The 144,179-nt window shown below is 29.4% G+C and overlaps 3 protein-coding genes across 6 annotated transcripts; all 3 read left to right on the forward strand.

Moving 5' to 3' along the window:
* Positions 1–7,634: 7,634 nt before the first annotated feature.
* LOC129616314 (sodium/potassium/calcium exchanger Nckx30C) lies at positions 7,635–82,222 on the forward strand. Of its 4 annotated transcripts, none has more exons than XM_055531920.1 (9): positions 7,635–8,040; positions 8,245–8,295; positions 35,364–36,106; positions 38,147–38,757; positions 54,679–54,889; positions 71,337–71,521; positions 74,571–74,828; positions 74,881–75,017; positions 79,111–82,222. In XM_055531920.1, the coding sequence occupies exons 3-9, from the start codon at positions 35,524–35,526 to the stop codon at positions 79,349–79,351; spliced, it is 2,226 nt and encodes a 741-aa protein (XP_055387895.1). In that variant the 5' UTR covers positions 7,635–8,040; positions 8,245–8,295; positions 35,364–35,523; the 3' UTR covers positions 79,352–82,222. The 4 variants fall into 4 exon arrangements, with proteins under 4 accessions (XP_055387895.1, XP_055387899.1, XP_055387898.1 ...); XM_055531923.1 differs by lacking the exon at positions 7,635–8,040 and adding an exon at positions 9,140–9,316 and having other exon boundaries at positions 8,101–8,295; XM_055531924.1 differs by lacking the exon at positions 8,245–8,295.
* Positions 82,223–110,405: 28,183 nt separating this feature from the next.
* LOC129616317 (homeobox protein 3-like) lies at positions 110,406–112,668 on the forward strand. Its single transcript, XM_055531925.1, has 5 exons — positions 110,406–110,555; positions 111,341–111,598; positions 111,758–111,981; positions 112,177–112,581; positions 112,644–112,668. Exons 1-5 carry the CDS (start codon positions 110,406–110,408, stop codon positions 112,666–112,668), a joined length of 1,062 nt encoding a protein of 353 aa, XP_055387900.1.
* Positions 112,669–123,655: 10,987 nt separating this feature from the next.
* Positions 123,656–124,229, forward strand: LOC129616318 (uncharacterized). Its single transcript, XM_055531927.1, has 2 exons — positions 123,656–123,666; positions 123,728–124,229. The coding sequence occupies exons 1-2, from the start codon at positions 123,656–123,658 to the stop codon at positions 124,227–124,229; spliced, it is 513 nt and encodes a 170-aa protein (XP_055387902.1).
* The last annotated feature ends 19,950 nt before the right edge of the window (positions 124,230–144,179 follow it).

Raw genomic sequence — 144,179 nt, forward strand, 5'->3', positions numbered from 1 at the left:
ATTGACATACCGTGACTTCAATAATGCGCTTACGACGTAAATTTTACAAAGTATCAAATTCCAAAAAGTTCAGTAAAAGCTCTTCACATTGTACCCTAAATGCGCTTTATACGTAGTGGAAACGTAAAATAAAAGTAAATCGGGTATCGAAAAAATCGAGCACGCTTTTCTTATACCTTGTCATATAAATGTTGCCATAAATAACCAATTAAATAAATTAGCATTTATTTTGTTAGCTATTAAGTTTTTTTCCTAAAATGCAGCATAAAAATACAATGTTTTTAAATGACTTGGTAATGTTTGTTAAAAATTAACATTTGCACAGAATTTTATATTGAATTTTTCAAACAAACGTCAAAGTGTGAAATAATATTGTAAAAATTCTATTCCAAAATGTACGAAAAGCTTTAGTAGTTTTTTTTTACAAAGGTAAACAAAAGCTCTGAAACGGTACTACACTTACGTACTTGAATCTTTTGTAAAGCATTATTGAAGTCACGTTACCTTGTAGGAATTAATAAAAGAAAGTTGATGATTTAAAAAATTATTTTGTAAATTCAACTAAATGGTTTAGCTAAAAACAAAAATATGAAATCATTGATTTTACTAAAGATTTTTTTTAAATGGTAAGCAAATTAAATGGTAAGCACCATGTCTTTCTCTGAACAGATTGCTTTTTTTAATGCTCAAATTGAAATAAAATAACAAAACTGAAATAAAATTAATATTTACTTAACTTTTTTCTTTTTTATAGTTTTTTAAACAATTATTTTAATACTTTTTGAAGCAAAGGAAACTTATAATACAATACTATAATACAAAAAATTAGAGCTAGATAAATTAATTTTATATGAGTTATTACTAAGATCATTTACTAGACAAATTAAAGTAATGCCTTCTTTTCCAGAAGCAGAGGTTCCTTCAATGAAATGCCAAACCTGCAGTGTTGTCGTATTAGATATTTCAAATTTGATGTATTTGAAAGCAACCAAATAATTGTTCAAAAAGTTTGCGTACTCATAAAAAATTTCATTGTATAACATGAAAAATATTTCCAAATTTTCTATACCATCTCCAACAGCAATAATTAGTGGTTGAATAGTCCACTTTCTTGATGTAAATTTCTTTACGTGTTTTTATTCCTTTATATTCTAAATAAAAAAAAATAATTTTTGTATGTAAAATAAAAAATTTTATTAAAAACTGGCATTAAAGAATAAAGCAAAACTATCTTGCGCGTCAATTATGGTTCGTTTCTATATAGCCCTTCTGTCTTTGATTATATATGTCAACAGTACTGAATTTAATATATTGAATAACTAAAAGTTATAGCCATCTTCCGAATCTTTATATTTGTCAAGTTTTTTTTAAAGGTTCTCTATTTTTTTTATCTTTAATATATTTATCGTATTTTGCTACGGCTTTCCGTGACTTCAATAATGCTGTAAAAAAGATTTAAGTACGGTATTAATACGGTGGTATTACCGTCCGAGAGCTTTCAATACCTTTACATTGTAAAAAAAACTATTAAAGCTTTTCGTACATTTTGGAATACAATTTTTACAATATTATTACATACTTTGTTTGAAAAGTTCAATTTAAAGTTCTGTGCAAATGTTAATTTTTAACAAACATTACCAAGTCATTAAAAGCATTGCATTTTTATGCTGCATTTTAGGAAAAAAACTTAATAACTAGCACTTTATTGCTGTAAATAAATGCTAATTTATTTAATTTGTTAATTATGGCAACATTTATATGACAAGGTCTTTATATCTAACAAATCCCAATGCTCAGAGAGAAACTTGAAAGCACGAACTTATTTTATATGGGGTTTTTTAAATCGAAGTGGCTATTTTTTGAGAAGAAATATAAAAATAAATTCGCACTTATTATAAAGCAGGTAAAATTTAGAAAATATATTTGAAAAATCAAAAAAATGTATTAATATTTTCATTCATAATTATTTTAAATTTCTTGAAACAGCGGAAAAACAAGCACAACCTTCGCCTTCAACGTTTTATATGTTACTGAAAGCATTTCATTATTTTTAAGTGAATAGCTTTTTTTTTTCATAGGGTAAGTTAACTCAAGATATGGGAAGTAACTTTGGTGTCAAGTTGAAAATATTATTAATGAAATATAATTTTTGAATATTGATATAAATACATAGTAAAGAAAAAATTTGAAGAAGGAATTAGGAAATAATATTTAAAAAACAATCAAATATTATTTTTTAAATACAAATTTTATATTCACTTCTAAATTTTGCCGCTATTTGTGAGAAAAATTTTTAAAACCTAATATATTACAAGAGTAAAAAAATATTTAAAAGGTTTTGGAAAAGACAATAATATATTTTATGACCGGATTCGAATATTTTTTTTATTTTTAAAATAAATAGTATCTTACAAGTAGCAAATGACTCAAAAACTCCGATTGTAAAATGACAGGTAGTAGGTACTGATGTAAATTTTTGTCCGTGTGCGTTTACTATTAAGACTCATACACAGGAAGGGCCATTTTATAAAAAGATTGCTCTTGTTTACTTAATTTTTGAAGCACTCAATATAATATGTTTGAAATAGTTTTAAAATAATTATTTAAAAAAAAAATAATGTGAAGTAGGTACATACATATTTATTTTTAATAACTTAAAAACTAACTGAAATTATTTGAAACAATTTTATAAGTAACGTATAAATAACCGAAATGAGATAGTTCAAATTGTTGAAATGTGTCAACCTATATAACTTTTATTAACATTTTTGTTAGCCGACACTACTCAACTTACCTTATTGGGAAATACAAAATGTGCATGAAAAATCATACATCCTTCTTCATTAACATTTGAAATCATACTGAAATATGAATTTGAAATTGTTTTTCATTTTATCTTTCCTCCTACCTTTCTTTCTTTTTCGTGCAACAGAATTTTAATGGGAACCTTTTTAAAAAATGTGTATAATATTCTGAGATTTTTTAAAATATTAAACTCTTTTTTACGTAAAAAGAAAAAAATAATCAGAAATATGACACGATCAGTAGCGTTTAAAGAAAAAAAAGGTGAACGAAGCCAAAATTTCGTAATATTTCGTAAAAAAAATTGAATATTGGGACTTGTTAGATATAAAGACATTAGACAAGGTATAAGAAAAGCGTGCTCGATTTTTTCGATACCCGATTTAATTTAATTTTACGTCTCCACTACGTATAAAACGCATTTAGGGAAAGTGTACAATGTCAAGAGCTTTTACTAAACTTTTTGGAATTTGATACTTTGTAAAATTTACTTCGTAAGCGTATTATTGAAATCACGATTTTTCTTTAAATTTTTCAAAATTAGGAAGTAATATTGCATTTACACCAGAAAATTTTTTATGGAAGTCAAGTTTGATCTATGCCAAAAAATTTTATAATTAAAATTGTGTTAGGAAAAAGCATCAACAGTTATTTAAATTCAGTACACTCTATATAGTAATAATATTTATATCTACCTGTTAAATTTTTAGAAATTCTTCATCAAATTCCCATTCTCGAATTTAATTCTGAAGAGAGTTGTGTTCTGGTATATTGTGTACGTACTCGTATAAATAATGATGATAAATGATATATAATAAAATAAAATGCAATTCAAACACTCTTCTGGTAACTTATATCAATCAACTTAATTCACTTCTGATTTCAACACAAAATTTTTTATGACAATTTTTTATATTTACACTTGAACTCTATTACAGACCACAATAAACTGACGCAATAACGATTGTATACTTAAAAAGTATTAGAAACAACTAACGGGACTAATACCAGTTAACTAATTTAATTTGTCAAATCAAATGTTTAGTTAAAATTTATTATGTTTTGTTTTGTTTGAGAAGAAACAATAATAAAAAACAAAAAAATACTTATGATTCAACTAATTTTATTAGCAAAACCAAAGAATGTTTAAGAAAATCAACTAATTGTATAATTTATTGGAATCAAAAAATGTATTTGTATATTTCAACTAAAGTTTTCGATAATTCTAATAATTAATTAGTAGAAACATCTAATTTGTTTGAATAAATCAACAAATTTAAATCAATGAAATAGTTTAGATAAATTATCAAATCAAATTTTTTGTTTTATCAAAACAATAGTCAATTCAACAAATGTATTTTGTTGAATCATACAATTTACGGGCAACTAATTTAGTTTAGTAAATTTTACTAAAGTTGTTTTTTTTGTGTGTGATATAGAGACTTAAAGTAAGTCACCGCAGGTGAGCACGGACCCTACGAAGTCTTTTAGAATTGTTTTTAAAAATTTGTTTTCAAAAATATTTAAAATTACGAAACATACGAGTAATATTCAAACTATTCAAAAAATTTTTTCAAATAAAGAAAAAGTTTAGGCATAAACAAGAGTTTAAGCATAATATTTTTATTCAAATATATGTACATATGAATGTATTAGAATTGAACATTTTAAAATTTTTCGTTCGAACAGTAAGAAATAAAATTTCAAGTACAATATAATTATGAAAGTGTACCTATTTTTTTAAAGCTGCTAACGAAATATAATATTCAAAATTGTGGGTGAACATATAGAATTAAATTTCTCAAATAAAGAAAAGGTTTAGGCAAAAACAAAATAATAATTTTATTCAAATATATGTATGTATCTATATGTATGCATTAGAATTTAGCATTTTAGAGTTTTTCGCTCGAAAAATACAAATGAAGTTTTAAACCTTACTGACGAAATAATAAAATATTCAAAATAATAACAAATGTAGCATTAATATTCAGATGCCACAAGACATCTGATGGCTTTGATAAAAGCTGGCATTTATTTAACCTTATTTTGATTTTTCGAACAAAAAATATGTGAGGTCATTATATTTTCGAATATTATTTATTTCTTGGTTTGTGTAATATATAAAGTATTATTTATTTCTTGGTTTATGTTTCTAATAATATAAGGTATAAAAGAAAAACGTGCGTGTTATACAAAAATTTTTTTTAGAAAGTCTGAAAATAGGACTATTTCGGGGCTAAAAAGTTCCAATGTCAGATATTTCTGGGACCCTACAGGCAAAACCCTATCTAATGCCTTCTGTCCCATGTGTCTAGCCCTTCTAGAAGTTGTTCTTCCTTCCCTACCTTCTTCTATTTGATTAAATTGCTTAATTCCTATAAAACCAGCCAAAACAAACCATTTTTTTATTCAGTTCTAAATAAAAAAATGTTTTTCTTTTCATGAATGCAGTTTCTTCAAATTTGCATAATTAAATTAAAATTTAAAATATTAAATTAAAAATTGTAACTTTTAAACACAAACTTTTCGGCAATATATGAGCCTGTTAGCTGACTTTATTGGAATAGTAAGAACTACTATCGTGCTACCGTATACAGTAAATAAAATAATTTATGTGAAAGATGTGAAAGTTGTGTAACTTTTAAAACTTCAATACAATTATGAGGTCATTATAGTAGGAAAAATTTAGTGTCGATTTTGACAAATAAAAATATTTAATACTTCTTTATACATATTTAATATGGTACTTTCGAAAAGAGAAACGAAATGATATTGGGATATCAAAAGTTCTTGAGAGCGAAAGTGCTCTTAATAAGATTTGATTTGAAAAGAAATTATATTTTTAAAAACCATTCCAGAATGAAAGGATCACGACTTTTTATGTAAGTTAAATGTATTGCATCATGCATGTGTATCTATATTTGAAATTGAAATCTGGCAGGAATTAAAAAATCCCTTAAATTCGCAATTGAAAATGCATTTGTATACCTTCGCATAACTCTTGAGAAACACTTCATATGATCTTTTGGAAATGGACTAACAGATGCACTTTCTTACAAGTTTTGAATTTATTTTACACCATCACAAACAACGATTTATAGATATTTGAGAATATTAATAGAAATGGTCATACTTTGGGAGATTTAGTATACCTATTTGGTAGTTCTTTATAAAAACGATGATCTTTTTAATGTCGCTCACAAATTTTTCAATTATATTTTGAGCTGAATTCGGATTGTCACAAAACAAGGTTTTGGTCAATAACAACTTAATTATTGAAGAAATGCAGAAAATATGGTTAGATGCAGAAAATATTTCAATTTAAGTAAATCGAACAGAAACTTCTAACGAAAACTAAAGCGAAAAGAAGTGAATTAGGAAATTTTAGGCAGCCTTGGTGATATTTTTGCAGTTTCTTTTCTTACTCAAAATTGATGTCGTTCCTCATTCTTTGTGTGCTTCTTTTGGAAAATTCAATATCTCTTCATTTGTAGTATGTTTATTAGACCTTTTTTTAACTTGAAATATTCACTTCTGCAATCTAACAAGCTTGAAGATTCATTGGTCAATGTTGAAGGACCAGTCACTGGTCCCAAAAACGACGCAAGCTTGTCTTTAATAAGTTTCTACCCTCCCCCAATCCAATGATGTTGTACAACCAACGCTTAGTGGACTAGTTGGTAACCGGAGAATAAATTAACTAATACTACGACACATTTGCAATGAGCGCCGGAAAACAGGGCCGCCATTGAAAACTCAAAAAAAAATTATACGGTGCACTGTCATGCTAGCTGTACAATGCTAAAAAAAAACTTTTTTATGTTGCAAATTTTGTTGAAAAAAAGTACGGTTGGAAAAGTTGGGAAGATATTGCGCTCCATTCATATTTTGGCAATACTTTTTGTGTGAAATCAAAAACATATGTACCTATTCAAAATAATGCCAAAAATGTTGTTAAATATTTTTGGAAAATACATGGGAATTTTTCGAAATCAAGGCGCCGTTCTATGACAATTATTGTATTGAACGACGCGGAGTTTTATATATTTTTAAGATATAATTTTTGTTAGATTTTTGATAGTTATTTTGGTTTCATTTTATATATGAATGTTCTCAATGAATAGCGAATGTCTTCCGATTCTTTCGTTGTCTAACTTGTTGATTAGACAATGGAAAATCGTCTAAACTGTTGTGCAGCTTCTTTTTCAACCGCATTCATTTGCGTACAACGCATAAATTAGCAAAACTGTATGTTTTGAAGTACCTTTTTCAAAGCAGTAGCTTATAATAGATATAAAACTTAATTTTCATAAATACCAAATCATGAGTCTTCCTCATTTGATTGAAATTCTAATTAACATAATCACACTGTACGTGTCATATTCACAGCATGTTGGTGTATAAAGTATATATTAAAGTAATCATTTTATGATTGCATACATATTATATGTGTGACATACGTATTTAAATATGTGCACGCATTGCCATACATATAAAGAATACATTTTAAATTGCTTTGAAATACTCGTTCGAACTTTTGAAAACGTGATAATATGTTTAATTTGCATGCGTCAAAATAAATGTTTTCGTTTTCGAAAACCGAAAGCCAAAGTGGAACAAATAAAACGCCCAATATGAATATGGGTACATATGGTAAACATACACTCTTAAATAAAAATCAGCTTTTTTGTTTACTTTTCTTTTATTTTCTTAAGTTGTGTTAGTATTTTTGTGTTTCTTTTAAAGCAAGAAAACATTCAATATATGTAAATATCTGCTACACAGAATATATTTTATTTCAAAACTGAAATTTTTTACAGATTTATTTTGTTTAAATATTGCAAAGCTTTTCAACATAATTAAAGGTGAATAAGCTTTTGTCCTGGAATAAGGTTACTCTAAAAAAAAAAATTAGTTCGTGCGCGGCAACATATCCTTAACCAAAGTACGAAACGAAAAGAATTTTTAGAAACCAGGATTATAAAGCAGTTATTTAATAATTGCCTTCATAATTATATTTTAGAATTTAGTTAAACTGAAATAAAGTCTGTGATTTTAAAATAAACTTTAAAGTTTACAATAACCTTGTCCAATTGAAAAAAAAATACAATTGATTCTGGAAATTATAAGTTTTGGTTTATAATTTAATAAAGAAAATAAAAAATTAATAGAAAAAAAATATTCAATATTTTTGTGTGAAGAGAAAAATCAATTTGCTGTTTCTTTTCTCTTGTTAAGGTGAATGTGATATAATTGTCTATATAAATTTACATGTATGCCTAAAATTTATATGTAAAATAAAAAATAAGGATATAAGAACAGAATCAAAAATTTATATATTTTCTTTCCCTAGTATTTATGTATTTTAATTTACAGTTTAAAAAACTTAGTGAAAAGAAAAATCAATTTAAAGAAATATTTGTAAAAAATATTTTTTTTTAGTTTTTCTCATCAGTTATTACAAATTCATAACTGTGAGAAAGGAACATCAAGGTAAAGTTGAACTATTGTCTTAATATTTTTCCTTAAAATATTTTTTTCAATTTTATGTTTTAATTGAAATTGTGGATGTATATATGTACGTATGTATGCACAATTTTTGTGGGATTTGTCGCCATATAAAATTTTGTGTAGCACACATTTATTTGTAAGATTCATGTGGTATATGTAAAATGATTTTATACATATGTATATATATTTATGTATTATGCAAAATATATATATATATATTATTATGCAAAATATATAAATATATATATATATATATACGTATATATATTTATATATACGTATATATGTGTGTACACATATAAGTATGTATAATTTGCCTTTTCTTCATGTTGTCTTATACGTGTATACTACATACATATAGATTTGTATGAATATAATACATATCCATATGAAAACGTACATTCTTGTGTACATATTTACTTAGTTATGAGTACATACATAGTTAAGTATGCAATAAATGTACATCTCTTTCCTCGGTTATCAAAACTTTACATTTGTTATGTAATCACGAAAGAATTAAAATCTTGTATATGTTACAAATCTAACAAATAAATGACTAAATTGAAACAGTTTTAATAATTTTGTTAAATTGTTTCCTTTAGTTGTTAACAAAAAAGAAATATGTAGATTACCGAATTTCAATCCTAAAAAACTGAATTTTATTCTGTTAGCATGTACATACATAAATACATATGTACATATGTATGTATCTATTATATAGGAATTTTTTTGAAAACTAATTTGGTCATGTAATTACATAATATGTATGTATTAAGACATCGATTTACACTGTTTAACGTGCTTTAACTTTTACATTTCATTCCAGAGCTATTTTCACATTTACCCAAATACAAAACATGAGTACATGAGTGTGTACATAAAAATTTGTAAAAATATTTAGTTAAAGTCATTATTTTTAACATTTTGAAATACAGACTTAAAGGTTTTTTTAGAAGACTTGCTTTCACACATAAAAATATATCTACAGATAGGATATTATTATGTAAGTACAAATAAAAACGACTTAAAAAATTTTTTTTCCAACAAATACTTTGATCCAAAGACACAAAAGTAATTTGTGTACCAAGATAAGTTTTTACCATTTTAGTTATGCAACGTTCTCTTTTATTTTTACGTTTTTATTTTCTTTTATTGTTCAGCTTCGCCTAATTTTTTCCTTGTCGTCCAAATAACACAAAACAGATATACATATGTATGTATGTATATTGTATGCAAATATGTAAGTATTTAAGTATGTAAACACAAAATTTCTTTTGCCAAAATGATTAGTTTGTAAAAATCACTATTGTACCTACCTATGGCTTTGCATATTATAATTTATCAAATTGCAATAATATAAAAGTTAAAATTTAAGAGATTTTATATTAGACCCATTAAACATATATGTATGTGTATGGATGTGTTTTTTATGTTGAAAATTTTCTTTCAATAATATAAATATATATTATATTCTTAAAATAATATTAAATATGTATAACCCAAACATAATTACATATTATTTCGTATATAAATAAATACATATGTACATATAATTATATGTATTACAGAAGAAAAGTGATTATATTTTTAATCAGTTTCTTTTTTTATAAACATATGTACATATGTATACCAAGTATTTTTCAGTATTAAAAATTTATTGTAGTTTTTTAAGACATTCTTAAATTATTATACATATATTGTACATACATACATAGGTATAATACAGAAAAAATATTTTTCCAATTTTTTTAATGCACTTAAAGTTAAAAATAAAATTTAAACCTTTTATAAGAACTAATTGTAAAATCCTCCTTGTTTATGGAAATATTGTTTTGTAATTTTGTAATTATATGTATTTATGTATGTACTTGTATTTTTTTTATTACGCAATCCTCTAAGAAAGAAATACATGTACAATATGTACATATGTGTACCCATAAAACGTACATATTATGCACATATGTATGTATAAGCTTTTTTCCAAACAATAATAATATAACATGCGATTATTTTGATTGCTTTGACGAAAAAAGAAATCATAGTTTTTTTTTTTTAAATACAATACGACTAAAAAAATTGTAGAGTTTTATGATTCCAGGGTTGACAGGAATACTGACGGAACCTAAGAGAGAGTGACAGTTCACAACTGATGAATTCAAACGTATTCTTATGGGATCTATAGAGAAACCCTTTTAGCATTATAATTAGAAATTTAATTAGAAAAAGTCAAAATTGAATCTTTTGTACTTTAATAGTGCTTATATTCTTAAAGATCTGTGCTATTAAAACATTAAAAAAAAACCTTCCAGGCTCTTTTCATTTATTTAAGATTTCAATAAATGTTACATTACAAGAAAAAAAAATAGTGTAATTTTTTTTTTCTAAGTATAAAGTTGATTTTTGTGCATTTTTTCAAAATGCACACCTGATATTAACAAGCTTGCTAATTATGTATGAAATGTCTCCCACATGCATACTTCTTATATAATCACATATATACATATATATATGTATGTATACATTATATACTCGTATTTTTCATATTATGTATACTATATTAATTTAATTATTATGCTTCATAATTCATAAAAAACATTGCATACATGTTTATTTTTTTATATAAAAAGTCCATATAATGCTTTTTAGAAATGTATGCGATTTAGTTAGTTTTCCAAAAAAAAATTTGAAAAAAGTGTTTATTAGTTTCACTCTGTCATCCGTCCTTCTGTCCGTGTGTCTGTTTATAAAACTTCTACACCCTTGAAGATAAAAACCTGAAATTTTATATGTACATAGATCTTTACTAGAAACTAGTTTTCGTAGAACATAATTTTTACCTATCTCCCCCCTCCAAAAGTAATACCCCCTTAAAACCCCAAAAATGCCATTTTTTAACTATTTACTGTAGTAGAACTAAGTATATGCATTTTGCAAATTTTGCAAACGCAGAAAAACTGTGGGTTGCTTCTTCTATCACGGGATATTATACTTCAACTTTAGAATGGCCGTTAAAATTTACCGTTATATAAAATCCGTTTTTTTCAAATTTTTGATGTTGTTTTTCTTCTAAACCCCTTTGGGCGCCTGTATTTTTAGTAGCTTTTAGGCAATGATAAATAGTTCATTTGGCTAGGAGAAAATTTTTTCCATCTTAACCGCCTCTCAAGTTATCGCTTCTTGAAATTTGTAAAATTTGAATTTTTGACGCCTTATATTTCTGGAACATTAGGTTCATAAAAGCAGAAAGAATTAGATGGCTGGGACATCTATTAAGAACGGATGATGCAAGAGCAGTTGGGAAAGTTTTTAAAGGAGTGTCTGAAGGATACAGGAGACGTGGCCGGCCAATGACCGTCGTTAATTGGAACAATCTTGCAAAGCAGAAAGATCAATGGCGGGCGGTGATAGCAGAAGCTATGGTTCACCCCGGACTGTAAAGCTAAGATGATGATGATATTTCTGGAACCACAAGTTTTTCTAAATTTCTATAAACGCAAAAAGCTAACGGTAAATTCCATAACATTAAAAAATATAATTATTTTTCTTAACTCACGCAATTAACCCTTAAGATCGAGCCTTATGTTAACCCTTCTTTAAAATTATTTTTGCTTTATTTCAACGACTGCATAAATCGTTCATTCTCAATGTATGCAATCCTAGAAATTGTTTCTTATATGAATGAAAATAATTTTAATAGTGTAGTTGGTATACATAGGCTGCATTCAAAAGCAATATTTTCACTTGTCAAAGGGAAAAGTGCTACAATACAAACCGTTGATTTGACCCAACTTTATTTACTCTTAATTCTCTCAGATACGTTGCCTAACATGGCGATACAAAAAGATATTAAAAAAACTCGAAAATATGTTTAGTCAAAATTATAGTAAAATTTTGAGTTGAAATTTGAGTTTTTAATGTAATGTTCAGAAAACTCCAAATTTTATTTTAATATAGATATTTTTAGGTTTTAATCAAGTTTTCCTGGAGAAAACTGGAAATTAAAATTGGCAAAAATCATAATTTTTCCAAAAAAAAATGATTCTCCAGAAATAACATTTCTTCAAACACATATGCAATTTTGGCAAATTCATTCACAAAAAAGGCAGGGTCCAGGCCTTGTTTTTTTGTAATGTCAAGGTCCAGGCTAAAAAAAATACAGAAAAATAACTAGACACCTATTTTTACAGACCGTATTGTGTATATTGGGTATAGGTAGGTTATGTGATGGCATATCGATTTGTCAAATTTTGCATATCGATTTTTCGGTGGGAATGCACTTCTCCATAGTAGGGAAGTCTAAATAAACTATTTTGAGCAACCTGTCACCTGTCACAGACCGTGTGCACGCGTGTATCACAAGTTCTACTGAACCGATTTTGATGAAATTTTATATGTAAGTTTATTTCCACCATGACACGGATTGATTTACTTTTGGGATATATCAGGCATCGGGAATTTTGAACATTTCGAAGAAAATATTCAACCGAGTTTCTTGAAATTTCATATATAAGTTTTGATGGACCGTCCGCGAAAATTGCTATGTTTTGGAAGAAATAAGGCATCAGCAACTGCATGTTTACTACAGGCCAAATATACATTTTTGTGTATATAAAGAGAAATAATCAAGCGATTTCATTGAAAGTTAATATATGAATTCCTCGTATTAAAACAACGAACATATAGATTTTTTTGAAAGATCAGGGCTCGAAAACTGATTTGCGGGCCCATTTTACATTTTTCACCATTTTGTAGAAAATATTCAACCGTTTTACTTGAAATTTCATATATAACCTTTGCTCGACCGTCCGCAAAAATTCCTAGCTTTTGGAAGAAATCAGGCATCAGCAACTGGACGTTTACTACGGGCCAGATATATATTTTTGTGTATATAAAGAGAAATAATCAACCGATTTCATTGAAATTTAATATTTAAATTCTTCGTATTGAAACAATGAACATATAAATTTTTTGAAAAGATCAGGGCTCGAAAACTAATCTGCGGGCCGATTTTACATTTTTCACCATATCTACGGAACGAATTGATGGAATATCTTGAAATTTGATATTTCAGTTCTGGTTGTTAGTGAAACTAACTGGCAAGAATTTCAGGGAATCCGGGTAGCACAAAGTGAAACTCTATTAAGAGCCAAATTTACATTTTTCTAGGTATGTTAACTCTAAGCTTACTAATGTCCTAAAAATTGGAAAGAAGTATTTAACAGACATTTTTATAATATTCTGTAACAATTTCACTTAACTAGACAATACACATTGCGGTCGGTTATGTGCTGACCATATCAGATTTTTTAATTTACTTCTTAGGAAAAGTTAAATTCATCTATACCTGTGATTTAAATGAGGACAAATCCATATGTAACATTGTATTTCTGAGGCAAGGTATTATGTAAAGAGGTTTTAGAATTTATTGTTCCGAACTTTAAATATTGATTACGAGTTATATATGTACAATTTTGACCAGTTTTGACCAGAAGAAAGAAGTCAAATTCATTATCAATATTAAAAAAAAATTTATTTAATTAATATTATTAACATTAAGAAAAGTTATACTTCAAACAAACACATGCGCGTTCACATGTGTTTTGATTGTGAAATTTACATATATATATGTATACTGTATATGTCTGTATTATTTAAAACATAAAAAAATTATCACAAATGCTAAAATTTTGATTAAAATATTTCCTTCTTTTTATTTATTTCTTTATTTTTGTGTTAGCTCATTATCGATAAGTATACCTACACAATATATATTTGTTATGTACAATAATGTACAGGAAAAATATGAAAAAGAAGCTTATATTTAAATATAGTTAGTTATATTTATTGTAGTACTTTATTCTTATTTTTATACATTATATGTTTAATTCTTATTTTAAACAGGATTTCAGATAACTTAATATAAACCCAGTATTTATTACTAAAATAAATTTATTTGTATGGAATAAGAAAGAAGGAATCTTATATTTAACAAAAAACACTGTTAAATGCTTATTTCATTTAAAATTACATGAAAAAGAAATTTTGAAATCATTTAAATACTTTATAAGCTATGCAAATTATTAAGTCAAAATAATTAACAATTCTTTAATTGGAACATGCAAAAAAAGCCACAATTTGACTTATTCAATAAAAACGTTGTAATTACTAATTGTTCTTATTGTCATAGCGGGCCTAATGAGTAACTAGTGGCACGAAATTCAGGAGTAGTTACATAAAATCTTTAATTCGTGCGTAGTATAATTCTCTTTCTCTATATAATTCTAACTCTCTATATAAAATCTGTAATTCGTGAATATCTTCCTGCTATTCAAATACTTTCCCCGTATAAAAAATAATCTTAACATCTTATAGTAATGAAGATGCCTAATCGGAAGATTTTTTAAATTTCTAAACAGATTCATTGTATGATACAGCCCATTCCTATATTACATATTTTCCTAATAACGCATTTTGGTATTACCAATAACTTAACCATTGGTGCAGTGGTTATAGCACCGGTCCTTTAACAGAAGGGTCTTGGGTTCAAGTCCCAGTCAGGTCACTATAAAATTATATTCAATATAAAGCTGTAATAATAATTTAATATACAAACTTATAAAAAATTAAAAAAATTGGTATACAATTTAGATATGGCCATAATACTCGATATTCAAACTAAGAAAAGGAATCTTATGTGGCCAGCACATAATTGTTTAGTCAAAATGTTGCAGATGATTATAAAAATGCATTTTGAACATTTCCTTTCCATTTTAAGCAAGTTAGTAAGCTTTTAGTTAACATACCTAGAAAAATATAAATTTGGCTCTTAGTAAAATTACGTTTTGTGCCTTCCGAATTTCCTGAAAAGCTGACTATTAAATTTCGGTAACAACCAGAACTCAAATATCAAAAAAATTGAAAATCGGCCTCCAGATCATTTTCCTACCCCTGATTTTTTCAAAAAAATTATAGATTCACTGTTTTAACATCCCGAATTTAAATATTAAATTTCAAGGAAATTGGTTAATTATTTCTCTTTATATATCCAAAAATGTAAAATCGGCCAAAGTTCCTGAGGTTTGATATATCCCGAAAGTTGATCAATCCGTGCCATAGCCAAAGTAAATTCATACAAAATTCCATCAAAATCGGTGCATATACAGCCGATTGCACATACAGACCAGCAGACCAACAGATTGATAGATCGACATCTCTCTAAAAGTAGTTTATTTGCACTTTCTTACTATGGAAAAGTGCATTCCTGCCGAAAACTCGACATCTAAAATTTGGTGCCATTGCACAACCTACCTAATTGTAGACAATGCGGTCGGTAATAAACAATAAATATCAATAACCTTAAATATTTAATATAAAAGAAAAAACTACAGCAAACTAGTCACCTACCTAGTTAAAATATCTGTGCGATGAAACTGGGGTATAACTATCTATGATAGCATTTACTAGCCCTATGCTCCTGAACAAAGTGAACAAAGAAAACAAAATCAAAAAACACAAGTGAAAACATTTCAGTTGAACGAATTATTCCTTGCATCTTAAAAATCTGAATCTTTTTTTCGGATATTTTAAATTTGCTTTTGAAGCTGTTTGCTGTCGATTTCATTATTCGTTTTGGATTTCGGATGGACGGACATATCTTAGTCAACGCAAAATTTTACGTTGAGCAAAAATATACATAAATATGTCCATACCGTAGACTACTTCAAGTGGTTACAAACTCTATACCAAAGTGAATATGCCCTTTCACGAAAGTGTAGACTATAAGAAATAATGGGTTAATTTTATTTTGATAAGCACTTCCCCAACAGCATAAGCCATATTGTAATTTAGAATGAAATATACCCTAAGACACTTTTAGGGTATCTTTCGAGCACACTCTTCTTAAGCGATAAAACTTGCGTACGGTAGCACAATAATAAGTTTTCACAGCAAAAGGTTGAGTTCATGTTGATAGGTCTTACTGGGATCTGAAAATGTAGTGCGTTTTTGTTACAGCACTGCAAAAAGCGGATCGTTTTTGTGTAAAAATCTTTGAACGATCTACTCTTTATGGTCAGCATAAAAATGTATGCTGCCAATAATCGGAAACTGACATAACATAAAAATTTAATATTATATCAATACTAAATAAAAAAGCCTGTAAAATCAATATTAAAGCAAAAAATCTTCGGTCGGAGCTCCCTTCTTAAGCCCAAATTGAACTAAAGTATGTAATTTATAGCATTCAGATAACTTATAATTTTACATTTAGTTGTCTTCTCGAAGATCTTAGAAATAGACAGTAACAAGGATTTCTCTTCTTTGAATTTGAATTATTTGTAAAAAACTTTCAATAGAATATACACAAATAATATTTTTGACAATAAAAATTAAATATTTTGTTTAGTGCGTTTTGTTAAGATAAAATGTTTAGAAGATTCATCTGTGTACTGTGTTTTACCGACCGTATTGTGTATACAATAGGTAGGTTATGTGATGGCAACAAATTTTGCATATTGAGATTTCAGTGGGAATGCACTTCTCCATAGTAGGAAGGTGTAAGTAAACTATTTTTAGCAACCTGTCTGTTTTACATTTTTGATCATTTTGAAGAAAATACTCAATCGATTTACTTGAAATTTCATATATAAGATCAGTTCGACCGTCCGCAAAACTTCCTAAGTCTTGGAAGAAATCAGGTGTCAGCAACTGGACATTTACTACCGGCCAAATATACATTTTTGTGTATATAAAGAGAAATAATGAATCGATTTAATTGAAATTTAATATTTGAATTCTTCGTATTAAAACAAATTTTTTGGAAAGATCAAGGCTCGAAAACTGATCTGCGGGCCGATTTTACATTTTTCACCATATATCTAAGGAACAAATTGATGGAATTTCTTTAAATATACAAACTTATAAAAAATTAAAAAAATTAGTATACAATTTTGATATGGCCATAATACTCGATATTCAAATTCAGAAAAGGAATCTTATGTGGCCAGCACATAACCGTTTAGTTAAAATGTTACAGAGGATTAACAAGGATATTGGTCTATGAGTATTAACATCAAATAAATCAGTATGGTCTATAATTAATAATAACTATTCTCCTAAATAGATCAATAAAAATTTTCAAACTAGTTTTTAAACCGGCACAAACTACATACTCGTACGTTATGTATGTTGTCACTTAAATTGCCATAGCAGGATAATAGGGATATTTGGGTGCAAATGTTCAATGGAATGGTACTCAGCTACAAAATTTGTATAGTAGTTTTTGTATAAAGTCATGAAATTAAGTATAAAATACTAGACGATTTTTTTAATTGATCACATTTTCATTCTAATAGTACAAGATTTTCTGAGACTTAATTTTCACTTAAGGTAAATTTCACCTTAATATGTGAACTAATGTCTTTATATCTAACAAGTCCCAATGCTCAGAGAGAAACTTGAAAGCACGACCTTATTTTTTATGGTTTTTTTTTAAATCGAAGTGGCTATTTTTTGAGAAGAAATATTAAAATAAATTTACACTTATTATAAAGCAGGTAAAATTCTAAAAATATATTTGAAAAATTTAGAAAATATATTAATATTTTCATTCAGAATTAATTTAAAATTCTTAAAATAGCAGAAAAACAACAAGCACATCCTTCGCCTTCAATGTTAATGTTTTATATGTTACTGAAAGCATTTCATTATTTTTAAGTGAACAGCTTTTTTTCTCATAGGGTAAGTGAACTCAAGATATGGGAAGTAACTTTGGTGTCAATTTGAAAATACAATTAATGAAAGATAATTATTGAATATTGATATAAATACATAGTAAAGAAAAAATTTTAAGAGGGAATTAGAAAATAATATCTAAAATACAATCAAATATTTTTTAAATACAAATTTTATATACACTTCTAAATTTTACCTCTATTTGTGAAAAAAATTTTTAAAACTTAATATATTACCTAAGTAAAAAAACATTTAAAAGGTTTTGGAAAAGACAATAAGTAATATATTTTTATGACCGGATTCGAATATCTTTTTTATTTTTGAAATAAATATTATCTTAGCAAATGACTAAAAAACTCCGATTGTAAAATAACAGGTAGTTGGTACTGATGTAATTTTTTGTCCGTTTGCGTTTAATATTAAGACTCATACACAGGCAGGGCCATTTCATAAATAGATTACTCTTGTTTACCTGCTAATAAAATATGAAAAAAGGACGCAACAAAATTTTTGAAGCACTCAAAGAACATGTTTGAAATAGTTTTAAAATAATTATTTAAAAAAAAATGATTGGAAGTAGGTACATACATATTTATTTTTAATAACTTAAAAACTAACTGAAATTATTTGAAACAATTTTATAAGTAACGTATAAATAACCAAAATGTGAAAATTCAAATTGTTGTCAACCTATATTACTCTTACTAACATTTTTGTTAGCCGACACTACTTAACTTACCTTATTGGGAAATACAAAATGTGCATGAAAAATCATACATCCTTCCTCATTAACATTTGAAACCATACTGAAATATGAATTTGAAATTTTTTATCATTTTTTCTTTCCTCCTACCTTTCTTTCTTTTTCGTGCAATAGAATTTAAATGGGAAGCTTTTTAAAAAATGTGTATAATATCCTGAGATTTTTTAAAATATTAATCTATTACGTAAAAAAAAGAAAAAAATAATAAGAAATATGACACGATCAGTAGCATTTAAAGAAAAAAAAAGGAACGAAGCCAAAAATTCGTAATATTTCGAAAAAAAAATTGAGTATTGGGACTTGTTAGATGTAAAGACATTATGTGAACTAAAACTATTTCAAACATGTTATATTGAGTGCTTCAAAAATTTTGCTGTGCTCTTTTTTCATATTTTATTAGCAGGTAAACAAGAGCAATCTATTTAATGTCCCTGCATGTGTATGTATAACCTATCTTAATTTTAAACGGAAAGAATTTTACATAAAGAACAAACATTTTAAAATACCTGTTATTTTACAGTCGGAATTTTTGAGTCATTTGGTAAAAAACCATTTATTTCAAAATTAAAAAAATATTCAAATCCGGCCATAAAAATATGTGATTGTTTTTTCCAAACATTTTAAATATTTTTTTAAATGATAGTAAGTTTTTAATATTTTTTTAAATAAAAATAGAGGTAAAATTTTGAAGTTTATATAAAATTTGCATTTGACAAATAATATTTGATTGTATTTTAGATATTATTTTCTAATTCCCTCTTCAAATTTTTTCTTTACTATGTATTAATATCAATATTTAAGAATTATATTTCATTAATTATATTTTCAACTTGACACCACAGTTACTCCCCATATCTTGAGTTAATTTACCCTATGAGAAAAAAAAGCTGTTCACTTAAAAATAATGAAATGCTTTCAGTAACATATAAAACGTTGACGGCGAAGGATGTGCTTGTTGTTTTTCCGCTTTTTTTTAAATTTTAAAATAATTATCAATGAAAATATTAATATTTTTTTGATTTTTCAAATATATTTTTAGAATTTTACCTGCTTTATAATAAGTGTGAATTTATTTTAATATTTCTTCTCAAAAAATAGCCACTTCGATTTAAAAAAAACCCATATAAAATAAGGTCGTGCTTTCAAGTTTCTCTCTGAGCATTGGGACTTGTTAGATATAAAGACATTATGTGAACATTCAATTATCTTCCAGTGGAAAAGAAAAAACTTGTTTCTCTCGTTATGCTTCTTAAATGAGTTATGCTTCATTTTGGTTTTTTCATCGAGTTGAAATCATTTGCTTATGGAAATTTCTCTTCTTTGAATTTGAATTATATATAAAAAACTTTCAATATAATATACACAAATAATATTTTTGACAATAAAAATGAAACATTTAGTTTAGTGGGTTTGGTTAAGATAAAATGTTTAGAAGATTCATCTATATACTGTTTTTTACCGACCGTATTGTGTATTACATTAGGTAGGTTATGTGGTGGCAACAAATTTTGCATATCGAGATTTCGGTGGCAATGCACTTCTCCATAGTAGAGAAGTGTAAGTAAACTATTTTTAGCTACCTGTCGGTGTGTCGGTCTGTCCGTCTGTGTGTGCACGCGTGTATCTCAAGTTCGGCTGAACCGATTTTGATGAAATTTTATATGTAAGTTTATTTCCACCATGGGACGGATTGATCAACTTTTGGAATATATCAGGCCTCGGGAACGGCACTTTTTAGCGGGCCTGTTTTACATTTTTGATCATTTTGAAGAAACTATTCAATCAATTTACTTGAAATTTCATATACAAGCTCAGCTCGACCGTCCGCAAAACTTCCTAACTTTTGGAAGAAATCAGGTGTCAAGCAACTGGACGTTTACTACGGGCCAAAAACGGATTTAATTGAAATTTAATATTTGAACTCTTCGTATTAAAAAAATAAACATATAAATTTTTTGGAAAGATTAGCGCTCGAAAATTGATCTGCGGGCCGATTTTACAATTTTCACCATATCTACGGAACGAATTGATGGAATTTCTTTAAATTTGATATTTGAGCTCTGGTTGTTGCCGAAACTAACTGGCGAGCATTTCAGTGAAATTATCTCTTATCTGAAACATTTGCGCTGTAATTTATCTGAAACATTTGCGCTAATAAACACAATAATTGCTTTTCTGTTTCGTATCTTATTAGGAACACCATCGCTATTTACCTTGCGCAGAAACCCTTGACAAAAATTTTGCTGGGTTTCTTAATGCTTAATGTTCATTATTAAATTAGCTCTTAATGTTTAATGATAATATTGTTAAAATTCCAAAATCCAATTCTTTGCTGATAGCAAAAATAAAAAGCTAAACAGATGTTATGAAAAAGTGTCATATGAAATTTCAATGTCAAGCAAACTATTTGCAGACGAAAAGTTTTTTTAATTTGAAGCAAAAAAAAATTTAAAGGAGCTCTGCTCGAATCCAAGGGCTAATTTGTGAGTTAAGAAAAATAATTATATTTGTTAAAGGAACTGTATTTACCCTTTCTTGCATTTATAGAACTTTAGAAAAGCTTACAATTTCAGAAATGTAAGCTTCCAAAAATACAAATTTACAAATTCCGAGAGGCGATAACTTGAGAGGGAGTGGAGATGGAAAAAAATTTTCTTCTGACAAAATAAACTATTTATTATTGTCTAAAAGCTGGTAGACCGCTACAATTTGCGGTTTAAAAGAAAAACGGTATCAAACATTTAGAAGAAATAAATTTTAGATAATGGTTAATTGTAACTACCATTTTGTTTTTTTTTAAATTCAGTATTTTTTTGAAAATTATGGTATGCCGTGGTTGAAACAACCAGCCACTACTTTTCTGCGTTTGCGGAATCTAAAAAGTGTTTATGGTTTCATTGCAATAAATAGATAAATAATGTCATATTTAGTGTCTTGGTGGCTATAACTTTTAGAGGGAAGGGTAAACTTTATTCCACGGAAATAAGTTTCTAGTAAAGATCTATCTACATAATATGAAACTTCAGCTTTCTATTCTCAATGGTGTAGAAGTTTTGGAAACATGTGATAAAAATGACAACATAATGTTGAGTTGAGTACTTTTGCGTGTTTTGTGTATTTTACAACTGTGAATTAGAATTAGAATTAATAGGTAATAATATGGAAAAAATTGGTAATTTTAATGATAATAAATTAAAATTTTAAATTATGGAAAACAACATTGCCTGTCATAAAAATCAGATTCTTGATTTTTTTAAAGTGGCTTTAGTTATTTGAGTTACTTAAAATCCATAATTTAAGAATCAAAAATCTTGTAAGTTAGATAATCTTCTCGTTAGTAAAGAGGGTCGAAGTTAAAAATCATCAAACATGGAACTTAAAAAATGATGAAATTTTAACCACTCACAAATTATTGTATTGTAGCCAGGGTTGACACTATCAAAAATAGTTTGAAATCATCCCCGAGGTTAAAATCTTACCAAATCAAGAAATGTATAAAAGGAAGACATTAAATGAGAAAAAAGTAACTAATTTTAGGCGAAATCACCAAAAGTGGCAATCCTGATTGTAGCCAGATTATTATGGTAAAAAAATAATAAACACATAGAATGAGAAATGAAAATAAGTGACACACAAAAAACCGAAGAAAAATTTATTCTCAATTCTCATAGTATTTTAGGTACGTAATATATGTATATTGTATAAATTGTATACAGATTTGATGTAGAACATTAATTTTATGTGTGAAGAAGCTTTGCGTTAATTATACATGAATTTACACTAGGTTAGAATTTACATACCCATAAATATTATTTCTCCAATACATACAATAATTAAGAAACATAACGCTAACAGAGTACGACATTACAACATGTTAGTAAGATTTATATAACATTATCATACAACAAATAGATGACGTAATCGAAGGAACAAGTTACAGGCAGAAAAATTAAACAATTTTTCTCCTCGAATTCTACTTGAATCAGTGACCTTCCGCTTTCTAGGCGGATGCTTTATCGACTGATCTACTAATGTATAGGGAAATCGCCAATGCATTCTTCTTCATATTTCTTTCTACGGTAATCCACATGATTAGCAAGTATTGTTTATTATTATTGTTAACACCAATCAATTTTTTCATACTAAACTCAAAATAAGTATGTATTGTGCTAATCCACATGATTGCAAAGTATGGTTTACATTGAGAATCTACATGCAATCTTCTATTTTAAATACAGAATTACTAATACAATGTGTAACTGTTTAATTAATAAGTAGTATAACTATTACACTAATAATATTAACTCAATGGAAATTTCTTCATGCAACTGCAGAACAGATGGATGATGTAATCAAAGAAACGAGTTAAAGGCAGAAAAATTAAAAAATTTTTCTCCTCGAATTGAACTCGAACCAATGATCTAAAAAAACCTAACATTTATTTCGAATGTTTTAGCGCTGAATATACAAAAAAAATGGGTTCGAATCGGTTCAGCCGAACCTGAGATACATGTGTGCACACATAGACAGGTAGCGCAACAGACCGACAAACCGACAGATTGTCCGTATACACAATGCGGTCGGAAAATATAATATTTTATATACTTGTGCAACAACTGAAATTATTCTTTTCGCTCAAAGGTGAGCACGGACTCAGCGAAGCCTTTTAGATTGCCTCACCGGTTATACAATGAACCTCAACGTAATTGCTTTTATGTTCATGAAGTTCAACATCGATTTTGTCTTAATGTTTTCGAACAAGTTGAATTTAATGCAACTCGCATTAAGGGTTTTTTGTCCATAAAGAAAATGCATTTAAAATGCCAATATATAAGTAAGTTACCAAATTAGGTACAATATTTTTACTTTTTAATTTTTAAAATTAGATTTATTTTCGTCTCTTAATCCTAGTATACAATTTCAATTTCAATCTTAATATATTTTTATCACGTTTATACCCGTATGAATGTACGTCCGTCTTTCCGTCCAAGTGATAACTTAAAACTTTACAAGATAATTCAACAAATTTTCATAAATATGCTATTAAAGTAAATGCCTGAATACTATTTTAATTGAATGTGACCGAGGAAAATATATTATTAGGGCTGTTATGTTTAATAAAAGTCGATGAAATTGTTTGAATCCTTGTGATAGCTGTCATACAACTTCAAAGGTTTTTTCGCCATTCACAGAAACAATTGAAGCTACAGTACTGAAATTTTGCGAAAAGAGATGATTAAAATAATAAAGCTATTATTTTCAATAAAAATTGTTAAGATATCATGAGCGCTTTTGATATCTGCCTTAAAATTTAAAATTTATTGGACTATTTCTAAGAAATGATTGAAGAAATAGTATTGAAAACCATTACAAACAACTATATAAATAGGATTCTTATATATGATAAAGGTCGCTGAAATTGAATACACTGAGTTTGATTGAATACATTGAATATTCTGAGAAAAATTTTATCTAAATTAGATATTTTTTATAAACAGAACAGACACAAACTATATCCAAAACCACGGCAACCAAATTTTATAGCTAATTTTAACATAAATGTATTTCCTACTCCTTTATTTTTATTTTGAATATAATTTAAAATTTTTTTAGATATGTTATGTTTTCAAATTAGTTATAAGTACCTTTGAGCTGCTTATGAAAGTAAATTATTAGAATAAACTAGTTAGAATAAAAGAAAAATCTGAATAGGCTACAATAGTAATAATTTGTGTTATATTATACAAGCCAAATCCGATGGCGTATTCATCGTGTATGTTCGCTTATATACTTCATCTCCGCTAGAATAACAGAAAAAGAAAAAGATTAGCAAAAATTTTAAGTATTTATATTATATTATTTATGTATATTATACTATAAGTTGTACACAGATTTGTTGCAGAACTTTTTTTTTATTTTTCGTGTTACGTTTATTTTTTCACAAGTTTAATAAGGCTGTTACGCAGCGGAAGTGATAAAATACGTTAATGTATAATTTATTCTTAATATTATTGTTTTGTTATACATTTTCCACAAAACGAATAAAATCAGTAAAGAATTATAATAAGTGCGTGAATCATAATAACGCATATGAAATAAAGTAATACTGAAAAAAGGTTTTGTTTTATGTTTAGTTTTTCTCATAAACTTAAATCACGAAAAAAGTTTTGCGTTAATTACATGCATTTATATTATGTTATAATAGCAAAATAATATTTATGTAAATATTTACATATGTATATAATAATTAAGGATTAAATCGTTTACAGCCGATGAGATCGACACATCCGACATAATGTGAATATAAAGTAAATGAAACAAAACGGTAAAAAATAACATTTTCATTTTGTTAACAGATAAAGGACACGGAAAGATTATAATGCTCTAGAGCTAAAAGGTTTCTTAACCTTTTTGGTGCAATGGACCTCTTTAAAAATTTTAAATATGTCACGGACCCCTGTGCGAAAAAAAATTCTTTAAGCGTCAATTATTATAAAATATATTCTATTTTATTATTTAAATATTTTTATTTCAATAATATAACTGTTGACAGATATCTTTATGTTCTTGGATATAAAATAATAATTGTAATTGAAGAAAATAAAATTTTCAATGTGAAGGCTGTTGCTGCTTTTCCTTGATTAGGAGATTGAATTGAGGGATGGTTTTCGACAAGGCAACGCGCATATCATGTTCGACATTCAGTCGATTTCAATGTTTTGTTTTTATTGCTACGAGTGTGGAAAATCCTGATTCGCAAAGATATGTCGTAGCAAATGGCTGTCATAGCTCGTTTTACTAGCAATGGGTAGGCTTCTCTTAAAAAAGACCAAAACTCTCCAAGAGTTTTTGAATCGAAATCCATTTTTAACAAGGACTTTGTTTTCAAATCAATTAACTCGTCTTTGGCAAGGTTCATGTCGTCGATACAGTCAATATCACAAAGAAAAGGATTACGAATTCACAACTCATCTTTTTTAGTTATCCCATCCAAATTGAAATATTTTTCAAATGAAACTTGAAGTACTTCCAGGTGCTCACAGATTGTATTATTCAAGTTATTCAATAACAAACTATCTTGCCGAGATCCATTTTCAAAAATGAATTCGTCCAACATTTGAAAGTTTGCAAATATCCCATTTTGAATTCAGATTTTCCAAACGGACATTTTCGATAAAAATGCTTGTAGTTTTTCAGTGGCATCCATAACTGTTGTCTCAAGCCCCTGAATTGAAGTATTTATATCGTTCATGTGGTTAAAAATGTTTGCCAGGTAAGCCAATTTACATATAAAATCTTTGTTTTTGAAATATTCGAAGAGCGAGTTATCTTTTTCTTCCAAAAATAGTGATACTTCCTTTTTTGATGCTTTCAATTCATTGATGAACTGTTTTGAAAATATTACAAGAAATTTCAACTATTCTTGACTGTATCACATCATTGGATAATGGAATAACCTCAAGTTTTTTTCTCTGTTCCAGTTCAAAAACTAATTCAACCAATTACTTTTGGCAATACGATTTGCAACTCTGAAAGATGCTTCAACCAAAGGTTTTTGTAGAATACCAAATCCAAGTTTGGTTAATGTTCCAGATTTCGAAAACTGGGCTTTTCTTCTTTCTTCTCTTTGACCCCCCAAGGGTCCATGAACCACAGGTTAAGAAACCCTGCTCTAGAGTTTCACGTACAGAGCCCTTAGATACCATAGAACATACGTAGTGCCTAGATACACTGATGGGCAATAATATATTCATTCTATACAATAGGTATATGGCCTTAATGTGTAGATCTGTATCTCAATTTCGGCTGAGCCGATTTTCATGAAAATTTATATCTGATTTTACTTCTGTTACATCACAGTTTATCAACTTTTAGGGCATTGGACCTTCACTATAAAAATATGGAAAAAAGTACAGGTGCTAAAGCAAACCAATAATGCATAGAGAGGTGAACTTTGTATTTTTTGCTTTAAAATTTAAGTTCATGTTCATTCAAAATAATTACTCATTGATTGACTATAATGAGCACTGCGGGTATAAGGATCAAATTTTTTATATTTTCTGAGTCAACGGCAAGCCTTATCTAAGTTTTAATTTTCCTTCCTTTATTAAATTAATTACTAATGTACATGCATTCATATTTTAACACGATGAGTCTCAATGTATTCCGAGTGAGCAAATCTAAAATGCCAAAAATTTTGAACATAAGGAAACCTATATGCGTTTAATAATTGCTGAACATACGAATAACTAAATCAGAAATCTCCTTAGAAATCTGATTTCTAAGGAGAAAAAAAAACGTAAAATTTTATATTATGTAGCTCTTTTACTTGTACATATACTTAGTTTCTCGAAATTCCAGTATTACACATGTAATACAGGAACTTAAAGTTATTTGTCATGGTTACTCGATTAGATTGAATGTAAGTATTTTTTATAGAATAGATGTTGATTTTGGTTTAACGTTTTCAAAAATATTTCAAAATTTGTATATATTTTGTAGCCAAATTCAAAATATTTTTCGAGCCATTGAAAAATATTTATAGCCATATATTAGAAATAAATCTTATTTGGTAATATTATAACTTGAGTACTGATAAATTTGTGTGCATTAAAACAATTTTATTCGGCTACTTTTTATTTTGAAAAACAAAAAAGGGCTTTTGCCAAATTAGCTTTTATATCAAAATTAAAATTTGATTATCTACGAAATTGCTTGCATTATATCCCCTTAAGTTTTATTTTATCCATATCATTGAAAAAAATTTAGCGCATTTTACAGTAAGAAATATTGAAATATGTTTATGTTAAAATAAAATAATCATGCAATATTTTATTTACAAAGCAGAAATATGATCTTCGGAATAGTTTATAAACATTTTAGATATGCTATAGAAACAATTATGATAAACTGTAGAAACAATTGAAACAAAAGCGCTGAAACTTTGCATAAACAAATATGATTATTATTTTCTGTAAAAGGTTTTGACATGGTATGTGTTCATATGGTAACGGCCAAACGTGTAAACAAGCACTATATAAAAAACTAATTTTTATAATTCAGTGTGATAATTCTTACGAGTGTTCGTACAAGTATAATAGGATTGACACGGTCAACTCTACCATTTTTCTTTTTAAATAAAGTTTGTAGGGCCAATGTGTCTCTACAAACATATTTGTTTATGTGAAATTTCAATACCATAGCTTTTACAGTTTCTGAGACATAGTCAAATAAATTTTGAAATGCAGCTACCTAAACCAATACCTCGATAATATCCAATTTTAGTAGGGTTCTGGCACTTAACATAATAAATTATTTGTGGAAATTTGGTGAACTTAGCTCAATTAATTTTTGAGTTATCGTTGAGACGGACGGAGCTTGAATGGCAGCTACCTGAACCAGTACCTCGATCATATCCAATTTAAATAGGGTTCTGGCATTTGCTATAACAACTCATTTGTTTTGCATTGAAGATTTGGTGAGCTTGGTTCGATTAGTTTTTTGGTTATCGTTGAGGCGGACAGAATTCGACACTGATCAAAAACATTTGCTCACATTTTTTCATGTACTATTTTTAATTGTCAATGAAGAAAGTTGAGTGTAGTCGGCTAACAAGAGAGGTAATGACAGTAATAGAATGTAGTACATTTCAACAATTTGAGTTATTATCTCATTTCGGTTATTAAAGAGATACTTTTGAAGCCATTTTTGTTCAATGGACATACCTTTTAGTATTTATACAATGGCAGGCATCAACACATGGCCCGCAGCCCTTGATCGTGCATCCCGTTACGATTTTTGAAATTTGTGAAATTTTTTTTTTTATTGGTGTGAAAAGAAAACTTCCTTTTATTCGGAATAAAATACTTTTATTTTTCGCTAATATATTTCGTGCGCTACATACGCACTTTATCAAAGCTGATTTTCTTCTAATTAAGACAACAAACAATAAAAATTGAAATCTATTAAAATTAGGAATATTATACCTGACTTAATATAATCTACCTGACTTAATCTAGAATTTGATTATTTTTTTTTTTTTTTTTTTTTTTTTTTTTTTTTTTTTTTTTTTGTTATTATTTACAAACTAAATTTATACCTGTTTTAAACCTTAAAACTGGTCAAATAATTAATTTAAAGAGCCAAGTAGCCGCGTTACCTTCGTCCGCGTTTAGTAGGCAGTTCTTGTTTGATTTGTATATCTGCATGCTTTCATGAACTTCTCTCCTGTGTTTTCCTTTTACCTCTTTTATTACCTTTAAGTTATCTTTCGTGATTGTGTGGTCCGTTTCATAAATGTGTTTTGCAACCATAGAATCGAAAATCCGGTTAAATCCTACTCTCCTTGCACGTTTTATTTCACTTAAATGTTCCTTAAGTCTTGTTGTAACGGGTCTCTTCGTTTGTCCTATGTAAAATTTATCGCAATTATTACAATTGATTTTGTACACACCGCATCTTTCATGTATCTTCAATTTATCCTTAGCCGAATTTAACAAACTCCCAAGTTGATATTTACTAATGGTTTCCGATGTCCGAATATTGTGTTTCCTTAGTTGTTTATTTATCAAGTTTGTACAGTGATGATCATAACTTAAAGATGCCCATGTTGTTCTTTGTTCTTCCAATATCCTGTTCTGTTTAAACAATGTGCTCATATTCTCCTGCTCAATTTTTCGTTTTTTCTTCCCAATGAGTTTGTTAATACGTTCAGTAGAATAACCGTTCTTCACAGCCGTGTCCAAAATGAAGTTTACTTCTGATCTATAGTCGTGTCTGTCCATCGGTGTGGTTAGCATTCTATGGATCATAGAGTTGAACGCCGCCATTTTATGTTTCGTTGAATGGTACGAGTCCCGTGGAATGCATCTTTGTGTTGTTGTTTTCTTCCTATATATCTTGAATCCAATTTTTTCAGATTTTCTTTTCACCAATATGTCCAAAAAAGGTAACACTCCATTTTCTTCAATTTCGAATGTAAATTCGATGTTTCTATGTAATTTTTGATCACGAAAGATAACTTAAAGGTAATAAAAGAGGTAAAAGGAAAACACAGGAGAGAAGTTCATGAAAGCATGCAGATATACAAATCAAACAAGGACTGCCTACTAAACGCGGACGAAGGTAACGCGGCTACTTGGCTCTTTAAATTAATTATTTGACCAGTTTTAAGGTTTAAAACAGGTATAAATTTAGTTTGTAAATAATAACAAAAAAAAAAAAAAAAAAAAAAAAAAAAAAAAAAATAATCAAATTCTAGATTAAGTCAGGTAGATTATATTAAGTCAGGTATAATATTCCTAATTTTAATAGATTTCAATTTTTATTGTTTGTGGTCTTAATTAGAAGAAAATCAGCTTTGATAAAGTGCGTATGTAGCGCACGAAATATATTAGCGAAAAATAAAAGTATTTTATTCCGAATAAAAGGAAGTTTTCTTTTCACACCAATAAAAAAAAATTATATTTCGGAAAAATTATCAACCATTGAAAAAAAAAATTTTTTGGATTTGTGAAATTCTTATAATTTTGTTACAAATATTGATTTAGATCAGTGGGACAGTGTTGAAACCAGCATGAAGGTTCTGCGAGGGTTTGTCGCACATCCAAAAACCAAACTTAAAGTGGAAAGCAACTGTTATTTAAATCAAATACTTATATATTAACTACTTTAATTTTTCCTATATTTGTAAACAGTAGACCAGTGAAGTAAATTCGAAATTTTCCGAATAATATGATTTTTAGATTTCAATAGATGTCAAAATGAATTTAACCTATTTACTTCTCAATTTTCTGTTGATATTGTAAGACTTTATGCAAATTTACCATTGAAATCGAAATGTTGTGCAATACAGAATATTATAACAAAAATTTAGAGAAGTGGAAATTACTAAATTTTATAGTAATTTACCTATAAATCAATTAAGCCCGTTTTAGCCATGTTCGAAAGCACATACATATTTGTGCGAACAATTGTTTGCGATATTAAAAAATAATAATAAAACGGGTATCAAAATTAACAGACAAACATGTCCAATAAATATTAAAAATATTAAAAATTAGAACTGCCAATTAAATTCAATCAAATTTCGAAGAAAATTAACAGAAAACCGTTGCTAAATTTCTTTAAAAAAACATGATTTTATATTTTTTGCATGACTGTGTTATTTTATTTATATTTATTATTGTTTGTATGTTTTATATTTTTTTATGTTGATAATAAAAATCAAAATTTGAGTACAATTAAATTAGTTATGATCGTGGTACTGTACCTACCATACATAACTTTCTAATTTATTCAGTTATATCTCAGAAACTATAAAAACTGTGTTATTGAAATTTCACACAAGCGAATCTCTTAGTAGGTGTTGTGTAACAAAAATTATTCCGAATTCTAAATTTCTTTTTATTACTTTCCCATTTATTTAAATTACCAAAATAGCTAAAATTCTAATTTGTCAAAACTTAGTATTAACGCACATGTATTTGCGAACATTATAATTAGTTAATGTAAATATTTTCCTATACATAACTTTCTTACAATATTTTAGTAGGAGTCAAATCCATATATTTTGTTTGTTAATTCTACTTTAAGTAAATTTGAAACCTATATGATACGCAAATTAACATGGCAAAATTATGAACTTTATAAATGCATAAAATTGCTTACTAGTCTATTTCTGTGGAAATAATTAATTTTAAGTAAGTAGTATATTTCTTGTATAAATAGGTCAGATTTTTAATAAATAAATTTATTAACTTCAAACCAAGCAACAAGAAGTTTTTCAATTAAACTATCTAACAGTTAGTTAATGTGTTTAATAAAAGCCGTTGAAAATGCTTGACTCCTACTGGTAGCTGATAAGCAACTTGAAAAGTTATTTGACTATAACTTAAAAACTGTTCAACTCACAGTACTGAAATTTTGCAAAATAAAATATGCTAAATTGGCAGCTATATTTATTAAAAGTTGTTGAGATCTATTGGCTCGTATATCACTTTAAACCTTTTTAAAATGTTTTTTAATTTTGCTATTTCGCCCCTAGTGAAAATATATTTTAATGATTTTTTGAAGTTGTTAATTTCATTACCAATTTTTTTGCCCTTTTTTTTCCACCCACTGCTTCTTGACTTTTTTTAAATATTCGCATTTTTCCTTTTTTCTGTACATGTTTTCTTTTTTATAAATTTTTTGTAATATAGTCTTTTTTAACACTTTTTTTCATTCACAAACTACCTTTATTTTAAAAAGAGAATCACAAAATTTCCTTCCTTACGTTTCCAAGTAAAAAAATGTCAATTTCAATTGGAAATGTTTGGATTAAAGAAAGACACTTATCTGCACTTTTTGACTTCACAGTGTTCTTTTTTTCATGTACGATTTTTAGGTGTGGTGCAAGTGGGATAGAAACAAAGATTCCTTTAATATTTATAATTCGGTGGTGAACATAAAGCAGCGTTACAATATTGATTTCACAAAAAATCAACTTAAAAAAAATTGATGAAAAAATCAACCTTAGTATTTATTTAATTTCACACATTTTTATCATCATATATGAACATAGCTTATGTTTATGAAAACTATTCTTATTAAAGTATTGAATTTTCAAAAAAAAAAAACTTAAATGAAATTATTTTTAAAAATATATTATGTTTGCAAAAAATTATTCAGCAAAAAATTGTTTTTATACATTTTTGAATTGAATTTATTTACCTATAATACATATTTTCATTAATATTTCACTTGAATTTAATTGATTTTAATTTTTGTTTCAGTTGATGCTCTAAATAAAAAATAATTATTTTGATCGTTTATTATTTTTAAGAGAAGGCGTACTTGATTTTCGTAACCAGTTATCCATTTCACTGTCAGCTATCAGCACAAAATTCGATTTAAAATGAGGCGTCGCTTTTATGTGTATAATAAAATCAACCTTACTTCAACAACAAACAATATCAAAAAGAATATTCGGTTAGTTAAGAAAACATTTGCCATCTAGCTGAATTCACAATAATATAATTATTAACCAGCTTCTGCGTATATCTAGGTGTAATTTTATATACCTAAATCTTAAAAGTCATTACAAAGAGGTGATAACGTGTCGTAAAATTTCAAAACATTTATCAAACATAAACAAAAATTTTTTGGTTATTTACATTAAAACGAAAATTTCGATATTGGATTATAGTATAAAAGTGTAAAACTTTGAAAAAACCATTTTCTTCATTTAATTTTATTTATAATTAAAAACATTTGAAAAAAAAGTTATTGTTGATGTACAATAACCTTGCGACATAACCACGAAAAATATATGTTTTCACAGCTTTAAGATTTTAAATATTTTTATAAACACTAAATTTTGCTTTGCAAAAGTTGAAAAAACTTTAAACACTGAGAAAATGAAAACGTCATCATTTTTGTTAAAAAAGTATTGTGTCAGACCCTTTGCATACAAAAAACTTTTTAGTTTTTTCAAATTTTATAAAGTTTTTAAAAACTAGAAACCAGACAGACCTACTGAATTAGAAACCAGACAGACCTACCGTTTAAGTATTAATAATTCATTAAGCAAGGAATTTGTCATACTATAAGTGATTGGGTAAGAAATCTGGTCATCTGTAGACCTTCGAAAAATCTGAAAAATCAAATAAGTCTGGCAATATTGGAACGCTGCATAAACCCATGAAAATAATGAAATAAAGAGAAGATAAAATAGTAGAATATAGTACAGATACAGATATTGGTGTTTTACCTTTACAGTCATCCCTAGAAAAAATATTTTGCATCAAAATACACAGAATCACACGATAAATTCAAATATAACAGTAACAACAATAAATATTACACTTTATCACAAAACAAGGTCATCCAACTTACTCCAAACAAATAGAATGCCTGCAGTATTAAAATCTGACGCTATTTAATATTAGTATTAAAATCTGACCCTATAATTATAATAGTTTTTGTACCATCTTCGTAATTAAATTGCATTTTTGAATTATATTTTTACCGACCGTATTGTGTATACAATAGGTAGGTAATGTGGTGGCAACAAATTTTGCATATCGAGTTTTCGGTGGGAATGCACTTCTCCATAGTAGGGAAGTGTAAGTAAACTTTTTTTAGTAACCTGTCGGTCTGTGTGTGCACGCGTGTATCTCAAGTTTGGCTGAACCGATTTTGATGAAATTTTATATGTAAGTTTATTTCCACCATGCCACGGATTGATCAACTTTTGGAATATATCAGGCCTTGGGAACTGCACTTTTTACCGGGCCTGTTTTACATTTTTGAACATTTTGAAGAAAGTATTCAACCGATTTACTTGAAATTTTATATATAAGATTTTCTCGACCATCCGCAATAATTCCTAACTTTTGGAAGAAATCAAGCACCAGCAACTAGACGTTTACTACGGGCCAAATATACATTTTTGCGTATATAAAGGGAAATAATTGACCGATTTCATTGAAATTTAATACTTCAATTCCTTGTATTAAAACAATGAACATATAAATTTTTGGGAGAGATCAGGGCTCGAAAACTGATTTGCGATGGGCCGATTTTACATTTTTCACCATTTTGAAGAAAATATTCAACCGATTTACTTGAAATTTCATATATAAGCTTCGCTCGACCGTCCGCGAAAATTGGTAACTTTTGGAAGAAATCAGGCATCACCAACTAGACGTTTACTACGGTCCAAATATACATTTTTGCGTGTATAAAGAGAAATAATTGATCGATTTCATTGAAATTTAATATTTGAATTCCTCGTATTAAAACAATGAATATATAAATTTTTTGGAAAGATCAGGGCTCGAAAACTGATTTGCGGGACGATTTTACATTTTTCACCATATCTACGGAACGAATTGATGGAATTTCTTGAAATTCAATATTTAAGTTCTGGTTAACTGGCGAGAATTTCAGGGAATTCGGGTAGCACAAAGCAAAACTCTACTAAGAGCCAAATTTACATTTTGCTAGGTATGATAACTATAAGCTTACTAATGTCCTAAAAATTGGAAAGAAGTATTTAAAAACACTTATAATATTCTGTAACCCTTTCACTTAACTAGACAATATACAATGCGGTCGGTTATGTGCTGACCACATCAGATTTTTTAACTATGTAACTGCAGTTGAATGCAATACCTAAATTTTTTTGAATACTTAAAAAGTTGTGAAAGTTAAAAAGATGTGTCTGTTTGAATGATTTGTTTAATATGTATGTAGAAACGCATATCAAATATTACTTCAAACTAGCGGTAACTTACAATAATCTCAGCGTTTACTTTGACGAATCAGAGAATTTAATTAAATTTAAAGTAATCTGAGTATAAATTTTAAGTAATTATCCTTTTATGATTAATTTAATTTTAGTTTTATGTTAAATGTCAGGTATAATGTAATGATAAATGTTTCTTTAAATGTACTATAATCTATAATTCTATAATATAGATACATACTTCATTCGAAATGAATATTTGTTGTTATACATATGTATGTACGTAACTAAAAACATGTATATATTTTTATTTTATATTTCTAGATTCAGTGTAGAAGCTGACATTTTTAAATCTTAGAGACGCGAAGTTAACAAATTTTAATACAAAAATGCAAAAAAAAAAAAATTGGGCATTTATTCAAACTTAACTAAAAAACTTCTTTCATTTCTTACAACGCATCTACAATTGTGTATGCATTAACAAATGACGTCAACATTTTTGAATACAAATATTCCAAGACAACCGCCACGAAAATCGAAGTTTAATTCATTCTCCGTGGAAACACTTGGGTTTTATCCAAAGTTATTCAATTGCATATCCTCACCATCATCATCATCATCATCACCATCATCGTCGCTTTCATCACTTCCTTGGTTAACTTCAAATAAAGTTACAAGTCGATTATTTTGGAGTAATGAATTTTCATTCCAAGAAATTAGAGATACTGGAAATTTTGGCAGCATACATAAAAGTCCCACTAAACTACATTGCAATGACGTTAATAGAAAAATGTTATACAAAAACAGACAAATCGATAGATCTCTCAAGTATTTTTCCATTAAATTTATAGCACTATTAATGTTCTCGTTTTTCATATCGTTATTAAAATTTTATCGTTATAAACAATTTAAAGATTCGAAATGTTTAGCTAAATATGTTGTATGGATTATTGGTATTATTCTCATAATTACAACCCTTCCAGCGAAAATGGTGCATGCATCGAACGCATCAATGGACGACAACGAAAATGGAAGTTATACATTTGTAATAGAAACCAGCACAAAAGGTAAATTCATAATAACTATCCCAAAAATGATTCTAATACATTATTAAAAATTCATAAAAATTTGTAAAAATTTGTAATAATTTTCACTAAATTTGTAATACATATTTTCTATTTCTGTTTACAATATATTATTTTCTGTTTACAATATGCACGTATATTGCGTTCGACAAATTTCCAAAAACAAAAAAATCAAAAAAATATATGCACGGTTTCCGGGACTTATGAAGCTCCCAAAGGAGAGTGATAGAATGCCTACAGGTAAACAAAAAATGCCTCCAGGCGAAATGTAACGTTTTTCTTCTTCTCAAGTTACGAAATCTTAAACTTGGAATTTTAGAAAACCACCAAGTTTTTACATTTTCATTGATATTTCGGAATATATGAATTTTCATTTTGAAGCACATCGAATACCCTATGTAACGGTGTATCGATTTTGTGGAAGACTTTTTTAGTTTCAGATATATTTAAATGCAAATGCAAAATTTTAAAAGATAAATTTTAATCAAAAACTAACCTATCGTTTTCTTACAGAAAGTAGAACCTTGTATTCTGATCGTCATTATACCCGTACAAACGTATGTTCGAGGGTATACTAAATTTGCCTCACCGTTTGTAACGCTAACAGATAATGGTCTGAGATATAGACTCAAGTGTATGTTTTTGATCAACATCGAATTTTGAGTCGATTTAGCTTTGTCTGCCCGTCCGTCCCAACGATAACACAAAAACTAATTGAGCTAAGTTCACCAAATTTTCACAAATTGTTTATTATAGTAAATACCAAAACGCTATTTAAATCGGATATGATCGGGATACTGGTTCATGTAGCTGCCATAAAACTTCAAAATTTATATGACTATATTTTAGAAACTATGAAAGCTTTGGTATTGAAATTTCACACAAGTGAATATATTAGTAGGGCCAATATGTTTGATAAAAGTCGCTGAAATTGCTTGGCTCCTGGTAGCTGCCATACGACTTAAAAAGTTATTTGGGTATATCTCAGAAACTGTGAAAGCTGTGATATTGAAATTCCACACAAGTGAACATATTAATAGGGCCAACTAGTGTTAAATAAAATTCGTGGAAATTGCTTGAATTTTTCTCGTAGCTGCCATACAACTTTAATAGTAGTTTGACGATATCTTAGAAAATATTGAAAACACTGTACTGAAATTTTGCATAAATTAATATGGTAATATGGCTACTTAAAGTCATAATCCGTCCCATAGTCAACTTTGGCATATTTATTCGCACATACGAGTAAAATAACAAATTCGTACGAGTATCACAGAGTTGACACGGTCAACTCTCGTTTTGATCTAATATACTAGTCCAAATATTTCAGGTATGTGCTAATTTTTGATAAAAAACTAAAGCAAAATATTTTCAAGTGAAAACTAATTTTTTTTAGCCTGTTTTACTGAGAATTGTGCATTTTTAATATGCAACTTTTGTCTTCTAAACTTAAAGATTTTTGCCTTACCTTCATTTTATTATCAAATATTTTCAAAAATTTCAGAAATTTCATACGTACGAGTAAAAATTTAATGACAAATTTCAAAAAAATTTATCCACTTGCTTTGGGACCACTGTCGAGTGTCGGCCACATAATATATGTATGAGCACTATTATGGATTTCGTAATTGAATATATGCATTAGTAAATAGAGAAAATAATTTTGTGAATTTTGGGGTTTTTTGCGTTTAATTTATTATTACATTTCTTTAATTTTTTGGTACTAAATAAAAGAACTTGAGTGACCGGTTTCAGATACGCAAAAAGCAATTCAATTTCAAACGGATATTATTTTACATTTAAATTAATGATGAACCAAAAACTCACTCCAAGATGCCCATGATGTCCAAGTGAAATACCTTCATCGATTTACCTAAATATTTTTTATATGCATATTTAACGTATTAAAGCTAACAATAATACATTGAAAAATTTGAAACTGACACTTTTAATTTACTTTGTTAAAACTATTTAATTTTCTTGAACTAACTGTATGACTTTTTTATTTCAATTTCAATTTAGATAACATAACAAATCATACAGAGAAGACACCACTTTTTCCAACAGATCTTTTTACAAAAGAACAACTTGAAAATGGTGCTGTGGTTTTTCACGTACTTGGAGTAATATATATGTTTGTCGCCCTTGCAATTGTATGCGACGAGTTTTTCGTGCCTTCCTTGGACGTGATTATCGAAAAACTAGATATAACAGATGATGTAGCAGGAGCTACATTTATGGCTGCTGGTGGCAGTGCTCCGGAATTATTTACTAGTGTTATTGGTGTATTCGTTTCGTTTGACGATGTTGGTATCGGAACGATCGTTGGTTCTGCTGTTTTTAATATCTTATTTGTTATTGGTATGTGTGCGCTATTTTCGAAAACCGTATTAGCTTTGACGTGGTGGCCATTATTTCGCGATTGTTCATTTTATAGCATAAGTTTATTAATATTAATATACTTCTTTCGAGACAATTTAATATACTGGTGGGAAGCACTAGTATTATTTTGCGTGTATGCTGGTTATGTAACATTTATGAAATGGAATGTTCAAATGGAAAGATGTATAAAAAAAATTATTTATAAAAATAAGGTGACAAGAGTAAGGAGCACGGATCAGCTAATGCCAGCGGTAAGTACCTTTCTTATTACTTTATTCTTACTGTTAATAAATGAAATATCAGTTATATAAAATATATATATGTCCCTCCCCACTTTCCCCTCTAATAAATACTTTTCTGATGAGTTGTTGTAATCTTCTCAAAATGCGAATTAGTCTTCTTGTGTTTTAGTCTTTCGTACCGGGCATACACGCCGGGCTTAGCGATTCTAAGCAAATGATATTTTCGCGGAAAATGCTTCATTATTAAGCTGAAAGAAATTGCAAAAAAAAAATTGATTTTACAAAAGTTTATTCATTTTCCTACTTATTAGCAATTATTAAACACACTGGGTTACTTTGAGGCGATTCTGAGCCAATGATATTTTCATGGAAAATGCTTCATTATTATTAAAACAAAAAGTTCAAAAAAATTTTTTGCTGTTTTCAAAATTTAATGCTTTTTCCGACTTATTAGTACTTATTAACCAGTTTTGCAATTTTAGTGCGATTCTGAGTATATGATATTTTCGCGGAAAAAGCTTCATTATTAAGCTTAAAAAACAAATGAAAAAATTATACTGTTTTAAAAACTTTATGCATTCTTCGACTAACTAGCACCTACTATGCACAAAGGGTAATTTTAGTGCGATTCTCAGCCAATGATTTTTCGCTGAAAATGTTTCATTATTAATCTGAAAAAAATCGCAAGAAAGTTTTATTGTTTTAAAAAAATTATGCATTTTTTGACTTATTATCACTTTTTAAACACACAGGGTAATTTTGTTGCCATTTTCAGTCAATGATATTTTCGCGGAAACTGCTTTATTATTAATCTGAAAAAAATTTCAAGATAATTTTACTTTTTTTTTTAAAATTTATCCATTTTCTGACTTCTTAGAACTTGTCAAACACACAAGGTAATATGGTGATTTTCAGGTTATGATTCAGCGAAGGCTGAAAACGCTCCATTACTAAGCAAAAAAATTGCAAGAAAAATGTTGCGGTTTTAAAAAGTTTATGAATTTTCTTATTCAGAACTTATTAAACACACTGCGTAATTTTGTTGCGGTTATGAGTCAATGATATTTTCGCTAAAAATTCTTCATTATTAGTCTGAAAAAAACATTGCAAAAAAAATTTTGCTGTTTTAAAAAGTTTATGCATTTTCCAACATATTTGCTAATTAACACACTGAGTCATTTTGGCGCGATTGTTAGTCAATGATATTTTAGCGGAAAATCCGTAATTTTTAAACTGAAAAAAAAATTGCAAAAAAAAAATCTGTTTTTTCAATAATTTATGCATCTTCTGTCTTATTAGCATTTATTTAACACACGGGGTAATTTTAGTTCGACACTGAGCCATTGATATTTTGTGGAAAAATGCTTCATTATTAAATTGAAAAAAAATTGCAAAAAATTTTTTTTTTTTTTTTTTTTTAAATTTATGTATTTTCCGACTTATTAACACTTATTAAACACACTGCGTCATTTTGGGGCGATTGTAAGCCAATGATAATTCAGCGGAAAATGTTTCATTATTAATCCAAAACAAATGCAAGAAAATTTTACTGTTTTAAAAAATTATCCATTTTCTGACTCATTAGCACTTTTAAACAAATTGGGTAGTTTTATTGCGATTCTTAGTCAATGATATTTTCAAGGAAAATGCTTCACCTCAAAAGAAATTGCAAAAAAATTTTTGTTTTTCAAAAGAGAGAGAGAGATCTTAGTTGAATCACACGTGTTATAAAAGGCAAAATTTGTTTTAATAAATTATATAGTGAATAATAGTTTAAATTGTTTGATTTAAATTTTTATTAACCAATTATATTATAAACTTTTATTTTATATTGGAGTTTTGTTGCAGTTTAAATAGTCATTTTAGTAAAAAGGAAAATAATTTTCCTATGTTGGAATGAAATTTACATACTGCAAAATCAGAACAAAATAAAAATGAGTGTAATTTGCATTGAGAAAAACTGTAAAAAACATATTAAAACTTCTGAGAATTTTATTTTATGTGCGTTTGGATGTGGTGGTGCAATTCATATTAAATGTGCTAAACTTACAACAGCTGATCAGCACTGTTTAAATACTAATAAAAATATAAAATATTCATGTGATGAGTGCAGCGAAAATGGCCTAGAAAGTATAAATAAAAAATTGAGTGAATTCCAAAATGAAATAAAATTATGCATGAAGAATATTAAAAATGATATTGCTTTATCTAATGTAAATAAAGAAAAAAAACCCTTTCTTATGCAGATCAATTAAAGTTGCCAATTATTGTAAAACCCAAAGGTAAACAAAAGAGTGCTGATACAATAAAAGAAATAAAGAATAAAATAAATCCGTCAGCGTTGTCTGCAAAAGTAAATAGTGTTCATGAATTAAAAAATAATGGTGCTGTATCAATAAGTTGCGAAAATAAACAATCTGTCGAAAAAATACAAACCGAAATAAAAAACAAATTTGGAGAAAAGTATGAAGTACAAATTCCTTCTTTAAAAAATCCTAAAATTTTGGTAGTAGGTATGAGTGAAGAGCTTAATCCAAATGAAATTGAATGTGCAATTAAAGCACAAAACAATATTGAGATAAAAACAATTAAATGTTTAAAAGTGTATAAATCTGGAAAAGTATATAATTCGATAATTGAAATGGATGGTTGCGCGTTCAAAAAATTTGTAGAAGACGGTAAAGTGAACAAAAAAAAGGAATCGTTGCAAAGTATATGAAAAAATTGATGTCATGAGATGTTATAATTGTTTAGGATATAATCATTCAGCTTCTAAGTGTAATATAGGTTCCTGTTGCTATAATTGTGGTGAAACAAATCATATAGCAAAGAATTGTACCAAAGACGCGATTGGATGTCTAAATTGTTGTAGAGCAAGAAAAGAGCTTAACTTATTAAATATTAATGTAGAACATAGCACTAAAAGTCTGGATTGCCCAATATATAAAAGAAAACTTAACATAGAAAAAAATAGAATAAGTTATTAGCAATTAAATACAATTCAGTGTGCTTATCTTAATATACAGGGTGTTTTTAATAATTTTAATGAATTGGAATCTACCATATTAAATAAAGACTTCGAATTTATTTGTCTTAGTGAAACTCATTTATCTGATAACGATTCAGACGATTTGATAAAAGTAAATAGTTATAATATCGCTAGAGTAAATACATCTTCCCGTCACACTGGTGGAGTGCTAATTTATTTCAAAAAAGAGTGGTCTTTTGACGTTGTTAAATCGGTTTCAATCGGCTTAAAAATATGGTGGCTTGTATTGAAACTTTACAAAGGCAACACAATACTATATTTAGCTGTGATATACAGATCACCAGGTTATATGAGTGCAAATGATGAATTTTACCAGCATTTTACTTCGTATATCGAGGAACTTTCCGAAATGAATTATAAAGTAATCATAACTGGTGATTTTAATATTAATTGAAAATCGAATGATAATATGAAAAGTAAAATTAAAGAAATTACTACCGATAATGGATTTAAACAAATTGTAAGTGAGTTCACGAGAATATCAAAAGTTTCCAAAACACTAATAGACTACGTGTTAGTAAATGACCAATATAGTATAAATGCAAAAATAAATGAAAATACCAAGATTAGTGATCATGAAACTATACTAATTGATATTAAAGATAATATAAAATCTAATGTAAAAAAAACGCAGATTAAATATTTAAAATATAATAGAACCAGATTTATACAAAAAATAGTTACTAGTGAAATAATGACAACCTATTACTTGGATTGCAACATTAAGGCTCAAATTTTTAATAGTAATTTAAAAAATATTGTTAGCGAATTCATTATTACCAAAAATAAAGTAGATAAGGTTTGTGAGTGGTATTCAAATGAATTAGGGATTTTGAAAAATAAAAAGATAATGCAATACAAAATAGCAACAATAGTTGGTGGGCTTAATGAGTGGTACAAATATAAACTTTTAAGAAATAAATATAAAAATGAACTTGATAAAGCCAAATCAAATCACTTCAATAGAATGATCGATAAAGCAGTTGACCAGAAATCGATGTGGAAATCAATAAAGAACCTCGTTTTGAAAAAATCTCAAAGTGAAATAAAAGAGGTAATTTTTGGAAATGCAATATGTACAAATAATCGTGAAATTGCAAACAAATTTAATGAATTCTTTGTTGAAAGTGTAAGCCAGATAAACAGATCGATACCCATTAAGCAATATCAAAATTTTATTAGTAATTGTAGCACTCAATTTCAATTTAAACAGTTAGCACTACATGACTTAATATTAATGCTAAAAACATTAAACAATAAAAAAGATATGGATTTATGTGATGTGAAAATGATAAGGGATTCTTTTGATTTTATTGGGGAAAATTTGCTATCAATTATAAATGAATCTCTAAGTTCGGGAATTTTTCCCGACTGTTTAAAAGAATCTATGGTGGTGCCTATTGAGAAGGTAAAGAATACCAAACATTGCAATGAATTCCGTCCAATCAACATGATTTCAATATTATCTAAAATTTTTGAAAAGGCTGTATTTAACCAATTGGAGGAGTACTTCGAAAAACATGATTTCATTTCTCAGCATCAGTCTGGATTTAGGAAACGCCACAGTTGTGAATCTTTGATTAATCTTGTAGTAACAAACTGGAAGATTGCGATTGACGACAACAAGGTTGTAGTAGCAGTTTTTTTAGACTTACGACGTGCGTTTGAAACAGTTGACCGTGATATTTAAATTTACAAGCTGAAAAAATATGGCATTGATGGTATAGAATTAAAGTGGTTCCAATCTTATTTAAAAGACAGAAAGCAAAGGACAAAAGTTGGTGGAGAAATATCTGACCCCATAGAAGTTTCTTTAGGAGTTCCACAAGGCACTATTCTGGGCGTTTTATTGTTTTTAATTTATGTAAACGATATGGAGAAGGTAATAAGAACGGGAAATTTGGCGTTATTTGCAGATGATGCATTAATTTATGTGGTGGGTAAGAATATTGATGAATGTATATATAAAATTAATGATGATTTGGAACAATTAAACAATTGGTTTGTAATTAATAAGCTTAAGTTAAATTTTGAAAAAACTAAATGTATGGTAATTAACGTTGTATTAAATAATGAGATAAAAATTAATTCAACAGCTATTGAAGTTGTTAATGAGATTAAATATTTAGGGGTAGTTATAGATAGTAAGTTATGCTTTAAACCACATTTAAATTTTATTTGTAAAAAAATTAGTAAAAAGTTAGGATTTTTTTCAAAAATAAGAAAAAATTTAACGTTGATGAGCGCAATTAGAGTTTTTAATGTAATGTTGAAACCTCATTTTGAATTCTGTTCATCAATAATTTTTACGTTCAATGCTGAAATGATGGGGAGGTTGCAAAAGCTTCAAAATCGAGGTATGAGAATAATATTAAAATTAAATAGATTTACTTCCAAGACATTTATGTTGGAAACTTTGAAATGGATGAGTGTGTCGCAGCGGGTTAAAATGAATGTATTGATGACGGTATTCAAAATAAAAAATAAAATGATGCCAAGTTATTTAACTAATAGGTTAATTTATGTTGAAAATGCTCAAAATTATTACTTAAGAAGTTTCTTGGATTTTAGATTAAATTTTTATACAAAAACCAAAACGCAAAATATGTTGATGTATAAGGGCTTAAAATTGTTTAATGAATTACCTACAAATTTAAAGTATGAGAATAATTTTAAAATATTTAAAAGAAACTTAATTCGACACATATTAGAAAACTTTGCTCTTTAATGAATAATGAATATGTATACTTTCCATAAAATAGTAAAAACAATTTTTGTAAATATGAAAATTTAATGTGATAATGTAAATACCTTAGTATTAATTGTAAATAGTTATTGTTATACTAAATAAAGAAATAATAATAATAAATAAAAATTTATGTGTTTTTCGACTTATTAGAACCTATCAAACACACTGAGTCATTGTGGGGCGATTGTGAGCCAATGATATTTTCGCGGAAAATGCTTAATTATTAAAATGAAAAAAAAAATCCAAAAAAAAAATTTTTTTTTTTCAAAAATTTATGCATTTTCTGTCTTATTAGCATTTATTTAACACTTAAACACAGAGAGTAATTTTACTGCGATTCTCATCCAATGATATTTTCGCGGAAAGTCCTTCATTATTAAGCTAAAAAAATTGCAAAAAAATTTTTGCTGTTTTAAAAAATTTATGCATTTTCTGACTTATTAGCACTTTTAAACATACAGGGTAATTTTAGTGGAATTCTGGCCATTGATAATTCTGCAGAAAATGTTTCATTATTAATTTGAAAAAAAAATTGCAAGAAAATTTTACTGGTTTAAAAAATTTATCCATTTTCCGATTTAATAACTCTTATTAAACACACTGGGACATTTTGGGGCGATTCTGAGCAACTGATGATTCAGCGGAAAATCTTTCATTATTAATCCGAAAAAAAATGCAAGAAAATGTTACTATTTTAAAAAATTAACCATTTTCTGACTCATTAGCACTTTTAAACATATTGGGTAATTTTAGTGCGATTCTGAGTCAATGATATTTTCAGGGAAAATCCTTCATTATTAAGCTAAAAAAAAACTGAAAAATAATTCTGCTGTTTTAAAAACTTTGTGTATTTTCTAGCTCCTTGGAACTTGTCAAATGCAAAAAGTAATTTTACTCCGATTCTCAGGCAATGATATTTTTGCAGAAAGTGCTTCATTTATTAAGTTAAAAAAAATTGCAAAAAAAAACTTTTGCAGTTATTAAAGGCACTGAGTCATTTTAGGGCGATTGTGAGCCAATTATATTTTTGTGGAAAATGCTTCATTATTAAACTAAAAAAAAAAGGCAAAAAAATTTTTGTTTTTTCAAAAATTTATGGATTTTCCGACTTATTAGTACTTATCAAATACACAGTGTAAATGAAGTGCGGTTCTGGGACGATGATAATTTCACTGAAAATGTTTCGTTATTAATCTGAAAAATTGCAAGAAAATTTTACTGTTTTAAAAACTTTATCCATTTTCCGACCTATTAGAACTTATCAAATACACAAGGTAATATTAATGCGAATTTCAGGCAATGATATCTTGGCTGAAAATGCTGCATTATGAAGCAAAAGAAATCTGATGTGGTCAGCACATAACTGACCGCAATGTGTATTGTCTAGTTAAATGCAAATGTTACAGAATATTATAAAAATGTCTCTTAAATACTTTTTTCCAATTTTTAGGACATTAGCAGGCTTATAGTTAACATACCTAGAAAAATGTAAATTTGGCTCTTAGTAGAATTTCGCTTTGTGCTACCCAAATTCCCTGAAATTCTCGCCAGTTGGTTTCGGTAACAATCAGAACTCAAATATCAAATTTCAAGAAATTCCATCAATTCGCTCCGTAGATATGGTGAAAAATGTAAAATCGGCCCGCAGATCAGTTGTCGGACATTGATCTTTCCAAAAAATTTATATATTCATTTTTTTAGTACAAAGCATTTAAATATTAAATTTCAATGAAATCGCTTGATTATTTCTCTTTATATACGGAAAAATGAATATTTGGCCGGTAGTAAACGTCTAAATGCTGATGCCTGATTTCTTCCAAAAGTCAGGAGGTTTCGCGGACGGTCGAGCGAAGCTTATATATGAAATTTCAAGTAAATCGGTTAATATTTTCTTTAAAATGGCTAAAAATGTAAAACAGGCCCGCTAAAAAGTGCGAGGCCTGATATATTGCAAAAGTTGATTAATCTGCGCCATGGTCAAAATAAACTTACATATAAAATTTCATCAAAATCGGTTCCGACAGACCAACAGGTTGCTAAAAATAGTTTATTTACTCTTTCCTACTATGACGAAGTGCATTTTCACCGTAAACTCGATATGCCAAATTTGTTGCCATTACATAATCTACCTATTGTATACCCAATTCGGTCAGAAAAAATTGAAAAAATATGTTGCTGTTTTAAAAAATTTATCCATTTTCTGACTTATTAGCAGTTTTAAACGCACTGAGTAATTTTATTGCAATCCTGAGTCAATGATATCTTCCCGGAAAATGCTTCATTGTTCAGCTGAAAAGAAATTGAAAAAAAAATTTTTGTTGTTATAAAAACTTTGTGCATTTTCTGACTTATTAGCACTTTTAAACACACAGGGTAATTTTAGTGAAATTCTGAGCCAATAATATTTTCGCAGAAAATGCTTCATTATCAATCTAGAAAATTGCAAGAAAATTTTGCTATTTTAAAAAGTTTAACCATTTGCTGACTAATTAGAACTTATTAAACACACTGGATCATTTTGGGGCGATTGTGAGCCGATCATATTTTCGCGGAAATATTTAATCATTAAAATGAAAAAAAATTAAAAAAAAATTTAGGTTTTTTCAAAAATTTATGCATTTTCTCACTTATTAGCAACTTTAAACAGCCATTCTTGACTTTAGGGAGTTTGACGACAGTTCCCGAACACTTAGAGACCCATGTCCAAGACAATTTCGGGGCTGAACAGCATTGTCCCAGTCACTCCCAGGCAGACCAGCCTCTGTTATTTTTCCACTTGTTCTTCTTGGCCCGTACACCCGCTTGCTGAGCCTTACGGCAACATACAATCGACGCGTAGGTGACGATGGGCCTAGCAAGTGCCGTATATAGCCACAGTGCTATCCTGGGACTGATCCCCCAGGTCCTACCGATGAAGCTCCTACACGTCCACAAGGCCGCCGTAGCCCTCTCGATAACTCTATCTATATGGGTATTCCTGGAGAGACGATCATTCAGGGTCACCCCCAGATACTTCACCTCCCTAGAGTAACTAATACGTTCACCAAACAGAATTGGGCTAATCTATCCCTGCTTCTGCGTCTGGTAAAGGCGACCAAAGTGCTCTGGCTTGGATTTATATTTAACCCAACGCCTTTGCACCACCTTTCCACAACACGTAAATTTTGCTGTAGAAAATCAGAAATAGTGCTCTCAAATTTGCCCCTTATGACGAAGGCCACATCGTCGGCGTAGTGCCAGACACGTGCCCCGGAGCCCCCACGTACAGCTATTAGATCATCCACTACAATGGACAACAGGAGGGGCGAAAGAACCCTGCACTGCGGACACCCTTTTGTAGCGGAGATGAAGAATCTATCGTCAACTATCGTGGCCTTAATAATCCTATCCTGTAGCATCCGATTAACCCATGTGTTCGTTGTCGCATCAACCCCTCGTTTGTGCAACGACTCACAGATGACATGATAATGAGCGTTGTCAAAAGCTTCCTCTATATCAAGAAAGCAGCCAACTGCCACCTCCTGCACCTCCAGTGGGTTTTCAAGGACCCTCACCAGACTCTGCAGAGCGAGTACAGTAGACCTTCCCGACTGATAGGCGTACTCAGACTCATGCAAGAGATTGCTGCCCAGTGCGTCATCCCGTATAAATCTATCAATCACTTTTTTCATTGTTTTCAATAGAAAAAAAGTAAGGCTCATGGGACGGAAAGACCTTGGGTGGTTGCTTGGTCGCTTACCCGCCTTCGGAATCACTTTAACCATTCTCCATGCCTGAGGGATGTAACCCCACGCATAGCTGGCACGAAAATTTTTCAACAGCATTCAAGCGATATGTTGGAAACCCCTCTGCAAAAACGCAGGATATATCCCGTCATCACCTGGAGATTTGAAGGGCCTGAAAGAGAAAACAGCCCATCTAATCCTGCCCATCGTGAGACCAAACGGGATCATTGCCAGTCATCCCTTCTGGGCCGGGATGCTCTCGGTTCAATGACCGCATTTGAGTGATTCCGAAGAATCTCTGAGTCAGGAAAGTGCGTTGACGCCATAAGCTCCAATGTCTGCTTTCCGTTCTCAATCAAGGAGCCATCAGGCCGTTCCATTAGGCCAAAACCCGCTAACATACTTTTTGGACAGCACCCTGTGAAGGCGCGCATTCCTGGAGAGTTTATCAATGCCCTTGCAGAACGTTCTCCACGAAATTCTCTTCGCTTTCCTAATTTCTTTATTGTATTTTGTGAGTGAGTTTTTATACTCTTCTCATGAACCCGAAGCCTTGGCCTTATTGAATAGCTTTCTGGTCTTTAGTCTAAGCGTTAAGAGCTCTTCATTCCATCACGGGCACTTTCGCTTCGGCTTAGCGCGGCAACTCCCATAGTAGGCACTAGTAATAGCCGACGTCAGGGACTCGATGGCCAGTTCGATATCTATCACCGTTCTGACAGAAGCAGGAATGCATCCAGTCCCAGCGTTTCGAATTGACTCCAATCTGTAGATTAGGCCACCCGATACATTTCTTCTGCCAGGCCAGACCATGATATCAAACCTAATCCGCCTATGATCGGACATGGACGTCTCATTTGAGACATGCTATCCACCAGTCCTACTGCCGGTAAATTTAGTGCAAAGGGTGATGTCAAGGACCTCTTCCCTAATTGCATTTATGAATGTCGGCTTATTGCCCTCAGTCAGATTCATTAACTTATTGTTATATATAAATTCAAGTAGGCACTCACCTTTTTTGTTTATATTACTGCTTCCCCAGATGGTGTGGTGGGCATTTGCATCACTTCCTATTACTAGTTGGAAGTTCCTCCTTCCACAAAAGTCCACTAAATCTTTCAGTTGTTCGTCTGGGTGGGCACAGTTCCCCGGGAGGTAGGATGAGCACACAATAAATTCTGTCCAATCCCCGGAAGACTTCACCTTCACCAACGCAGCTACCTGATCCTTAGAACAGTAATCTGGAATGGGAAGATACGTTAGCCTTTTACTAAACAAAATGCAAGCCCTGTTAGGCCTCTAACCTGATCCTTCACTATGTAAGGCTCTTGCATAAGGGCGATGTCAAGGTGATCCTTCATAAATCTATGAGCTAGAACATCAGTATATGCCCTAGCATGCTGTAGATTTATTTGGATGCGCCTCACAGCCATATCATTTCCTCCGGCTCTTTAGATAAAGACTTTACATGTACCTTACTTCTTATTGCCGCCCTTTCACGCATCTTGGTGGGCGCCTGGCCTTTCCTCATCCATCCTCAGCACCCTCCAGGAACTCATCTTCAGGCTGGGATTTTGCTTCCCTATCCTGCTTAGAAATTTGTCCCTGGAAAGACAGACGGTCCATTGGTACGTAGGTGACGCAGACAAGCATGTTTGGGCATGTCGTCGCCATCCAGTACCACGACGTTGCAGCCATCCCAAGGCTTTATCCTCCTGCAGACACTGGTCATCCACTCCCTGGTGTTTTGATAACTGCATGTTACGGATTTCCATCCGTAACATGCAGTTATCAAAGTTACCCATTTCATCCATGATAGCTACTTTTATTTTCCCCATCTTGACTTCGGATAGCCTTTGCTCTGGATGCAGTGTATGGGTGATGGCCACTTTGACCTGTGCTACTGCATCCCGATAAGAAGTCATTTTCGGGCTTTGTTGAGGAATGTTGTCAGCGACCATTTCCTCAACATTGCCCTTCATCGATCTCTTTTTTGAGGGCCCTGCATCAGGGATGCTGCTTTCTGACCCCTCCCTCTTCTGGGGATGGTTGGCCACAACATCCGATCCGCAGGCCCTCAGCTTTTCTAGCCTTTCCTTCTCATATCTGCGAGCTTCATCTGGGGACATGCAATCCCTGATGTATGCTGCGATACGCCGCTTGGACGCACCAGAGAAATATTTTTTTTTCCCTGATGTCCAATCTTTTCAGGTACTCTTCAGTTTGTTGGACAATAAGTCCAAGAGGATCTTGATTATCCGTCTCCATTGAAGGCACCGACTTTTCCTCTACTAGTGTGAGAAGGAGTTCCTCCTCTGCGTCAGTCGAAAGAAGCTCTAGTTCCGCAAACCCTTGAGCACAAGTTGTTGTTATTGTTGTTGTTCTTGTTGTTGCTGTTGTTGTTGTTATTGTTTTCGTTTTCCATCTTGTTCACACGAGTAGCGCGGGAAAGTATAGTCACCCATGGCAGAGCCCGGCATACAATGGGGAGGCTTGTTTAAACTGGAGGGCGCCTGGTATCCAGAGTGCGCATATTAACGAATAAGCTCCCCTTTAGCGAAGCAGTCACCGGCATATGCTGTTCCACCTTGACTTGGGACGCGTATCGTCAGCTGACGTATAGATATAGAGCTGAAACTCATAAAGCAAGAGGTTCGCCGCGAAACATGACCACGACACGAACGTAACTTTGATCGTTTCAATCACCCCTTTATCCTCCGCCATTACTGGGGCTCACCACTAGGAGGTGACAGTGCGGTTTTAGGCCCCAAACAGGGTAACTTTTAGTGAAATTCTGAGCCAATGATATTTTTTTGGAAAATCCTCTTTATCAATTTGGAAATTGCAAGAAAATTTTACTGTTTTAGAAAATTTATCCATTTTCCGACTTATTAGTACTTATTAAACACGCCGGGTCCTTTTTGGGGAATTTGAGCCATTGATAATTCCTCGAAAAATGTATCATTATTAATCTGAAAAAAAAATTGCAAGAAAATTTTGCTGTTTTAAAAGATTTATCCATTTTCTGACTTATTAGCACTTTTAAACACACTGGGTAATTTTACTGCGATCCTGAGCCAACGATATTTTCACGGAAAATGCTTCATTATAAAGCTGAAAAAGAAACAGAAAAAAAAATTTTTGCTGTTATAAAAACTTTGTGCATTTTCTGACTTATTAGCATTTTTAAACGCACTATGTAATTTCAGTGAAATTCTGAGCAGATGATATTTTCGCGGAAAATGCTTAATTATTAAACTGAAAAAAAATTGCAAAAAAAAATTTGTTTTTCCAAAAATTTAATAAATTTTCCGGCTTCTTGCACTTACTAAACACATTAAGTTATTCTGGGGCGATTGTGATCCAATGATACTTTCGCGGAAAATGTTTGTAATTATTAAAACGAAAAAAAATGCAGAAAAACTATGGTTTTTTCATAAATTTGTGCATCATCTGTCTTATTAGCATTTATTTAACACTTAAACACACAGGGTAATTTTAGTGCTATTTTGAGCCAATAATATTTTTGCTGGAACTGCTTCATTATTCAGCTGAAACAAAACTGCAAGAAAATTTTACTGTTTTAAAAAATCATTTTCCGACTAATTCGCACTTACTAAACACACTGCGGAATTTTGGTGCGATTCTCAATTAATGATATTTTCGCAGAAAATGTTTCATTATTAATCTGAAAAAAATTGCAAGAAAATTTTATTGTTTTAAATAATTTATGCATTTTCTGACTTATTAGCACTTTTAAGCACACTGGGTAATTTTAGTGCGATTCTGAGCAAATCATAATTTCGCGGAAAACGCTTCATTATCCATGTGGAAAATTTCAAGAAATATTTACTGTTTTAAAATATTTATCCATTTTCCGACATATCAGCACTTATTAAACACACTGAGTCATTTTGAGGCAATTGTGAGCCCACGATATTTTCGCGAAAAATGCTTAATTATTAAGCCGAAAAAATAAAATAGCAAAAAAAAATTGTTTTTTTTTTTTTTGTTTCAAAAATTTATGCATTTTCTGACTTATTAGCACTTTTAAACACGCTGGGTAATTTTAGTGCGATTCTGAGCAAATCATAATTTCGCGGAAAATGCTTCATTATCCATGTGGAAAATTTCAAGAAATATTTACTGTTTTAAAATATTTATCCATTTTCCGACATATTAGCACTTATTAAACACACTAGGTCATTTTGGGGCCATTGTGAGCCGATGATATTTGCGCGAAAAATGCTTAACTATTAAAATGAGAAAAAAAATTGCAAAACAATTTTTTTCACAAATTTATGCATTTTCTATCTTATTGGTATTTATTTAATGATATTTTCCCGGAAAGTCCTTCATTGTTAAATTAAAAAAAATTGCAATTTTGGTTTTTCAAAAATTTATGTATTTTCCGACTTATTAGCTCCTATTAAACACATTGAGTCATTTTGGGGCGTAAAAAAAATATCGGTGCTTTCAAAAATTCAATGATTTTCCGAGTTGTTAGCATTTATTAAACACACAGTGTAATTTTAGTGCTATTCTGAGTCAATGATATTTTCGCTGAAAATGCTTCACCATTAAGCTAAAGAAAATTGCAAAAAAACTTGCTGTTTTAAAAAATTGATGCATTTTCCAATTTATTAGCACCTATTAAACACACTGCGTAAAATTGGTGCGATTCTGAATCAATGATATTTTCGCGGAAAATGCTTTATTTCTAACTTAAAAAAAATTGCAAAAAAAATTTATTCATTTTCCGACTTGTTAGTACTAAATGTTTTTTCAGAGGTTAGTTCACTCTAACCTAGTTGTAATGAAGCTAATTTGTTGCTTTTGAATAATTTGCCAACAATATTTTGCAAACAATTTTTATACCTAAGATATTGAATTTTATCACGTTGTCAGTTAATAATATACTAGCAAATATGGTATTTCTGTCTGCCTTGTGATAGTGCTCTTCTATATTGAGTTTTTTGAATAATATTCTACAATACATATAAAGGACTTTGAAAGACGGCCATAGCATTTTGGTTGATTCTTATTATTGCTTCCTTAAAAAGTTCTAAGGTCATAAGTCTCTGTAGTTAGCTTAGTTGACGGCCAGATTATACAAAAAATTTGGCACACTATTATGACTACGCGTTTAATATACCCACACGTTTAATATGGCACTAGTTTAATATATCCGTTTTAGAATTCGCAATAGATCATAAGCGGATATAAAAATTTGTATAAAAATTGAAATCAACAAAATAGTATATACATAAATTGAAATAATTTAAAAATTAAGTTGATTTTATTATTTAAAAAAAAATCAATATACAGTAATGCTTGGTTAACTGCGTTATATTTAATTGCGTTGCGCACTTAACTAAGCAAAAAATTTTGCAATTGTTCCGTTCCTATACACGAATACACAGATTTCAGGATCAATTGATTTTGCGTTTAATTGATTTTCCGAATTAATTGATTTTCTCGCTTAATTGCTTTAGTTTTCTTTAATCCACGTATAAAAATATGTTAAATTTTTCCGTTTTATTGCATCATGTACTTTATTATATGTATGTATTTCCTTTTGTTTTTTGAAGTATAAGTTTTTAGTACAATTTACTCATTTTCTCTTTTACCATCAGTGTAAATTATTTGTCAAATAAAATATTTTGGTAATTTATTTCTAATTATGAATTTCAAAGATTTTATTTGAATTTTATTTTAAGTTAAGAATACAATTTTTCTTTAAATATTTAACATTCTTTGATTAATTGTTAATTACACTGAGGTAAGATTGAATATAAAACTAGTTATATTTTTGTGTGCATATTTATAACGTTCTTAGACAATATTTATCCGTAACAGACCAATTTTCAACTCATTTAGAAGAAGTTGAAGAACTAGTTTATAATAAAAATGAAAATCAAACAAAAATTACAAAATACTTTTTAAAAAATTATACGTATTTATTATGCATAAAATTATACTTATTAATTTAAAAAAAATATCTTTTTATATACTGAATTAAATCATTATGTATTTTCTTTTGTTTTTATGTTATGTATTGTTTTTATCTAAACTGAAATAATGCAATATTTTATTTTGTTTTTGTTTTTTTTATTTAACTATTAATTAATAAATATGTACATTATGATATTATACGTAATTATAATTACTTTAGTTTAGTTTTATTGACTTTGAAGCATATTTGGAAATTTCCCGCTCTATTGATTTGCTAATGCAATTAAGCTGGATTCAAATAACTGATTTTCCCGATTAATTGCGCAGAAAATCGTTTTACTCGACACACTTGTCCGGGGATTACTATATATAAATTTTGTTTTAAGTAAAATATGCGCGTATTTATGTACATATATATATACAACTAATATATAAATTATGTTTTATATAAGGGTAACGCTGCTAATTCATCAGAAACTTCAATGGTGACCCAAACTGGTGGTTCAGTAACTTCGAGAGCAGCTTCTGAAACCAGATCTGTTCCGCCTGGTTCAAGTGGAACTGGCAGCAATAGTAATGGTGGTCATCATCATCATACAAAAGCAAAATTTCGTCATGGATTGTTACAGTTAATGATACATACAATTGATCCCCTACATGATGGTAAGTTACGTAATAAAGCACTTATAATGTTAATGTTTATTTGTATAGGCACATATGTATATAAGGTATGACGTTATATCATCAAAGATAAGCCAAATTTGTTATGAGATTAGTACATAATTCCATTTGAGCTTTACCAAGGTATGTAATCGATGAATATCGTTAGCTCAGTTATTATGCATCACACATACGTCATAAAAGAGTTGCTCAAAAAAAAAAAGTTTGCTCAAAACAAAAAAACAATTATAATCAAATAAACTTTTTTCTCCGGTCAATATACAGGTTTACTTCGATACATATACACATATTATGTATATAATTTAGACTCATAGTCTAAATTATGTAATCTCTTTTTGTAGTAATTATACTATCAACCTCTTCTTTGATTATTTTATTTAACTTGAATATTCTTGTGTTTCAGCTATTTATTCTTAGGGACTGTATTTTCTATTTTTTTATTGAATTGACATTTAATTTTGTTTACTCAATTAAACCCATATTTTAATTTTACTCTCAAAGGGCAAAACTAGTATTTTATAAAACAGAATTTTGTAAGAAAAAAGAACCCAAAATCAGTGAAATCGAATTTAAAATACCGATTTTCTTAATTTTGTCTTTAACTTATTGGACTCATAAAAAATACTATATGGAGCAGGAGCGAATATGTACGTAATAATATGTGTGCAGCATTTCAAATTACGTGTAAAATTTTTTTGAATCTGCTATTAGAGATATTTTGGGACTAATGTGTTCCAAAAACTTGAAACGCAATTTTAATCAAGAACTGAAAATCGAAAAACTGAATTAAGGTTTTCTTGGTAGACTCGATTAATAAGTTGTTGTTTCTAAATCAAAACAAAATTTATTGTAGACTGAATGAATAGAGTAACAACCAGTTGTAAATGTCAACCGCCATACTTAGAGCAGTCTCTTAATAATCCTAACTTTTCGGCACCAAGAGGTTGAAACGGAATTTCCACCGGTTAGTATTCTTTGAGGTATTGTTTTGAAATCTTTGCTACACATTTACAAGAAAGTTATATTAGCTTTTTTTCTTTTTCTTTGCATATGCTTCTTCGCTATTGAATCTGACTTAGGGTTACAAATAGAATTGCTAAAAAATCCAGAATTAGTCCCATTACATACTTAGATAGTTTCTCATAGCCTCAGTAGTCTTTGCAGTCGTTAGCTAATTAACTAACATGGTATGTTATCAAGAGTTCCGTATATCGAGCTGAAATCTGTTTGTTAAAATGATAGCGGAACGTTATGTGCTGTCGAAGAACTCCTATATATGTGTACGAATGCATAAACCACTATTTTTTTGAACTCCTGTTTTTCATTTATAGAGTTGGACACAAAAGAGCTTCTTTCGACTTTCCCACATTTAATTTTGTGTTTTTCTATTGAAAATATAAATTTATATATTATTACTCTAATAATAAAATCTTTATATTTCTATAATTATTTACTTTTAATTTTTATTATGAAGTTAAAAAATATGTACTTGTACGTATCTCGATATACATATACATATAAGTAATTTAGGAATATTTCGGTCCCGGAAATTTAATACAAGTTTTTCAAGGCAAAATTTATTTTAATTTTTTGTATATTTAGTATTCATGTTGGAGCTACGTGTGTACATTTTGAAGAAGGGAATGAGAAAATCGAGCAACAACAGCTCAGAACAGTTTAAAGTTTTAAGAACTGATAGTTTTGTCTCTGCGCTTGTTGGTGTAGGCCACCGCATTAGAGCTGCCATAAATTGAATTTCAAAAATTGGCAGAGAAACTAAAATCATGGTACCAGAGACCAAAAAGTTATTCATTTTTTTTTATTAATTTTAAGTACTTTACAGGAATTAGGTAATTTTCCATATTTAAATATGTATGTATGTATATATAAACATAATAACTTATTCAACATTTTTGGTATGTTTCTGTATTGAATCGAAAATACGTAAAAAAAATTTTTAAAAATAGATGTTACAGCGAAATCAGCGAAGCACATAAAAATGTTTTAAAACTGCAAGTAGAAGATCAATATCAAAGCATAAAAATATCTGATGTGGTGACCGACCGCAATGGGCATTGTCTAGATAAGTGAAAGTGTTCCAGAATATTATAAAAATGTCTGTTAAATACTTCTTTCCATTTTTTAGTACATTAGTAAGTTAATAGTTAACATACCTAGAAAAATGTAAATTTGGCTCTTAGTAGAATTCCGCTTTGTGCTACCCGAATTCCCTGAAATGGTCACTAGTTAGTTTCGGTAGCAACTAGAACTCCAATATCAAATTTAAACAAATTTCATCACTTCGCTCCATAGATATGGTGAAAAATGTAAAATCGGCCTGCAGATCAGTTTTCGAGCCCTGATCTTTCCAAAAAATTTATATGTTAATTGTACGAAGAATTTATATATTAAATTTCAATGAAATCAGTTGATCGGTTTCTCTTTATAACGCAAAAATTTATATTTGGCCCGTAGTAAACATCTATTTGCTGACACCTGATTTCTTCCAAAAGTCAGGAGGTTTCGCGGACGGTCGAGCGAAGCTTATATATAAAATTTCAAGCAAATCGGTTGAATATTTTCTTTAAAATGGTCAAAAATGTAAAACAGGCCCGCTAAAAAGTGCAGTTCCCGAGGCTTGATATATCCCAAAAGTTGATCAATCCGTGCCATTGTTGAAATAAACTTCCATACATATAAAATTTCATCAAAATCGCTTTAACCGAACTTGAGATACGCGCGTGCACAAACAGACCGATAGACCGATTGCTAAAAATAGTTTACTTACATTTCCCTACTATGGAGAAGTGCATTTCCACCAAAAACTCGATATGCAAAATTTATTGCCATCACATAATCTACCTATTGTATATACAATACGGTTGGTAATGAAAAATGAATTCGATTAAAAAAATTTCGGTAAAAATTTATGATAAAACGAGAAAAAAAATTGAGTTGACCTTGTCGACTCTGTGATACCCGTACGAATTTGTTATCCTATGTGCGAATAACTAATGTGCCATAACTAACAATGGGCAGACTATGACTTTAAGTTGCCGTATTACCATATCAATTTATGCAAAATTTCAGTACTATGTGTTATTCAAAATACTGGTTGTGCCAAACTACTATTGGTGTTGTATGGCAGCTACCAGAAAGAGCCAAGAAATTTTAGCGAATTTTATCAAGCACGTCGGCCCTACTAATATATTCGTTTGTGTGAAATTTCAATACCATAGCTTTAATAGTTTCTGAAATATAGTCAAATAACTTTTGAAGTTGTATGGCAGGTACCAGAAGAAGCCAAGTAATTTCAACGACTTTTACCAGACACATCGGCCCTACTAATATATTCACTTGTGTGAAATCTCAATATCACAGCTTTTATAGTTTCTGAGATATAGCTAAATAACTTTTGAAGTTGTATGGCAGGTACCAGAAGGAGCCAAGTAATTTCAACGACTTTTATGGGGCATATTGGCCCTACTAATATATTCGTTTGTGTGAAATTTCAATACCATAACTTTTATAGTTTCTGAGATATAGCCAAATAAATTTTGAAGTTGTATGGCACCTACCCGATCGGTATCCCGATCATGTCCAATTTAAATAGGGTTCTGGCAATTAGTACAATAAATCATTTGTGAAAATTTTGTGAACTTAGCTCAATTAGTTTTTGAGTTATCGTTGGGACGGACGGACGGACAGACAAAGCTGAATCAACTCAGAATTTGACGCTGATCAAAAACATACACTTGAGTTTATATCTGACACCGTTATTTCTTAGCGTTACAAACGGTAAGGCAAATTTAGTATACCCTTCGAACATACGTTCGTACGGGTATAAAAAGGAGAACATTTAAAAAACTCCAACCGTTCCAAAGTATTATTCATCTACAAGAAAAAAAAAACAATGCGAACAAGTAGAGATATCGCAGAGTTTTTATTCTAAAATAATTATCGCAAATATGTTAACCGTGTTTGTTGTCCTATTATTTGTCTATTTAATTTTACCTCTTTTCTTTTAACAAAAATGTCAAATGACAATTCAAAATTTTTTACGATACAAGAAAATAAAAGATAGTTCATACTCGTATACCATAAAAATGGTACGTTTGGCAACACTGCGCCGTATTAAAAAAAATTTACAAACGACTTCAATTGGTCCAACTTGGCTATAATTTGCATATTTTTTCTCAATTTATATTCTATTAACAAGAAATTACTTTTTAATTTGAAAAAAAAAAACTATTAAAGAAGTAGTTCTTTTTTGCTTTCTTTCTGTACTACAAGAGAAGTGGTTAATAAAGGCATTTAATAATGTCTTAATATCAACTGTTTATTGTAATTAATTATATGCATAAATGTAGTCAATAAAAGCCGGGACGGTGAAATTTTTTTTTCTTCATGTAAACTCCATACATTTTCTCAAAAACATAAAAGAGAGCTACCTCCTTGCCTTCCCAGTGATTTTATAATTTTAATTTCTAAATTATTGACTTTTATGTAAATATAATTTTAATATCGATTCTAGAAAAAAATTCTTCCACCGGTTCTTTGAGATATTGATTGTTTTGAAGATCTTTGCTTTACATTTGCTTTACTTTAGTTACATTAGCATTTTTTCTTTTTTTTTTCATATGCTTCTTCACTATTGAATCTGCTCGGACAATTTCTACTGTACTAGCTGACTTCGGGTTACAAATGGAATTGCTAAAAAATGCAGAATTAGTCCCATTAGATACTTAGATAGTTTCTCATAGCCTCAGTAGCCTTTTCAGCCATTAGCTAACTAACTGCTATCGAGGGTTCCATATTATGAGCAGAAATACTCTGTTAATCTGTTTGTTAATGTGATTGCAGAATGTTATGTGTTGCCGAAGAACTAATATATGTATACGAATGGATAAACCTCTATTTTTTGAACTTCAGTTTTCCATTTATAGTGTTGGACAAATAAAAGTTTATGTCGACTTTCAAATCTTTTATTAATGCAAATTAATGAGTATAATATTTAAGCGCGGTGATATTACCATTCTTCTCAATTATAGCCATATATTTTGGAATCCAGTCGAGTTTGAAATCGAATCGAGCTCAGATACGCGTGCAATCTGCCTTAGCTTGACGATTTGCATCATAGAAAGCACGGAAACTGCAAAATTTAAAATCCGTATTTTCATACACCGGTTTCTTCAAAGGCATTAAACGTTTTAACTGTCTTAACCATAAAATTATTCTCAAAAAACGTCGAATTCTCGTTTTTGTTTATTCCATTTAATTCACATGTGAGTTATTTCCACAATTATGAGATAAACATAACTATTTTTTTTATAATAAATTATATCATAACAATACCATACACCTAAAAATATGCAAGTGATTGTTGAAACAAAACGCGATCCTTTTAATTTATTGACCACATATGTCTCCTAGTGCTATACATCTTAACTCAATACAAATAAATATACATATAAATAAGAATATGTTCTTAACAAAAATGGAATAAGAGGGACTATCAAAGTAATACGTTGTATAACAACCTTATAATGCACCTATCCATATTATTTTATACTTTGTAAATATCAAAATCTAGATTTTGTTTGCAGAAAAGAGCTTTACGTCATTGTGCTTATAAACAATTTATTGTTTATATAAATTTTATTAAGGTAATAAACAATGTGATATAACCATATAACATACCACGAGTTTTAAAAAGCAGTATAAAATGATTTAATATCGTTAAAACTAGTTTTATAACAACGAAAATATTTTTATGATTGTACTCGTATATGAAAAATAGTCTCAATTTTTTTGCTTGCGTTCTCCGCTTTTATTTTACGTTTTAGCATGATTGATATATTTTTAGTATACGAAATCAATAGCTTGTATCAAGCATTTTGAAGTACCATGCTTTGTAAATTCTACACATTCGAAATATAGCTTCTTATTGAAAAATGTGAACATGCATCAACGCAATATTAGATATTAATCGAATTTTTAGCTGACCGCTTTTAAAAATCAAAAAAGAAATATCTATATGATTAACCTCCCTATAGTATTATTAATAGTATATTAAAAAATAAAACAGTATTGGCTTTCCCAAAAAAGAGTTTGACAAATTTTTGACTAATTAACATAATTTGGCAAGTTTGTAGTTTCGTGATATTAATAAGACTGGGGGTTTTTTTATACCCTGCACTTCGTGAAGGGTATATTAACTTTGGTATGGAGTTTGTAACTACTTGAAGGAGTCGTCTGCGGTATGGACATATATATATATTCTTGCTCAGCGTAAAATTCTGCATCGATTTAGACATGTCCGTCTGTCCGTCCGTCCGATCGCACGATAATTCAAAAACGAATAATGCAATCGACACCAAACTTTCACAAGCTTTTTCTTTTGTGCCAAGGACGAACCCTATTGTTATTGGACTAAGTCGGACAACGGGTTCGGGTAGCTGCCATACAACTCCAAGAGTTTATTTTAAATATTTCAAAAACTAATAAAGCTATAAATATAAAATTTTGTGTACATGTGTCCAATTATATTCTAAACATGCTCTAAAAATTACAATGGGATAGCTGCACCGGTTCGGGTGGCTGCCATACAACTCCAACAGGAAATTTTTTATATTCGGCAAAATAATAAAGTCAGATTCATGAAACTTGGCAGTCATGTGTCCAATTATAGGTCAAATATATTTCTGAAGTCTTGGTGGTATTGCTTGACAGGTTCGAGTAGCTCCCATACAAGTCTAAAAGCTTATTCTTAATATTTGGAAAAATAATAAAGTCAAATTCATGAAACTTGGCAGTTGTGTGTCCGATTATAGATCAGATATATTTGTGAAGTTTTGATGGAATTGCTTGACAGGTTCAGGTACTTGCCTTAAAACTCCAAAACCTTATTTTACATATTTGGAAAAATAATAAAGTCAGATTCATGAAACTTGGCAGTTGTATGTCGAATTATAGGTCACATAGATTTCTGAAGTTTTGGTGGAATTGCTTGACAGGTTCAAGTGGATCCCATACAAGTCTAAAAGCTTATTCTTAATATTTGGAAAAATAATAAAGTCAGATTCATGAAACTTGGCAGTTATGTTTTCGAGTTTAGATCAGATATATTTGTGAAGTTTTGGTGGAATTGCTTGGCAGGTTCAGGTACTTACCATACAACTCCACAAGCTAATTTTAAATAATTGGAAAAATTATAAAGTCAGATTCATGAAACTTGGCAGTCGGATGTCTAATTATAGGTCAGACATGTCCGTGAAGTTTCTATAGAATGATTTCACAGGTTCGAGTAATTGCTACACAACAATGAAATGTGCAGGGTATAATTCAATCGGTTTATACCGACTGAAACGTTTTTACTTGTTTTAGTAATGAGTTTGTATTTATGAATCTGACTTTATTATTCGATTTTATTGTTACTACCAGAAGTAAGCAAGCGATTCTGAATTGAAACATTTTTTGGTTAGATGCCGCTACGTACACCGAAATCAAATATTTTAGAAACAGAAAATTAATAAAGTTGGGTAAAACAAATGGTTTGTATTGTAGCACTTTCCCTTCAACAAGTGAAAATTCTGCTTTTAAATACAGTCTATGTACGAGTGTACCTATCACACTACTAAAATTATTTTTATTTATATACGAAACTATTTCTAGGATTGCATATATTTAGGATGAACAATTTATGCAATGTTTGAATTACAGCAAAAATAAATTTAAAGAAGGTTGTAAGAGTTAAGAAAAAAAAATTCTCTTTTTTAATGGCATGAAATTTACCGTTAGCTTTCAGCGTTCATAGAAATTTGAAAAAGCTTGAAGTTTCGGAAATAAAGGATGCCAAATCTTCAAATTTTCAAATTTCGAGAGCTGATAACTTGAGAGGGGTAGAGATGGAAAAAATGATCTAACGAAATAGACTATTTATGAATATCTAAGAGCTGCTTAAATTTCAGACTCCTGTAACGTACGGTGTAGAAGAAAAACGGTATAGAAAATTTGGGAAAAATGGGTTTTAGATAACGGCAAATTTTACCGGCCATTTTGTTTTTCTAAAGTTCAAAAATTGTATGCCGCAAAGGAAGAAGCCAGCTACTATTTTTCTGCTTTTACAAAATTTGAAAAATGCTTATGGTTTCACTGCAATAAGTGGTTAAAATATACCATTCTTAGGGTTTTAGGGGGTATAACAGTTCGAAGGGGGAGAGATAGGTAAAAATTTTGTTCTATGAAAATAAGTTTCTGGTAAAGATCTATGTACATATAAAATTTTAGCTTTCTATTTTCAAGGTTGTAGAAGTTTTGTAAACAGACACACTAACAGACGGACAGAGGGACAGACGGGCGGACGGTCAGACGGACAGGCAGACAGAGTGAAACTAATAAGCACTTTTTTTAAAAATTTTTTTTGGAAAAATGCTAAAGAGGGATGATAAAATGCTATACCAATCACACTATTAAAATTATTTTCATTCATATACGAAACTATTTCTAGGATTGATAGTATAACTTCTAGAAGGAGGAAGATACGTAAAAATTTTCTTCTAAACAATAAGTTTCTAATAAAGATCTATGAATGTATTAAATTTCACCTTTCTATCTTCAAGGGTGTAGAAGTTTTGTAACGACACGGACGGACGGACGAACGGACAGAGTGAAATTAATAAGCACTTTTTTTCAAAAAATTTTTGGAAAAGTGCTAAAAATTATGTTGATGAACTTGATGCTAACGATATTTGCTCGTTAAAAATTTTGAAAATAAGCGTTTATAGTTTGCCTCTGTCAGTGTATCCGTTTGCAAAACTTGTACGTGCTGAAAAAAGGAAGCTGAAATTTCATAATATGCATATAAATGAATCTTTACTAAAAACTTGCTTCCGTAGAAAAATTTTAGCTATCTCTCCCTTCCCTCTAAAAGTTATAAAAAAAGAGTCATTTTAAAGAAACCATAAACATTCAAATTCAAAAAAGTTGCGGCTGGCATTTTTTACAGCGGCAGAGCATTCAGTTATGAAGACTTATTAAAAAGAAGTGCCCGCTAAAATTAACCGCTATCTAAAGCCCGTTCCTTTTCAAATTTTTGATATCGGTTTTCTTCTATATAAAAGAGGTTGTAATATTTTTCCAACCCGTCGCCCTTGAATTCGAGCGATATGTTAACGCCTCTAATTTTTTTAAAGCAACATCCTTACTTCGAAAATTGCTACTTTACAAAACAATTTAAAGTTTTAAACAACTTTATTAATTTCATTAGCTACTTTTAATAAGAAATTTCTTCGATTTGCAAATAATTTATTTTGTTCATAAAAAACAAATATCTATGTGTGAGTCTCACAAACTATGACAAAATGTGTACATAATAACGCAATCGGTACTTTTAATAATAAAAACAAGTAAAAACGTTTCAGTCAGTATAAACCGATTGAATGCACTTTTCATTCTTGTATAGCAATTACTCGAACCTGTAAAATCATTCTATATAAACTTCACTGACATGTCTGACCTATAATTGGGCATACGACTGCCAAGTTTTATGAATCTTACTTTATTATTTTTTCAAATATTTAAAATTAGCTTTTGAACTTTTATGGCAGATACCCGAACCCGTCAAGCAATTCAATCAAAACTTTAAGAATATATTTGACCTATAATTGGACACACGACAGCTAAGTTTCATGAATCTGACTTTATTATTTTTTCAAATATTTGAAATTAGCTTTCGGAGTTGTATACTGAGTACCCGAACCTGTCAAGCAATTCCACCAAAACTTCAGATATATATCTGACGTATACTTGGAAACAGAACTACCAAGTTTCTTGGTAGTTCTTTAAATCTGACTTAGTTATTTTTTTAAATATCTAAAATTAGCTTTTACAGTTGTATGGCAGCTACCCGAACCTGTCTTACAATTCAACCAAAACTTCAAGAATATGTCTGACGTATAATTGAACACACGGCTGCCAAGTTTCATGAATCTGACTTTATTATTTTAATGAATTTCATAACCCTTCACGAAGTGCAGGGTATAAAAAACATAGTGAAATATTCCTTTTGAAAAAAAGGAATCCAAGAAATTTGTAAAGACTGAAAAGTAGAATTTAAAAAACTGAAAAGTAAAAAATAAAATGTTCACGTTTTTTGTATGAATTTCGAAGTCTATAAAATTGTTTCTGTTACAACTGAGGCGATATTTTTTACTGTATTGCTTTAAATTACCTTTATGCTTCTCAAATTATGTATCTTATTATAGTGCTGCAAATTATGGTATCTTGGTGTAACATATAAAATTTATAACTCCTTAATAAATATGCTTGTTAAAATTTTATATCAAATTTAATCATAATAAGTGGAATATACAGAAATATGAAATAAAGTCATATAGATTTTCCTAGACTTCATGCAGATTTCTTTCCATAATTTATAGATGTTTGAAGTCAAAAAAAGAAATTCAAGGGACTCTGCATAACAAAATTAGATATAATATTCTTAGTATTATTCTTATCAAAAAACTCGCAAATTCAAAATTATGTGTTTGTGTAAATCTGAAATATACATGATTCTGAATTGATGTTAAAACCCTCGAGGTTACTTGGAGTTATTTAGGAAACAAATTATTCATGTGGAAGACTGGAGGGAGCTCGGACGTTCAGATTGGATTTAAAACGTTAAGAAAAAATTTCTTTGAAAAAATTCTGTGTGAAAAATATCCGTAAGAGCTACCAAGGTGTTGATCTGGCTGCAAAACTACCTTAAAAAACAATTTTTTTATACTTGCCATAATTTTTTTGTATTTTCGCATATAAAACGATTTTTGATACTAAAAAACTCGATTGTGATGAAATGAAATTGTAAAATGTTTCGGCGTGGTCTTTAATTTTAGTCAATTTTTTTGTTAGAAGACTAGAAATAAATAAAGTTGGGTCAAACCAATGGTTTGTATTGTAGCACTTTTCCCTTCAACAATTAGTGAAAATACTGCTTTTAAATACAGTCTATGTACATAGTCTATATCTTTATGTCTATGTGTATCTATATGCAAAATTTGAAAAATGCTTATGGTTTCATTTACTGCAATAAATAGTTAAAAAATTAAAAACAACCTTAAATTCGAACAAGTCCGATCCTGATTTATTCGGCGCCCCAACAGGTTTCAAAAAAGTGTGCCCCCCTTTTCGACCATTCCATCGCTTTTAATACTGTAAAGAAAATGTAATAAGTATTGTACATTGTGCATCATAAATCACTTTCTTGCAACCTTATCATGCTGAATGCAGGATTAATTATCGAATTAAAATCTGAGACTAAAGGTTCAGCTTTTTGTTTTATAAATTCAACAACAAGGTCATTTAATTAATTATCTTTTAAGTATTTATGATCAGATTTATTTCAATCATTTAAACTTGATTTTTTAGTTTTAACAACCAAAAATTTACTTTTCGGCGTAAGTGAAACTAAACTATAAACGGTTCTAAAAAATAATATTAATTTAACTTTTTCAAAACTTATTTGAATAAAAGTAAAAATATATTTACTTACATACATACATATATGTACATATACTTAAATTATTGTACATTGCAAAATCTTATATTTTGAATAGAAAACTCAATCCTTGTAAACTTTTATTCGTAATATTAAATTTATATTACAATTTTGCAATTTTATATTAAAATTTTTGATTTAAAAAATAAGTTTATGTATAAGTTTTAACATTTTTCATTATATTTTTTACCTACATGAGCTGATGATAAGCCGTCCGTCCGATCGCACGATAACTCAAAAACGAATAATGCAATCGACACCAACCTTTCACAAGTTGCTTCTTTTGTGCCAAGGACGAACCCTATTGTTATTGAACCAATTCGGACAACACGTTCGGGTAGCTGCCATACAACTCAAAGAGTTTATTTTAATTATTTCAAAAACTAATAAAGGTACAAATATAAAATTTTGTATACATGTGTCCAATTATATTCTACACATGCTCTTAAAATTTTAATGAGATAGCTGCACCGGTTCGGGTGGCTGCCATACAACTCCAAAAGCAAATTTTTTATATTCGCCAAAATAATAAAGTCAGATTCATGAAACGCGGCAGTCGTGTTTCCAATTGTAGGTCAAAGATATTTCTGAAGTTCTGGTGGAATTGCTTGACAGGTTCGAGTGGCTCCCATACAAGTCCAAAAGCTTATTTTAAATATTTGGAAAAATAATAAAATCAGATTCATGAAACTTGGCAGTTGTGTGTCCAATTATAGGTCAAAGATATTTCTGAAGTTTTGGTGGAATTGCTTGACAGGTTCGAGTAGCTCCCATACAAGTCCTAAAGCTTACTTTAAATATTTGAAAAAATAAAAAAATTAGATCCATGAAACTTGGCAGTTGTGTGTCCAATTATAGATCAGATATATTTGCGAAGTTTTAGTGAAATTGCTTGCCAGGTTCGGGTACCTGCCATACAACTCCAAAAGCTAATTTTAAATATTTGGAAAAATAATAAAGACAGATTCATGAAACTGGGCAGTTGTGTGTCCAATTATAGGTCAAAGATATTTCTGAAGTTTTGGTGGAATTGCTTGACAGGTTCGAGTGGCCCCATACAAGTCCAAAAGCTTATTTTAAATATTTGGAAATGTAATAAAGTTAGATTCATGAAACTTGGCAGTTGTGTGTCCAATTATACGTCAGATATATTAGCGAAGTTTTAGTGGAATTGCTTGGCAGGTTCGGGTACCTGCCATACAACTCCAAAAACTAATTTTAAATATTTGGAAAAATAATAAAGTCAGATTCATGAAACTTGGTAGTTGTGTGTTCAGTTATAGGTCAGACATATCCGTGAAGTTTCTATAGAATGGTTTCACAGGTTTGAGTAATTGCTATACAACAATGAAAGGTGCAGGGTATAATTCAATCGGTTCATACCGACTGAAACGTTTTTACTTGTTTTATTTTTATTTTTGTGTGAAATACGCAACGTCAATTCAACATAAAATTCTTAACTTGATTCTTAAACAAAATTTTTTTAATTTAATATTACCTAAGCAGATAGTAGATATTACGAATTTATATTTAATTCTGTATTTCATAACAGTTCAGTAGAAATTCATAATAATTATATAATTTTGAAATTCATTCAAAACTTTTTGTAATTAAACAAAAAAAATATAGGTATACACAATCGCAGTATCAAACTATGTATTTCATTATTAAAGTATTTCATTGAAATACTGGTCTAATTCTCTTTTTCTATTTTTTTTTCTGTTCGCATTCTACATTTTTGTTTTTTTTCATGCAATACTTTTTCTATATACTAATACAATAGTATATATAGAAAAAGTATTGCATTATAATAATGTGTTTTTCTGTTTGGTGAGCGGGTGCCATCTTAGAAAAATTAAAATTTTACACATTCGAAACTAATGCCATATATATCTATCAGGCCACCAAGCTCAATATTTATCGAAATTTTTAATTGGGAAAAATTGAATAAACAATTTTTAATGTTTTATATTTTCGAACTATACCGATTTAAATATTTTTTATATTTTTTTTTTGAAATTTTTGAATATTCTTTGTAACTCTCATTTCATTTCTTATAGTTTTAAAAGCCATCTACACTATAATATTAATTTTTTTGTTTTTTTTTTCAATTTATTTTTGAATTCTATTTCTTAATAAAAACTTTTTCTCTGTAATTCAGTACTCTTCCATTTGGAAGACAAGAAAAGTTATATGGGCTAAAAATTTCAATATTTTTTAAATTCATTTTTCAGATAGAATTTACCAAACTGTTTTTTTGAAATTATTTTAAATTTAATTTAATTTCCAAAGATTTATTTTAAATTTAAAAAAATAAGTAGAGCCAAAAATATCAATTTCCTTTACACAAGCGAATTCCGGCACCCCTTCCATTTAAACTCCATATAATTTTGGAATTTATTTCCCGCTGTGACGTTGGTGGCCTGCTAGATATATATGGCATTATATGAAGCAATTTATATATAATGTATGCGAACGTGTGTTAACAGGACGCAAGCTCAGCATAATAAAAATCTTGCTTTGTGATATAATTATATGTGTACAAGCGAGTGTTGATAGAGACCAATCTCTTCTAGAAGTATTTCTAGAAGGACTAGAGAGATGGGACAAAAGGCATTAAGTAGGGTTTTGTCTCTAGGGTCCCAGAAAAATCTAACATTGGAACTTTTTAGCCGCGAAATAGCTCTATTTTAAGATTTTGTGAAAATTTTTTTGTATACCAAAATCACGTTTTTCTTTTATACTTTTTATAATTAGAAACATAAACCAAGAAATAAAGGATATTTTATATTATTTGTAACATAAACCGAGATATAAACAATATCGAAAACATAATGATCTCACATATTTTGATTTCGAAAAATCGAAATAAGCTTAAATAAATGTCAGCTTTTATCAAAGACATAAGGCGTTTTGTGAGATCTGAATATTAATGCTTCATTTATTATTGTTTTGAGTATTTTGTTTCGTCAACAAGCTTTAAAAAAATATACATACACGTATGTACTTAAAATTTCATTTTCATTTATGTATGTATGATTATTTCATACTTTAAATTATATATTTCAAACTTTAAATTTCATTTTTATTGTTCGAGCGAAAAATTTTAAAATGCTATATCCTAATCCATACATATTTGAATAAAAATATTATTTTGTTTATGCCTTTTGTTTATATCTTTTCTTTTGTAAATCTTTCTGTGGTATTGAAATTTGGGGCAAACGAATATATTAGGAGGGCCAGTGTGTTTGATAAAAGCCTTTGAAATTGCTTGGCTTCTTCTAGTAATTGCATAACAATCAAAAGTTATTTGGCTATAGCTCAGAAACTGCAAGAGCTGTGGCATTGAAATTTCACACAACCAAATATATATGTAGGGCCAATGTGTTTGATAAATCTCAAGGAAATTGCTTGGCACCTTCTGGTAGCTGCCATACATTTTTAAAAGTTGTTGGGCTATACCTCAGAAACTATAAAAAGCTCTGATATTGAAATTTCACACAAGCGATATTTCACTTCAATAGTAGTTTGGTCATATCTTAGAAAATATTGAAAACACAGTACTGAAATTTTGCATAAATTAATAAGGTGATAAGACAATTTAAAGTCATAGTCTGTTCCATAGTCAGCTATGGTATATTTACTCGCACATAGGATTACAAATTCGTACGGGTTCCACAGAATTGACACGGACAACTCTATTTTTTCTCGTTTGGACAAAATTTAATAACAAAGCGTTATTTTATTGCGTTAAACTTTTACAAATAAGAACAAGGAAGATATATGTAGACCAATACTTAGTGTTTTGTGTAACTGATTTTTTTTTCATGAACATTTTTTATATTATTAAGAATAAAATATTATGTTTGTATATACACAGGTACAGTTTTATCAACTTAATTTCGACAATTTGTGATTTATTTTGCATATCGAAAATCTTTTGAATATCAAAATCAATTTTTAAACGGTTTAAAATAATCCGAAAGGATAAAGAAACACTTCTTTACTTTTTTTGGCATAAACCTTTACACCGACCGCATTGCTCACAATAAGGGTGGTTATGTGATGGCAACAAATTTTGCATATTGAGTTTTTAGTGTTAACGCACTTCTCCATGGTAGAGACGTGCAAATAAACTATGTTTAGCAACCTGTCTGTGTGTGCACGCGTATGTCTCAAGTTCGGCTGAACCGATTTTGATGAAATTTTATATGTAAGTTTATTTCGACCATAGCACGGCTTGATGAGCTTTTCATCAAGTCTGGCATATATCAGGTCTCGGAAACTGAACCTTTTTGCTGGCGGATTTTACATTTTTGCTCATATAAAGAGAAATAATCAACTAATTCCCTGGAAATTCGGGATGTTAAAACAATTAACTTACAAGATTTTTGGTAAGGCCAGGGCTCAGAAACCCAGCTGGGGAGCCGATTTTACATTTTCTACCATATCTACGGAACGGATTAATGCAATTTCTTGAAATTGGATACTTGGGTTCTAGTTCTTACCAAAACCAACTGGTAAACTTTGCAGGGAATTTGGGTATCACTTTCATTATACTAGACTACTATTCTTACTATCAGCACGAAAAAGCTAAAATGCATAGGTGGCGATTAATTACAAACAATATTTTTGTGTGCACATGAATCTAATATGCGCATATTTTTTATAATAGAGATAAAATATGTGCATATAAAAAATATTTTTTGCTAATGTAAAAAATAATTTTTGCTCTCTATTTGATTTAAAATATTTTTATGTTAATTTATCCAATTTATAACACCGAAAACACGGATTTTATCTTAAATGTATTTTATTATTTTATTCACATCATATTTTAGATTTAAAAAAAATATTTTACTATAATTTTAGGAAAAGTTGATGAAAAAGCTACTCAATTACATGCAATTGCTTCGTTGAAAGTACTACTAGATGCAACAAAACCACAAAGAGGTGAAGCGACCACTTCTGCAGCAAATCATGTTAAGGTTAGCTTGAAAGAAACAACACTAGCGAATGAACGTCCGAATGGGAAAATCACTACTATAGCCGAGCCGGTAAGAATTTTTTATTGTTATTGTTTATCGTAATTTTTGATAATTATGTATTTTATATATATCATTTACAGATTATGTTACATGATCATCTATTATTTAGTTTTTTTGATAACAATGAACGTTGTGATTTTTAAATAATTTTTATTTTGATTATTTCTTAAATTAATTCTCCTTTGATTTTACGATTAATTTACAGAAATCATTATTTCTTATTATACCGTAATAAGAATTATGAAAAGTTTGGGTCTTTTGATAAGCTGAAGAAAACTTACAAAAATTAGTTATTATATTATTATCTTAAAGCTCTAAAAAGATTTGGTTTTTGATACAAGCCCTCAATCACATAACTATAATAATTCAACACATAAAAAACTTATTGCCCTTATCCCAGATACGGTTGAAGGTGTAGCAAAGATAGTCACAAAAGTCAAAGGGCTCACATAAATTTTCGTGACAAAAAATCTGAAAATTTTTAAACTATATTTACTAGAACTTAAAATATACATATCATTATCTCTAAATTTTCTAACTTAATTTTTTAGGACTTAAAAATCATGCTTCACGAAAGCGATGTGAGATGTTATAATATCACTTCAAGTTAACTTTGCTATTTTGTAAGACATATACCTAATAATAATATTTGTTATGTTTGCAAATTGCTTTGAAATGTTGTGGGAAGTTGCAAGAGATTCAAAAAATCGCTAACTATTTAGAGTTAAACTTTACTATACTTTAAATAATATTTGTTATTTTTGCATAAAAAATGTTATGGTAGCATTTGCTTTGATATGAACCGCTACTGTAGTGATATCGCTACTTTGATATGTACTGTAGTTTACAAAGTGATGTAGACAATAGCTATCGTGTCAAAGAAAAATTTTACAGAACAACAAAACATTATTAATATCAACTATACGAAGTACATAAAAATGTCTGTAATTTAACACAAATATTTTAAAAAAAATTCTTAGCTTAGTTTCCTTTTCATTAGGTATGTATTATGGTTAATGACAAGAAATGGTGTAAAACAGAAAACTAAAATATTGTTAAATATTTATACTGAGCAAGGAGATTTTTGAAAATTCAGGTGACTTACTACGTAGTGCTATTTTCTCTCAACGATTTTCGCATCTAAAATTGTGACACTGTAAATCGAAATTTACGAAAATTTTCCTACGCAAAAGTATCAAAAATGGTGTTACAGAATGCTACTTTAGTTTACTTTTCGGTACTTTTCATTCACTTTCTATTTTGTTTATGAATTTTACTTCGAAATTATCACAGATATTCTGGTAGTCGCATCGCATGCAAATATCGCATGAAGTGGTAATACTATGTCTATGTAATATTCTAGTAGTCGTAGATGTAGTATTTAAAAGTAAAGACCAAACTTGACTTTATGGCAGATGTCAAAATAATCACTTGCGTAAATTATCAAATTCTGTAAAACTTTTCAAACGACGAAGTAGTAATTTTTTATCAAATCAATATTTGCACTCGATGAACCGTTACGTCAAGGTTTTCCCATTTTGAATAAAATGGAAAAATCGGCAAAGTTAGTAATTGCAAAAACTATTTAATTAATAATATTATAAAAATTTTACTCTACTAAGTAAAATGCAAGGGACTAAATGTAGTTGCAAGGGATTCAAAAAATTGCTATTACGACTACCAAGCTCAGAGAGTAACTCAAAAATAAATGGTTTATTTTTAATGGCAATTAACATTTATTTTAGTCTATTAAATTTGGAAAAAAATTTTTAAATGTAGTGCATTTAATTAGATTTTTTTTTAACAATAATTAAAGTTACCGTTCAAAATAAAATGCTAAACCATCTCTATTCACGATAATGGAGAAGCGCTATTCGCTTCTTTCCAGCTTCATTTTGATGAGACCTAATTTTTTTTCTATACAACCTTCAGTTATAACAAGTAAAATTTAACAAGTTCATATTGCAGTTATAGCAAGCTTAAATTTGTCGCGATGAGATCTTGTTACATTGCTAAACTATTTGCGAATCGGAAATCAACTCGATAATTTGCGTAGTACATTTTGTACTATGTTAAACTATCAAACTAGGTAATTTGCGTAGGGTTCCAGTTCTAACTTTGATCTTAATATAAAGAATATTCGATAAATTACAAAATTTTCAAATGTAGCATGTTCGATAAATCTTTATGTTCGAAAAAACTCACATAGGAAAATGTAAAATATTAAAAGTTTGAAAATGTATACGTTTCATAATTGACTTGAACCAATATTAGTGGATGATTTGGTTGAAAAATTGATGTAAGTTCACATCTAATTTTAATGATAAAATTTTAACAAACTTTTCGCATTTTATATTTTGATATAGATCGATACCTTTCAAAACTTGAACCCAAATGAGAAAAAAAAAATCTTTGAAGTTACGGACAGAATTAGGGATCGAAGAACGCAGTTTATGATCTCGAAAACAACGTTAGATTTATATACTCATTTTGGATCTTTATAAATATGAAATAAAATTTTTGAATATTAAAAAATATTTCAAAATAATAGAAAATTTTTCTAAAAATCAATTTTTTTCAGGAACTACTTTCCAGCTTTAATGACCATATTTCAAAGTAAAAGTACTAGGCATGCCTAAATAAAATCCAGCTATACTAGCTAACCACATCTAACACTTTGCACTCGAATTCTAGTTGCAAGAGGTGTAAATTCTAGTTGAATACCACGCTAGATTCTAATTATGCCACAATATTTCAAGTAATTAAAATCGATAAATTTCTAGTACTCAAGTCTAGTTTTTTCTAGTATGATGAACTATGTTTTTCAAATTGTTTTTAAATATTCGGTCACGCTTAATTAAACAAATAATAAACTCAAGAAATTTTGCTTTAGAAACACTTTACGTATTTAAATATTCTAAAAGTACTCAATCTTAGTACATAGTACATAAAACCTTATTTTTTCTGATTTGCGATGACTGAAAAGTCATGTTCTGTTCGATGAATAATTTGTTAAAAATTTAAACACACATTAATTTGACAGTTTTGAATTTTTAAGGTGGCTGAAATGGAAGAAGAGGAGCCAGAGCCGTTAGATGTTTCGTGGCCTGATACCGGCAGGAAGCAAATAACCTATCTTCTGGTGGCACCCATAGTATTTCCATTATGGTTAACATTACCTGACACGAGGACTCCAAAAGGAAAGAAATTCTTTCCAGTGACGTTTATAGGCTCTATTTTGTGGATTGCTGCGTATTCTTACTTAATGGTTTGGTGGGCAAACGTCGTAGGGGATACCGCTAAAATACCACCAGAGGTTTGCAGTAAAATACTTGTAACTTTTAAACAATTTAACACTTACTTTTAAGGTTATGGGATTAACATTCTTAGCAGCTGGAACTTCCATACCAGATCTCATAACTTCTGTCATCGTTGCTAGAAAAGGATTTGGGGATATGGCAGTTTCAAGCTCTGTTGGAAGTAATATATTTGATGTCACAGTAGGGTAAGATTCTATACACGAAAATAAAAAAAAACTGATTTAACTGTTCGTTACTTCTTTAATATATACTTTTTTAAATTTTACTTTAGAATTTAAATGAAGTGAAAGGGTGTACTTTAGTGAAAGGGTGTTGCATGGGTGTCTAACCGACATCCGCAGCACTAGACTGGTAAAAATGAGAATTTTCGAGAATTCAATTAACTTAGATTTTAAAATAATACATTTTCCATAAATCAAAACTACAAAATCTTCGAATGTATTATGTTCGATTCACTAAAAAAGAAGCACGTTCGACAATCGTAGTGTGCTTAAAGTACTAAACTATGTTTTAAGATTTTTTTAAATGTTGACAAAAAACTTTAAATTTGAAAAAAATTTAACAGAAAAATGTAAGATATTAAAAATTTGAAAGTTAGTTTCTGTAATGTGCAAAATTTTTAAGATTAAATTTAGAATTTTAAGTGCATGCAACTGAAATTCTAAATTCTTCTGCAATTGAAGTATAAAAGTATATAAAGTAAGTTCCTTTAAAAATATCAAAGGCTACTATTATAGTTTCTAAATAGGGTGCCGAAACAAAAGTTTTTAAATATACATTACAACCAATTAGCTTAGGTTAAACGCTCACTAAATTGCATTCCCTATACATTTGTAGCCTTATTCTAATTCAGTTATATTCTGAGTTATCGGGATTTCCCCTTCTCTCATTTTTACCCTCTTTCTCCTTGTTACTCTGGTTATACTAACGAGGTAGCAAAGCAAAATTTAGTTAAAATAAAACTAAATAATATTTTCAATAAATATGCTTGTATCATTGCAGCTTTTTACCTTAAAGGCTGTAAGACTTTTTCCTTGTGACCAAGAAAAATTTAGTTGTTAAAAAATAATATTTTCATTAAAATGTGCTTTTATGCTTGAAGCTTTCAACCTTAAAGGTTGTAAAACTTTTGTACACAGACAGAAGGACGAACTCAAACTGACAGAATTAAAGCAATTTTCAAATTTTTGGAAATGTACTGAAAATAACATGGTTCACATAACTTTACAAGTGATGGAAGTATGACGCTCATTTCAAACTGAAGCTGAAAAAAAAATAATCTTACGGGTATCTTCGAAATGGCATCTATGACACATCAGACACATTAAATAATCTTCTGAAATATCAACAAAAAAATTTGGCGTTGTGTTATGTTCAGAATTTATTTGACGTCTTAGACGTTGTTAACGCTTAAATACTTGTGTAATTGTGTATGCAAAATTTTTTCGATGCATACATACATATCTGTTAAGTTGCAAGTAGGAAATTTCAAATCAGTTAAATTAAAACAAAAAATTTTCTTATTAAAGTAAGCAATGGAGTTAAATAATAAAATGCATTGAAATTTTTAAGTTTTCAAATGCAAAATAATACAATATTTTAAAAGGATTCTTTGTATCAAAAATTGAATTGAAATTTCATTTATTTTTCATTTTGACCCTGTTTAAATGAAACGGAAAAACTGTACCTCAATGATTTCAATATTTTACTTTACAGAAGACGATGCACTATTTAAAATTTATTAACAAAAATTATAAAGTGCGATAAACCCTCAAAAATACGAATTTTTTCCTTTGTTTTGCTAGAAAATTTTTGTTCTTAAAAGTTAAGCTGTTTTCAACATTGATACAAAATATTTCGTACAAATTAAAACTGTGAAATCTGCACGTCTAAAATTCTAAAATATTGTTAAAAGTTTGTTTATATACTATAAAATTATTTCAAGTATAAAAAAAATAGCATAGAAATAATAATTTGTTGTTATTGGTTACATTTATGTACAAACATATAACTGGTATAATTTAACCAATAAATCTGCAAAAGAAAAATTTTTAGTTATACAAGATCTATAATTAAAGTGCATAATTATGCCAAAAGATATTTTTAAGATTTTAGTTAGAAGTTTCAGTTAAGAAAATGAAACGGAGCAATTCAGTGCCTTTATTCTCTTATTATATTCGAAAATAAAAGATAAAAATATTAAGCAAACAAAAAGTCTTCCATAATTTTTTTAACTAAAAAATGATTTCAATAGAAAATAAATTGAGGAAAAACATACGAATTATGTCGAAGTTGACTCAACTGAACCAGTTCGGAAGTATTTTTTAATACCAGGGCAGTTTTTTTCAAATTAAAATTTTTTTATATTTGAAAGACAAAAGAGGTCGGATGCGTTAAAATTTCTAATTTTTTACGTGTTTGAGCGAATTTATTACATAAACTCGTATACCAATTGTTTTTAATTTGAACTTTATTTTATTTAAATAATAGATCAAAATCAATAGACTTAAAAGATTAGTCATTGAAGAAGTTATTCTTCTACCATACAATACTTGAACTTTAGAAAAACAAAATGGCCCCTAAAATTTACCGTCATCTAAAATCCGTTTTTTTAGCACTTTTCCAAAAAATTTTTGAAAAAAAGTGCTTATTAGTTTCACTCTGTCCGTCCGTCCGTCCGTCCGTCTTTCCGTGTGTCTGTTTACAAAACTTCTACACCCTTGAAGATAGAAAGCTGAAATTTTGTATGTACATAGATCTTTACTAGAAACTTATTTCCGTAGAACAAAATTTTTACCTATCTCACCCCCTTTAGAAGTTATACCTCCCCAAAACCTTAAAAATGGCCTTTTTTAACTATTTGCTGCAATGAAACCATAAGCTTTTTTGAAATTTTGCAAACGCATAAAGGCAGCGGCTTGCTTCCCCTAGCGCGATATACTATATTTAAACTTTAGAAAAACAAAATGCCAGTTCAAATTTACCGTTATTTAAAGTCTTTTTTTTTCCAAATTTTTGATTTCGTTTTTCTTCTAGACCCCAGCCTGTAGAAGCTCGAAATTTTGGGGGCTTATAGACATTAACAAATAGTTCATTTCGTTAGAAGAAAATTTTTTTCCATCCCCACCCCCTCTCAAGCTATCGCCTCTAGAAATTTGTAAAATTTGAATTTTTGGTGCCTTATATTTCCAAAACCGCAAACGCTTTCAAATTTCTATAAACATAAAAAGTTAGCGGTAAATTCCGTGACATTAAAAAATATAATTATTTTTCTTAACTCACACAATTAACCCTTAAAATCGATCATTATGTTAACTCCTCTTTATATTAATTTTTGCTTTATTTCAAAGACTGCATGAATGCATCATCCTTAATATATGCAATCCTAGAAATAGTTAAATATGAATGAAAATAATTTTAATAGCGTGATAAGTATGCATAGACTGTATTTAAAAGCAGAATTTTCACTTGTTGAAGGGAAAAGTGCTACAATACAAACCATTGGTTTGACCCAACTTTATTTATTTTTCAAATTTTTGATATTATTTTTCTTCTAAACCTCACGTTGTTGGGATCTGAAAATGTAGCACCTTTTAGATACTAATAAACAGTTAATTTCGTTAAAAAAATTTTTCCACCTCCTCCTCCTCTCAAGTTATCATCCCTAGAAATTTGTAAAATTTCAACTTTTGGCACTTTATATTTCCAAACCTGCAAATTTTCCGAAATTTCTATTAATACAGAAAGCTAACAGAAAATTCCATGCCACTAAAAAATATAATGATTTTTCTTAACTCACACAATTAATCCTTAAATTCTAGCATTATGTTGATGTCTCTTTAATTTTTTTTTTGTTTTATTTCAAATATTACGTACATTGCGCATTCTAAATGTATGCAATCTTTGAAATACATTCGTACATACATATATAAATGAAAATAATTTAAAAAAAGTAATATGCATTGATTGCTTTTAAAAGCAGTAGTGAAAATTCTGCTTTTAAAAGCATTTGAAGGGAAAGTTTTCACTTGTTGAAGGGAAAGTACTATATTACAAACAATTGGCTTCACCCAAGTTTATTTAATTTTTAACTAATTCATGTGTTTGTGTATTTTTTGCTGCCACAAAATTTAAATTATGTGGAATAATAACTACTATAATAATTGATTTAGACAGACTTTAATTCGCATAACATTTATACATAACGTCAATTCTGTTTATTTTAATGACTAGTTTGATACAACAAAATTATGTGTTATTTCATTTGTTTTGTTTTAGATTACCAGTTCCATGGCTTTTGTATGGTATAATATATCAAGCACCAGTCGAAGTTAACTCTCATGGCATGGTTTGCTCTATCACTATCTTGTTTATGATGTTACTATTTGTAGTTATGTCAATAGCATGTTTCCGTTGGAAAATGAATAAAGGATTAGGTTTAACAATGTTTTTGTTATATTTTGTCTTTGTTGCTGTATCATTAATGTTCGAATATAATATAATAGTGTGTCCAGTATAAATCATTATTATAATTATAAAAATGTTAAAATTTTATTCTGAGTTAGAAAAAATAATAAATAATACTATGTTAAGAATTTCGAAATGTAATATGAAAATTGAAAATAATATGTACATGATTATATAAAATATTTAGAATAAAAATTTCAATTTAAAATGCAAAAAATATAGAAAAATTACTTCAAATTTCAAATCAAAGTTGTTTGTGAACTAAACATGTCAAAGTCTTTCCGAGGTAACTAAAATAAAATAATGTTTTTGTTAGTTTAAAAATCCTATCAAGATAGCATATACACATACCTAAGAACATGCATATGTATGTATATTTGGATTGATCATAACATAGTGTTTTACGGAAATTAATTATGTTTTAAACAAATTTTAAGCAAATATTTGTTAAATATTTTTTAAAATTATTTTTGTTTTGCATTTTTTTTATATAAATTAAAAAATAAATCAAATTACTTTGATTTATTCATAAAGAACACCTCTATTCTATATACACTCAAAGAAAGAAGAAAGTAAATGTATAGATTCAAGTGCATTGGCAATACGTTAAATGTGGTGTGTATTAAGCATACATACCTACATACACATACGTAATGTACCTACAAATTGCGGTAAAACTATGTTATTATATAATTCTGCAAGTAATTCACGAGTTCTAATTTGTTCAAGTAAAATTTTTTAAGATTAAGGGTAATTCAGACGTGAGGAATTTTATAATAAACATATATGTAAGTATGTATGTATGTGGGTATTATCGTAAAATGTAGAATATACATAATCATTATTAATGAAATATATGTACGTGTATATATATAAGAACATATGTAATATATACATATGCAATTGTTTTAAATTGTGCTTCTTTTATGTTTTAAAATAATGTACAGAATTTACAGATTTGCTATTTTTACTAATAGAAAATATTAATCAATGCAAAATTCATAAATATTTCTAACAGGGTGCTTGAGATTTTTACCAAAGAATAAAAAACCACTTGGAAAAAGCTTTTGAAATTGAAAGAAATCGCGTGGGCTCTTTGTAGGAACGTACAAAATAAACCTTTATGGTCATTTAACTTTAAGTAAAACATACATACATACATATGTATATTCAATTGTATTATATTATTTTATACGCAAAATGACTCAAACGAAGGAAGTCATATTAAAATGTTACGGAAACAAAATATGAATAAGTCCATAGTTTATTTTAATATATAAAATATACAAAATGTCTACGCTAATATTTATAATATGTCTGTGTGAAATATTTACCGGCTTTGAAATGTTTAGATTACAAAATCTAAAAAACATCCGCAAATGTACATACATATTATATCTGTATAAATAATTTTGTAATTAATATATATGAATGTATGTATGTATATATATCAGTACTTCTATACAAGCATGTAATATAGATATAAAATATGTACTTATCAAATCTGTTAACATACATATGTATGTTTATGTATATGATAATATGTTATGTAATTTTTAGAAATTGCACAGTTCAAAGTTATAATAGAAATTTACGTAAGCAATTATAGGAACTATAAATGTTATAAAAATTTAGAAATTTTCGATAAGAAGCAATAACGAAAAATAAACAAAAAAATGTCACATTTCATTAATAGTAATGTAATTAATAGTATATATTCGAAACAATTATAAGAATATAAGCATATATGTACATATATTTATAAAAAAGTAGGTATATGAATTCAGATCAAAGTACATATGTATGTATATGTTGTTATTTTGAAAAATAAAGCCAATGTATGTACTTATACAAAGAAAAAGAACCTTTAATTGTATGTGAATTATTATATAAATTATATTAATATATATTTTAAATTCTCATAGATATATACTTGCTTATAAAGATATAACTATACATATATATACATGCAAAAAGGTATATGATTTTATTATTAATAGTCGTTTATAAACGACGGCTTTTGCTTGGCTGACGTTTGAAATGTATGTTGATGCAAAAGTCGTCGCATAAATTTAGGTAATATGCATTATACAAAAAGCATTTGTTAATTAGCATTATAAAAATTTATATATACATGCATATGCATATATGTACATACATTCATATAAACTTCAATGTAAGTTTCGTACATAAAATATAAATATATATATACATATGTAAAACAGATTAAATTGTATAAAAATCGTATTTCGCTTTACATTTAAAATATGTTAGGCTATAAATTATATTTAAAATATTTATCACTATCAACATGAGAAGCAAATTATTATAATTAAAAGTAATCTTTAAAAAAAAATCTGGACATTTCTTAATGGAAATTTAAAAAACTATAGTTATACATACATATATAAAAATCATTTTTGGTTTCACTACTAGTCGCAGTCTACGGCTAAAAAAATTTTATATAGGATATTAATTGATCGTTCGCATCAACGAGTATTAGATTTTATTAGAAATTTAAATTGAGAACAAATAAAATATCTTCATTTTGGTAATTATAACGTTTCAATCCTATAGCACTTTACTCTTGTTTGTAGTTAAGCATTTTTTATTACAAACATTTTTCATATATAAATTTCAAAGATATTTGGTTAATAAGCAAATAAAATGTTCCCGTTATTATATTTTCTTAACAAAAAAAAAAACAAAAAAAAAAATGAACAACCTAGAAAGTTAATTGAAAATATCAAGGAAAATATTAAAGTGGCAAAATTTTGATTTTTTTATATCGAATGTATTATTTTAATGTTGTAAATTATAATATTTTGGAAATCCTAAACTCACTTTTAATATACATATATATATAAAAATTGTAAATTTATATCCTATTAATACAAAGTATAATAAACCATAAAATTTAACAATATAATTTTAGTTTTAATCAAATATATTAATAATGAAATTTAAACCCACAATTTTATAAGGTCTTAAGGTAATTATGATTGCTAAAGCGAATAAATAGTCTAAGCATAAGGAAAAAAAAAATTCGCCAGGCAAAAGTCGCTGCTATTGCGAGTCCAAAAAATCTGATGTGGTCAGCACATAACCGACCGGAATGTGTTGTCTAGTTAGGGGTAAATGTTACAGAATATTATAAAAATGTCTGTTAAATACTTATTTCCAATTTTGAGACTTTATAGTTAACATACCTAGAAAAATGTAAATTTGGCTCCTAGTATAATTTCGCTTTGTTTTACCCGAATTCCCTGAAATGCCCACCAGTTACTTTCGGTAACAACCAGAACTCAAATATCAAATTTCAAGAAATTCCATCAATTCGTTCCGTAGATATGGTGCAAAATGTAAAATCGGACAAGAAATTTATATGTTAATTGTTTTAGTACGAAGAATTTATATATTAAATTTCAATGAAATCGGTTGATTATTTCTCTTTATATACGCAAAAATGTATATTTGGCCCGTAGTAAGTGTCTAGTTGCTGACACCTGATTTCTTCCAAAAGTTAGGAAGTTTTGCGGACGGTCGAGTTGAGCTTATATATAAAATTTCAAGCAAATCGGTTGAATATTTTCTTTAAAACGGTCAAAAATGTAAAACGGGCCCGCTAAAAAGTGCAGTTCGCGAGGCCTGATATATCCCAAAAGTTGAACAATCCGTGCCATGGTCGAAATAAACTTACATATAAAATTTCATCAAAATCTGTTCAGCCGAACTAGAGATACACGCGTGCACACACAGACCGACAGACCGACAGGCCGACAGACTGACAGATCGACAGACCGACAGGTTGCTAAAAATAGTTTACTTACATTTCTCTACTATGAAGAAGTGCATTCCCACTGAAAACTCGATATGCAAAATTTGTTGCCATCACATAACCTACCTATTGTATACACAATACGGTCGGTACAAAGAAAACCCTACACTTTGTGAAGGGTATATTAACTTTGGTATGGAGTTTGTAACTACTTGAAGGAGTCATCTGCGGTTTGGACATATATATATTCTTGTTTAGCGTAAAATTCTACATTAATTTAGACTTGTCCGTCCGTCCGTCCGATCGCACGATAACTTAAAAACGAATAAAGAACGAGTTGTTTCTTTTGTGCCAAGGACGAACGCTATTGTAATTCAGAGAACGGGTTCGGGTAGCTGCAACTCAAAGAGTTTATTTTAAATATTTTAAAAACTAACACAGAAGTAAATATAAAATTTTTGCATACGTGTGTCAAAGTATATTCTACACATGCTCTAAAAATTTTGATCGGACAGCTGCACCAGTTCGGGTGACCGCCATACAACTCCAAAAGAAATTTTAAATATTTGGAAAAATAAGAAAGTTATACTCATGAAACTTGGCAGTCGTGTGTCCAATTATAGGTCAGACATATCCGTGAAGTTTCTATGGAATGGTTTCACAAGTTCGATTAATTGCTATACAACAACGAAAGGTGCAGGATATAATTCAATCGGTTTATACTGATTGGAACGTTTTTAATTGCTGTGCGAGACTCCAGAATACGCAATTTACTAATGTATTCACACGGTGTATTGGAAATTGATCATCGTACTTTTTGTTAAGAAATGTATTTTATAAGAAATGTATTTTTATAATTTGGGATGTTTGAGAAATAAAATGATCAAATACAAAATATATACATAATTTACTTAATTTCATTTAAATAATAAATAAAGTAAAATTAAATTTCAGGTTCTTACAAACTAGAATAATAAAATATAGGTAACAAAACATTTTAAGTAAAGCAAAAATAGTAAATACATAAAACAATTGTGTTAAAAAAAAGTTTTTAAATTCCCTTTTTTTTGCAACTACATAACATATTTACATAAAAAACTTTAGTATTATTTTTTCACTTTGGTTTTATACTAAATATTTCGAACAAAAGAAAAAATTTAATTAATGTAAATTATAAATCTTTATTTTACTTACTAACACAGACATATTTAATTACTTAAATCAAAAAAGCTTGCAAGCATTTGATTTTTTCTAAAGTTCAAAAATAAAATATGTATTCCGAAATTACATAAAACACATAATCAAGTGGTATGTTGAAAAAAAGCCCTGGCGTGTAAAAATGTCGCGAAAATTTGTTAAAATTCCTATATTCGGAAGCCGTTAAGATTTGATAATTAGTTCCAAACAAAAATTTTAGCCATTTTTAATTCCCAGTCGCCGGAAAAATGCGGCCCATGGGCAGCATGTGGCCTACTTAACTTCAAAATGTGACCCATCATGTTGCTTGCAAGAGAAAAATATATTCGATTGCGACTATTAAAATTTTTCAAAAAACTTTTGTTAACTCAATCATAGATAATATCACTGAACGAAAAACTTACGTAAAATCACCTAAGAATCGAGTATAACACACCTAAGAAATTTATAGACTAGCCAACTTAGATCTTTGCTAATATAGCTAAGAAAACTTAGGTAAAAAAAAATTTTAAAATTTAACCAAGTTATATGTTACTTTAACTTAGCTTCTTCGTTAAAGTAGAAAATCAAACTTTGTTATATCATCTAAGCGAATTACCTAAGTGGCTACAAAAATTTTACCTAAGATTTTTAACTTAAACTTAGGTAATACTTGCTGACGTCATAAAATGGCTGACGTATGCACCGAAATTCTTAGGTAGTTTAACTTTGTCTAAGGTAAAACCTAAACTAAGTCTAAGTTAATTTTTCCTAAAAACTTTGGTAAAAATCAACATTAAACTTTGGCAATATACCTAAGAAACATCGGTAATTTATTAACCATTTTCTTAGGTGAATCACCTAAATTTCTTTGGTACTACCTATTGGTCACCTTTCTTGGTATTACCTATTTTCTTAGGTAACTTAACTAAAATGCTTTGGTAAAAAATACCTTTTTTCTTCGGTAATTTGATTAAAAAACTTGAAAAGTAACTATTTTCTTAGGCAACTAAACTAAGAATCTTTGGTAAAATATTACCTTTTTTCTTAGGTAATATTGAAGATTTAAGTTGAAAAGTAATGAATTATTTCACTATAAAACAAAAATTAAAAATCACAAATATTTGTGATCAATTATCGCACATGTATTCTATAACTTTTTACAAAAATGTTTCCCATTAATCCGATTAGTTAGCAATATCAGTATTATTCACTTTCACACAGGGAAATTGAGGCAATTTTAAATTTAAAAATTTAAAACCAATTATTTAAAATTAAATTTAAAACCTAATATTTTGTTTATTAAATTTATAAAATAAAATTTTTATTTTATTATTTCTTGATTATAGTTAGACAAGTTTTTTTAGCATATATCAACTCATAGATTAACATTGATACAAAACTATTTTTTAAATAAAAAAAAAGTTAACTCACTTCTAATTCACACGCATATAATAATTCACACGAGCATATAATTTATTTTCTTTCTTAAATTATCGGGTGATTAGATTTGCTGATACTTAAATTAGAAATATTGAAATGATTTTTAGTTGTAATTACATTGAAATGTTGATTTAATTTTTTTAATAAATCGTATCTTAAATTTAAGACTGACGTTATAGCGATTGAAAATCTATAAGTTTATAAAAAAAATAAAAACTTGTTATGCAAGCTAAAGTTTACAAAACGTGTTTACTACTATTTCTGTGTAATAATATTTATTTACCACTATAAAATCTTCTTATGTATACATACTTTGTTCTACTAAAAATGTAAAAAGTATTTTATATTACATATTTTATAAAGTAACATACATAATATATTTCAAAATAAAACTACAATAACACTTATTTCTAGAGTAAGCTTATATTAAAATTTTCGAATGATAGAAGTTGAAATATAATGTGGAGGTGTATATGTTTTTTTAGGAATTTAATTTTTTATTCTTAATTTTTACATATTTTAGTGTAAGTTTAATAATCAAAAGTAAATATGTATGTACATATTTTATTATTTAATTGACAAGTTGAAATTTTTTTGCTTAAATTAAAAGAATCGAAATACAATAATAATAATTCAGTAATAAAAGCATTTTTAAGAAAGTAAAACAAATATTTTTCAAACTCCTTTATAAATTTTTGCTTGCTGCTTGCAATAAATTTTATATCAAATATTCTAATTTTTAGTTAGTAAAGGATAAAATGATAAATAATACAATTTTAACTACTTTCCAAACTTTCGTTTGTATATTAAACTAATTTAACACAAAAAAAATATAAATTTGAAAAACAAGCAAAATTGTTTAATTTTTCATTTCATTCAGGAAGCAAAACAAACTTTAGATATTGGAAAGTATTAGAAAAAACTTACTTACATTCTTAAATGCGGTCATTCAAATCATTCATAAATGTGTCCACTACAGGAATTACTATTGATTGTGTTTGAATGTCAAAAAGAAATTTCTGTATAAAAGTCGAAAATGAAACGCTTTCATTTGGATTTTTTAAATTTAGCGTATGCATTATCTTAAAGCAAAATTGTATTGCTTCAACGTATGACTCGAAACCAATTTGATGTCGCCTAAGCAAACGTAGAACATGTTATATTCAAATTCCTTTCCAACTACAATTATGAAAGGCTGTAATGTACATCTCTTGCTTGTGTTACAGGCATGGTGAAAGATTCTTGAGAATCTTTAATCGTATATTTGGCAGGAAAAACCTTGGTATGAGGAATTAAAATTGCGTGTAATAATCTCAAGTAATATATGTTAAGATCATCTAAAAGAGTTTAAATAACTGTATATTAGTAAAGTGTATATTAGGAAAATAATTATTCACATATTTTTTACATATTACCTGTGCTGAGACTATGTCGCCTTTCAATGGTTTTTTAAGAAAAGCCTTACATTTTATGTCCCAAATCCTCTCAGAAAAAATATTCTCTGCCACCTTGCTAAACTTTTTCCGTTTCGAAAAATTGAAATTGTTTTCTGGGTACGAAAACATATAACCCATTTTTACTTGAAATTATTTAAATTTTATAAAATAAACTAACACTTTATATTTAAAATAAAAAAACATACCAACTCGGGGAGCTCTCGAACATTTCAATAATGGCCAATCTTTCAAAATTTCTTGTAAAGTTATATTATTTGCGTCTAATTTGTTTTCCTATACAAAATTGTTTTTTTCCATTTTTTGAACCTTGCTCCCAATCTGTAATATATTTTAATTCAGCCAAACTTTTCTTGAGTCCTCAAAATGAGCACTTGTTTCAGTATATGTAAGACTGCAATTTTTGAAATCTTCAGCAATTTTCTGTTTTCGGTTTTGATTAACGTTTTTTCTGAAAAATCGTTTTTTCGAAAAAGTCTTGATAACGATCCCCTAATTTTCCTTTTGTTGGAATTTTTTTATCTTGACTAACGTGGGTAATCTATATTTTAAAAATGCAATATATGTATATAAGATATGGAAAAGCAATATTATTAGCTAATTGCCTGTTGCAAAAATATTAATTATTTGTTCGGCCAAATCGCTACGCTGATTGACGCTTATTTTCTTCTAAATTTCCAATACATACTCTATAATATGGTGCACGATCCAAATCCTATCGTCAGCTTTTGTGTTTCTTCATACTTCTTTAACTAGGGTTTGCTCTGCTCAGCCTTTTCCAAAAGATTCAATACACTAAACATCTGTTAATTTAAAAAATTTTTCGAAAAATATGAGTAAAGTTATGAGCAAAGTTATCAGTGTGGCAGCACACATTTCAGATAGTTTTAATCCTGAAATATGTACTATATTTAATGAATACATCAGGGTAAATTATGCCAATCATCTTGCAATTAAAAATTATGCTATATTATAAACCAATTTATAAAATTCTATAGGAAACATAGTGAAGAAGTACACAAAACGTTTCCCTGAAAGAATAATTGCTTTTAATTTTGCAATATAAAATATGTAATAAATAGTTCATTAATTTAAAAACCTTAACTTTAATTCTTTAATAAGCCATAATAACTGCTTAAAAACGTAAAAATATTTTGGTTTGATACAAAATTTATGAATATTTTTATACGTGTTATATTCATAAAAATTAAGGAAGGAATTTTACTTTAAAACTTTGTTTTCTAAAGTTTTTCTAAAGACCCATACAACCAAATGCGTATATATGTATTGTTTATGTATATTGCAAAACTATATTTAAACTGTAATATATATACTGGAACGATATTAAACTATATAAAAGGGGCAATAATTATGAATTCTTTTTTGTACTTAATTTCATTTTATTTAATAAATTTTATTAATTAACGTATATACTGACTGAAATTTTATTAATTTTATACTTTTGCATTAGAGATAAAATAATAAATTTTCGCTTAAATGATTATTTAAGAGAAATAATCTACAATTGAATTTTTTCGATTTAGTAAAAATAAGAATTTATAATTGTTCCTTAACTTGTTAATTTACGAAAAGACAGTCGCTAATAACTTTTTATCTTAATTATTTATATTGGCTTGAAAATAGCTTACAACTTAAAATATAGAATAACTTACTCCAATTTTCAAAATTTTCACTTTTAAATTTTTACTTTTTGCACCACAACAAAATATTTAAATTAAAATTGCAAAGATTCAATTTATGATTATTTTACACACTTTATTTTAAGTTTTATAAAAATTATACTTTCACAACAACACTAAACTTTAAATTATTTAAAAATTACTTTCAATTTTTACGACGCGTTACCAGCAAATGCAAATTTATTACTAATCTAGTTCCCAAAAAATTACATACACATGAATAAATACGAATGTATATGCGCATATGTGTAAAAAATAGCGTCATATAATAGCGGTGTAGTGACAAACAATTCGCCAAGTAAGCTTAGTGTTGTATCGTTAACCATTTCGGCCTACGTGGGCTTCAAATCATCTTTAAAACACGAGTCTTCTAGGGATGATAAGAGGTAGCTCTTAAATGTTTCAATCCCAGCAGATTATTCAACTTGGAAAAAGTTTCGACTCGATCTGTCGTCCACTGTCAGTCGTGATTCTTAGTGAAATCTGTAGAGCCAGTCATATATGAAATATCTGGCGACGGTTTCGGCCGAAATATCCAAAATCGGTAAAGCCTCCAGTCATCTTGAAAATCGGTCTATTGTAGTTAAGAGATACTTTAATCCGTTCCACGGTGGCAATGGTCCAACAAGATCTATATTCACGTGTCCGAACCGACTTGATGGAACACGAGACGATATGATAGGGGATTCGATGTGCCTGTCCAACTTTACTCGCTGACAGGGTATAACAGTTCTTACAAATTGAGGGCAATCTCTCTTATAGTTCAGCCATACAAAACATTCATGTATTAGAAGCCATAGAATGGGAAAGCTTGTGGAATTTGTAAATGATGCAGGTTCAATGCTTTTTTGGAACTAAGGGACATGTGAGTTGAGTAGAAATATCGCAATAAACCTCCACATTTGGAAAATCGGGTTAGAAGTTAAACATTTTAAAGAAGTATCGCCATTTTTCAAAATGTGATTTAACGTCATCATATTTCTAGTCTTCTACTAAAGCGCTATAATTACCCTTTTCGGTTATAATTCGATTTTTTCGAGTTGGGACAAGGAATCCGGAACAATATTCTCCGAACACCTGACATAGACACTGGAAAGCTGAAGCCTTCTTCGATTTTTTATTAAACGCTATAATTATCGGCTTGTAATTTTGGACCTGACCATTGGTGCAGTGGTTATGGCACCGGCCCTTTATTCGAAGGGTCTTGGGTTCAAACCCCAGTCAGGTCACTATAAAAATTATATTCAATATTATATAGCTTAACATACAATACTAATAAATATTATACGAGTAATTTTCAAATATTCATAATATTCGATACTAAAGACTAAGAAAAATAAACAGTAAATATTAATTAACTGAAATATTTAATATAAATAAAACTACGGTAGACTAGTCACCTACTTAGATAACTCTATAACTATATGAAACTAGGGCATGATATCATGCACTAGCCCTATGCTCCTTCTGGGAGTGAAGAAGGAAAAAAAAAAAAAATTTGTGAGGATTGTAAAGTTTCGATCTTCCAAATGCCACTTTAAATATTTAACTGCCCCGAAAATTGCAGTAAGCTCGCGGTAGTAAGTACTGTACTTTTGTTTTGCATTTAAAAACTTACGCGAACACATGGCAGCGGTTCCAGATGATGGCTATCAACCTGGTACAATGTAGCACCCATATCAAAGTGTGACGTGTGTTTAAAATCTTTACATGCATTCGAAGTCTCATCGGTCCATAACATTGTTTATCATTTTTTATATTTCCCCGAATTAATTTCTTTAGTTTATATTGAATCTCAATTGCGAGTGGTATGAACCTTCTGTAAAAATTGACCATCTCGATAAATCGGCGCAATTCCTTTACCAAGAAATTCAACTTTAACTTTGCGGAATGTGCACTTAGTAGATTAATTTTCAACCCATGTTCCGAAAGACGTGTGAAAACTAACCGAATATGTTGGATATGGTGCTCTTTGCTTTCTGACGCTGCAGATATATTACCAACGAAACAAATATATCATAAACTTGAAACAATCAATATCAAGTCTTAAGAATTCATAAAGACCGAAAAGGGTAATAATAACGGTTTTTGGTCTATTAAAACCTGGTGAAAAGGTGTTCGAAGATCGATTTCAGAAAGCATAGATTTGTCACGTTCAGAAAGCATAGATTTGTCAAATTCAAAAAAAAGCCTGTATGTGAGGCACCCGGTATTTTTTCGGAGCCGTAACGGAATTCAGACGAACTATATGCAAAGGCGATAACCAGCTGCTTTTCCATTGCCTAAAGATACCTTGCGCGAGCAGAGTTTTGAACTCGTGTTTAACGGCCTCATATTTTTCAGGAATGAGACGTCTAGGTTTGGCGGTTACTGGTTGTTAATAATATGGTTCAAATTTGTTCATCGAGTAGTGTTTTGAGGTCTTTTAGAATTGATAAAAATTTGCTTGTATGTCAATAAGGGTTATTTGATAAGAAGAGGCTATGATTATTTGGCAAATCCGTCACAATTGGGTTGTAGTTAGTGCTCGAAGTGAGGCGGGATGGAGTGCAATGCCATCCCAGTACTTTTAAATAATTGGAAATCCATCCCACTACTTAATAGGAGAGAAAAATACGTTCCGGAACATGTTTTTTAAAATTTAAAAAAATTTTCTAATGAATTTTAACAAGTTTTTATAATTAAATTTTTTTTAACCAATTTCAAATAGTAACGTATAATTTTTTTCTATTAATGAAATTTTCGTTACTACATAGTTTTTGTTTCAATTTTTAGTTGACTTAATTTTGAATATAAATATTCTCGTTAGTTTACTTCCAAAGTGTGGTAAATTTTGTTTAGTTATTTTTTTAAAAAATAACTAAAATAATAGTTTTTTTGTTTTTTGTATTTGTTTTTTACCATCCCACCACTTTGAGTATCCCACTTCGACCACTTTGTACCATCTATTAAACGTTTTCGTTTAAAATCGACCAAAACGCCAAACGTCGCCACAAAATCAGCACCCAAACTCTTTACGTAAACCGAGAGATACTGTATTTTTCACAACTCCATAAGTAACTATTCTTGAACCATTAGCAGCAAACATATTGATTGGAACGACCCCACTGGCTTTCGCGTTTTGGTTAATATTTAGTAACTACAGATATATAAATACCGGTGTCAATAAGGAATTCAGTGTTAATTGGAGGGTCAAGGAGAAATAATCAGAAAGAAGTTTCGTAGCTTGGTACTCCTCAACTTCAAACCGACAATTTAGTTTCTCGGTTGAGCCTATCATCGAATTTATGATGAAAAAAACACTGCTCATGCCTGGGCTTTGAGTTTGATTTGTTTATCGGAATTCATAGGAATGTCCATGGTTTTTAATTAACCAGGCCTTGAGGGTCTTAGATTTGTAGTTTCCGGAGGATTTCGAAGTAAGTCGATTATACTTGTGACAATGACTTACCACATTGTGAAACTTGATGAAGTCTGAAGTATTGAAGTGGCTTTCAAAAGAAGAAACCAAATATCTGGACTGCGAGTGATAAAGGGCTATACTCGCATACTAGATTATGTAAAGTATTTGTTTACTCTCTCTTTCGAGTCAGCGCTACGATTGTCTTGAAATTCACTGTCATCGGAAGTGTTGTCAACATTAGGATCACTCATGATGGCAAAAAATAAACCAGTAAATCTAAAAATTCAAAAATTAAATCAATTGAAATTCTAACCAAGGCGCCTTACAAAATTTTAAAAAATTTTTTAATACATGAAGAGATCACAAATTGAAGTCGTTATACAACACAATTCCGATTAACCCAGTCACGTATGAATATGCATATCATTTTTGTACATACGATTTTTTACTTTAATTGATAATTTTAATGATAATTTAGTTGCATTTAAAATATTGTAAAATATTATGAAAATTTTGATTTTCGCATTCATTTGTATATAAGTTGTAAAAAAATTAAAAAGCAATTTTTTAAAATTTTTTAAAAAAAATTTAATTTTTGTATTTGTTTAATTTTTTTTTGAAATTAGTTTTTAAATTAAACAAATTTAAATATTTTTACAACAGGTTTTATTATGAAATATTATTGAAATATCATTTCAATATTATTCAAATATTTTTTGCACTATTTTAAGATATTTTGAAAATGAATTTTGAAGTGAGTGTCAATATATTATCAATAAAAGACATTTATGTATCATTTTTGACAAAAAAATTAATCAGTATTAGTATATTATACATAGTGCACGCACAATGTTATATATAATATTATACAATTTATTATTTAAAAACATTTGTTTACATTTTATTCAAGTTTTATTATTTTTAACGAACAATTATTTTAATTTTCTGTATATATACGTACATATAAATTATGGATATAATCGGAAAGTAATCGATGAAGCATCAATATGTAATAATGTAAAAATCATGTACGAAAATGCATCAATATGGTAATATTTTAAAGTTTGGTGTCCAAAATTGTGAATCAAACATATTAAATCAGCTGTGCATCAATTTTTTTGTGTTTTTGTACTGATGCAAAGTTCTTTAAATGGAAGTTGAGAGGTAAATAATGAAGTTAATAACTAATAAAGTTAATTATTTCTTTATGCACGGTATTAATAAAGGGTCCTTCAAAAGTCACGCCTAGATGTCAGTAACGAATATTTTCTAAACGCTATCTTTTTTTTATGTCATCTTTAAGCAGACACAAGTACAATTTTAACCATGCACACTTACACGAAAGAACAACCGGTTAAAATTATTGAAACTTATTATGAAAATGGTTGATCTTTAAAAATAACATATCGCAAAATTTCTGATATTTTTGGTGTATATAATCGTCCGAATCAGTCGACAATTCAAAGGTTGGTGAAAAATTTTCAAGAAACTGCTTTTGTCGATGGTAGAAAAAGAACTGGCAGATTAAAAACCGTTCGTTCTGTTGAGAATATTGCTGCGTAGCACAAAGTGTTTCTGAATAAGCTTCAACATCGATATCTCGACGCTCTCAGGAGTTAGGCAAATGATTGAAGATTTTTTGTGGCCTGAGCTTGAAGGAATCGACATAGACCATCTATATTTTCAACAGAATGGAGCCACAAGTCACACAACACAGGAAAACATTGCATTATTGCGATCTAAGTTTCCCAATTGATTAATTTCACGTAATGGTGACATAAACTGACCACCTAGATCACGCGATCTAACTCCATTAGACTACTTTTTGTGGCGTTTTTTGAAAAGTAAAGTCTATGTGAACAAGCCATTAATAATTACAAATCTGAAACATAACATACGGAATGAGATTGCTGCACTCCATGTGATGATGTGTGAGCGAATCCTTGAAAATTTTGATTTTCGACTGACAGCCTGTAGATGTGCTCGTGGTGGACATTTAAATGATGTAATTTTTCACATATAATTGTAATGAGCTACATATTTAATAAAAAAAATGAAAAATTCTAAATTCTAAATTTTTGTATGTTTTATTTTTAAACAACATCTAGGCGTGACTTTTGAAAGACCCTATATTTTAAAATGTTCCATTATATTACATTCTCGAAAATTTGATTGAAATTAAAAAAAAAATTTTAATAGATTTTCAGCTGTTAATAATTTTAATATTTTTACACAAAACTTTTTCAAAATAAATGTCAAAAAACATATGATTTAGAAAATGTCCAAAAATGTCAACATCACATCGACATAGAAACTTATTTTTGCATCGACGCTGCATAGTTGCACATTTTTGGTTACTGTCCGATTATACCCTATGCCTGTACGTGCAACGATGTATACATATGTATAACGATGTATATATATGTATAATATGTGTGTACGAAGCTTGTATAGCAATATATGTATAGAATAAACTTTAAAAAAATAAAATCTTTTGATTTATTACATATGCGTAAGTATGGAATAATATGATAACACTGCAATGACTTATTATGCGTAAGTAAGTATTGATAAAAATAAATATTATTGCATTGGTTTAATATTTCAAAATTACCAAGAGAAAAAATAATTTATATTTTTACTAATACAAGTTTTGTTCTAATTGCTATACACATATACAGAGTGATTCAATAAAGAATACAACATTACATGAACAGATGCAGACATTAATAGTGATCATGAATTAGTAACTGCAGACCTTCAGATCAAATTAAGAAATAACATAGATAATGTCGTACAAGATCCCTCAGCAAGAATTAAACTGGCGCAACTCAGAGACCCAGTTCTAAGAACAAATGCCACTACAGTTAAACATGACTTTAAACATGATGTCAGAGTCTTTCTGTGCTGGCTTGGCGGTAGTGTGATATCTGCCGACAACGTAAGTACCTTTACGGATAGCCATGTCGCGATAAGGGCTTTGGAATTTGAGGTCTCTACATCCAGAATGATCTTGAAGTGCAGGTTGTCTCTCAATAAGATAGCGAAGCAGTCCGAAATAAACTTGGTTTAGGCCCCCGGACACAGTGGTGTTCCGGAGAATTCTAAGGCAGATGAGCAAACGAAGGCATCTAAGTAGAATAACCCGCGAAATAGAAACTGCAGCAAATAAATCCGACATGAAAACTGTGTATACAGACATCAATAAACTCACAAACAAAACCTGCAACATGAATCGACCAGTTAGAAGTTGCTACGGGGATCTAGTCCCAGGTATTATTAATGAGCAAACCCAAAGATGGAAAGAGCACTTCGAAGAGACCAGCAACATACAAATAGAAACAGTATCAACCAAGAAGCAATAGTCAACTTAGCACTACAGAACACAACTATAACATATGCAGCTTCACCCCAACAATTTTAGAAACCACAAATACTATGCAAAAGCCGAAAAGCAACAGAGCTGCCGGATATGAGGGTCTGCCTAGGGAAGCTTCAAAATGCAATACAGATCTGATTAGGGATGAACAGGCTGAATTTCGCCCATACAGAAACTTCCTGGAGTTGTCCATTCTGCCTGCACGTGAATGGAGAATTCCTCTATGCCCCATATTTGTTGATTTCAGAAAGGCTTTCGACTCCATCCACGGAAATGCAATATGGAAAGCTTGGGAAAAGAGGGAGTGTTCCAAGGAAAATAATCAACATCATTATGAACATGTCTGTAGAACTTTCAGTATTTCAGTAATGGGAACATAAGTGAGTCATTCACAACAAACGCAGGTGTTAAACAAGGATGTCCCCTTTCGCCGCTACTATTCACGGTAGTATGAGATGATGTCTTGAGGGAAGCAAGCAGTATTGAAACAGGTATATGTCTGATATTTAGCAATCAAAAAGACGCGTAGTCCAAATTGAATCACCTGCAGCTAGCACCCCGAAATGTTGGCCTAGAAATTAATACCAATGAAACCAAAGCAATGTACATTCACCTTGCATATGACAATCCAATTAAGCTAGACGTCAAAGCCATTGAATGCACGCCTAACTTCTTATCTAGGAAGTATTATCACGCCAACCGGCGGTACTAATGAAGATGTACAGAATAGGCTAGATGAAGCTAGAACAGCCTTCGGCAGACTCCGTTCCATATGGAACAGCTCGCAAATATCTAGACATACCAAGTTGAGGATATTCAAATTATGTGTAAATTCAACATTAATATGTGCAAGTGTTCATAAGTAAACACCTAAGAATTATATGCCGAGTTGCAAACAGAATTAGGCACAGAGCAAACCGAATTAGGAACAGAGATTTGTGGCAACCAACAAATAAACTCGAAGAAAACGGAAATGGATTGGTCATACATTAAGAAAAGAAGAATGCATAACAAGAATGCACTCTGAGCTGGAATCCTCTAGCGGGGTCGAGGCCAAAAGATAGACGCAGAACAACATGGAGAAGAACAGTGCTGCAAGAACTAAAGATATACGGAATCTCGTGGGATAAACTAGAAGAACTATCGATGAACAGAGAAGAATAAAGACTTCAAGTCGAAGCCCTAAGCTCACAAGTTGCGGAGCAACTTAGTTATAAAGCTTGCATGTAAATTGAACATTATATTTTTAGTTTTAGCTTTTAACTGATATGTGATCTTAGTTTTTAAGAAAATTTTTAACATTAAACTGACTGTTAAAATGTTAAACTGTTCTTCAGTCTATATTTACTTGATATAATATTAAAATATAAAATTAATTTTAATATAATATTGAAATAGTTCTTTTGCAAAAAAACGAGACCACTTCTAAAAGCTAAAATTTAGCTTTTAGAAGTGCATATTCATCCATCCCACACGGTTGATATTATCCATCATCCAATGAACTTTTGATCTACAATTTATAAACATGTATATTATTGCACCTTTATGCAACCTTTTTATATGTATGTGACATTGTACGTTATATATCGTCGGTGCTATTGTGATCCATACGCCATAACTTTTGAATCGAGAAAATCGCGTTTAAGTTTAACAACGCTTTATTTAAAAACTAAATGGATTTTTTAAATTTTTGTTAGTAGTTTCGTAATAATTTTAAGAGCTCTTTTATAAAGTTTTGTTCAATTTCGACAAAGGAATCGAGAGTTATAGCAAATTAGTTAGAGAAGGCCTAATGCTATTTTGATCCATACCCAATTTTCTGATCAAAAAGTTAAAGTTCACAAACACTTAGCAATAGTAAAATTTCTACACGATACTTTGTAAGCCCCCCTTGAAATATAAGCACAAAGCGATCTAATGCTTTTAAGAAGTTTTTAAAGTAATTTTTGTTTAGCTAACATAAGTATGTGAAAAAAACAAGTAAGGTGAATAAATTAAAAAATAATTTATCGGATAAAAAGAATTTTGAAACTGTGTAAATAGCCAAATTGGATTGTTTAAATAAGTTTGCTGTAACTGTCATGTCAGTACTATAATGACCCATAATGATGTCATTACAGGTCATTATAGCACTCAAAAATTTTTTGAAAAATTTAAATTAAAATTTGATGCATACGCCAACGATTTTGGATATGAAAGATCATAATCGGAAACCTATGAAAGTGGTCTTAAGTCAGAAATTACGAAAGTGGCCTATGGATCAAAATAGCACTCAGCCGACGATAGGTTTGTATTTAATTTACGATTAAAGTGGCGTATTTTGAGTTGGACTCAATTTTTTGTTTTTATTATGAACAAATATTCACTCCTAATATTTTGCCCGCAACTCAACTTACACCTTTTACATACATATGTAAAACTAATTCGCTTTTTATTATATATTTATATTTAGCTCATTTATTATATATTTAGCTCATTTTATATGTTACTTTTACATTTTTATTTTTTTTATCAACTAAGAACTTAAATGTGATAACTGACACTCTTGTCAATTTCCTCTTTTTTTGTGTGAAAGCTTTCTAGTATCGAAAAAGTACATTTTGTTTCATGTCAAACTTTCGTTAGGTTTTTATTCGGTATTATGCAGAATTATTGTGTGAATAAGGTGGAATAAGAGTCAGTTAAAGGTCTTACGGTGATTTTTTAGAGCTTTCAATAGTCTGTTTATTCATGTTAAAATATTTAAATAAAGTATAAAACTCTTTCTGATTACTAAGTTCTCTTCAAGGCAAGAGTTTTGATTAATAAAATCATATTCTATAAACGTAAAATTTTTAATATTTAAATTTTTTTTAAACGAAATAATACTTTATAACAAAAATATAATGTGTGAATTAGAAAATATTGGAATTTATTATTTCAAGATATCTATATTATATTTTACAAGATTTTTCCAGTTCATGAACAGGTATACATATAATCTAATAAATAACAAAAACAAAAAAACGAAAATAGCAAAAGAGAATACTGGGTAGATACATTACTCAATTGATTATACATACTGTAAAAAAAAAACAAAAAATGAAAAGCGAAAAGCGAAAAGTGAAAGAGAATAAAAAAAGAGTAGTAATATTTTTTTTGTTTTTTTGCTTTACAAAAATAAAAAGCAAAAGGAAGCGAAAAATTTTAAATGAGTTAAGTAAGAGTAAAATAATTTTTTGTTGTTGTATTTAACATGGAATGGAATTAAAAAAAATAAAACTAACAATTGTGAGAGATATAAGAACACGAATAACGTTACGTTACGTACTTATCTAGATAACGTTGTTTATATGGAAATTTTTCGTTCTTAATTGTTAACTAATTCTTAATTTGAATTTTAATCATATCTATGTAATTAACAACGACACATATTACATCTTAAAATTTATTATATTAAAAATATTTCCATTACTTTCATTTATCATTAGTATTCAAACCAATATGATATTTATGCATATACAAGTATATACCTGCATATGTTTGCCATAATATGTACATATGCCATATTTTTCTAAACTTATTTTAAAATTGATTGCCACAATCCTGTTTTTACAACAGATAATGCTGCTTATAAGCAAACCACAGGGGCCCCTAGTCTATATTATATTTTACAAGATTTTTCCAGTTCATGAACAGGTATACATATAATCTAATAAATAACAAAAACAAAGAAATGAAAATAGCAAAAGAGAATACTGGGTACATACATTACTCAATTGATTATACATACTGTAAAACAAAAACAAAAAATGAAAAGCGAAAGAGAATAAAAAAAGAGTAGTAATATTTTTTTTGTTTTTTTGCTTTACTACCATAAACAAAAATAAAAAGCAAAAGGAAGCGAAATATTTTAAATGAGTTAAGTAAGAGTAAAATAATTTTTTGTTGTTGTATTTAACATGGAATGGAATTAAAAAAAATAAAACTAAAAATTGTGAGAGATATAAGAACACGAATAATGTTACGTACTAAGGCAATTATTCTTCGTGTGCTTGCGAAATTTCAATTGAGTAAGTAGCCAAGCCAGGTCTGTATAAAGAAAAGAGGCATTGATTTTTTATTAATTCACATTCACTTTGGTTTTAAAGTTTAACGTGAAAGGTACTATTTCCTTTCCTTTTAATTTTGTTCGGCACCAGTTCCCCATCCGTCTGCATATGCCATGACTATAAATAAGTCCCAAGGGCAAACTTTTGAAAAGGATGGCCTCTATCTCCCCAGCCGTGCTTTTCGCATGGGCAATTATACACAGCATGTTCAAGAGCCATAGACTCCAATTCTTTAAAAATTCAAGTCAAAGATACGGTTCGACAGGGTAAAATCGATGATGGAAATATTTTAACAGATAAAGTTGTTTATAAGGAAATTTTTCGTTCTTAATTGTTAACTAATTCTTAAATTGAATTTTAATCATATCTATGTAATTAACAGTGACACATATTACATCTTAAAATTTATTAAATTAAAAATATTTCCATTACTTTTATTTGTTAGTATTCAAACCAATATGATATTTATGCATATACAATTATATACCTGCATATGTATGCCATAATATGTACAAATTTTTCTAAACTTATTTTAAAATTGATTGCCACAATCCTGTTTTTACAACAGACAATGCTGCTTATAAGCAAACCACAGGGGCCCCTAGTCTGAATATAATTCACAATAATTTTGTATAAAATCGAATTTTTACGAAAAGCTTAAATGAAATTTTTGATGTGAGAAAATGAGAAAAGAATGAGGCAAATTTAAATATTTTTTACCAACAAATTTTTTCTTGAAATAATGTTTGTTTCCAATTAACTTTTTTTGAAGAATATTAAAAAAACATATTTTTGAAAATAGTTAGGAACATTTTTTTTTGGCTTTTCGAGCTGGATAATTTGTTGAGAAGAAAACTTGAAACTTTGCAAATTTTTTGACTAATTTAAAAAAAAAAGAACAATTTATGAATTAAAGATCAAAGTGACTACATTAATAAAAAAAGGAAGAAGCAAAATAATAGTGGTGCTTTACTGACAAAAAAAAACCTAATGAGTGGTGCGCAAAATATAGGAACAACAATTTGGTGTATAAATTAAAGTTTGTAAAAAGTAAAACTGAACTAAAAGTACATAAAAAAGAAAATAAAATCACAACTCAAAACTGCAGGTTCATTTTTATAAGAATGATGCAAGAAAAATATACTTTATTACTAGTCCATCGGTAAAACGGTAAGTCATCAAATTTTCATTATAATATTCGTCACACAGTTTCATATTTAGTTCGTTTAAATTTGCGACAATTGAAGTCATGCAACAATAGTTGTGTTGAAGAGGGTTAAATTAATTTTTAAGTGAATTTTCGAGGTGGAGATATTTTTGCGGTTTCGTATGCAGTTGAGGCTACACAGGATCCACACATTTTTTTTCTCAGTATAGCTATAGAATATATCCTGGTTTCATTGCGGTTGCATGTTTACGGTGCCCTGAAGTATTATGTGTGTTCGGATGGAACTAATTTTCAGATTGGAATTGTATTTTATGATCTTTACATTTTTCGGAATTTGTATCATTGTTATGTGTGTAAAAATTTTTGAATATGTATATCCTGGTTTCATTGCGGTTACATGTTTACGGTGCCCGTAAGTATTATGTTTGTTCGGATGAAACTAATTTTCAGATTGGAATTGTGTTTTACGATCTTCTGATTTTTCGGAATTTCTACCATTGTTAGGTGTGTAGCAATTTTTGAATTAAAATTAGTATTTTGTATGTAATATGTATATTTGAGATGAAATTTATTTTTCGCATTGAAAATTTGAGGATCAGTATTGCTGAGACATTTATTTGATATATATTTGCTACATATAACACCATTACAGTTCTATTGAATTTATAATTACGTGTTTGAAGATATTTCATTAAATGTGGTTAACTACACATTTGAAACTGCGTGGCATATTGGATTCGTTTAATCAGCAAGTTATAGAGAGTTATATTGATTTTAGTGACATAATATTAAAATTACGTTTTTTTTTATGTAAGTGGTTTGCGAGAGTATATTGGATCTAGTGCTACATTTTGTAACATATGTATTACGCATAACATTTATTTGTGTACTATTGAAATGAAATCTACACATTTTGTCGAAATTATATTCGGTACATATTTTAATATTTTTTTCTTACTACGAAACTTTGCTCATGCAATTCCATTAGCTTCTTTGCAATGCAATGAAACTAATGGATATCACCTCTGAGACATAGCAGGCGTTACACAATTTAGGTCTTAATATTGGAAATTGGGACCTTGTTATAGTTTATTTACTAGTACAGAAGCTGCCACGTGAATAAAATCAGCTGTGGGAACAAGAGGCCGGAAACTTGGGAAAATTTGAAATAGTTCCTGGAAAATCGATTTCATACTTCAGAAAAAATGTGGTACTAAGTCATGTGGAGCTTTCATTTCAACAAATTCGGGTAAGTTATCTTGTGTCATGTGCAAGGAATCGCATATAATAAGGAAATGCTGTTGATGATAATTTTGGCAATATATGCTAATTTTTCGTCAATAAAATATCGAATCAAATGTTACAACACAAAGTGTTGGTTGAAGTAATCGGTCCAAGCGGGAAAGAAATATAGTGTGTGCTTTGGTTGATCAGGGGTCACAAGTCTTTTTTCTTACGCAAAAAATAGTGAAAAATTTAACTTTGGATAAAGAAAAAGTTAATTCTAAGATTCAAGGATTGGGCAATGAGAATCACGTTCAAATAAATCGACGGTCTAGTTTCAAAGTTAAATCGCTAGTTAATGAACGAGAAATTGAAGTTGAAGTCTGTATAATGAGAAAACTGGTACAAATACTAGTGTCGCGCACTACAGCAAATTGTAATTGGGATCATATAAGTGATATAGAATTAGCCCATCCGAGCTTTTACCATCCTGGTAAAAAAGATTTATTGGGAGCGGTTGTTTTCTAAGATATAATTTTGCAAGGTTTAGTTAAAGAACGAGAAGGCACTCCAAATGCACAGAAAACCATATTTGGATGAATATTATCTGGAGCAATCAAAACAACCGATGATAGGTATGCTATGGTTAGCAATTTTCACTTGACTTCAACATTGAAGTTCCAAATAAAGGCAGTTTAGGAGATTAAAGTTAAGTCATATGGATTAACATACAGAAATAAATTTTTCAAATAAAGAAAAGGTTTGGATATAAATGAAATAATATTTTTATTCAATTACATGTATGTACATATGAATGTATTAGAATTGAACATTTTAAAATTTTTCGTTCGAATAATTAGAAATAAAATTTTAAGTACAAACATACATAATTATGAATGTATACCTATTTTTTTTTAAACTGTGGGTGAACATATAAAAAAAAAATAATTTTTTTAATAAAAAAAAGGTTTAGGCAAAAACAAAATAATAATTGTACTCAAAAATATGTATGTACATATGAACGCAATTTTTCAAATAAAGAAAATGTTTAGGCAAAAACAAAATAACAACTTTATTCAAATATATGTATGTACATATGAATGTGTTAGAATTTAGCATTTTACAGTTTTTCGCTTAACAATAAAAATGAAATTTTAAGTAACAAAATCTTCTTTTTCTAACCCTTTTGTATTTATACTGTTATAGTTAAAGGAATGATTTTCATTTAGTTTACAAAGGAGTTCCTGCAATATACTAATCTCATTACGGTTATTATCACTTAGTTTTTGTGTATGTGATTTGTACTTATAATTTAATAGGCCACTTTATTTTTCAAGTTCAGGTATGTTTCTTTTACTCCAAATTATTTACCAAAATATTTCTTTATTTGGTTCCACATAGTCTTAGCTACTAACATTCCTCTTAGCGAATCAATTTCGCTTATAAAACGGCATCCTTCTTAATATTCGGTCATAGTTAATTTTGAAGCAGCTCTGGTTTTCCTTTACTATATCACAGCGTACAGTCTGTTGTTGCAGTGTCAATGATTGTTGCAATGATTTTCTAGTAGTTATGTCTACATCCCAATTACTAGTAAATAGAATGTGTTACAGAATATTATAAGAATCACTGTTAAATACTTCTACACAAATTTTAGGACATTAGTAAGCTTATAGTTACCATATCTAGAAAAATGTAAATTTGGCTCTTAGTAGAGTTTCGTTTTGTGCCATCCGAATTTCCTGAAATGCTCGCCAGTTAGTTTCGTTTACAACCAGAACTCAAATATTAAATTTCAAGAAATTCCATCAATTCGTTCCGTAGACGAGAAACTGAAATTTAATATTTTATTTCAATGAAATCGGTTGATTATTTCTCTTTATATACCCAAAAATGTATATTTGGCCCGTAGTAAACGTCTAGTTGCTTCGGTTGAATATTTTCTTTAAAATGGTCAAAAATGTAAAACAGGCCCGCTAAAAAGTGCAGTTCCCTAAGCCAAATATATTCCAAAAGTTGATCAATCCGTGCTATGGTCGAGATAAACTTACGTATAAAATTTCATCAAAATCGGTTCAACCGAACTTGAGATACACGCATACACACACAAACCGACAGACCGACAAGTTGCTAAAAATAGTTTACTTACACTTCCCTACTTTCCGAAATTTGTTGCCATCACATCACCTACCTATTGTATACATAATACATTCGGTAGAAAAATTATCAATAAAAAAAAAGTTCATCTGACAAATCGCATTTTACAGGGTTCGAACCTGAGACTTTTTGCTTAGAAATTGTAAGTTATATGCATTACCCTATATACGTTAGTGTTAGTGTTAACTGATTATACACTCATGCGTTTTATGCACATGTATTATAAAATCCAAATAATATATGTGCATGGATTTTAGTAGCGAAATATTTTATGCGTAAACAGTAATTGATCGCTTAAAGTCAAAGGTATTTTACAATTTTATACGACATAGTAACTCAAAGCGAGGTTCTAAAATACATTACTCAAAAGATATTACATCTCAAACGAACTAATTTATTGCTTACTTATGTACTTTTTCGTAATTATTTTTAAGAGCTCTTCGTATTTTAAGTTTTATCTTATAAAATATTAGGAAAAAACATTTCTATATGCATATTGCGTGTGTGTTTTTGAAAAAACAAGTAAACTTGAAATATCTCACACACAGAATGGAACACAATTTCAAAACTGCAGACATACTGCTTGTAAGGCTTGCAATGCAAGCACACACGACTAGTTATATATATATATATATATATCTACTTCTCTGGAGACAAAAAGTACGGGTACTTCTAGAAGGGCTAGAGGCATGGGGCAAAAGACATTAGGTAGGGTTTTGCCTCTGGGGTTCCAGAAAAATCTGACATTGGAACTTTTTAGCTCCGAAGCAGCTTTTCTGGAAAAATTTTTTCTATAACGAAAGCAGGTTTTTCTTTTATACATTATATTATTAGAAACGCAAACAAAAAAATAAATATTACGTTTCACATTATTATTAGAAACACAAACCGGGAAATAAATATTATGTGAAAATATAATGATCTCAGATATTTTTGATTCGAAAAATGGAAATAAGCTTAACGTAAATAAATGCCAGCTTTTACCAAAGACATCAGATGTTTTGTGGCAACTGAATATTAATGCTTCATTTGTTATTGTTTTGAACATTATGTTTCGTCAGTAAGCTGTAAAAAAATGTACATACCCAATTTATGGTCGTATGTACTTAAAATTTAATTTTTATGGTTCAAGGGAACAACTCTAAAATCCTAAATTGTAATACACTCATGTATTACAATTCACATTTGAATAAAATTATTATTTTGCTTTTGCCTAAACCTTTTCTTTATATGAAAAATTACATTCATATGTACATACATGCATTTGAATACAATTATTTTTTTGTTTTTGCCTAAACCTTTTTGTTTATTTGAAAAATTACATTCATATGTACGTATACATATTTGAATACAATTATTATTTTGTTTTTGCCTAAACCTTTTCTTTATTTGAAAAATTCAATCCTATATCTTCACCTACAGTTTTAAAAAAATAGGCATAAATTCATAATTACCTATTAAATTTTCTTTAAATTACTATAATAATTTTTATTTGGTATATATTAAAAAAAATAAAACAAAAAATTTAAACAAAATAAAAAAAAAAAATTGTGAAAATAATATAAAAAAATCGGATGTGATCAACACATAACCGACCGCAATGTGTATTGTTTAGTTAAGTGAAAGTGTTACAGAATATTATAAAAATGTCTGTAGATACCTCTTTCCAATTTTTAGGACATTAGTAACCTTATAGTTAACATACCTAGAACAATGTAAATTTGGCGCTTAGTAGAGTTTCGCTTTGTACTACCTGAAAAATTACGACAATATCTAGGCAAGCATCGATCCAATAAGCTTCTGGCTATCAGACTGTAACGCTACCCACCATGCTACGCAGTACCTTCAATTTCCCTTTATAATTCTATATTTCATTTATATTTCGTATAACTCTTCAAAAACCATCCTATTTTACATTATATGTATATGCTTCTTCTCAGGTGCTATACCTAGGGTCCCAGAAAAATCTGACTTTGGAACTTTTTAGCCCTGAAATAGCTCTATTTTGAGATTTTCTGAAAAAATTTTTGAACAACAAAAGCACATTTTTCTTTTATACTTTATATAATTAGAAACACAAACCAAGAAAAAAATGATACGTTTTACGTTATTATTAGAAACACAAACAGAAAAATAAATAATATTTTCAAATATTATTTATTTCTCCGAAAAACTGTAAAATGCTAAATTCTAATACATTCATATGTACATACATATATATGAATAAAATTTTTACTTTGTTTTTGCCTTTTTTTTATTTGAAAAATTCAATTCTATATTTTCACCCACAGTTTTAAAAAAATAGATATACATTCATAATTATGCATGTTTGTACTTAAAATTTAATTTCTAGTTGTTCCAATATAAAATTTCAAAACGTTCAATTCTAATACATTTATATGTACATGCGCTCATATGTTCGAGCGAAAAACTCTAAAATCCTAAATTCTAATATATAGATATGTACATACATATATTTGAATAAAAGTATTATTTTATTTATGTTTAACCTTTTTTTTATTTGAAAAATTCATTTCTGTATCCCATGATTTAATAATCCCCCATGATTTAATAATTACGAGTATGTGTTTAAAATTTATATCTATATGCCAAACCATAGTTTTGAATATTATTGAATTCATATAGAAAGCTTAAAAAAAACTAGTTAGGAAGCTTTAAACAAATATACATAATTACATATTTATGTACTGTGAATGTTTCCAAACTATGGTAAGAATATTTTTTTGGAAATTTTCTTTAAACTTTTATAATAGTATTTATCTGTTATATATTAAAAAAAATAAAACAAAAAATTTAAACAAAATATAAAAGAAAAAAAGTTTTCAAAGTAATCCCAAAAAAGAAAACTACGGCAATATTCAGGCAAGCATCGATCCAATGCTTTTCTGGTTATCAGACTACCACGCTACCCACCAGGCTATGCCGTACCACAAGTTTCCCTTTATAATTCTATATTTTATTCATATTTCGTACAACTCTTCAACATATAATGTAAAACAGGATGGTTTTTGAAGAGTTATACCAAATATGAATAAAATATAGAATTACAAGGGGAAATTCAAGATACTGTGTAACCTGGTAGATAGCGTGGCAGTCTGATAAAAAGAAGGTTATTGGATCGATGCTTACCTAGATGTTGTCGTGTTTTCCTTTTTTTGGATTATTTTAAAAAAAATTTTTTTTATTTTCTTTAAATTTTTTGTTTTATTTTTTTTTTTAATATATAACAGATAAATATTATTATAAAAGTTTTGGAAAAATTCGCAAAAATTTACAGAAATAAATTTTTCAAGTAAAGAAAAGGTTTAGGCACAAGTAAAATATTATTTTTATTCAAATATATGCATGTACTCGTACATATGAATTAATTTAAAATTGAACATTTTAAAATTTTTCGTTCGCAAAAAGGTTTAGGCAAAAACAAAATAATAATTGTATTCAAATATATGTTCGTACATATAAATGCTATTTTTCAAATAAAAAAAAGGTTTAGGTATAAATAAAAAGTAGTATAGATATGCGGGGTCTGGGCCTGTCAGATGACGTTAAAAATATTTTGACAGCTGGTAATTAGAATTGGTATTATGAGATTGAATAAGATGATATTTTGGAGGAGTATTATGAAATTGAAATGATGATGAAGTTGAGTTGCAGTAGGTGTTGTGTTTTAGCACGTTGTAGAAGCAAGCGCCGGAGTTGTAGCAGCTTCTGAGAGCCGAGTTGTAGCGGGTTCTAGGAGCCGAGTTTTAGCGGGTTCTAAGAGCCGAGTTTAGCAGGTTCTAAGAGCCAGAGGAGGTTCGGGCCAGGTTATAAAGGTTGGGGCAGTTGAGTTGTAGCAGGTTCTAAGAGTTGGGGCAGTTGAGTTTTAGCAGGTTCTAGGAGTTGGAGGAGGAGGAGCCGCGAAATTGTCATAAAAATGTAAAATGAAAACTTTTGATATAAGAAAATTTAAAAAATATTTTTGCGGTTTTTTTTAAGTTTTATAAAAGACAAGAAATTTTATTAAAACTGTATTATAAAAATTAATACGATACTATACTGTATGATCTTGAAAAATGACGTCAACAGATTTTCTACAATATTATGAAATGATAATTATTACAAAGTAATATTATATCATGATAATAAAGAAAAAACTTTAAAAATTGATTGTCAAGAGTACATCGTAACTGTTGCTAAAAGACTTACAAGCAGTGGTGAGTTGGAGACATATACCGCTTTCAATACTGATTATCAGTCTTCAGCAGATACAATATTAGATTTACGCAAGGTAAAGCAAACTTACCATATGGAAATATTTTTAAATATTTTAATTTTCAAATAATTTTTAATGTATATTGAATATGCTAAATTTCAAATAATTTTTATTGTATTTTGAATATATGCTGGAAATAAAAGAAGTTTTAAATAAAACAGATTTAATAAAATTAAATCTGTTTTATTTTTCCAAGAATTGTAGATCGATGGAAAACCAAGCTATTTTACAAAACTTTATCATTTTTAGTTTTTACAATTTTTTCTACTAAATAAACGTCATTATCTTTAGATTTAAGCAGCTCATATTCATAGAAACTACCCTCAATTGGTTTACCTTTGTAGTCTTTCAATAAATATGTTACTAATATCTGTACTTTTCTTATCTTGAATATTTCGGAAGTCCAGTTGGGTGTATAACCTTTTTCAAAAACATGTTTAAACTTGCTTATCCGAGTCACCAATTTTGAATTTACGTCGTTGTGAAATCTTAATATGATTGTATGCCCTTGGCCTTGACAACAACTCATTAGCATTATTTTTATTTATATCTGCTGGACGTCTTTGTATGGTTCGATCCTTTGTAAGATTGTATTGGTCAACTATTATATCAGTTATATCTTTCCATTTATAATTTCCACTGAAGTTGAATTCTTTCCACATTTTTTCTATTAAAGTTCGGTTGAAACGTTCCACAATAGAGGCCTTTAATGAGCTTTATGTAGAATAATTATAATTTTATAATAACTTTTATAATAACTCCACGTCCTTGAAATTTTCTTTTTGATGGCTTATTCAACTCTTCAACAACAGCTCTCTTACTCATCTTAACCATAAATAATTAAAACAAATTTTTTATTATAAATTCTTATTTTATTTTTTTTTTATTTTTTCATACAATCGCATTAGCTTTAGAATTATAAGCATTATTTTTTAAGCTGAAAAGCACGGACAAGTTTCAGGTAAAGAATCGGAACAATGCGAAGAATATGGGCATATTGAATAATGGAATCCATGGTCCTCTATAAATATCTGAGTAGAGTCTTTGAATTGCAGTAAAAATTTAAAATGATCCTTTGATTTATTATAATGCTCCTCTAATAAATTATCCTCACATTTATTTAAAAAAATATTTAATTTATATCCTATTCGCGATATATGTATCTATTTTGAAGTCGCAGCTGTTCAATATATTATATTGATCTATCTCACTTTTTCTTCCTTATAATTGCATTGATTTTTTAGTAAAATATGCTTCCATAAAGGCTTCATTTAAAGTCCCTATTCCATTATCTACATATATTTTTTTAGCAGTATCATTGTTATTTATTGGGGATCTTAAGCTTATTAATTGTTTATTTTGAATATCATAATCTCCATCCAAATTTGGTTGAAACCCAATTGTTTGAAAAAATTTTAGCTTCGTTAAAAGCATATGGATTATTTCGACTATGGCCGAGCATATCTATGCTCATTATGTTAGTGATGACGTATTTCAAATATTATTCGATTATATTAACTTCCCTTAGTTCTTAGATTATTATCATTAGAATCATCCCCATAGGTATATTGAACCGACTGCTTTGAATACATCATAGAGGATGTCTGGGACTTTATAGTAAATTTCACTTTAGTTAAAGATTCCTCTATTTTTTTCCTCGTGTGTTATATTCGTGAATGTAGAGCTTTTTAATAATATTTTGATATTTAAATCCCTTATCCAGTTCGTTATTTGACTTCGTAGCGAGTAATTGTGTAGCGATCGTAAATTTAACAAGCAGAAAAAATAGAAAAATATATAAAAATAAGTCGTAAACGAACGCCCCATCTTTTTTCCGATGCTGAATCACCAGCAAAAATGGATAGTAATTCTAAAAAACAACGAGGAAAAGTAAATTTGGATGTACCCACTACTAATTATTATGCTCCTTTAATGCAAATTAGCATTTGTGATGGTATGGATAGTGAAAATAATGATAATTCAATTGCAAATACTAATAATCCAATAGTAGATGCTAATAATAAAAATCTATAAAAAGTAAATTCATACCACCAGTAACTTTAATTAAAAACAACACTAATTTCGTTCATAATTTAATGAAAGAAATTAAAATAAACAATTATTACATAAAAACAATATCTTTAAATATAAAAATTTATTGTAAAAGCACATTAGATTACACACTACTTTGTGACACACTTAAAACAGAAAAATGTGAATGTGATTTTAAAAACTGTAAATCATTTTGTCTGGGTTAGATAAAACTGACTCAAGTGAACTTAAATCAACCTTAAAAAACTTAGATTTAAAATACATTGATGTTAAGGAAATAACCACAAACAATTTATATAATAAACAAATATTTTTATACTTAATTTACTTTGAAAATAAAAGTATTAAAATGCATGACTTAAAAACAAATTTTTGCTATATTAATCGCACTAAGGTTAAATGGAATTACAAACTAAAAAATCAAAACAAATATACACAACGCCACAATTGCCAGTAGTTTGGCCATGGTGCAAAAAATTGCCATATCAAGCCCTACTGTGCATACTGCGCTGAAAATCATCTTTCAACAAATTGTCCAAATAAAAATAAACAAAAATGCGCTAATTGTAAAGGCGCACATTTTTCTACCGAAAACACTTGTCCGAATAGACAAGCTTTTGTCAACATGAGAGCACGAAACAGCACTAAAAAGGCCGCCGGTCCAAATAAAACTAAAAATTTTATATCGATTTCCTGTTACTCTTGGTAATAAAAATCAACAACAACCTAATATATTCTAGAAGAATTTCCAACAAATTGATAATAACATTAATAGTAACCCTAATTTGAATTTAAGTAATTCTAATACTAACATCAATAATATTACAAATACTAAAGAATCAAATATGAATTCAGGTAATAATAAAAACCTAATTACACTTGATGAAATTATAAATCTTACAAATGAAATTCTGTCCAAGTTAAGTCTCTGCACTAATAAACAACAACAATTTTGTGTTATTACTGAATTAGCAACAAAATATTTATATAATAATCATGTATCATAAAACAAGTCTTAAATTAACTCATATTATCGAATGTTTATTACATTCATATTTTTGTAGTTCATTTTTTGAAATTATTTTTATACTTATAATTTTAAGCATAACTCATCAAATTTTTTTTGTTTCATAAATATGAATAATATAAATATAAAGCTTAAAATTGTCACATGGAATGCCAGATCATTCTACAAAAAAAGAATTGAAACTTTTAATTTCTTAAAAACATATGAAGTTGATATTGCCTTAATTAGTGAAACATGGTTAACTTCAAAAGATAAAATCAACAATGATTACTATCACATATACAGAGTTGATCGTGGTTCCGCGAGGGGAGGTGGAGTAGCTATAATTATTTCAAAACGCTTAATTTATTCACAGTTTATTAAAATCTATTGAAACTAAATGCATAGAAAATATTGTTGTGGAAATTATCTTGGATGACAAGATTCCTCTAAAAATTGTGTCAGTTTATTTTCCCGGAAATAAGGCTAAAATTATACGAAATGAAAATTATCCCCTGATAATAAAGAATTAAAAAACTTGTTCAAATCTGACATTTTGAAATTTTCTAGGATAAGCAGAAATTATTTAATTGGGGGAGACCTTAAAGCCAGAAATAGATTCTGGGGATGTAATAGAGCTAATGGCTGGGGAAATATTTTGAATGATCTAAATACTAGAGATGACAACTTTTGTATCCTTTTCCCACCAGATCCTACATACATCCCATCTAATGATACTTGTATGCCATCTGTTATTGATCTTTTTCTTACAAATAATTCTAATTTATTTACACAGCCGGTAACCCTTAATAATTTATCGTCTGACCATCTACCTGTATGTATTGAACTAGATAGTACCTATCAAATATCGGTTCCTACTAAGGCGATTAAGACATTCAATAAACCATTTCCTACGTCTATACAAACTCTAATTAATACAAGAAATGTTATTAGAAGAAAATGGATTAAATTCAGGCAATTAATATTCAAAGCTCAATTAAAACATATCAATTGTTTAATTAAAAACAAAATTTTAGAACACAGAAATATAGGTTGGAATAAGACTCTAAACTCCTTAGACACAAATAGTAAACCAATGTGGAATTTGTGCAAAATTATTAAAAACAAAAATCGAAATATTCCTGTTTTGAAAGTAAATAATGATAAATACATTACAATGAACGGAAAAGCCAATGTTCTGGCAGAGGTTTTCCATTCTAAACATAATAAAACCTTGAATTTTAAAAATTCTGAATTACAATACACAATTAATACAACGTTACATAATTTTAATAATAATCCTATTAATACTTTTGACATTGAAAATTCTATAACAGTCGATGAAGTAGTTCATCATATTAAAAATCTAAAAAATGTAAGATCTCCTGGCGTTGACAATATCCCTTCAATATGTATTAAAAAATTGCCCAAAGAAGCTACAATAGTTTTTACTGCAATTCTTAATAACTGTTTAAGATTAGGGTACTTTCCCGCTAGTTGGAAAATTGCGAAAGTAGCTATAGCTATAGCTAAACCAAATAAGCCACCTGACGATCCACAATCGTATAGGCCAATCAGTTTGCTAAATGTATTCAGCAAAATCCTAGAAAAAATAATCAAGGTCAGATTAACAAACTTTCTTGATGCAAATAATATACTCCCAAATGAACAATTCGGGTTTCGTACAAAACTTTCTATGGTACACCCATTATTAAGAGTTAAAAAGTACATTAGCAATAATACTGAAAATAAAAAATCCGTAGGGATGTTAGTGCTGGACATTGAGTCTGCATTTGACACGGTTTGGCACAACGGTTTATTGTACAAACTAAAAACTATTGGTGTCTATGATTATTTAATAAAAATTGTTGAAAGTTTTATAAAAGACAGGGAATTTAGAGTTCATATAAAAAAAATCACCTCAGACTCATATTCCATACCAGCAGGAGTACCACAGGGCTCTGTCTTGGGGCCGATTTTATACAATATTTTTACTCATGACATTCCGATTACCAGAAACGTTAATAAGTGCATTTTCGCAGATGACACTGCTATATATACATCTGGCTTGTATGGCAACGATATAGTGCATGACTTACAAAACGCTTTAAATTCTGTTCCAACATACTTTTATAATTGGAAAATTTTATTCAATCCTGAAAAAACCAATTCAATATTTTTCACTAAAAAAAAAAGATTTGTTATCTTCCACCCACCAATTTAAAACTTAATGATGTGTCTATACCTTGGGTTGATAATATAAAATATCTGGGAATTTATTTCGATAAAAAACTGACATTTAAAGAACATGTACACAAAATAATTAATAAACTTAACTGAACAACCCGAATATTATACCCTTTTATTAACAGAAGGTCCTTACTTTCGAGAGATAATAAATTGACCATCATGGAGGTAATTTTCTTACTAATATTATTGTATGAATGTCCTCTTATTATTGATATAGCTAATACTCATATTCAAAAACTACAGGTAGCTCAAAATAAATGACTTAAGTTAATACTCAACCTCCCTTTTTACTATTCTACAAGAAAACTTCATACTCAAGCAAATTTCGAACTATTGTCAATTAAAATTAATAATATAACAGAAAAAGTACTAGAAAAATGTTTAATATCCGAAAATATTCTAATTAGAAATCTAGATTATTAAAATGATTATTAAAAGTTTCTTTATTTTCATTAATGAAATATATTTTTAATAGTAAAGTAAGTTAGTTCTAAGTAGTTATAAATAAAAAAAAATCTGATGTGGTCAGCACATAACCGACCGCATTGTGTATTGTCTAGTTAAATGAAAGTGTTACAGAATATTATAAAAATGTCTGTTCTTCTTTCCAATTGTTAGGACATTAGTAAGCTTATAGTTAACATACTTAGAAAAATGTAAATTTGGCTCTTAGTAGAGTTTCGCTTTGTGCTACCCGAATTCCCTGAAATGCTCGCCAGTTAGTTTGGGTAACAACCAGAACTCAAATATCAAATTTCAAGAAATTCCATCAATTTTTTCTGTGGATATGGTGAAAAATGTAAAATCGGCCCGCAAATCAGTTCTCGAGCCCTGATCTTTCCAAAAAAGTTATATGTTCATTGCTTTAATATGAGCAATTCATATATTAAATTTCAATTAAATCGGTTGATTATTTCTCTTTATATACACAAAAGTGTATGTTTGGCCCGTAGTAAACGTCTAGTTGCCGATGCCTGATCTTTCCAAAAAATTTACATGTTCATTGTTTTAATACGGGGAATTTATACATTAAATTTCAATGAAATCGGTTGATTATTTCTCTTTATATACACAAAAATGTATATTTGGCCCGTAGTAAACGCCCAGTTGCTGATGCCTGATTTTTTCCAAAAGTTAGGAATTTTTGCGTATGATTGAGCAAAGCTTATATATGAAATTTCAAGTAAATCGGTTGAATACTTTCTTCAAAATGGTGAAAAATGTAAAATCGGCCCGCAAATCCGTTTTCGAGCCCTGATCTTACCAAAAAAATTACATGTTCATTGTTTTAATACGAGGAGTCCATATATTAAATTTCAATGAAATCGGTTGATTATTTCTCTTTATATACACAAAAATGAATATTTGGCCCGTAGTAAACGTCTAGTTGCCGATGCCTGATTTCTTCCAAAACATACGAATTTTTGCGGACGGTCGAGCTGAGCTTATATATAAAATTTCAAGTAAATCGGTTGAATACTTTCTTCAAAATGTTCAAAAATGTAAAACAGGCCCGCTAAAAAGTGCAGTTCCCGAGGCCTAATATATACCAAAAGTTGATCGATCCGTGCCCTGGTGGAAACAAACTTACATATAAAATTTCATCAAAATCGGTTCAGCCGAACTTGAGATACACCCGTGCACACACAGGCCGACAGACGGACAGACCGACAGACCGCCAGACCAACAGACCGACAGGTTGCTAAAAATAGTTTATTTACACTTCCCTACTATGGAGAAGTACGTTCCCACCGAAAACTCGATATGCAAAATTTGTTGCCATCACATAACCTACCTATTGTTTACACAATACGGTCGGTAAAAATCAAAGGTAAGGTTTTCTCGTTTTCCTTGCAAAAATTACTGTAATCAATTATTGTAATGAAAATATTCCAGTTGTGTAGATTTAAGTAATCTGTTCTCTGTAAAGTTATAAATATGCATGTAAGCAGATCAATATATTAATAATAAATTAAAAACGAGAAAAAAAGTAGAGTTGACTTTGTCAATTCTGTGATACCCGTACGAATTTGTTATTCTATGTGCGAATAACTAATGTGCCATAATTAACTATGAGGCAGACTATGACTTTAAGTTGCCGTATTACCATATTAATTTATGCAAAATTTCAGTACTATGTGTTTTTCAAAATACTGGTTGTGCCAAACTACTATTGAAGTTGTATGGCAGCTACCAGAAAGAGCCAAGAAATTTTAGCGAATTTTATCAAGCACATCGGCCCTACTAATATATTCACTTGTGTGAAATCTCAATATCACAGTTTTTATAGTTTCTGAGATATAGCCAAATAACTTTTGAAGTTGTATGGCAGGTACCAGAAGGAGCCAAGTTATTTCAACGACTTTTATGAGACACATTGGCCCTACTAATATATTCGTTTGTGTGAAATTTCAATACCATAGCTTTAATAGTTTCTGAAATATAGTCAAATAACTTTTGAAGTTTTATGGCAGATACCAGAAGGAGCCAAGTAATTTCAACGACTTTAATGAGACACATTGGCCCTACTTATATATTCATTTGTGAGAAATTTCAATACCATAGCTTTAGTAGTTTCTGAAATATAGTCAAATAACTTTTGAAGTTTGTATGGCAGGTATCAGAAGGAGCCAAGTAATTTCAACGACTTTTATGAGACACATTGGCCCTACTAATATATTTGTTTGTGTGAAATTTCAATACCACAACTTTTATAGTTTCTGAGATATAGCCAAATAAATTTTGAAGTTGTATGGCGGCTACCCGAACCGGTACCCCGTTCACGTCCAATTTAAATAGGGTTCTGGCACTTACTACAATAAATCATTTGTGAAAATTTGGTGAACTTAGCTTAATTAGTTTTTGAGTTATCGTTCGGACGGACGGACGGACGGACAGACAAAGCTAAATCAACTCAGAATTTGACGCTGATCAAAAACATACACTTGAGTCTATATCTAACACCGTTATTTCTTAGCGTTACAAACGGTAAGGCAAATTAAGTATACCCTACGGGTATAATAATAATAATAATAATAATAATAATAATAATAATAATAATAATAATAATAATAATAATAATAATAATAATAATAATAATAATAATAATAATAATAATAATAAATGCCTTATTACCCTTAATTTGGTCTAATGAATTATGATTTCCCCGATGGGTGTTGGTTTTTTCCAATATGTTTTAATATTGCTTCAAATCATTTTCGGTATAATTTTCAGGTTTCAATTAAAATATCAGATCATATAAGCCTTCAGTGCCCTTAAAGATCTGCCCGTCAATTATTATGTGATTGTTTTCTTCATAAATGTTGCATTACCTTATCTCCCGATTCCTAAATTATGATCAAAATAAGGGGCATAACTTTTATCAAGCTGTGATTTCTCGTAATTATGTGGAGGTGACAATGATGATTCTAACTTATCACTTTTGAATTTGTAAATTTGATTGTGTTAGGAGTTGATGTTAAAAAACTTTCGAACTCGGATTTTTCCCTCTTTGGTGTTTTTATTTAATAAATTTTCGGTGCTGTACTCTTCCTGTTTCACTTCCCATTTTACTTCTGGTTTTATAAATGTGGAGGGAGATTAGGCTTAATAATTTGAATGTATTTTCCAAAATTTCATCATGCATAATTTGAGCGACTTTTAATGGTTTGTATTTTCTTTTTAATTTTTTTCTAACTTTAATTAAATTTTTCAATACTTTTTCATTCATGATTATTCAATGAAATCGTTATTATTAATTTAATATTGAACTGGTATTGAACTGAAACTGATCTGATCTTGCCTGTTGTAGTTGTTGATCTGATCTGTTGCAATTGTTGATCTGATCTGTTGCGGTTGTTGATCTGATCTGTTGCGTTGTTGATCTGATCTGTTGCTGTTGTTGATCTGATGTGTTGCTGATATATAAAGATGTCTATAACTTGATAAATTCATCAAATTTTCTTCCATAGCGGCCAGGATTCAAAACACTATCCTTATCAATAACTAGTCATCTTTCCAGCAGCATGAGCATAATTTTTTAAATTCATCAAAAGACATGTCTGTTTTAACATGATCATTATAGATATGCTTTAAATTTAAATCATCTTGTTTGAATACAATTATAATATTTGCGTTATCCCTTATTAAATGCTTAGGTACCCGAGTATAAGATTTACATAAATAAAAACTCTCTACATCTTGATGACGTCCCGTGCAAAAATAATTCCCTATGGTATCTTTCTTGTCGCAAGCAACATCATCAAATGTAAATATCGAAGTAGGTTGAAATTCAGCAGGATCGATTCCATCTGAGTTATTTGAAAATTCGTTATATCCCACTCCCTTAATAGAGTTCATTATCTTTTTCAAGTATTCATATTTTGGTTGATGATGAGATTTATAATATATATGGATATATTTTGAAATTTAAGTCCATTTGGATCCAGTAACATACTCAACATTACGTTACTTTTACCGCAATTGGACGAACCCACAATTAAACCCCTGATACTAACTCCATGTTTCCTTTTCTTTTTGCTGCTCGATTTATTATCAAAATTTTTTGCTTTTGTTGTATTATGAACTTTGATAAACTTCATAACTACTACTAGTTTAACTTGATATAAAATTATTTAATTTATACTTTTGCAATCATTTGCAATTGATTCACTTTCGAAGGAATAAATTTAAATAAAGTTCAATAATCGAATGGCGCTCAGTAATAAACATTTTGTTGAGAGGGAAGGAGGAAGTCCTTGATAAATAAGTTACCATTTGAAGCAGATTTACCTGGATACAACTATTGCGGTCCTGGAACAAAATTAAAAAAGCAGTTAGATCGTGACGATAAAGGTATTAATCAATTAGACGAAGCCTGTAAAGAGCATGATGTTGCATATTCTCGAAGAAACACTATTGCTGATCGTCATATTATTGATAATATATTAGCAGAAAAAGCCTGGCAGAGAGTTAAATCAAGTTTTGGTGAGCGATGGGTAAAAGATTCAAGTTTTGGTGAGCGAGCTAACGTCTGGTTGGTAACAAACGCAATGAAGGCAAAAGTTAAAACTGGAATGGGTTGCAGAAATGGGGTAAAAAAGAAGAGGAAAAAACCTTTAAGAAAATTAATGCATGAAGCTAAAATTGCTATTAAAGGTTATAAACCTGAAAAAGAAAAAGTTTCAAACGCTTAAAGCAGCTAAAAATAGGAAATCGGTAAAAATTCCGTGTATAATTCCAGTTCCAAAAACTGGTGATATTCTACCATTAATTCCGATATTCGCGAGTCTTTCAGCTGTTGGAGCTCTTACAGAAGGTGTTGCTGGTATAGCAAAAGCTTTCAACGATGCTAAAAACGCAAAGAAGATGTTAAATGAAAGTGAGCGTCACCATAAGGAAGGGTCACAAAAGGTTTACAATTAAAACCATATAAAAAAGGGTTTGGATTATATTTAACTCCAAGAAACCACTAAATTTGCTATCCAAAAGAGCACTGACAAATATTGATACAAACGATTTTGGTCGAAAGTATTTACGAAATTTCCGTGGTGTTTTTATAAGGGAAAATCTCTTTAAAACTAAACCATGGAAACGTGAATGTGGTATTATAAATTTAGATAATTCCACAGATCAAGGCACACATTGGGTAGCATATCACAAAAATTTAAATAATATTCACTATTTTGAAAGTTTTGGAAATTTACAACCACCAATTGAAGTTGTGAAATATTTAGGTAATAAAATTTCATATAATAATAAGAAGTATCAAAAATGTAATACATACAATTGTAGTCGTTTATGTTTACTTTGCTCTGATGCTAATGTGAAGCCGAAAATTCAACTGACCAAAGTGCAATTTAACTGATACATTGAAATTGAGTTTGTATAGCAATCGTTACCACAAAATATTAATCATCATATTTGGAATGTAAAAACAACAACTCAATTGGGAAAGCCATGTTACATTTTTTTTCCTCTACAAACAGATAAACTTGATCAAGTAACGAAGGATCCGTTAAAATTTGATCATTGTAATATAATTGTTTTCTGTTCTCAACGTGGTCAGACGTAAAAGTTATCCGCAGTTTTACAACTCGAATCATTATTTTAATTTTATTTAATTTAATAATTTTTTACTTTGACCCAATTAACTTTATAACCTTGTGACAATAACAATATTAAAAAATTTTTTTTTTAAAAATATAAAAAAAAAATTATTCACTTTACACTTTCTTTTCTTTCGCAATTAAAGAAAGAAATAATAATAAAATAAAAAATATCAAATAAATAAAAACAAAATAATAAAACAAAATAATAAAACAAAATAAAAAAAAATATACAGTACGCACCGGCAATTTTCGTCAGTTGTATTAATTCTAAACTCATAAATTACGAAGAATGGATTCCAAATGTTCTGCAGCTGGTTGCCAAGGTATTAAAGGCATGGAAGTAGTGTCATGCAAGGGATTTTGTAGAAATTCCTTTCATGATATATGCGTAAGAGCTCCACGTGATTTGTATAGTGCATTTTTGGCGAACCATTTCATCTGCACGGATTGTTGCTCAGTCAACAAATCGTTCTGCTCGGAACATAAGATCGATGCAGTAAATAATAACTTCCAAGGTTCAATAGCCAGGAATGTGGACTGCGTAAAAAACAACGCAGTCAGCTTCAACGAGATGGAGAGTAATTTTGAAATGTTGAATAAATCGATGTCAACATTCATGGAAGAAATAAAGGTGATTGTTAGAAGTCAAGTCCAAAAGCAAACACCGGATCTCAACTCATCAATTCTTGAGAACAAGATTGACGGGGTTGGGCTAATTGTTGCCGAAAATATGGATAAAATGTTATCGGCTCTGGATACACGTGTCAATCGTATTGACGAAACTTCTTATAACTTACTAGCTCTGCCCAGGATGACATCGCTTTGATCAATAACAAAATCGACAGTCTCGCAAACCTCGGTGGCATGATAAGGGAACTTAGCTCTCAATTTGACGAGTTGATAAAATTCAATGATGAGAAAATTACCAAAACAATGGACAAGTCCCTACATGCCGAATTGCTTGAGGTATCGAAGGAAGCGATGAATCAATCTAATATCAACCCAAGCGAACCATTAAGCGTTGCTCATACCACCAATGGTCTGCCTGGCCCTAAACCTCCTGCCACCGTTGCCCAGCCTATTTTTAACTGTTAGATCTCCAAATTATCTTTAGATACCACAGAAAATAGCCTGGAGGATTTCTTACGTACCAAATTCAAATGTACAGAGGTAGTTTGTAAGAAAATTACACCGGCGTTTCTCAAGCAGAAGGCAAAATATCTCACCTTTAAAGCCAGTGTACCAAGGTCTAAACTAAGGAAAATTCTAAATCGTATGCATTGGCAAGCAGGTACTCTTTTGGAAAAATTTTTCGATAAAACTAACATTAAAGTTAAGAATAAACTGCCTAACCACGACACTAATTCTACTAACAGTAACTTTATTAATAATAATAAAAATAGACTTGACAGTAGAAAAAAGAAAAACATTAGAGACACAAATTTTAACAATAACAATACTAGCAAAATTAATACAAAACATAACACTTCTAATTTAAAAAACAACAATAACAGAAATAAAATAGGAACAACATTGACAACATTAATAAAAATAAAGGCAGCAATAAAAGGAATAATAATAATAATAATAATTATAATATTAATAATAATAATAATAAGAATAATAATAATAATAAAAATAATAATAATAATAATAACAATAATAATAGTAATAATAATAATAATAATTACAATAATAATGATAATAATAATGATATTGATATTAAAAATAATAATAATAATAATAATAATAATAATAATAATAATAATAATAATAATAATAATAATAATAATAATAATAATAATAATAATAATAATAATAATAATAATAATAATAATAATAATAATAATAATAATAATAATAATAATAATAATAATAATATTAATAATAATAATAACAACCAAAATAATAATATTAATAATAATAATAATAATAATATTGATAATAATAACAATACCAGCAACAAGAACAATAATAATAACAATTATAGTATTATTATTAATGACAATAGTAATAATAAAAGCAATAATAATACTAATAATAATGACAGTAATAATAATGACAGCAATAATAATATTAATAGCAATAATACTGACAATCATATGAATAAAAATACCAATAACAATAATATTAGCAAGTATTGAAATTTCATCCAGGACGAAACATTCAACGGGACCGTAAAAGCTCAAACTTGTAAAAGTGGCGAAACCAATGCGGCGACTACTCAAACTACTCAAATTCCCATCTTGCCTTCACAATCTTTTATAGATCCACTTGTTCCACCAGTTGTTCGTATGACGAAAAAGGCAGTTGAGGCTGGTGACAGTACGTACATTTTGTCTCACTTTAGAGTCAGGGTTGTCTATGAGAACGTTAATCTTTACCTAGCTTACTTATATGACGCGGCGGACACAGTGCATCATGACGGCAAGACTCAGTTCAGCATAAAAGTTTTCATAAAAAGCGAGGGTCTCCCCTCTGATTACACTCTCCTCCTGAGACTGTACAAAAGATTTCATGAAACTTTAAATATGCAACCTGCAAGTGTCGAGAAGGACCTACAGACTTATCGGAAACACATGAAGAGTAAATGGGTTGATTACTTACAAAGAATGAGGGAATCAAACGATAGGTTTTTTCTTCCGTCAGGATCCTCTAAATCACCATCAAAATGGTTTAAATAGTGACGGACCCACTCTTAAAGCCTCCCATAGTAGTCTTGTGACCATTCGTCCCATCAAATCATCTGTTTTCCCTAACATATTTTACCATAATTGCAGTGGTTTAAGAGGAAAGCTTAAAAATCTCTTTATTGACGCTAATTCTTGCAATTTCAATATTTTAACTCTTACGGAAACGTGGTTGAACGATTCTTTCAAAAATGAGGAAATACTTGACAGTAATTGGTCTGTATACAGAAAAGACCGTGATTATACAACTACCGGTCAATCCAGGGGCGGGGGCGTTTTGATCGCCGTCAATAATCGGTTACCAAACCAATTGGTATCCACTTCAGTTTTTTCCACATTCGACCATCAATTTATCAAAATATACTCAGGTAGAATCTATACCTATGTGGGAGAAGTTTACTTTCCCCCTAATTCTGATGAATCCTCTTATAACGATTTCTTTACCATATGTAACGAAATATTTTCACAAATGCATGAGGATGATGAGATAGTTGTTCAAGGTGATTTTAATCGGTCGGCTTTATCGTTTATCAACGATGAATATGGTAACCATCTTTTTCCAGTCAACTTCATGGAAGATATTGATTTTAATCTCGTTAGTACGTTCTATGGAAACGACTTGCAGCAGGTGGTACGTTACCCAAATAAAAGAGGTAATTGGTTGGACTTAGCTTTCTCAAATGCCTATGACAGCATACGGGTCCGCATTGCTACAGACGAAGAGAACCTTTTCAAAAATTCTATTCATCATAATGCAATTGTTCTCGAATTTCCTAATAACAAACTTAAGTTCTCTAAATCTTACAATAAAGAGATTGTATATGATTTTCTTAACGCCGACTACAACGGCATCAATTATGCCCTTAGCTTAATTAATTGGAACGATATGTTCCATCAGCACAATTAAGACAATATTGTCTCCGATGTTTACTCTATTTTGTTCAGAATAATTGACGCCCATGTTCCAAGAATCCTTAAAAAAGATAGACTGGCGGAACCATGGTTAGATCGTAATTTAAGATAATTACGTAATCGGAGAAATAAATTACACAATAAAATTAAACATTCTAGGGACAATAATTCACTTATTAATGAATATAATGAGTTGGCGAATGAATTCAAAAATAAATCCAATGAGGCATATGATATTTATATCCAAAATATAGGCAGCTCGATTTTGGGGAACCCGAAAAGATTTTTTGACTTTGTTAACTCCAAACGTAAATCGTCGGGATATCCGAGCTCCATGAGCAAGAACGGGTTTATATCATCTTCTAACTCTGAGATGTGCAATTTTTTTGCTGATAATTTTCAACAAACTTATAGATTAGATTATTTTTCTAATTATGTCTATACGCCCACTAGTATAGATAATGGTCATCCACTTTTTAAAGATATTCATCTTTCAGTTGACAACGTGCTTCAGGGTATTTGTGACTTAGAAACCAATAAAGGACCTGGACCGGACCTTATACCGCCTATACTTCTTCATAACTGTAGATACAATTTATCATATCCGCTTACTTTGATTTTTAACAAGTCATTATCCTCTGGTTTTTTCCCTTCAATATGAAAAATTTCACACTTCATACCTATTCATGAAAAGGGGGATAAGACTGCGGTTGAAAACTATAGGGGAATTGCCATTCAATCTGTCATTCTGTTATGAAATTAGTGTAGTTGATGTTTGAGGGATGACCTGGCAGAGCCTGTCACCGCCAATGGTTGGGACATCGGCCACCAGCTACTCCAGTGTGCATCTGGCTGTATCCCGGAGCTTCAGCCTGGGGTGGGTTAAATAGAAGTAGCCGGTTACCACCAATGGCTACGTAGCATAAACAGAAAAAAAAATTATGCACACGTTAAAAAAAAATAAAAAAAATTAATGCGATTGCAAAATAGTGACAGGGTGGCGAATCAGCACTGTCCCGAGCCCTACCCTTCCATGAGTCTCAGATGTTGTTGAGACTCCCAAACTTTGCTCGAAAAATCCCTAAATTTTGAACACCCTAAAGGAGAAGGGAATTACTACTCCATCATCATTATTCTAATTTGACCACTAATAGAAATAACCAAACAAAAACATACTGAAATTGGTGGAAATGAGAAAAAAATAAGAGATAGAAAAAAACAAAATTCTTTATCCTTTTCCTAGGTTTTTTTTTTCTAGATACTTTTAATTTTGTCGCTTCTACATTCAGTATATTTTATTAAATTCTTCATATTTTATTATATATTTTCTTTTATTTTTTTCTGTTATATAGATGATTTACAATTCATTTTTCTTTTCTAGTTTCTCCTTGTGATTACTTGAATATATAATATAGCTTGCTTATACAATTAAAATAGTACTTATATATTAATAGATTTGATTTACTTTCCATTTTTTTTTCTCTGTATATATATATTTTGCAAATTTAATTTTAAAATTAATACTAATTATGCTCATTATGAAAATGGAAAGTAATTTAGTTTAAATCTATTTTGATATGCATACCAAAGAAATTATACGAAGAAAGAAAAAAAAATTTTACAATGTAATTAATAGAAATAATAATATAACATAAAATGCTCTAAAACAAACTAGTAACCTTTACATATTATGTTTCGTAAGTTATTTATTAATAAGGATTATAATATTCTTAAGAATTATATTTAATAATAAGAAAATAAATAAATAGAAATATGAAAAAAAAGAAAATATTTTATAATAATAATAACACATATGTATCTAAAATTTCCTTTTTTTCTTCTTTTTTTTTTTCCTTCTTTTTATTTGATTGAGGTTACTTACTTTCTAATTATATTTATGTGAAATGTAGGAATTGACTGTACAATTAATGAATTAAATTTTTTTTCTTTTCTTCTTTTTGCATTTTCAATAATTTTCAAACTGCGTAACATAAATTACAATATTATATGCAACATTTATTTTATTACATTTTTGTTTTTTTTTTTTGTTTTAATCTTAATTTAAAAAAAAATTATTTTAGTACCTTTTTCTTCATCCAGGTACTTTTAGTACCTTTTCCTTCCTTTTTCCTCTTGCTCCTTTCTCCAAAATTTTCTACACACGTTTTCCTTTCTTCTTGTTATGATTTTCTTGTTGAAATTATGATAGACACTAATAATTTTAACTATATAATATGTGAATTGTTATTCATTATTTATTTAATCAATATTTTTGGGTTTTCACTTTTTTTTTTTTTTGTTAATGTTAGAAAAAAGAATTGTTTTTTTTTTATCTTGTTTTGTTTTATTTTTACCTTCATAATTATTATTTTATCATTTTTAGGGATTTATTTTTTTTTTCTTTTTCTACTATAATTTCCAATTAATGTGAATTATATAAATTATAATTTTTGTGAATTGTCCAAATGGTGAAAAATAGGTTTTTTTTTCTCTGTATGATTAAATTTGATTTTTATATTTTTGTGAGGTGTTTAATATTATATTATTTTATTATATTATATTATATTATTTTTTTTTTTTTTTTACCAGGGTAATTGCTTTCTTTTGTGTTTTTTTTCCTTTAATTTAATAAAATAATATGAATTTTTTTTCTTTTGTTCATACACATATTAAGTAATACAATTTTTATATTACGGCTCTCATATTTACGGCCGGAAAACTATCTCATTTTATTTTATTATTTAGTAAAAAAAATATTTTTCATCTATTTAAAATTTTACTTCATCTATTAAAAAAATTAATTTTTTTTTTCTCTTCTAAAACCGTCCACCTTTTAACTTATCTTCTTCCTAACTAACTTCTTATTTTTCAAATTAATTCAACATCAAGCGAAAAGACAAAAAAAAATTCCACTATTCATGCATACATAAAAACTCCAAAATTCCTAACGGTAGAATCGCATGACATTTTACTGGAAATTTCGATTCCGAAAAAAAAATTTCTAATAGCAATAAACCAACAACAATAAATCAGATCATTTAACCCTAAACAGGATTCTACCTAATATTCAATACAATATGTTCCTATATAACACCCAACATAATCATGCACACACTTATAATTCGCATTAGAATAGTACTATATACCATATAAGGGTTAGCAAAGAATTAGAATATTTCAAATTGAAATGAAAAAAAACTACAACAACAATTTGCATTATGCGTATGAGAAGAGAATAGAACGAAAAAGAACAATAAAAAAATTACAAATACCAATAAGGTACATGTATACTTATGCGTAAACATGCAAATCATGCGATGTACGACTGTACACATTTTTTTTTGCTATGAATATGTATGCTTATGAATAACATGGTGTATTATATGCATGCATGCATACAAAATTATTTTGTTAAAACAAAAAAAAAGTAATTCTTATGGAAAAAGAGGTATAAAATCTGACCACTGTTTTAAGTTGTATTATTGAAATTATTATTAGGGATGGGAATTTTAAATTGCACTATTGCTACCTAGAATAGGGTAATTTATGTAAAATTAAAATTTATATGCATGTATGAAAAATTTCCTTTGATCTTGAAGTTAAATTTTTTTTCCATAAAAAGTAATTTAATTTTTTAAATGGAAAAAAAATAATGTTACGTGCTAATACCTAGCCCATAACAATTCCTAAATTACTTGAGAAATTAGTTACGGGTATAATTGCACCCATTGTTAACCCATTACTAAATAATGAGCAACACGGCTTTAGGGCTGGTCGCTCTACGACCACCAACCTTTCAATTTTTACATCCGATATTCTTTCGTTTATGGAAAGAGGGTTTCAAGTGAATGCGATACATACAGACTTCAGTAAAGCTTTTGATCGCATTGATCACATTATCTTAGAGCATAAGCTAAGACAATTTGGTTTTAGGAATCCACTATTGGGATGGTTAAAATCTTACTTCACTGAAAGGACCCAATTTGTCAAGTTCCAGGGTGTTAAGTCGAAACCTATCCATGTCTACTCTGGAGTTCCCCAAGGAAGTCATTTAGGCCCTATTCTTTTCAATATCTTCATTTCTAACCTCTCTTAATGTTTGGCGGGTGTTCCGGATCTGATTTATGCTGATGATCTGAAAATGTATCATATTGTAAAAGATATTTCTGACACTAATTATCTCCAATTAAAGTTAGAACATCAAAATTCTTGGTGCGAGACTAATAAATTAGATCTTAACGTTAAAAAATGTTATGTTATTAGTTTTTCACGTAAGCGTTCAAACCTCTTTCAAGAATATTCACTTCAAAACTCCACTTTAGAACGCGTTGACCATATTACTGATCTAGGTATTATTATGGACAGTAAACTCAATTTCAATTTCCATTATGATTCTATTGTTTCTAAAGCAAGCAAATTGCTAAGTTTCATTAAGAGGAGAGCCGGAGAATTCAATAATACTGAAGTAACTAAATCGCTCTATTGCGCCCTTGTTCGTTCTGTTTTTGAATATGGCAGTATTATTTGGGATCCGGGATTTTCTGTACACAGAAATAAAATTGAGTCGGTTCAAAAACAATTTTTATTATCTGCTTTGAGAAGCCAATATAACCCCAATGACTTCCACAATATTCCTTCATATAAAATTAGACTTCAATCCCTTAATATGTTGAGTCTGGAGTCACGCCGGTCTTTGTTGTCTTCTTGCTTTACCTATGATGTCCTAACAGGAAAAATAGACGTGAACTTCATTAGAGACAAAGTTATTATCAAAACTTCGCTAATATATCTGATCTATAATTGGACACACAACTGCCAAGTTTCATGAATCTAACTTTATTACTTTCCCAAATATTTAAAATAAGCTTTTGGACTTGTATGGGAACCACTCGAACCTGTCAACCAATTCCACCAAAACTTCAGAAATATCTTTGACCTATAATTGGACACACAACTGCCAAGTTTCATGAATCTGTCTTTATTATTTTTCCAAATATTTAAAATTAGCTTTTGGAGTTGTATGGCAGGTACCCGAACCTGCCAAGCAATTCCACTAAAACTTCGCAAATATATCTGATCTATAATTGGACACACAACTGCCAAGTTTCATGAATTTGACTTTATTATTTTTCCAAATATTTAAAATTAGCTTTTGGAATTGTATGGCAAGTACCCGAACCTGTCAAGCAATTCCACTAAAACTTCGCAAGTATATCTGATCTATAATTGGACACAAAACTGCCAAGTTTCATGAATCTAACTTCTTTATTTTTTCAAATATTTAAACTAAGCTTTTGGACTTGTATGGGAGCTACTCGAACCTGTCAAGCAATTCCACCAAAACTTCACAAATATCTTTGACCTATAATTGGACACACAACTGCCAATTTTTAAAATCATTATTAGTTGAATAAGATTTTTGAAACAAGTCCTTTAGGGATTTGAGAAAGGTAAACTCTATCGAAAATAAAAAGCCTGTAGAAACCTGAAATAACATGCAGATGAAAAAATAAGCCCTGAAATAACATGCAACTGAAAAAATAAACCCTGTATACCGTAGCTGACCTGACCATTGGTGCAGTGGTTATGGCACCGGCCCTCTAACCGAAGGGTCTCGGGTTCAAACCCCGGTCAGGTCACTATAAAAATTATATTCAATATTATATAACTTAATTTTTTTTTTTTTTTTTTTTCCTTTGTTCACTCCAGTTTAGGAGCATAGGGCTTCCACATAGCCTCTCCATCGTACTCTGTTACTTGCCAATGTTTTTATCTGTGACCAAGACTTGCCGCTGTCGGCGATTTCTTTGTTTATGGTTCTACGCCACGTCATTTTTGGTCTACCCACTTTTCGTTTCCCTTGGGGGTTCCACTCTAGCGCTTGACGTGGAATCGCACCCGGTGGCCTTCTTAGTGTGTGCCCCAACCAGCGCCATTTACGTTTCTTGATTTGTGTGGCTATAGGTTCTTCACCTGTGAGGTCCCGCAGCTCTAGGTTGGAGATTCTATTCGGCCAGAAGATTCTACATATTTTTCTGAGGCATTTGTTGACGAATACCTGAATGCTGTTTATACTGGCTTGGTTTGCGTGCCAGGTTTCGCTTCCATACAAGAGTATCGGTTTTATACAAGCGCCAAACAATCTCAGCTTGGTTTTTCTGCTGTGATTGGACGATCTCCAAGCAGTCCACATTCTGCCAAATGCTGCCCTAGCTAGTCCGATCCTGTTCAAGATATCGTCCTCTGTTCCCCCCGTTGTAGTTATTATACTACCAAGGTAATTGAACTTAGTGACGTCCTCTATAGTTGTGTTGTTTATCATGAACGTGTTCGTGTTGCGGCAGTTTAATCTTTAGGACTTTGTTTTTCGTGTATTTATTTGGAGTCCAGCACTTTTTGCTTTACTGTGTAGGAGGTCGAGTTTCGCTTGCATCTCTTCGTAAGTATGGGAAAGCAGGGCAATGTCGTCAGCGTAGTCCAGATCTTCCAAGCGATCGGTTAATGACCATCTAATTCCTCTGGGTGTGCTTGTCACTTCTTGCATTATGTTATCTAGGACAGAGTTGAAGAGTATCGGTGAAAGTGGGCAACCTTGCTTAACTCCACTGTTTATGATGACCGGCTCGCTTAGTGCGCCATTGTGTAGTATTCTTGTTTCATTCTGATCGTACATCGCTTTGATTATGTTTATAATTTTCTCTGGAATTCCTTTTTTCCTCAAAGCACTCCATATACTATCCCGTTTTACTGCATCGAAAGCTGTTTCGAAATCTACAAATGCAATGTACAATGGTGAGTTCCACTCAATAGATTGTTCCACGATGATTCTCAATGTGTTCGATTGATCTATACAACTACGTTGTTTGCGGAAACCAGCTTGTTCTTCTCGTAGTTTGATCTTGTCTTCAATTCTTCCGAGAATTGTCAGAGCCAGAACCTTATTTATTGTGTTTTGTATGGTGATTCCACGCCAATTTCTACATTCTTTTGGATCACCTTTCTTGGGTAGTTTTATTATTATGCCCTTTATCCAAGAGCGCGGTATGATTTCGTTACGCCAGATTTGTTCTATGATGGGTTGCAATTTTTGGGCGGCCGTGTTATTGTCGATTTTTAGAAGCTCGGCCGCCACACCATCCTGCCCCTCTGCTTTGTTGCGCTTTAGTTTATCTATAGCCTGCATAATCTCAGTACGAGTTGGGGGGCCCTGGTCGAAGTATTCTTTCCATCTCTGCATTTGGTCACTAGTGGAGGTAAGGAGTTCACCATTAAGATTTCTAATTGGCTGTTTGTTGTTGATGTTATTCTTTGTTAGTTTCTGGATGTTTTTGTATAGATCGCGCATATTGTTACGGCGAGCGGCTGTTTCTGCATTTTGGGCTATGTTCACGTAGAACTTTCGTTTGTCTCTTCTGGCAGATCGTTTGACTTCTTTTGCAAGACTATTATATTGTTGTTTCAAGCTTCCCGATGGTTGCGTGAGTAGTTTTTCTTTTATTTTTCTTCTTTGTAGTATCTTTGACCAAGTTTCGTTTGATATCCATTCTTTCCGGTTCGATTCAACCAAGCCAAGTACTTCTTCCCCTGCTCGTCTGTAGATTTCTTGAATATTGTCTTCCGTAGTTACTGCATTCTGAATTTTGGATACAAATTCAATCTTTGTACTTTCAAATGCCAACCCTGCCTTGTTTAATTTTGACATTCTCTCTTGTCAAGTCTGTTGTGGATTGCAGATGGTCTTAATCTTACATCACCAGTAAGAAGTAAATGGTCACTATGGATATCAGCACCCCTCCGATTTCTTACATCCAGCAGAGAACGTCGCCATTTATTGCTGATGCAGATGTGGTCAATTTGATTTCTTGTTTGGCCGTTTGGAGATTGCCACGTATACTTGTGTATATCTTTGTGGGGGAATAGTGTGCCGCCAATTGTCAGGTTGTGTTCTGTACAAATATCAATGAGGCGTCTTCCATTATTATTTAGAGTACCATAACCAGATGAGCCCAACACACTACTGGGGCTATTTACGTCTCTTGTACCCACTCTTGCATTAAAGTCGCCCATTAGTACGATTATTTCAGATCGGGGAATCTGTTCCAACACATGATTCAACTCGAGGTAGAAGTCGTCTTTTGCCGCATCATCGGAGGTTTCAGTAGGGGCATATCACTGCACTATTGATATCTTCCGTAATCTGGAGTGTAGCTTCGCCGTTATTATTCTGTCTGATACTGGTTTCCAATTTATTAACGATTTTCTAATGGTCTTGTCTAATTTTATAGCCACTCCATTACTACCTCCCTGAATATTCCCCGAGTAGATCATCTGACTACCGTTCGCCGTGATTATTTCGCCACTACCAGGCCATCTCGCTTCACATACGCCCAAAACCTTTATTTCATATCTTAACATTTCTTTTTCTAATTGAGCCAGTCTGAAGTTTCCATTAGTGTACGTACATTCCATAATCCAAATCGTGTCCTTAATTTCGTGCCAATAGTCGTTACCGTGTAATCATCGTTGTGTATCCGAGGCTGTGTTTCAGTTTCAAGAATCATTTAGTTTTCATAACTTAATATGCAATACTAATAAGTATTATACAAGTAATTTTCAAATATTCATAATATTCAACACAAAAGACTAAGAAAAATAAACAGTAAATATTAATAAACTGAAATATTTAATATAAATAAAAACTACGGTAGGCTAGTCACCTACCTAGCTAACTCTCTATGACTATAGAAACTAGGACATGACATGTATCATGCACTAGCCCTATACTCCTCCTAGGAGTGAAGAAGGAAAAAAAAATACCGTAGCTAAAAAATAAATTAAAAGAATTTTTTTTGATTTTATCAATATTTTATTTTCTTTCAAATTTCTTACAATAATGAAGGTATATAAAATTTTATTATTTTTAATCATTATATTTAATTTTTGAATTTTTTTTTGCGAATGTTTATTCGCATAGAAACTTGGCATGTATGTAACGAAATCTTTAGTCTCGATTCTGACGGTTTCTTTTTTTCTCCCGTCAGCATCTTTGAATGATGATTTCATTCTTTCTAGAGATAAAATGACGTACTTCTTTGACTGAACGACAGATATGGTTTGATGGTGTTGACCTCCCGAATGATTTCATCTAGGTCGCTGCTGCTGCCAAAATTACAACTGCTCGAGCTTTCGCACCTGGTTCTTTTTGATGTTATTCGATGCGATGTATGCTTAGTACTAACTTAATTTTTCTAATTATTTCCAAATTTATAGGGGAAATAAAATTGTTAAGAGGATGTATGCGGTTTTATGCCACCGAATTTTTCTATATAATTTCAATTTTACAGATCCTTATCTTTTTTAAAACATATATTTAATATTGTATGATATTAAAAACCATTGTCATATTGACAATGGTTTTTAATATCATACTAGGGGCCCCTGTGGTTTGCTTATAAGCAGCAAGTAATGGAAATATTTTTAATTTAATAAATTTTAAGATGTAATATGTGTCACTGTTAATTACATAGATATGATTAAAATTCAATTTAAGAATTAGTTAACATTTAAGAACGAAAAATTTCCTTATAAACAACTTTATCTGTTAAAATATTTCCATCATTTGTTTGTTATCCATTTTTTAAAAAGAAAAGAATCCGCAATTGGAAATAGTACCTTTCACGTTAAACTTTAAAACCAAAGTGAATGTGAATTAATAAAAAATCAATGCCTCTTTTCTTTATACAGACCTGGCTTGGCTACTTACTCAATTGAAATTTCGCAAGCACACGAAGAATAATTGCCTTAGTACGTAACGTAACGTTATTCGTGTTCATATATCTCTCACAATTTTTAGTTTTATTTTTTTTAATTCCATTCCATGTTAAATACAACAACAAAAAATTATTTTACTCTTACTTAACTCATTTAAAATATTTCGCTTCCTTTTGCTTTTTATTTTTGTTTATGGTAGTAAAGCAAAAAAACAAAAAAAATATTACTACTCTTTTTTTATTCTCTTTCGCTTTTCGCTTTTCGCTTTTAATTTTTTGTTTTTGTTTTACAGTATGTATAATCAATTGAGTAATGTATCTACCCAGTATTCTCTTTTGCTATTTTCATTTTTTTGTTTTTGTTATTTATTAGATTATATGTATACCTGTTCATGAACTGGAAAAATCTTGTAAAATATAATATAGATATTGTATGATATTAAAAACCATTGTCATATTGAACTAAGATTTTCAAAAACATAGCTGCGTTAATTAATTAATTTCAAAATTATAAAACAACATGGAGCCAAAATCATTAAAAGCACAAGCTCTGGCAGCTTTGTTTAATTCCAAAAATTTTAATTTTGAATACTATATGAAATTAAACGCTGACTAGGACGATTTGAAGTTTAGCTGCAATGGTTGTGACAAAGTTAATAAGGAGGGAGGATTAACGATTCCGGACATAATGCTGCACAGTTATAGCGGACCTTGGCTTTTCAAAGATGGGTTAGGTTGGATGTATCCGAAAATAAAATCTATTTAATATATGTACTCGTATATATAAATTAGAAAGAATAAAACGGTTTTTGTTTTTATAAATATTTTAAACAAAAATTGTGTTTTATACCTTGCACATCGTGAAGGGTATATTAACTTTGGTATGGAGTTTGTAACTACTTGAAGGAGTCATCTGCGGTATGGACATATTAATATATTCTTGCTCGGCGTAAAATTCTGCGTTGATTATCGTCGTCCGTCCGTCCGATCACCCGATAACTCAAAAACGAATAATGCAATTGACACCAAACTTTCACGAGTTGTTTCAGAGTGCCAAGGACGAACTCTATTGTTGTTGGACTAATTCGGACAACGGGTTCGGGTAGCTGCCATACAACTCAAAGAGTTTATTGTAAATATTTCAAAAACTAGCAAAAGTATAACTATTAAATTTTGTATACATGTGTCCAATTATATTTTACGCATGTTCCAAAAATTTTTATGGAATAGCTGCACCGGTTCGGTTGGCTGCCATACAACTCCAAAAGAAAATTTTTTATATACGACAAAATAATAAAGTCAGATTCATGAAACTTGGCAGTCGGGTGTCCAATTACAGGTCAGACATATAGAATGGTTGCACAGGTTCGAGTAATTGCTATACAATAACGAAAGGTGCAGGGTATAATTCAATCTGTTTATACCGACTGAAACGTTTTTACTTGTTTTAAATTAAAATTGACAATAAATATAAAAAAAAAAATATTCTTCAATAGGGAGTGCCCCCAAGCTAGAGTATACACGTTATCGTCCTTTATAAATCTTTTATCATCTAAAAAACGTAAAGATATTTTATTTAAGTTTTGTGTATATAATGTATGAGACTTATTTCTAAAATTTAACATTTTTCTAACTAATATTTATTTTTTATACAAACAATCACTATAATTATCTATTGTAAATTTGATTGCTTTGCACATAAATTTTTTGTTTTCAATGTCAACTGAGTACATTTTTCCTCTTTAGCCTATGAATTCTTTTATAATACGACCATTGAATTCGTCTTTCATCATACCTAATACTTTTTCATTCATACGGATTTGTAGAATTATATTCAGAAGTATCATATCTAGAATCGATATCAGGCACCATATATCTATAAAAGTCGTAATTAATATAATTTAAACTTTAATTTAATATAATCATAATGGAACCTATACATTACACCTTTTGATAGCCAAAGATTGTAAACCCTACATAAATAGGTTTATTATAATATACACGCATTCTGTTCTTCTGAATAGCAGCCATTTTGTCGGTAAAATGCGCTATACTGTGAAAATTCGATCGGGATATTAAAGCGCGAGCCACCAAACGGCGACCGCTAGTTTCCCAATCTTTTGTCTACATTTTCCATTGTTTTACCATAGTTAGCATTGTTTTCCTTTTTGAAAATAATTTGTAGTTCGAGTTCTATGAAAATTATTCAAATCAATAAAGCTCTTTAGCCAGCGAAATTGATTGAACTCTAATGCTCTATAAATTTTCTTTAAAATTAAACCACGTTTTAAACAGTGTTTTAAATTTCTATAGTGAAGAATATTATATTTTTTTTGCCTCCAGATCAGCTACTAACTTTTTCTGTTTCATATTGGAATTTTGCTTATTTTTTGCACAGAACCACCTCTAATTCCACCTTTAAAATATAGTCTATATCTGAGTCATCTGATATATTTGAAACATTAATATCAAAATTTTTACACTACTTAAAATTTGAATTTGGTAGAAATTCTGATTGGGCAAGACTGTAAAGATTGTTTACATCTAAATACATAATATATTGTGATGTCTTACTTGCATCGTAATTCCCTAAGTATTTATTGTTGGCAACAGAATGCCTTAAGCTACGTTGAGTTAAACCGCCTTTTATACCAGTTCCAATTTGATTTTTGTTGTTTTTAGCATAGAGTTCTAAGCCAATCCAGGAGCAGTAAAATATTGACAAGGATCTAAAGAATATATTTTGAGACATACTTGACGGAAATTTTGAAAAGTAACTGTTAATAACAACACATCTATCTTTAAATATAGTTCTAAATAATGACGTAAATTTTCGCATTCAAATTTTTCCCATACACTTTTCGCGTGAGCATAATCTTAGTCTGAACAAACACTATCTAATGGACTACTATTAAAATGAATTTTTGATGGTAGTGTACTATCGTTTAATTTTGCCCACGAATTTAAATATTCATATGAAAATATCCCTTAACGTTTGACCAAAGAAAACTTTTCAAGATCGGTAAACATTTTTCTTGCAGTTAATAAATCGCTATCAGATAAGTATGAAGCTAATAATTCTAAACTGGTATGCATAAATCTAAAAGAATCTAAAAATATAATTTTTACAAATTTATTTTCTTCATATTTAATCGACTTAGAAAGAGAAATATAATATTCTTTATTAATAAGTATAAAATTAATATTCCCAGAAAAATTAGCTAGAGCTTTAACAAGTAAGTGACAATCATAACCGCTACAATTACGAAAAAAATTGGAATAAAATTATGTTTTTCAACTTGCAAATTACAATTGTTATGAGCTTGACCTCTATATTTCCCAGTATAATGACAATGGTCCATTACTTTATCTATTCCTAAATTATTTTCGCAAATATGACAAATATTATTTTCTGAGTGCTTTTTTATACCCTGCACTTCGTGAAGGGTATATTAACTTCGGTATGGAGTTTGTAACTACTTGAAGGAGTCATCTGCGGTATGGACATATATATATATGTATTCTTGCTCAGCGTAAAATTCTGCGTCGATTTAGACATGTCCGTCCGTCCGTCCGTCCGATCGCACGATAACTCAAAAACGAATAATACTATCGACACCAAACTTTCACAGGTTTTTTCTTTTGTGCCAAGGACGAACCCTATTGTTGTTGGACTAATTCGGACAACGGGTTCGGGTAGCTGCCATACAACTCAAAGAGTTTATTTTAAATATTTCGAAAACTAATAAAGCTATAAATATAAAATTTTGTATACATGTGTCCAATTATGTTCTACACATGCTCTAAAAATTATAATGGGATGCAGTCATGTGTCCAATTATAGGTCAAATATATTTCTGAAGTTTTAGAAGAATTGCTTGACAGGTTCGGGTACCTCCATATAACTCCAGAAGCTAATTTTAAATATTTGGAAAAATAATAAAGTCAGATTCATGAAACTTGGCAGTTGTGCGTCCGATTGTATATCAGATATATTTGTGAAGTTTTAGTGGAATTGCTTGACAGGTTCGGGTACTTGCCATACAACTCCAAAAGCTTATTTTAAATATTTGGAAAAATAATAAAGTCAGGTTCATGAAACTTGGCAGTTGTATGTCGAGTTATAGGTCAGATATATTTCTGAAGTTTTGGTGGGCTTGCTTGGCAGGTTCGAGTAGCTCCCATACAAGTCTAAAAGCTTATTCTTAATATTTGGAAAAATAATAAAGTCAGATTCATGAAACTTGGCAGTTGTGTGTCCGATTGTAGATCAGACATATCCTTGAAGTTTCTATAGAATGACTTCACGAGTTCGAGTGCTACACAATAACGAAAGGTGCAGGGTATAGTTCAATCGGTTTATACCGACTGAAACGTTTTTACTTGTTAATTCTAATTCTGTTAATTTTTTCATTGGAACTACACTATCTAAATACTTACAAGCTATATTTTTGACATCTTTAATTAAATTACTTACAAAATCATTTTCGCACCAAGGGTTAGTCTGCATGCGAAATTCATCTAAATTATCATCATATGAGCATTTAATGTAGTATGCATAAGAACACGGAACATGTTGGTGGATATCTATCGTTGATGATATTTTCGGATCTGGTGAGCATGTATCGATATTTTCTAGAATGCATTCAAAGTCCGCATAAATCGTAAAACGAACTACCATTTTCTTTCCAAAGTTTTTGAATTTTAGTATCTTGTTTTCATTTTTTGGCATTGATGTAACAATTCTATTTTTACTCATGCAATTTTCACATAAAACATACTTTCTTTATGTTTACTGATTTGTGATTCGATTAGCCTGATTCGATATATTTTTTATATACACATGGTGCGATTTTTCTTCGCTTTCTATCAACAACAGATTGATATGATGCACTTTTTTTCTCTTGTGCAATAATACGGTCCACTTATTTGAAGGAACGTATTATCGTTGGTTTCCACTTTTTCATATCCAAAAACATTTATGCTGATATTGGAGTTTAATTCTTCAAATATTTTTATATCACTAACTTTAAGCGGAAATATTAACCCATCGAATTTTAAAGTAATATTATTTTCTAATGTAATTCTTTCTGCTCTAATATCTCGAATCATATATATTGATGTTCTTTCAGATTTTTCTGCAGTATGAAATGCAGCTACTACACTCCTTAAAGCAATATTCATCTGAATTCATAATGTTGATGCATGCTTTTTTATTTTTTATAAATAACGGTAATGGTAGATATTGTGAGCCCCGTAAAGGTTTGTATTCGTTGACGTTAATTTCCAAATGTATAATTTTAATTAACGCCCATCCGCTATCTCGTTCTTGAAATTCCTGTGTCTTTTTTGTAATATTTTGCATCATCTTATCATAGCTTTCATATGTATATTTCAGCTTAATGTAATATAAGCACCATTTTGCTGCTAAACGATTTTATTTACATTATGAGTTCATCATCATAATCATCATCAAAATTAACTTCAGTATTCCCTCTTTTTTCGATTTTCACATATTCTGCAAACAGCTCCAAATTAAATTTAAATGCTCGATGCTTCATTAACATGCTGCTTAAAAATTTGGTGATGCTTTCTTTGGAATTTTGTAGAAACGATTCGGGTAAAATATTGCTTTCATCATTATTTTCTAACATGAAAGTCTCCATCCGTTCTTTAAAATTGCTTTCACACGTTTTAAGTCCCCTGCCGCAAATTTTTTAGAATTTTTTTATGTGACAATGTTTTAGTATGATGCAATTTAAGCAAGTTTTGCAATTATTTTGAACTGATCGTTTCATTTTTATTATAACTTAGAGAGTCAAATTATTACGCCACTGACTAATTTTAATTAATTCTTAATTACTTTTCAGTAGTTTTACTGGTGCAGTCAAACAAAGTATTGTTTATAAATTATATCTAGGTAATTGTATTTAAGTTCGTGTTTAATTTAATATCATTTAAATTCTTTAATAATTTATAAAGGTTAACCGTATCCTATACTAGGTGTCTCCTGACGTAATTTTTCAAGTTCATACAGTCATATAGTATAGCATCGTATCATTTTTTTCCAATTCACTCATTCTATAATACAATTTTAATTAAATTATAGAATAAAATTATATATATTTTTGGCTACTTCTCAGGTGCCAAAAAGTACGGGTACTTCTAGAAGGGCTAGAGACAGGGGACAAAAGGCATTAGAAAGGGTTTTGTAAAAGCTCTATTTTAAGATTTTGTGAAAACATTTTTGCATAACAAAAGCACGTTTTTCTTTTATACTTTTTATAATTAGAAACACAAACCAAAAAAAAATCTGATGTGGTCAGCACATAACCGACCGCATTGTATATTCTCTAGTTAAGTGAAAGGGTTACAGAATATTATAAAAATGTCTTTTAAATACTTTTTTCCAATTTATAGGAAATTAGTAAGTTTATAATTTCAAATTACAAGAAATTCCATCAATTCGTTCCGTAAATATGGTGAAAAATGTAAAATCGGCCCGCAAATCAGTTTTCGAGCCCTGATGTTTCCAAAAAATTTATATGTTTATTGCTTTAATACGAGGAATTCAAGTATTAAATTTCAATGAAATCGGTCAATTATTTCCATTTATATACGCCAAAATGTATATTTGGCCCGTAGTAAACGTCCAGTTGCTGATGCCTGATTTCTTCCAAAAGTTAGGAATTTTTGCGGATGGTCGAGAAAAGCTTATATATGAAATTTCAATTAAATCGGTAGAATACTTTCTTCAAAATGTTCAAAAATGTAAAACAGGCCCGTTAAAAAGTGCAGTTCCCAAGGCCTGATATATCCCAAAAGTTGATCAATCCGTGCCATAGGAGAAATAAACTTACATATAAAATTTCATCAAAATCGGTTCAGCAGAACTTGAGATACGCGCGTGCACACACAGACCGACGGACTGAGAGGTTGCTAAAAATAGTTTAGTTACACTTCCCTACTATGGAGAAGTGCATTCCCACCGAAAACTCGATATGCAAAATTTGTTGCCATCACATAACCTTCCTATTGTTTACACAATACGGTCGGTAATAAATGATACCTTTTACGTTATTATTTGAAACACAAAACGGGATAAATAATATTTGAAAATGTAATGATCTCACGTATTTTTGGTTCGGAAAATCGAATTAATCTTAAAGTAAATAAATGTCAGCTTTTATCAAAGACATCAGATGCTTTGTGGCATCTGAATATTAATGCTTCATTTGCAATTGTTTTGAACATTATATTTCGTCAGCAAGCTTTAAAAAAATATACATAGATATTCATGTACTTAACTATTATAACAATATCTTTTTAGAAATTTTCTTTAAACTTTTGTAATAACATTTATCTGTTATATATTAAAAAAAGCATAAAACAAAAAATTTAAACAAATTAAAAAAAATTTTTTAAGTTATCCATAAAAAGAAAAATGCGAAAACATTCAGGTAAGCATCGATCCAGTAACCTTCTGGCTATCAGACTACACACTAGGCTACCACGCTATACACTAGGCTACACAATACCTTGAATTTCCCTTTATAATTCTACATTTTATTCATATTTGGTATAACTTTTCAAAAACTATCTAACTATATATATAACTATATATATAGCTAATATATATATAGCTCTAAATGAGAAATGATTTATGATTAAGTGTAAGAGAAGTTTGATTTCAACATTAGATAAGTATGTATAGTAATTTAAATATAAAAAATGAGAAGTAGAAATTAAAATTAGAATTACAAATTAAAGAAACAAAAGATTTAAAATTATACATTATATAGCGCATGGTTCAGCTGATCAGCAGAGAGTAAATGTAATTTTAATGCTGATTTAAATCTACCCAAATGCGAGATATTTCTTATATTTAATGGTAATTCATTAAAAAGCCTTGAACCAGTTACATAAATTCGCTGGGACGATATTACAGTATCGAATACGAATATTATCCCTAAATCTGAAATCTGAAACCGGCAATTTATATTTAAATTTATACATAATGCCATTAAATGTATTCAACTTTCTTTCAACTCCATCCAGATGTGGATGCCAGCTACGACCACTATCAAAGGTAATACCTAGGAATTTTATCTCATTCATCTCATCAATAACAGAACCATTCAATTTAATTTGTGTAGTTGCGATATTGGTTCTGCGAGATTTAGAGTTTACAATTTTCGTTTTAGTAGAATTCATAACAAGTTTATTTAGCCTAAAGAATTCAGACAGAACAGTTAAATCATGCTCAACATTTGACCTTACAACAATAGGATCATTACCTGGATAGAACAAGCTACAATCATCCGCAAACAGGAACAATCTACCTATTAAAGGAAGTCGATGGATGTCATTAATGAAAATTAGAAACAGCAATGGTCCAAGGGTAGAACCCTGAGGTAGCCCAATATTAATAAATTCACAAGAACTTTCAAACCCATTTAACCAGACATATTGCCTACGAAATCCCAAATAGTTCTTCATTATTTCAAAGGCCGAAACCGAAAACCCAGCCGCTTTTAATTTTTGTATTAAAATGGTATGATTTATAGTGTCGAAGGCCTTTTTTAAGTCAATGAAAAGTCCCGTGACCAATTTATGGGTTGATAAACTTTCACATAACATATCCGTTGCATCTGTTAAAGCATCGACTGTACCAACCCCCCTCTGAAAACCATACTGATATGGGTACAAAAAATTATTTAATTTTAAATGATTTACAATCTGTATGAACAAAATTTTCTCAATAATTTTAGCGAAATAAGTCGGGACACTAATCGGCCTGTAGTTATACAAATCAGATTCAGAACTACTTTTGAAAATTGGAGAAAACTTTTGGATTTTTAAGCAATCAGGGTAAGTATGAGTCGAAATTATTTTGTTACATAAATTTGTACATATAGTAGAAAATTTATTCCAAGAGTTTTTTATTACCCTCAAAGGTATACAATCCCAACCCATTGAGTTTTTATTTTTAATTGATTTAATAATATCCCTAGTAAAAGACACATCAATATGACTAAAATCAAAAACAGGGTAAACATTATTTAAGGTGCCAAATAAATTAATATCGTCATGTAAAGTACAGATAATAGAATTTAATACCTCATCACCAATATGTACAAAATATTCATTAAAAGCATTCGCAATAGATTGAGAGACATATAAAGCAATATTATCTTTACTTAAAATAAATTTAATGTCATTATTTTTAGATTTGCCTAACATAGAATTCAAAAAACACCACAATTTTTTTTGATCACCCGCACAGGCATCTATACTGCGATTGTAATAATTACGTTTACAATACTTACTTGTAAACGTAATTATTACAATCGTTTTTTGTTTACAATAATAACTTGATTTATTGACTATAGAGTTTAACCTATGAAATATATCATATTCTTAGGCAAACGCTTTCAAGTTTTTCAAGTAATTATTCATCCAAGGTACTAATAAACGTTTCCTGTCAAATATAGAATCAGAACTAACAGTGTTAGATTGCATTATACTTTTTACATCTGAAATTAACTCCTCACAATACTGATTAGTACCAAAATCCCTATAAGTTTCCGCATTTAACGAATGAGCAATGACATTTGCCACCCCACAAAAATCTATTCGAATTTTTACCAAATTACCAAATTTTTACCGAATACAAATCCGTTTATTGAGGAAAATCATCAGGATGTTATGATCACTATTTCTATTTAGAATCGTAGATATATTGAGATTTAAACGAGAGTCATTGCAAAAAATATGACCAATGCATGAATTTTTTGATGGCCTCGTAATAAAATTGTGCATGTGTTCAAAATTAAACGAACTTAAATAATTCAGCAAAACGCTTTTATTATTGCTATTAACAAAAAAATTAACATTGATGTCGCCTAACAATATGCAAGGATTATTTTTTTTTTTAATATATAACATATAAATATTATTATAAAAGTTTAAAGAAATTTCCAAAACAATATTTGTTATAATAGCTTGGAAAAGTTTGCAAAAATTTACAGAAATAAATTTTTTAAATGAAGAAAAGATGTAGGTATAAATAAAATATTATTTTCATTCAAATATATGCATGTACTCGTACATATGAATGTATTAGAATTGAGTACTCCTCTCTGGTCTGCGACTGATCCCTGGGGGACGGCATAAATATATGTGCTCCGAAATAAAAAAAAACAAATGTAATAAACAAAACACAAGGATTGAATACCCCAGGTGGTAATCCGGTAATGCTGGAAAATCCACACTCTTCGGAGGCTGGTCTCACGGAGGATGATAACTCTGAGAAAAAGTCTAATGGGTTTTCAGAAGACAAAAAAAAAACTCAACAGGGTAATATGAGAAGGCATCTTATACAGGAGAGTAAATTGGACACTCAGCACTCGATAATAACCGAGTTAGAGAGTCTTTGTAAGGCGTTACAAAACGAGATTTGCAAATTACAGACAAAGAATGTAGATTTAAAAAATCAAATAAAATCTGCTTCAACAGAAAAGAAAAACAAAGATGCGGAAGTTATTGTATATAAAACCGACGAGGAAGAGCTAGCTAGAGAAACTGACTGGTTCCTAAAACAGAATAATGCAAAGAAGCGAAAAATGTAAGAGCCTTCTAAAGTAAATTCAGAGAGGACAGTTAAAAAAAATAATGAAACCAGCCCTAAAATGAAGGCTGAAAATCCAAAAAAGCACAGTCCTCCTCCGGTTATATTAAGCAACATTAAAAACTACTCCCACATAGTTAAGATATTAAAAGAAGAAAGAATAAACGTTAGGGTCAATATGATGAAAAATGACCAATTAAAAATAAATGTA

Source organism: Condylostylus longicornis, unplaced genomic scaffold, assembly GCF_029603195.1.
Source record: "Condylostylus longicornis isolate FDR11 unplaced genomic scaffold, ASM2960319v2 ptg000179l, whole genome shotgun sequence".
Taxonomy (NCBI): domain Eukaryota; kingdom Metazoa; phylum Arthropoda; class Insecta; order Diptera; family Dolichopodidae; genus Condylostylus; species Condylostylus longicornis.

Excerpts from the sequence above, each read along its gene's own strand:
- LOC129616317 (XM_055531925.1), top strand. The coding sequence starts at position 110,406 with ATGGATAGTAATTCTAAAAAACAACGAGGAAAAGTAAATTTGGATGTA. Across the intron at positions 111,982-112,176 it reads AAACGCTTAATTTATTCACA|GATAAGCAGAAATTATTTAA; the intron begins GTTTATTAAAAT and ends GAAATTTTCTAG. Across the intron at positions 112,582-112,643 it reads AGAAAATGGATTAAATTCAG|AACACAGAAATATAGGTTGG; the intron begins GCAATTAATATT and ends ACAAAATTTTAG.
- LOC129616314 (XM_055531920.1), top strand. The coding sequence starts at position 35,524 with ATGACGTCAACATTTTTGAATACAAATATTCCAAGACAACCGCCACGA. Across the intron at positions 36,107-38,146 it reads AATAGAAACCAGCACAAAAG|ATAACATAACAAATCATACA; the intron begins GTAAATTCATAA and ends ATTTCAATTTAG. Across the intron at positions 75,018-79,110 it reads ATATTTGATGTCACAGTAGG|ATTACCAGTTCCATGGCTTT; the intron begins GTAAGATTCTAT and ends GTTTTGTTTTAG.